This window comes from Haliotis asinina, chromosome 14 (genome assembly GCF_037392515.1).
Source record: "Haliotis asinina isolate JCU_RB_2024 chromosome 14, JCU_Hal_asi_v2, whole genome shotgun sequence".
NCBI lineage: Eukaryota > Metazoa > Mollusca > Gastropoda > Lepetellida > Haliotidae > Haliotis > Haliotis asinina.
Window position 1 is genome coordinate 15,223,552 of NC_090293.1, and position 119,590 is coordinate 15,343,141.

Below are 119,590 nucleotides of genomic sequence, written 5' to 3' on the forward strand. Positions count from 1 at the left end.
ATACATGTAAACTCAAACATTTTTTCAGGGTTGCACATAGTTTCTAGTACATTTTAGAAGATCATGCTTGACCAAACGCAACCCAAAACGATGTTGAACGGTTTTATCAATCCGGATTGTCATGATGTGCGTGGAAGTCGTGGAACACGAATATAAGGCACAATGATTATTTCTCACGTGCAAATCATGAGTACAGCATGTGACTATAAAAGACCCATTGGCAAATAAATCTCACAATTTCATCCACGATCTTTGCAAGTAGTGTACACGAAAATGGGACGTCTCAACGCTGCAAATCGAAATCAGGCAATTGGACGATTGCAACTGACGAATCAAAGAGTGAGGTGACGATGATATTCAACGTTCATCCCGCCACAGTAAATCGATTGTGGAACCGATTTCGTCCAGCAAACTCAACAAATGACCGTCCAAGAGAGGAGTAGGATTCCACAACTAAACATTCAACGACTATTCGATCTGTACCCAGGAGATGTCGGACAGCGGTAGCAGCTGGAGGTGGTCATACGAGGTACTGACTTCAACACCACCTGGTGGACAGCAGTAATGACTGTGATGACACATGGACAAGATAGCAAGATAGCATTGCTCCACAAACTTTCATTCATGTATCTTTGTTTTCCGCTGATCTACACTTCCTTAAATAACACCTACATTTCACTGATATTTGGGTTTTTGCTTTTCTCTTTTTGAAGAGTTTATTAAACATGAATGTTGTGAGAGAGATTCACGTGCAGTTTCGGGTCGTTTGTACAGTAATCGATCTTTAACGATATTTGATGTATGGCGTGCAATATTCTTTTTCAAACACTTAAAAACGGTTAGACGCACACACCTATTCCTGTGTGATGCAGTCTACAGCGACATTCTTAAAAAAAGCCGACAAAATAAAAAACATGACGTCCCTCCCACGTGTATGAGGCAACTCTGTTGTGGGCATGTTTACGGTGGCGACAAAGAGAAATGGGTGTGTGTTCATAAGATGTCTGCCAATGTTTGTTAACGCTCATACTTCCCTTTCAGCAAAATGTTCAGGGGGTCCCTCATAACTCATTACTGGTAGTACACACACATTATTCCTGTATATATTTCCTTCAGAAATACGAAACGAGATACAGACATGAAAGGAAGTTGTTCGGTGCTGCTTTTCGCCTGCTTGTGTGCATGTCTACCAACAGCGACGTCATATCCGGGTAGGTATATAGTCATTTGCCAGGCGTCTTCCTAATTGTCAAGGAGCGTTAGGGTAGCCTGTGATTACTTCTGCGCAAAGTAGTTTCTGGTATTTCTGTAGGGTTGAATCCCATATCAACATCCTCAGAGTCAGGCACCGACCTGACAAGTTATCCTTATTAGCAGGTATGAGAGCCACCTACTTCCGCTTACTATCATGAGCGATGGGGCTCCTCCGTAACGAGTTGTGCTTAAATTGTTGAAAAACAAATATTGCACGTGACTAATTGTTCAGCATGGGGTTGGAGATGCGAGAGCACAACCCAGTGATGAAATTGGTGTATACATTTCATGATGGCGATATTTTATTTTGACATGAAAAATATTTTTCGAACCGAAGTGAGGAAAGTACGTTGCCAACCTTTGCTCGCTTCGCTCGCATGTAAGAAGAATGGTCATTTCCTCTATGCTGCGCAACCCCTATGCGCTACAGTTTTCCTGTGGTATAGTTTCGCGAAGTTTCAAAGATCGACTCTTCCGCCATTTTTATGTTTTGAAGTGCGTTTTACTAGACGCGATTTGATTGGTTTGCCACGATTCTTGGCAATAATGGCATATGAGAGGAGTATAAGCAAAATCAATTTCATCGTCATGTGCTAGCCTATGTCTGCTTTACATTTCACAAATCAAATGGGTTTGTACCGCCTACTTCTCGTAAACGCGTTCTCTGCGCCGGTCGACTTTTCCTTGTTTAACAGGAATCGCCAGCACTCAAAGCCAGCCTTAGTCACCGTGCTTTCACAAGAATGGAATTCCTAGACTACGGACATATATATATGTGTGTGTGTGTGTGTGTGTGTGTGTGTGTGTGTGTGTGTGTGTGTGTGTGTGTGTGTGTGTGTGTGTGTGTGTGTGTGTGTGTGTGTGTGTAAAATCTATGAAAACACAATGCCATTTTAATTTAGAAAGGGGTCAATATATGTATTTGGGAGTACACTTTCTGCGACCGTCGAGAACCTTCAGGACATGGGTCTATTGGAGATATCGGATCGCGAGAACACGGGTACGGAAGTAAAGCCGTATAGTGCAGATGAAGAAACACTTTACTAAGTACACTTTACAAACACTAGTACACACAGATTCCTGCTTGACAACCGTGTAACGGTATGAGATTCTATAGAGAAATACGATTAATGAAGAATCCATAAAGTTTCTTACCTTAAAGTTACTCGTCAACTTATAATATACCGGGGAAAATGGAGGTGTCTTATATTAATTATATACTAGGATAAAATAAGATTCATCTTTATTGGGCAGGGAGGTGGCTTAATGGTTAAAGCGTTCACTCGTAACGCCGAAGCCCGATGTTCGATCTCCCAAATGGGTACCATATGTGAAATCCATTTTGGGTGTTTACCGTCGTAGTAGTACTGGAATATTGCCAACAGCGGCCTAAACCTCAATTCAATTACTCTAATGTGCAAATCAAACAGAAGAGATTCACCATTTGTTTCCAACCTAACTGAGGGACTAAACCAAGTCTTGCCCGGAAACATTCACCTATCACATCACATAAAATCTCGCAACAAATACACCCATTAATATATTCCATGAAAGTCTAGAACATGTAACAAGTCTCGATTACCACAACTTCTAAAACGAAGAGAGTATCTGGGTTCTATTTATGGTACATACAATTTATAAAGATGATTCAGAAACGTTTTTTTCCGGTATAATATATACTCATAGGAACAAATAAGAGAACACATGAAAGAACAAGCTTCCTTTAATTGTTTCCAGAATTTCACCTACAGTGTAACACATACCTTGTGAAGGAACCTGAGGAAAAAAAGGAACACTTGGACATTTCGTGTGTTTCCCTTATTTGTTTCCATGGGTATATACAATCATTTCGGTGACTAAATGTAAATTAAATATGAATGTAAGACTATAAAACGTTTGTGTCATTTGTTCAGGACGATGGGAACAATTGCTTCTGTCTAAGGGTACCATCATCAACCTGGCTGATGTTGGCTTCAGCCCAATCCATGTCCACTGGCTCATGTTCGGCATCCAGGCATGTGAGAACCTCATCATCACTTTCGCAGAGGCTCTGGACAACTCAAAGGGGTATGTGATGGTCTACCTTGGTTACCAGGAGAACAATTACACCCTTCTCATTCCGTCAACCCACTGTGATGAAACTGGCCAGTGTAGTCCCACAGACTATATAGAAGGTCATTTCCTTGACTGTGACAATCCCAGGTATTTCTGGATGAAGTGGGACAACCATGGCATTTTGGAACTAGGGACTGGATACATTATTGGAGAAGGCATGTTCCTACACACAAACTACAGTGGAGAATTTCATCTCAATTCCGTCACGTTCACAGTGAATCATGACAACGGCGGGGTTGCACTTGTCAACATAGGTGAGAATATCATGGGAACTGCATAAATCGATGATTATAACCACTGATACCCATCCGGAGTTGCCCCTTAAATACTTTTCGATCCGTCTTTAGAAACCTCTGCTCGTCGTAAGAGGCGATTATATGGCGCGTTGGTGTGGTTCACTGACTAGTTGGCACATGTTATCGTATGCCGATGCTCATGCTGTTGATCACTGGGTTGTCTTGTCAAGACTTGGTCCTTTACAGATCGCCGCCATATAGGTGAAATATTGCCGGGGCGACTTTAAATAACAAACAAACCTAATTTGGGGGCATATTATTTTCTTGAGACATGAGGTTTCAGGAAATTGAGTATATGATATATCCATGTGTCTCTTTGTCACCTAAACCTAGATTGATGGCAGCATGCACAGAATAGAGTATCTATGGTAACAGCCTGACTTACATTTCACATTCACCGTTTTCATGCTTTCAAACTACTCAATACACACCCGACACATATTCACATTTGTTTTATTCTATTATTTCATTAACTTAACTGAGTTTGTCCAAACTGCAGAAATAAATGGGCATTCTAGAAGTTGGTGCGTCACAAATGAAACATGCAGCTTATGGATTACAACTTCTTATTTTTTACGTTGAGCGACGTTTCGATATAGCTAAATGCAAATACAACCAAATAGTGAGAAGCTTATATGGTATGTTGTGACAAACAGCGGATTAACATTAACAACAGCATGTGATAGAGTAAACAAGTGGTCCAATTTGAAGAGACCAGTGGGGAACTAAAACAGCAAAGAGCACTAGTGTTGAAGACAATGACCAGTGGGAATGAGTAATAGCAACAAACAGACGCAATGCTTAGATAGTCTATGGTTTGATTAGCTCTTCATAGGCCGGTAGTAACAACAAACAGACACAGTGCTTAGATAGTCTATGGTTTGATTAGCTCTTCATAGACCGGTAGTAACAACAAACAGACACAGTGCTTAGATAGTCTATGGTTTGATTAGCTCTTCATAGGCCGATGGTATATAGTATCCTTGGTATCTATTGATCATAGGTTTGTGGCGGCGGATTTCGATGGCTTCCAACTGTTTCCTTTTTGTGAAGTCCTGGTTTTTGGTTGAAAGGACTTCGAATTCGTCGAACTAGATTCGATGAGTGGGGAATTTTTTTGATGGTTTGAGAGGGCCGTTTTGCTGTCTGCTTTGACTATAGAGGATTTGTGTTCTTTTATGCGGGTGTCAACGGGGCGGGAGGTTTCACCTCTATATGAATCGCCACATTCACTTTTGATCTTGTAAATCCTTTTGGGGGTTGCATGCTGGAGGGTGAGTTTTAGCCATTGGCGTGGAGGATGGTCCTGAGGGATGGAGAGCCAGAGAAGATGGTGTCGATGCTTGCTTGGTGTTTTAGGAGTTTGCTGATTTGATGGGACCTCCCAGTACTTTTGAAACGAAAAACTGATTTGTATCCCTGCTGCTTATACTTACTGAGTAATTTATTTGAAATGTGTGTCACGAACTGCTGGTATAAGGAAGTAAAATTATTTCTCCCTCTGAGTTCGCTGTAACCGTAGTTATACCGTAGTGTATAAAAGTTTGTAAGGTAGCGTAGTGGTTAAAGCGTGGTGAGGTCAAAGACCCGCGTTCAATTCCCCACATGGATACAATGTTTGGAGCCCATTTCTGGTGTTCCCTGTCGTATTAATACAGGAATATTGCATAAAACAGCCTAAAACTAAACTAAACTCACTCACATGTATGAAAGTTCAAGTAAGAGGAGATATCATTTTGTGGACTGTTTCTACCCAGACTCTCGTCCCAAGTTTATCTCTCCATCTGCTGATGGCACCCACAACCTCATAGTGGACGAGACGGCCGACACCGGAGTGGAGATCTTCACAGTAGAAGCGAAGGACCCAGAGAATGACAACGTCACATACAGCGTGGTCGGAGATTACACCGACATGTTCAATATTACTGGCAACATACTGTACAACATCAGACCTCTGGATTATGAGACCCGGTGTTCATTCGATGTTACGATCAGGTCAGTGCAGCAATTGTCAGATGAACTGCATTTGTTCGAAGTCCATGTTTCCCGGAATATTGGTTTTGCGCCAGGTTAATTCCTAGATTTAATTTAATTTCTAATTACAGGTGCGTGTCAACTTCAGTGGTGTTGATCATGCTTAACTAGAATTTGTCAACACACATTCTGGCCGCAAATAATGTCTTTGAGAGGCTTCTTTTCAGAGTAGTTTCCGCACTAAGTGAGGATGAGTTAGTGAGTGAGTATAGTTCTACGCCACTTTTAACAGTATGTCAGCCATATCACAGCGTGGGACACAAGAAATGGGCCTCAAGCATTGTTCCCAAGTGTGGAATCGAACCTGCGTCTTCGACGTGAAGCTTGAACAACGCGACTACCCCACCGCCCAGGGAGGATAAAATATATTTCAACACGTCACAATTTAATTCTGGACTCACAAAAGTCCAGAAACTCTCAGCACTGTGGCCACTCTCTCACAGGGGATTTCGCAAAATTAAACATACAGCTGTTATGTATATGTGCTAAGGATGAAAAAATGAAAAAAAATTTTTTCGAAAACTCAAAATTTAAACTCGCTCGCCCATGGGCACGCCCATGGGCGAACAGTGGCCAATGGGTAGGCCCATGGGCAGGCCCATGGGCGAAAGTGTTTAATTTCATCCAGAATAAATGTTTTGGAGGTTGTAAATGAATGAAAAAATGTTGATAAGTATCATGACACAAATTTCAGCTTGTTGTGACTTGACTCTGCTAACTGACAGCGATTTTAAAAAATTCGCCCATGGGTGAAAAACATATTGGCCCATGGACGAGAATAATTAATTTCATTGAAACTACATGTTTTTTTCCAGGCTTTGCAGCTTTTCAATGAATGAACGTGTATTTATTATTGTCTTCACACGAAATTAAGCTTATTTTGACTTAATTCGGCTAGAGAGAGAATAGAGAGAATATTTACTTTTACTCAAAATTCACCTTTTCCCATGTTCATAAGTATCATGTCACAAAATTCAACTCATTTTGAATTAATTCCGTTAATTTAGAGCTATTTAACAAAATCTCACCCATGGGCGAAAAACATTTTGGCCCATGGGCGAGAATATTTCCTTTTACCCCCGAAACCCATCTTTTCCAATATTTGGAGGATGTAAATGAATGAAAGTACATTTATGAGTATCATGACAGAAATTTCAACTCATTTTGACTTAATTCCTCTAAATGAGAGCAATTTTGAAAACTCTCGCCCATGGGAGAAAGACATTTTGGCGATTTTGAGAGTATTTGCCTTCACTCAAAATACATCTTTTCCTGTGGTTTGGAGGTTATAAATGAATGAGGATATATTTATGAGTATCATGGCACAAAATCCAACTCATTAGGACTTAATTCTGCTAATTGAGACCGATTTTCAAAAACATCTCGCCCATGGGCGAAAAACATTGGGCCCATGAGCGAGAATATTTCCTTTTCACTCCAAATACATCTTTCGTAATGTTTTGGAGGATGTAAATGAATGAAAGTGCCATTGTGAGTATCATGACACAAAATTCATATCATGAACATCGAAGTCGTGCCGATGATTACGAACATCATGAACGTGCGCCATGAAGAAGTTTATGAGCCATAAATTTTCTTGCTACGAAGTGCAATTGACAAATTTAAACACATTTTACAAAAAAATTGATGTTATATCTGGCGCACGTTCGTAATCATCGGCACGACTTCAATGTTCAGATGTAAACAAACTACAGGGGCATGACTTGTGACGCTCTCCTAGAGTGACTATCTTTTCCTAAAATCATAAGCTATTGCCCCGACAACACCTCATACCTAAACGCATTCAACACGGGTGGTCAAAGATGGATAAGTATAAAAATGTAATAGTAGAAACTAAAAACAAATCTCACCGAGACGGGTGCTTCTTCCAACGACGCCATGTTTTGCTGCGTGAGTTTCCGCTCGCGACCGAAAAATCTCCGAAGATGGCCGATCGTGTTTCCAGTATTACCGACATTGCTTCCGATAGGGCCGATGTATTTCTGTTATTACCGCTAAATTACCGATATCGCTGCAATTGTTTCGCGAGTGGGCTGCGTTTGTTTACATTTGAGATGCAATTCCTTCAAATTTGCTGTAATTCCTTCAATTACTTAGGGGGGCCTGAAATGAATGACGATATATTTGTAAGTATCATGGCACAAAATTCAACTCAAAATATTTTCGTTTGCTTGTTTTCTTTATTTTGCAAACATATGGTTTAAAAATAGATGAAATTCGAATGAAAATTCAGTTTAATTTCGTGAGTTTAGTTTTATGTCGCACTCAGCAATATCCCAACAATATGGCGGCGGTTTGTAGATAATCGAGTTTGGATCAGACAATCCAGTGATCAACAGCATGAGCATCGACCTGCACAATTGGGAACTGATGACATGTGTCAGCAAACGTCAGCGAGTCTGACCACCCGATCCCGTTAGTCACCTCTTACGACAAGCATACTCGCCTTTTATGGCAAGCATGAGTTGTTGAAGCCCTCTTCTACTCCAGATCTTCATGGGTCCCGAACACAGAGCTTTACTTCCAGCAACATATAACAGTACACTTAGAATGCTAAGCCTTGAGATTCTTTTGAATTTAGGTATTCTATAAATATAACAAAATTCAACCTATATCTATGAAGTTGAAGTTATTTGTGAAAGCCCTAATCAAGAGTGACCAAACTGCGAAGACTATGCTGGGACACATTAATAAACGGTGTTGTGAGATCTTTAAACTGTATTGAAATATGTCTTGTCAATTCCACTGACATTCACCAAATGTATCTACTTCGTAGTTTGAAGTGTACCTACCCAGTTTAGCATGTTTCGTTTTAATAGTGTGGTCTCCATTTTTAGTAATTCCCGTTTGCCCGTCCCGGCTTTTCTTCGTCCGAGGTTTTATGGGGTATTCTCCTATTTGTCAGACCAGAAATAATCTACAACAGGGGTAGGCCACTCCCTTGTTTTCTTTACCATTTGTACTAATTAGTATGCGCCTCCTCATGCTCCAATGCACACAGTGACCTGATTCGTCTCCATCGCAACTTAGGCTGCGTTTAACAGTACTTCAGCCAGTTTACTGTATCAGTCGAAATCTTACAATGAATGAATGAATGAATGGATGAATGAAGAGCAAGAAGTATATGTGAATGAATGAAAGAAATCATAAAAGAAAGAAGTGCATATGTGAATGAATGAGAAAGATATAATAAAAGAAAGAAGTACATATGTGAATGAATGAAAGAATAAATGATACACCACGGCCATTCCTTCCAAAACATGCTAAAGAACGCAAAACTATCGTTAGATCACATGTGTTAACATCAGCTTGTTATTGTCTAACTGGTCAGACGTAACAATTGTCAGACAGGTTAAAACAACAAACTATCTGGTTGACTGCACAGCTGCCTGTTGACGTAGTCTACCCACATCACCTACTTTTCCTGCGTAACCTTCATCTACATCACCATCCTTAATATATTGAGCAGAGAGCACAGAAGGCCCTATAGCTGTAACCACTGAACCGTGGCGTCTCTCTGTTCCCAAGTTCCCAAGTGGGGGTGTCCTTTTCTACCTATTCCATTAATCTTTAAAACATCTAACAAGCTCAACGCATGCATAAGAGTATTTTTTATGTATTATTCAGTTGATAAATTATTATTGCATGATACATATATGTACAATATTTTGCTTCGATTCTGTAACTACCCACATTATGACATTGAGACCATTCTGATTTATCGAGTAAAATACGATTGTATAGTTTTGAGTTTGAATCTTGGCATATTTTACCAGTTTGCCACTTTTGCACTCTACCTGTTTAAAGGGGGCGTGCATATTTTGGTGGTTTTTAGTATTCCATCTATTCATTTGGATTTATTAATTTATTTGTTTTTGTTTTGTTTTGTTTTGTTTTGTTTTGTTTTGTGTTTTACTGCTAGCGGGCCTGTTAGTCTGCTTTGATAACTGTAAATTTATTCTGACGTTTGACGAGCGGAACATGAAGTGTTGTTATCATGTGTGTTATGTAATTATATTATTGGTATGGAGCGGCATTGATATGTATGTTTATGCTTGCCAATCCAGTCCCGATTACTTGAGGAGATTGGTTTAAACTATAGATTAACGTACCCATACTATTAATGTGTAATCATTATATCGGGCTATGAGGAATACGTAATGTAATCAAGATTGACTTTGCATTTACTTTTCTATTTTTTAAATAAATTTTCACTATTTTTGCTTCACTCGAAAAGATTTACTTTGGATTTCGTGATTGTGGTCTCTAAGTATTTTAGAAATTATGTTGTTGAGACAACTGGAACTGTTGATCTGCAGTCTTTCAAAATTCCTTATATATTCTCCCTTTTTACCAGTTCTCAAAATGAACATATAGCTGTTTACACAAAGGTATCTTCCCGTAAAATAAGTAAGACGAAATGTGAAGCATAGCAGCGCATTTGCCATAACTGAAGTTGTTAAAATGATCCTGAAAACTGTCATTTTCAACATTCACCTTGCAGGCAATTTTATCAAGAAACTAAATAACTCATTACTAATGGAAGGAGTGAACTGAAAGCCCATTTTATTAACTGAAGTCACTGATTGAACTCGCCAACATCGATTCACTTACATTCCTGTACACGTGTCTTATTTCGTTTCCTGAGGACACACATTTTACTTTTTTTTTTATAGAAAATCCGTATAATCCGTAATCTAATCCCATAAAACAACACCGTTGTCACTACACCAAACGATTTTGACCACGTTGGGGTTTAACAACAAACAAAGTTTTAACTTACAGGACTACCTGTAAGATATCCCTTTCTTGATAACGAGTTTAACAGCTACGCCGAAATGCTGCTTACCTTATAAGAAGTTGTACATCCATAGAACTTCCGTGTTTTTTCCAAATGATCATGACCTGAACAGATATTACTTTGTCAGAGACTTCATGAGTGATTTTCAAGTTCTAATCCACACACTGATTTCCACTTTTTCATCATTTTTACTTTTATCTCAGTTTGTTGAGTATCTCAGCATAACTCGCAAAGACAATGGAAACTGAGCGGAACGATGACATTTATGTTTCTTCCGCGTTCACTTACGTAATTTCCGCAAAGCGCCTACGACAATTTGCGCCGAAAAAGTCATGTCTCGTCCGCTGGTCTTGTTTATTGGAGTAAAACAGCTGCCGCTTTCAAGTGTATTTCACTTGTCATATACAACATTCATCCATGGATTACATTAGGTCATTAGGGGACACCAGCTTTGAAATGAACAGGTGTTCGTGAGTGTATATGGATGAAAAAGACTGATTGCGCAAGACGCGCAGCCAAATATCTCACATTCAAAGGAAATCTCGAATTGATTGTTTTATAAGGCGTCGAGCTGACCAGTTGGTTTTGGTGTTGTGTATAAACCCCCTTTGCAAGAACTTTGTCAAGCATACCTGCTTTGTCCTTTTGCAAGACCTGCACATAGTAGTCTTTGAAAGACATTGACATTTATGTGCAGGTGCTCTGGAAAACCTTGTCCGGCACGATATTCCTTCCAATTTAGTTGTTGTGTGCATGCTGCATTTCAATTTTGGAAATGTGCTTAAAACATATTTTGATTCTCAAAGAATGTGGTTCGTTTAGCAAGCAAAATATTGCTTTGATTAACACTTCACCAGTACCATACAATATAACAAAAACGACAAATTATAGCATTGTGATTAGGGGTATATGGAGTTATAGGAGTCCCTTTTTATCCACCGAGACACGTCCTACACGCCCTGGTGGGGTGTGGATTCGGGGAGGGGGTAACGGAGGAGATGACCAAGACACACGTACTCCATACGCTATCATGGTCTTCCTTACTGCTTGAAGATCGACCTTTTCTCACTGTGGTCTATGATGACTTCGGTGAACGGAAAAGAACTTATTCACTGTGAAAACCAGAAAATAGTTGAATCCGTCCACGATTTTATCATAAAACACAAAGCTTGATTTTTAATTTTTTAACAGGAAACTAATTAACTTGTTAAAAACTTTCTCACAAATGTTCAGTGTTTCTACAAAGAGCTAGTCAGACACAACAAACCATAACTCTATTTTTCATGTTTACCTATATGATTGTTGTATTTGATGTAATGATATGTATGCATATGTTATTATATGATAGTTCATATGGATGACGACACATGCTTCATTTATGTTTTGTATTATATGCTGTATGGGTGAGGTACAGTAAAGCTTGTTCACCAGTCCCAATCAGAGTTACAAAACACACAAATATACAACAACATGGAGATGTGAGGAGAAAATAGAGACATATGGAGAACAGCAATGTCATAACTGAACAGAAATCATTCCCTCTATTGGTGAAGGCCGTGTGGGATTAGTTAAACAAAGAAATCTAGTCGACCATGCCTCCTAATCCTCTTACTCCTTAAACAAACGACTTGCCTGAGCTGTCTAAAATTGAATTGAAATTTTTGTAAATTCGATGTTTCGGGTATTACGTAAGGAGGTAATCAAGTGTCAACACTATGGCGTTCGACGCTCCGGACATAAAGGAAAACCAAATACGTTATAAAGTACGGTAATGTGGTCACTATGAGCGAGGCAGACAGTCTGATGAGCACAGCTCATTACGGAAATCTCTTGTCTTTGGAGCTGCTCGTTGAGACGCTGAAGCCTTCTGTCAAGTTCTTCTTTATTCTTTATTGTGGCCACTGTGTCACAATATGCAGTTTACATGCTCACAGACCCTCGATTCACGATGACGCCAACTTTCTCGACTACTGTTCGTGCGACGACTATCATTCAGGAATTGGTTCCACAGCTCATTCTTTCACCGATGTCTTTGTGTATGTGTTTTAGCTCGTTAATTAGCGTAGAGACAGGTCCTGCTATTGTCGGGCACAAGTTCTCCAAGGTCGTCGACGCTCCGAGTGTCATGAGAACAGTGTTGAGCACTGTCACACTCCACTGCTTTTCGACAGTCCTGTTGTGTATTTGATAAAACAATCGACAATCCGGGTGTGAACCAAAAAAGGATACCACCATTCTCATCGGTGGATGAAATGGGATGAAGAAAACCCGCATACTCTTCATCACATTGCTACACCGTATTTACCATAACGGATGTTTAAATATCACTTTATGTAAACAGAGCATCAAAAGAAGCTGAAACCATGTATTATATTAACATGGTACTAACTATAGTCGATTCGAACCACTGCTTTACAGTTCACTGACTGCCGTGGATGCAGGCTTTTCCCACGTGGCGGGGTAACACTTAATGATCTATTCTCCCTCGCAAGGCCACGTGAACCAATCAGAAATGGACATTCTTAAATGGGGTAGGAGAAATGTGCCCTGTAGTTCTTATGAACCTTGATCTTTCAGGTACATTTCATCAGTTGTGTACAAATACTGGTCTCGAATAATGTTTCAAACACTTTAATACGTATTGATGCAGTGGCTCCATATATGCTCTTGTTTACGTCCCGCTCGTCAAACGTCAGAATAAATTTACAGGTATCAAAGCAGACTCACTCGCTGGGCCACTAGCAATAAAAAAACCCAAACAAAGCAAAAACAGATAAGTCAATTAATTTAAACAATGCACGCCTCGTTTAAAAAGATAGAGCGCTAAAGTGGCCAGATTCAAACTGAAAAACTATTCAATCGTATTTTACTCAATAAATCAAAATGGTCTCAATGTCACAATGTGGGTAGTTACAGAATCAAAGCAAAATATTTTACATGTTTATGTACGATTTATTTAGCAAAGCCAGAAAAATCCCCGACAAACACGGCCGCTTCTCCTCAATATGTGGGTTTGTGAGAGTGAGGGTACTCCCTACAAGGCTCACTCCCTTTAGTTAACAAGGCGCCCACTCAATTTATGTATTTTTTACTCGATAGGTACGGAAAATTAATTAGGCGATGTGGGTATGTCATGACTGGTTGATTTCTCAGGATAAGGTGAATTGGGTATGGCAGAGTCGATATACTATGATCATAGGGGATTTAGCAACCACGTTGGAGTGAAGGAATGACAAACCTCTGTGATAGATTAATGAGTGTCTTTTTTAAGCATTATGAAAATGGGAATGGTAAATTAACACAAAATGCCCTAGACCTGTCCAGCGTGTCATACATATATATATAATAATTTATCAACTGAATAATACATACAAATACTCTTATGATTATGTATAACATCACATTTTAATAAAAAGATGCATCCGTTGAGCTTGTTAGATGTTTTAAGATTAATGGAAGAGGTAGAGAAGGACACACCCACTTGGGAACTTGGGAGCAGAGAGACGCCACGGTTCAGTGGTTACAGCTATACAGCTCTCTGCTCAATATATTAAGGGTGGTGATGTAGATGAAGGTTACGCAGGAAAAGTAGGTGATGTGGGTAGACTACGTCAACAGGCAGCTGTGCAGTCAACCAGATAGTTTGTTGTTTTAACCTGTCTGACAATTGTTACGTCTGACCAGTTAGACAATAACAAGCTGATGTTAACACATGTGATCTAACGATAGTTTTGCGTTTTTTAGCATGTTTTGGAAGGAATGGCCGTGGTGTATCATTTATTCTTTCATTCATTCACATATGTACTTCTTTCTTTTATCATTTCTTTCATTCATTCACATATACTTCTTGCTCTTCATTCATTCATTCATTCATTGTAAGATTTCGACTGATACAGTAAACTGGCTGAAGTACTGTTAAACGCAGCCTAAGTTGCGATGGAGACGAATCAGGTCACTGTGTGCATTGGAGCATGAGGAGACGCATACTAATTAGTACAAATGGTAAAGAAAACAAGGGAGTGGCCTACCCCTGTTGTAGATTATTTCTGGTCTGACAAATAGGAGAATACCCCATAAAACCTCGAACGAAGAAAAGCCGGGACGGGCAAACGGGAATTACTAAAAATGGAGACCACACTATTAAAACGAAACATGCTAAACTGGGTAGGTACACTTCAAACTACTAAGTAGGTACATTTGGTGAATGTCAGTGGAATTGACAAGACATATTTCAATACAGTCTAAAGATCTCACAACACCGTTTATTAATGTGTCCCAGCATAGTCTTCGCAGTTTGGTCACTCTTGATTAGGGCTTTCACAAATAACTTCAACTTCATAGATATAGGTTGAATTTTGTTATATTTATAGAATACCTAAATTCAAAAGAATCTCAAGGCTTAGCATTCTAAGTGTACTGTATATGTTGCTGGAAGTAAAGGGCTTCAACAACCCATGCTTGCCATAAAAGGTGACTATGCGTGTCGTAAGAGGTGACTAACGGGATCAGGTGGTCAGGCTCGATTACTTGGTTGACACATGTCATCAGTTCCCAATTGTGCAGATTGATGCTCATGCTGTTGATCACTGGATTGTCTGATCCAAACACGATTATCTACAGACCACCGCCATATTGTTGGGATATTGCTGAGTGCGACATAAAACTAAACTCACGAAATTAAACTGAATTTTCATTCGAATTTCATCTATTTTTAAACCATATGTTTGCAAAATAAAGAAAACAAGCAAACGAAAATATTTTCGTCCACGAGCGAGATTAGTCGAATTAAGACCGGAATGATTTCATTTTTTTGTCGTGATACTTATAAACACACTTCATTCATAAATTTACAACCCCCAAGACAATAAAAAAAGCTATGGAAATTTAAGTGGAAGTCCAGATTCTTGTACTTGTTACAAATTAGCAGAATTATGTCAAAATGAGTTGGATTTTGTGCCATGATACATATAAATATATCGTCATTCATTTACAACCTCCAAAACACAGGAAAAGATGTATTTTGAGGAAAAGTGATTATTCTGGCATATTTTTAAAAATCTTCCTGAATTCGCAAAAGTAAGTCAAAATCAGTTGAATTTTGAGCCATGATACTCACAATGGCACTTTCATTCATTTACATCCTCCAAAACATTATAAAAGATGTATTTGGAGTGAAAAGGAAATATTCTCGCTCATGGGCCCAATGTTTTTCGCCCATGGGCGAGATGTTTTTGAAAATCGGTCTCAATTAGCAGAATTAAGTCCTAATGAGTTGGATTTTGTGCCATGATACTCATAAATATATCCTCATTCATTTACAACCTCCAAACCACAGGAAAAGATGTATTTTGAGTGAAGGCAAATACTCTCAAAATCGCCAAAATGTCTTTCTCCCATGGGCGAGAGTTTTCAAAATTGCTCTCATTTAGAGGAATTAAGTCAAAATGAGTTGAAATTTCTGTCATGATACTCATAAATGTACTTTCATTCATTTACATCCTCCAAATATTGGAAAAGATGGGTTTGGGGGTAAAAGGAAATATTCTCGCCCATGGGCCAAAATGTTTTTCGCCCATGGGTGAGATTTTGTTAAATAGCTCTAAATTAACGGAATTAATTCAAAATGAGTTGAATTTTGTGACATGATACTTATGAACATACTTTCATCCATTCACAACCTCCAAAACATGGGAAAAGGTTAATATTGAGTAAAAGTAAATATTCTCACCCATGGGCCAAATGGTTTTCGCCCATGGGCGAGGCGTTTTGAAAAATGAATCTAAATTAGCCGAATTAAGTCAAAATAAGCTTAATTTCGTGTGAAGACAATAATAAATACACGTTCATTCATTGAAAAGCTGCAAAGCCTGAAAAAAAACATGTAGTTTCAATGAAATTAATTATTCTCGTCCATGGGCCAATATGTTTTTCACCCATGGGCGAGATTTTTTAAAATCGCTGTCAGTTAGCAGAGTCAAGTCACAACAAGCTGAAATTTGTGTCATGATACTTATCAACATTTTTTCATTCATTTACAACCTCCAAAACATTTATTCTGGATGAAATTAAACACTTTCGCCCATGGGCCTACCCATTGGCCACTGTTCGCCCATGGGCGTGCCCATGGGCGAGCGAGTTTAAATTTTGAGTTTTCGAAAAAATTTGTTTTCATTTTTTCATCCTTAGCACACATGCATAACAGCTGTATGTTTAATTTTGCGAAATCCCTTGTGAGAGAGTGGCCACAGTGCTGAGAGTTTCTGGACTTTTGTGAGTCCAGAATTAAATTGTGACGTGTTTTTCATAAAAGACTCACGTTTCGTTCCTGTATGTTCGAAAATCTGACATTCATTTAGAAAAAAAACATAATAAGTATGATAGATGAAAAACCAAATGTATCAGCATATAGCTGTTAGTCCACATGCCTCATCCCGACTGACTGCTGATGTTTCAGCGCTTCTGACCGTATCGGCACCACCAATACAACGTTGACAATTCGAATCGGGGATGTCATCGATGAGAGGCCGGAAGTGATCATTACCCCGGTGGCGATACCCGAGGAACTGGCCATTGGGACGGCTGTAGACGGAGGCTTCCTGGTCCGTGATCAGGACAAGAATGATACGGAACACTTTTACATAACGGGTAACGACAAGAACCGTGTCAGAGTTTACGGCATTTATTGTGTAGTGAATCACAGGCTGCAACACTTCTTGTGCCATGGATGGGGGCATTTAGTTGTTACTGCTTCTTGCAGTAACAATATATCGCAGGCACTGTGTTTTGGTTAGCCCTGTGGTATAAGCTCAGAAGCTTACGAATGTCCCGTAGATGACTGGGTCTTTATTCACAACATGGGTGCAAAGTCTCAAGCCTGTTTAAGGGTGAGGTGAGATTGAGTTTAACGTCGCAGATGAGAATATTTTGGTCTCGTGACGACGTTCATGCAAGAGTATGTGTATGTGCCGTTACGAGATAGCCGTTGTTAATGAGATTATGTTTTATACCTCAGATTCTGGAGACCTTCATATATGGAAACCTTCAATAACTGAATCCAATTTCTTTCTAAGATGCACTTTTTTGGGCGGCTTTCTGATGAAATTTGTTTCATGTCACCAGGGCCTCATTCGGATTATTTCACTGTTTTGGAAGACTGGAAATTTGAGATCATGAAACGTATTGACTATGAGAACGGCTCCAAGTTCATGGACATGTTGATATTGACGGTTATTGATTCCGGCGGCCTCAACACAAGCGCCTACCTCAACATCACTATCATGGACATGAACGACAACCCGCCTGTCTTCTCCTCATCCGTGTACTACGCCAGCATTTCTGAGAACTCGGGACCAGGTGAGAACCCTAAAACCGAATACTGGTTATTCCGGACATATGTCAATACGGGCAGTTTTATAAAGTGAATGTCAATGTAAAAGTGTCTGAATGCGCCTGGTAGGAAATGAAATGCGACATGGAATGAACGACCCTGTAACTTGTAGCAGTTGGCAAAATGATGGGTGGTTACTTTATTCTTGGTTAAAATCTACACTCCGGTGTTTGCAATTGCCGTTGTTATATTTTCTGTTTCTGGTACCCAGGTCAGGTCAGAAACATTGTCTTCTCTTTACAGACACTCCTGTCGTTACTGTGACATGTACGGATGATGACTCTGGATCCAATGGCGACGTGAACATCACTATACAGTCAGGAGACGACATAAACGACCCAGTGTTCAGCATGAAGAATGGGACGCTCCAACTCCTTGCTAACGGGTCTAAAATTGACTATGAGAGCCTAGCAGACAGAAACTACACTTACGTCCTGACGATCATGGCGGAGGACAAGCCCACGGCAGACATACCCAACACAGCATACGCCGTTGTCATTGTCACGGTATGAATGAATACGTTTGGTAGCCCAGTGAGTGAGTGAGTGAGTGAGTGAGTGAGTGAGTGAGTGAGTGAGTGAGGTAACACTTATTATATCACAGGTGGCGACAAACACGATATGTAAGTTAGTGGTAATTCCTTTATAACAGGTAATTAGCATGCCGGACTATTATTCAAACTCTTAGGCATTTCTGACGTTATTTTGAGACTTAAATTGTAAATATATGTAGCCTTCAACAACTTGCTCCAGTGATATTTTGCGCAGCTTTAAGAAATATACCTGCACCATAACGTTGAGGGTCCAAAAATATTTTTTTTCACATTGCATCTATGTAGGGGATCGAACCCGACTCCTCGGCATGACGAGCGAACGCTTTAACCACGATGCTACCATCCATCTCCCACATCCATTTTTCTCAAAAGCTGCGCAAGTATCTTTCAGGGAAACTTCTAAAATCACAACTAAATAATCCAGGGATAAGAATATCAAAATTCAGAATTCGGTGGAATGAGAGAGTATATTTTACGCCTGTCTCAGGAATACCCCGCCATATCACGGCAGATAACACGTTTCATATTGGTTGGAAATGAATGTTTCAGTGATGTACAAACAATTGAAACAGACACACGTTAGGATCCGCTACATGTGGTAACATAGGAAACTTTTTCGGAAAGGAAAAATAATAAGGACTTCCTCTCTCGTTAAAGTAATATGGTTTGTGGCTCTCAACAACCATACTTGTTGTATGCACTGCGGGTGATCCGCATAAATAATTCACTTATATAGCGCTTTGTATCCATGTAACTAGTTGCTCTCTGGACGCTGTAATCAAAATCTGACTATTATTACCCTGGATAACCCAAGCTGCCTGTAAGGGGCTAGGAGGTTAATAGTCACATGACATGTCCCTCCGGGTACCCATTTTCTGTTGGGTGAATGTCGAACAAACTCACTTGTCAAAGGTGAGACTGCATGTATTAGGTGTTCTACGATGTGGGGCAGGACTGAAGTCCTAGATAGTCTCTAGCGTCAAGCTGTGTAACACGGTCAGACATCCAAGGACACTCCGCGCTCAACGTTGATTAATTTTGCACTGATTTGTGACCTGGGCACAAACGATCGCACTAACGGGACAAAATAAAGACAGGTTGATCGGAGGCAGTTTACCATTAGAGTGTGATATCTATGTTATATATCGTTATGGTATCTCAGTAATTTGGCCCCATACAGTTAGTGTCAGTACCATAAGGTACACACTAGTGCACGTCGCTAGTTTCATCTTGATTAGTACGTTATCATTAAACCCCAATTTAAACCCAGCATGAAGAACAACTGAAAAAACTGTTTAGGGCAACGTTTAACTCACTGCATTTCTTATTCACTCCTAGGTAAAAGCTGTGAACGAACATGCCCCAGTCTGGGATGATGACCTTGACCCCATCCCGGTCACAGTTCAGGAGAACCTGCAACCCGGAAGTCCAGTCATCCAGCTTATCGCCACCGATGAAGATGCGTTACAGGATGGAATAGTCAAGTTCAAGATGAAGGAGGTCAAAGATGGTATGAATTCCGTTATTTTTTTTAAATGTGGATAAAAAAGAACAATGAAGACTAACAGATAGCACTTTTTGGTTTTATTCAGGCGTACGGATTTGATACACATTGATTAGATTGTGGAGGCAAAAATGACAATAACATGTCAAATATCAGTTTAGAATGAACAAATAGTCTGATTCAGTATTGCTTCATTGTACGTGAGTGTGAATCGGCACAACGATATATCTGATGAGCGTCAGATAAAGCTTTGACTAAACTGTCTTTCAGTTCGTATTGGAATGTATTAGAAAGTTAAACCTCTGTATTAGTTCATTCGAGTAACACATAATGTTCATATTATGCCCATGGTCACTGATATACATATATACTGGACAAAATAACTTAGGGATATTGGTATTGTTACGATCTTATCAGTGTGTCAATAAATATGTATTTTTGTCCAATCTAAACGTTATTGGTTTGTAGACTCCGGGACTTCGTTAACCGACGTTTTCGCAATCCACCCGGACAATGGTCTGGTGACCATCGTTAAGGCTCTGGACAGGGACACCGTAACTGGAGGCGTCGCCTACTACAACGTCACCATCACAGCATGCGACCAAGGCATACAATCGAAAGAAACAACAAAGAATATCACTATCGAAATCCTCAACGTCAACGACAACCCTCCTGCCTTTATCAATTTTCAAGGTCAAGTAACTGTAGCAGAAAACAATGCCAAAAAGGATGACATCATTGTCAACGTTACCGGAAATGACGTTGACGGCGACCCAGTGACACTGTCCATTGTTGGAGGAGACACTAATTACTTTTATAATAACAAGACGTCTATCATGGCTCTTCAAAAACTGGATTTTGAAAATCAGAATTGTTTCATGCTGATTATACAGTAAGAATGTTTATTTTATATTATAACAGTTATAACGAAACAACAGTTCAAATGTTTATTTATTTATCTATTTATTTTTATTATCATATTTTTTAAATAAAGTACATTAAAATGTCCTAAGTCATCCATGTAGTGATCCCTCTGTACATCGCACAAGATCCGGGAACATCCGGGTTAGAATTGTCTTCGAAAAACCGATACTTGTCATTAGAGGCGACTAACGGGATCTGGCTGGCTGACTTGGTTAACGCCTGTCATCGTATCCCAACTGCGTTGATCGATGTTCATGATGTTCATCAATGCATTGTCTAGTTCAGACTCAATTATTTACAGAGCGCCTCAATGTATCTGGAATAGTGCTGAGTGCGGCGTTAAACAATAGGTAAAGATAGCACAAGACAAACATCAGACGACCTTAAGCACCATTGGTCGCAGAGAGTCGTCAGTTCCTGGCAGCTCATATTCTGATGGTATTTAAAGCTTTGTCACTACCCATCATTAGGGGGCACACCTGTAGCATGTAGTATCACATTGGGCGAGTGACTTGGCTGATAATGTGCCGCCAGCGCGTGGATATATTTACCCTGTGGGGTAAAATCATAATGTCATTGTTAAGCGTCAAGCGCCTCACAGACAGGTAGGGTTGCATACTCCTCAAGGAGTTGGGGATGAAAATCGAATGTACACTGATCCACTGGCTTGGGTAACAAATGCCATGACCACGTGCTTGTTGAATGGGTGTTGGTGCATTTGATATTTATGGGGAAATGAGCATATTATTAATCTCATTTTTATGTCCCTAGCTGTGGCACTAACAGAGGCGTTTTAACTGCATTAATCATTTCTTACTCGATGTAATGAAATGTATTTTCAGACTTAGCGACGGAACATTTGATGTCAATGAGACATTAGCAATAACAATAACTGACGTGATAGACGAGCCTCCGACGCTGATCCCCTTGTCCCCAGGAATTGTCCTTGAAGACCTGCCTCTTGGGACCGTCATCGGAGGCGTGTTTCTGGTAACGGATTCAGACAAAGAAGACGTGTTAACGTACACGCTAACAGGCAAGATCCTTAGTGCTTATTACCCAGATGCACTTGCTGATACAGAGCATGAAGTAAAAAGAATTAAGAATTATTTTAAAACAAATGGCGATGATGATGATAATTTTCATTATCGGGTAGGTGTGGTAGCCAAGTTATTAAAGTCTTCGCTCGTCGCTCAAAGACGCAGGTTCGATTCCCCACACGAAGTCCATTTGTGATATTGCTGAAACTGGAGTAATACTAAGATCACCCACACTCTCATCATAAGACAACGTTATCAATCATGAGTACCACCAACCACTATCACGATCACCGTCATCAGGGGACGGTGGGGTAGCCTTGTAGATAAGTGTTCGCATGTCACGCCGAAGAATCAGGCTCGATTCTCCACATGGGCACAATCTCTGAAACCCATTTCTGGAATCCCCTGGTTTGATTTTGTTGGAATATTGCTAAAAGTGGCGTAAAACCATACTCACTCAGGCACCATAATCAATATCACTCGTCTTATTCAATATCATCAATGGCAATGTTATATTTTGATCCTTGTGCTCATCGACAATGTGTCAGTTTCTACAGACGATTTCAGTGATTTTCTGTTTCGGTCAATGTCTTTGAGGGAGCTAAGAAAACCAAGAAAACTAGAAAATGTTGTCCCTCGTCACAAAATTCCATCTGCATCAGTGCTGATCTAAGTAACACCATTCACAGCAGCATATTTCTTTCTTCTCCAAGGAGCTGATGCCAAGTACTTCAACATGGACAACACAACCGGAACTCTCACCATGTTGAGTCGCTTGGACGTAGACACAATGTCCGTGTCCTACCTGGACAATCTGACCATAGAAGTACAGGACGTGGCAGGGCTGAAGGATGTGAAGGCGCTGAACCTCACCATCGTGGATGTAGACGACAACAGCCCAACGTTTTCTGAAAATTCCTACACAATCACCGTGACGGAAAACTCAACCACGGGTAGGATAGAAAATATGAATTTCTTAGCGCTAGTCGACAGCTTTGTTTCCACTACCTAAACTTCGGGCAAAACATGTAAACATTTGACACCTGACGTCTCAGCCACCTCAAAACAAGGATGTTTGGTTTAATTGTATGGCGGCTTGGGTACAAAATCACTGTAGAGTGTAGTGGGATTCAAATCCAGGTTAATCCTCGGGTCCACAGCAACGTAAGTCGAATTGGTTAGATTACAATGCTAGGACTGCTGACGCTATCATGGTAATGGCATCGGAATGACGTCACGGAAATTACATGTATATGTGATGTCATAGAAGAGCATGACGTTCTGGTATGTATGGTAGGTTAGAGTGCTTCCGTGGCTAAGTGGTTAGAGCGTCCGCCAGGAGAGCGGAAAGTCTCCTGTTCAATCCTCGGGTACGTCATACCAAAAGTGAGTGAGTGAGTGAGTTTAGTTTTACGCCGCACCCAGCAATATTACAGCTATATCATACCAAAAGACGTTAAATCTAGCACTTGTTGGTCCCTGCCAGGCACTCGGCGTTAATGGATAATGTATAATGTGTCTGACTGGGGTATTCATGCTTAACTGCGGCAGGGTATGTCAGTGAGTTAGCACTATAAAACCAGCTTTAGTCTGGGCTCGAACAAGCAGCCGCACACATACACGCATGCACGCCGTTATTTAAACGAAATATTATCAAGTAGGACGTTAATCGTTACCCCGTTTCACTTCACCTTACCTATTATGTAGAGTTATCCTACTGGGGAGAGATTAGCCACATCCATGTTTACCTCCACAAAAACTGCACATGTTGTTTGAGGTTTGTGTCTATCAGTCGCTTTCCTTTGTTTTGTGGGAAATTGTGTTACCGATCGTTGCGCAAATTACTCAGTAAACTAGGACATTGCTATTATTGATTTCGGAAATGTCAGTCGTGAATTATGATGACATTGTCAACAGTCATGCCTGTGAATTCCTCTTTGCGCAGGGACAATACTACTTCTGAACTGCACGGATCCAGACAAGGGACTCTATGGTCAGTTCAACGTCTCGATCGTGTCAGGAGACGCTGGCAACGTGTTCAGTGTAGGAGGGCTGGAGCTGACCGTGTCGGGCAACGTGGACTACGAGAGTCTTCAGGACCAGGACTTCAAGTACATCCTCACACTGAAGGCTACAGCTGCTTCTGGTGGTGTCAACCCCAAGACTGCAGCCACTCTGGTCATCGTAGAGGTCAGTGTCGATAGGTCAACAGTTACGGACTTTAGCTGCAGCAGTATTACAAGAATGGGCTCGACACCTTTTCAAGTTGTACCTTTGTGAATGTTCGAACACTGACTTCGGTGTAACGGGCTCACCACAACGTCTTCCCCACAACATGTGTATATCCTAGTTTCCTTGTCAAACTGATATGTGTAGTTGCGTCGATCATGGAGACTGGCACCATACTGCATTGCATAAAAGGTGACAATGTCAGTCACTATACTGTCTTTCATTTACAGGTACTTCCTGCTAACGAGTTTTCGCCGGAATGGAATCAGTCAACGGGAATTGTTGGCAGTCGTTTTGCTGACATTACTGTGTACGAGAACGCCACGATGGGCACGCTGGTCGGAACGTTTGCTGCCACTGATGCCGACCTTGGAAATGATGGCATGCTCGAATATTCCGTTCTTACATTGACATCTAGTAAGTGAATACCTTCGCGTTAGTCACTAAATGTAGAGATAGTTTGAGGACTATTTTCAGGTATACCTGTATGGGCCTTAGATATGAATAGCGACAAACCAAGTATGACAGTGCATATTCTGTCTTTAAGGAACGATGCTACATTCTACATTTCAAGTACAGTATGGTATAAATATTACTGGGATTTGGTGGAACGTTTTGTTACCTTAACGCCCACATTACCCGTTAAGCCATGTCACATGTCATCCTCGATATCTCTACGGCATACCTTCCGATCCACGGGATGACCCGATAATTTTATTATTTCCCTTTGCTGGCTCTGCTTTCTCACAGTAGCCAATCAGCAGAGCCACCGTTACAATCGAGCTTGCCAGGGTCACAGCTGCGAAGGTTTGTTCACAGCACGACTCTGACTTGGGGGAAATTATACCGACAAACTGACAGATCCGAAACTTAAACAAAATCATGTATGCAAGAACTCCCTCTACATCCTTCTGAGTAGAACCTCCGCATGATTTGTGATGCCACGTTTAATCGTTTAGATAATTTAAGAAAGTTATTTGTCTTTCGTACTCTCAACTTCCCAGCGGTATCCAGGGTATAGTGGAAACTCATCAAAACTTATACCCTGCAGATATCGAGTGAATCGTCTGAACTCATTTAGAACGTTTGAACGCTTTTTTCATCGCGTTTTTTTTTAACTTCATTGGTTGGATTGGCATTTCTGATGATTTGTTTCGGTAAGTGCATACGAAAGGTATGGATCAGAATCGGCAAATTTGTGTTATACGTTGCATGTGACCATCAATGTACGATCCTCTACATAAGATGAAATGCGAATGGGTTTATCTTATTCTTGAAGATAACTATCCTAACAAAATCTCCTCAGGTTCGGGCAAGGTTTCGGGGAACCCCTTTCAGATAGATGCGGCTAACGGAGAACTTCGCACGTCCGCTGACCTTGACCGCGACGTAGGAACAGGAGGTGTGGAGTTTTACAACATTACAATCCACGTGTCCGACGGTGGGAATCCACAGAACTCAATCCAAGCTAACTTCAGTATATTGCTCTTGAATGTCAATGACAACGCCCCGACGTTAGACGTGACTGCATCTGACGTCGTTGTTCGCGAGGACGTCAATATTGGCGACGTCATCTACAGCTTTTCCGATGTGTCCGACAAGGATGGAGACACCGTCATCATCAGCGTGAATGGAAATGCGTCCGATACGTTCGAGGTCCAGACAGGCAATCTGAGATTACGAAATAGTCTTGACTATGAGGAGGAAACATGTTTTACTGTATCACTTACGTAAGTATCAGCTACGTAAACTTGTGTTTTACGCTGCTTTGAACACTTCGGCGATTTTGTTGAAAAGGTGCTTGATCTGGTTAGTCCAATCCCAATGTCTATTGAAAGTACTGAAATGCAAAAACAAACAGCCTTGTAATATATACCTGCCAAAAATACACGTCAGCACATGAAACACTGTAAAAACCGTTGGCGATTTGTTGGTTGTAGGTAAAGATTTGCCACACAAAAGTTTTAATAAAGGCATTGCCAACAGACACATTTCCTTCTCATCGCAAAGTAACATACATCACAGTAGAAATATAAGTAAAACAGAATTGGGAAAATAGCTCTCAGTGGGCACGAACTAGTTTCTGTGAAGGGCGTGTTCTTGGTTCCATATTCTTCGGAGGCTAATATTTGACCTCAGAATATAATGTCAGTCGCCATGAACATATGTCACAGTTAAATACGTATTCCTGTTTGTACTTCTTATTGTCCATATGTGTCAAGTGATTGAAATGGTCTTCTCTCAGTGAGCTGTATATTGTTGTCATATGAATATAATTAGTTGTGTCGTCGCATTGTGTTAGATGTTTATCCACACCGCTTTATCCCCTTTATCCTTGTTATCATGTTCAGGTGGATTTTTGTTGTATAAAACGTGCTGAACAAGTATACTTAGCGAGACCCAAAATACAGCAAAAACGGAGACATTTAAATCGAAATGTAAACGTAAAATATACTGAAACTCAAAATCTATATTTGACAAATAAATTGAATACCTAATCATAAATTTATGAGAGTGAACACCACAAACATATAAAGTTCAAAACACAGCTGTGATACCCATATCTAATGCCTCACACTCGAATGACCTTAGTGTTTGTTTCACTGAAAGACTTAAAGTAACATGGACGCATATGGTCGATGACCAGTAAATTCCTCACACTCGAATGACCTTAGTGTTTGTTTCACTGAAAGACTTAAAGTAACATGGACGCATATGGTCGATGACCAGTAATTTACAATGCGAATGTCAATGTGATTGTTTGTTTGCTTGTTGGTTACAGAGCCACGGATGGCCAGTTTGAGACTCAAATGTCTCTGACGATAAAGGTCCTGGACGTCGTTGACGAGGCCCCCATTATAACCGTCCTGAACCCTCTGTCTCTCCCAGAGGGGCTGTCCGAGGGGGTCAGGTTAGGGAAGCTGTTCGACGTGGTGGACAAAGATGCCAACGATAATCTAACATACAGTCTACAAAGTACGTGTTAGGGCTAAATCAAAATTTCTAATTATATGAGAGATGTTACACCATTTGGTGTTATTAGTCTACAACCTCTGAGATACATGTGAGCAGTCATATGATTCATATTCACAAAATGAGAGCATCCAAGGCCTCAGTGGAAATTTTACAAAGCGTTATGATAGAGATATGGAGGGTGTTTCCGAATTTGAAGCATTAGTGACAAACATGACGTTCGATGCAACTCCCTATTTTGACGTTCACGATTTTGTTTGAAACGAACATTTACTGGACGCTGCATGTGTTTATGACATGCCACGAGTGGGACAGGATACACTCACCGTTTCGCGAACACTTGGTATCAAAACCATGTTGATGGTGTATGCCCAAGAAACAGTCGTACTTATTTAAAGGAAATCGGCAGAGAATTCTTATGGACATGCAAACGGTTTTATCGCTTGACCTAAGAGGTCTCATCGACAAGTGGACCGCTCATTGAACCTAAAACGATTACTAAATGTACATTTTATATAAAAGTTGGTAACATCAAATATGCACGTTTGTATTGTTTGTGTTGTTCCATGCATAATTTATCTGTACAGCGGGTGTTGAGGTTGGTTGACTGGGCTGACATGTCATGTGACTGTATCTCAGATATGTAGATCGGTGCTCATCGTTTTGATCACTTGATTGAGGTCCAGACTTGATATTAACTGACACCAGCCATATAGCTGGAAACGTGATGAATATGGCGTTACATGACAAACGAAAACAAACCAACAGATCGTCCATATCACACTAAGTCTTGCACCCGTGGCTTTTCTCAAATATTAAACTACCATACCTTGCCACACTTATAATACTGTTAAAAGAGACGTTTAGGCCCACCTGGAAATAACGGGATATAAGGTATGATGTTTATAATGGGCAGGTAATAGCGGCATTGACTACTTCACCATCGACCCCATCCTCGGGGTCCTCACGATCCTCAAGGCCATAGACCGTGATGGTCCGAATGGGATACTGTCAGTTACAATGAACATCACTGTCACCGACTCCGCCAACAACTCCGACACCAAGCCTCTCGTCATCGATATTACAGACGTCAACGACAATGTTCCTGATTGTTCTATGGATGTGCATGGCATAACGCTCATGGAGAATGTTCCAGAAAGTAAGACTTGGTCCATTTTATATGTTTGACTTTACGGCAGGGAGTATCGAGTGAACGTATGTGGCCATGCACATACATGCAGGTTGTGCTTTACACTGAATAGATGTGAGAGGCGACTAACGGGATCGGATGGTCAGGTTCGCTGAATTGGCTGACACATGTCTTTGTATCCAGTTCATGCTGCTGGTCACTGGATTGTCTGATCCAGACTCGACTATGTACAGGCCGCCGCCAAATAACTGGAATATTTGCGCGTAGTTTGTTTCCAGCTAGAGTAGGATATCCTAACTCCTTTCAAATTTGCCTGGCGGCAACACTGATCTTCCGTACTGGATACATCTTCATCCCGATTAGACTTCATGTAACTGATGGTCAGACTCAGGTGGTCAGGCTCGCTTTCTTTGTTGATGTATGTCCATGCAAGGTGGTTATATCATTCAGTAAATCATTGTTGACATGGCATCCGAACCATACTACACACGCAGGTTGATGCTCATGCTGTTGATCACTGGGTTGTCTGGTCCACAATATTTACAGACCTTCGCCATATAGCTGGAATATTCCTGGGTGCGGCGTAAAATTAAACACACTCACTCAGTATAATTCTTCCTTGCAAATAGCTAGGAATATGATCCTGAAGTATCCTTCAGCGCATTTTTTTACATAGGAAGTATTTTCTATGTGCCACTGAAATGAGACGCCAAAATGTTTTAAGCAGGAACACGTAATATTTCTTGGTACATTGTATATGTGCCTTTGAAAATTGCTTGGAATGTGAAATATCCTTCTTCGTAGAACCAGCAGCTTTACATAAGGAGAATTTTAATGTATTTTCTAAAACATGCTGCTAAAGTAAGATGTCTTTCCACAGTTGAATCATTAATCATTGGTACAAGTGTAAAACTATTCAGCATCGTCTATAATCACTCAGCGGCATATAAGTAGACGGAGTAAAATGGAGTAAAATAAATGGAGACTATTGTTTCAGATGTTACCCTTGTTCGGTTCACGTGTACCGACAAAGATAATGACGGAAATGACACAGCAACACTTGTGCTCACGAATGAAGACGTGCTTCCCTTCAAAGTAGACGGAATGTCGTTGGTAACCACCAACATGACTGTGGACCTGGAGAGTCTTGGCAGTAATAGCTTTGATGTACAACTCACCTTCACAGATACACCTAATGCAGGACGTTCGAACTCTTTCACATTCCACGCGGGAGTAAATGTAAGGTGGATAACATGTCGTGTCTTGTCTGTGGGTGTTTTGAACACGTTGTTGTTAACGTCGCCTGGAACAATACCTCATTGTTTTGTTTTGGCAAATTGGTTACAAAATGTTTGTGACTTGTAAGTCTCAGGCACAATACCTCTCAAATTATTTAATTTCTGTCGGTGAAAATAATCTCGATACACCAAGGATATACTTTTTTTAGTGCGTCAGCTTTTACCGTCATGTCAGTTTAAGGCAGTTGGCAAACGTAAATGGCGCCGGTTACGTTAACTGGTGACGCATACGTGTAGGGTGGCAGCAAAGCGATGGTATCAGCGTCAACTTGGAACTCAACTCATGTCTGAAGTGACGTCGCACGGCTAAGAATCGCGACCCAGTTGATGAAGCAGGCGAAAGCCATCTTAATCCTTACCTGTGTTCGGATACGTTGGTGGTTGGCTTCACCGTCAGATTCGGCCTGCTGACAACACTGATTTTGTCAGGCTTCTTTACATGGTACAAGTTAAAGATAATCAGGAATCAATAAGGACCGTACTGTTTGGGAAGCTGGTAAATATCCACTAATTAACACATAGTGCACATAAGACAACAGTCACATTAGAAAAGGGTTGAGCAGTTCTGGTGTTTGGTTAGCGAGCGAGTGTTTCAATCACTGTACTACTCCGCCGCCACATATTTAAATACTAAATAGTTTCAATGTGTGAAATTGTGTGCCAACTTGTTGATTCGTTTCGAATGATTTCCCACTGATTGTGATAAACGACTTTAATGTGGGATCGCCTTATGGTGCCATGTAACATCAAACTGCATATGACATGATCAAGTGAATACTAAAGCATTGCGTGACCGTGTCACAACTGGTTGGGTCTATTATTGTGAAGGGGTGCAACTTTGTCAAATGACGTCGGCGTTTGACATCTCAGTGTCGGAAAATCGTCAGCAATGTGCTGAGTTTCTTTAAACAATCAGATGCGAATGGTTTAATGTTTCCTATTCGGGCTTTTAGGCAGCGAGCTCCTCTATTTAATGAAGTTCGACCAGTCGCTTGAGACGTTTGACCTCCCGAGTCATGCATATGTAGAGTAGCTCAGGTCAAGCTGAATAAGCTGTAATGGTAACTACATGTAATGCCGTGTTTAATTGCTGCCAACGCGTTGTCATTGGATCAAAGACCATTGCCATACACTGCTTGTTTGAAGCAAACTTACAAAAAACATCATTAAATTTGTAAGAGAGATGCATATGCCTGTGGCCTGACCCAGATCATCCTAGATATCTGCAGGCAATACGTTCCGGTAAGTCTCCACATTACCCTGGATGCATGTAAGGCTCAGCCCGATGGATTTATTACCTCCCTTGGCTGACTTTTTAGCCAATCAGGTGTCTACGCTGGGCAGTTGAGCGCAGCAATCACAACTCACTTTCGCTTTTTAAATTATCTAGCCGATTACACTTGGTAACACAAGCCATAGAGAAGTTCTCTGAACGAGGCAGAAGGGGCTCTTGCATAAATGTTTTTAAAGTTTCGGTCTTGTCAATTTGTCTGTATGATTTCCCCCAAATCTGAGCCGCACTGCGACCACACCTTCGCTGCTGCCGCCACTGTCTTTGTTAACACTGGCAAGCTCGGTTGTAACGGTGGCTGAGCTGACTGGCTACTGTGACAATGCGGAGCCAGCAAAGGAATGCATCAAGGTTATAGTGAGGACTGATCGGAAGGTATGCCGTAGAGATATCGAGGTTGGATCTAGATAGTTTGCCACTGAAATGAGCCATTTTACGGACGTTTCTAGTAATGCTGAGAAAAGAGTTGATTTAATGATCTGCTTCAATACTTAGCTATATATGTGTATCTACCAAGAGATCAAACGAAAGGTTTAGGACAAAATCTTTAAAACGAATCCTTCTTAATATATGTTCCTTTCTTGTATGACAAATCCACCCTGACCGCAACATCACATACTGCATTCCTATGTGTTATCGGCATTATGGCCATGGGGACTGAATTTCACAGCTTAGAAATCATTGATGATTTGTTCAGCCAAATGATGAATCGGATACGTGAAGCGAATCGAACCTGGTTCTTTCGTGTGGAGCTATGCCCTTTATGTACTCCTCTAAATCACTGTCTAGTTAGTTCTTAAGTAAAGTCAATTTCTATACATGAAAAACACGACACATCTGTTCATTTTGACGTCAAAACAGTGATGTCATTGATGACATGTATTTAAGCGGAAGTTGTGTTTCAGGTTGTTGGCATCAACGAGTACGCTCCTGTGTGGAATATCTCATCTCCATCGATTACTGTCAGCGAGGATGAGGAAGTTGGGACTATCTTGGCCTTTTTAACAGCCACCGACATGGACGCAGGACCTGATGGCGACCTTATTTACAACATCACCAACATAACAGACGGTATGTTTCTTAGAAGAGCCGTGGTCAATAGAAGCGATCCCTGTTGGTTCCCAACAACAGGGAAAGTGAGGCCGAATTATGACCGTTCGGCTTGATATTGCTGGAATATTGCTGAAAGTGGCGTAAAATCACATCCACTCCCTCTCACTAATGAAGGGATCCGTTCCTCAATCTCCCCTTTCGTCAGTAAATCTGACACAACTGCTGGATGCAAATACAACGAATACTGTCGTTCAGTGGGGTGTCCACCCTCGGTTTGAATCCGTACATCATCGTGATTCCATATTATGCGTGGTTCACATTTGGGCTGAGATGGGCCTACCGGAGCCATTTCAGCATGCGGTCGCCGTGCGTCGCCCATATGACTCCTGCATGATTCTACTGGCGCCACTATCTCGCCAAACGGCGAAGTTTGACAAATTTGAAAAATAAGTCGTAGTCCTGTAGCTCGTAGGTGTCATTGCACGGGCACCTCGCGGAGGCACATAGCGCACATATTCAGGCAACCAGTGCTTGCGCAAGGCACTGACATATTTGTTGTTTGAGTGTTCATGCCGTGTTCATGGGTGAAGTGGAATGATAATCAGTGAAACCTTCACAACACAGCAAAATATCACAGAGATATTTATACTATCTTCCTTTCATAAAATCCCCAAGATCGTAGTTCATAATCCAGTTATTTTGAACGATATTCTGTCAGATATGAGTGAGTGAGTTTGGTTTTATGTCGCTGCTTGTTGCTCTTTTCCAACAATATAACGGCGGAGACACCTCCGTATGAGCTTCACACATTGTGTCCATGTCGGGAATAGAACCCAGGTCTTCGATGTGGCGAAAGGACGCTTTAACCACTTCCCCACTGTCCCATGTCAAATATAAGGAATTACTACCCATAGATGGAGTAGACAGTGGGTGCGATTGTTCTATTTTCCTTTAATTTAGTAACCTATTGTCTACAGGGTGTCTGATAAGACGTACACATCATGTCACATCAGCGCGTTGTCGAAAATACTCAGGGAGAATTTTTGTGACGTCGCTTCTCGATAAAATTGATTGAATGAAACCTTTCTGCTCGTCCGCATGCAATCGGGAACACACAATTCATGGGAAAACTATAGTGAATAATCAAAAAGGGACTGACGGACATCCTCGCCTAATGATATACTGCGATGCAGTAAACTATGGCTATGCCGAACTCCGCCAAATTTAGTTTGTTAGAAACCTGAGTCGTTATTTCAGGTAATTTCAAGTAAAATATGGAACACATGGAGTGGCCAAATAAAGTTATATCCGTTAGTACACTATAAACATAGATTTAATAGCGTCGTTTAGTGTATATGAAATAATAATGTGTAGTTCCTCGATATCGACGGCTATTTATTAAATCATATCATTGGTTGTAGTAGATATTTTTATATAGTAGATATAGTAGATATTTGTCCCAGATATGTTAAAGAACTCCATGATGTGCTTATTTGTTTTCAATTTCAAGACGAGGAACCAGATGGTTCAAGTCTTAAATATCTATATACTGTTCTGCTCTGTTTACTTATACCTGTATATTTCCAATGCCAAGACACGGGAATGCCTGTTGAAGATGTGTTCATTATTCATCCAACAACCGGGGCGATACAACCCGCCAAGCTTCTTGATGGCGATGCGGCAACTGGAGGGTCGCAGTTTTACAGTGTGGAACTCATGGCTACTGACCAGGGACTGAAGGCAATGAACGGTACCACCAACTTCACAATATTTATCACAAACATAAACGACAACCCCCCGATGTTTCTTGATTTCGCACGACGGATAACCGTTCCCGAGAACACAGGGATCGATGACGTCATCACAAATATCACCGGATTTGACGCAGATATGGATGACCTCACTATCACACTGATCGAAGGGGATGTTGACTATTTCTACGTTAATGGAACTGCGCTGAGGCTGAAGAAGGCCGTGGACCACGAAAGTCAGGAGTGTTACATGCTCTCTGTCAGGTGAGTGAGTAGGTTTAGTCCTACGCCGCTGTGAGCAATATTCCGGCTACATAGCAGCGGTCTGTAAATAATAGAGTCTGGACCACACAATCCAGTAATCAACAACATGAGCATCGATCTGCGCAATTGGGATCCGATGACATGTGTCAACCAAGTCAGCGAGCCTGACCACCTGATCTCGTTAGTCGCCTAACAAACATAGTCGCCTTTAATGCGAAGCATGGTTTGCTGAATGTTTTCCGTAAGGTAAGAAACTAGCCAGATTTACATTAAGGAAACGATAATGTATATCTGCTTTGGGCCGATAAGCCCGCGATGCCAGGAAATCGAAAGTGTACAATTTTGCGTCTTAAAGTGAAAGTTTGGAAATCATTCCGACAATAACGATTAAGAATCAGCTCCCTTTGCTCATGTGAGTGAGTGAGTGAGTGAGTGAATTTGAGTTTACTTTTAATAATATCAGGAGGAGGGGGAGGGGTCACCTGCGATGAATTTAAGATACTGTACCCATGTGGGGAATCGAACCCGGGTCTTCGGCGTGACGAGCGAACGCTTTAGCCACAAGGCTAACCCGCCGCCTCCTTGTTCACGTATATGTCAGCAGTAGTATCATGATCTTCTTCAGTCTGGGTCTAGACACCTTCCAGACCTTTGCCTAAATATACCATGTCTAATGATAGCACAGGCTCTGTGAAACGGGCCTTAATTGTGCAGTGTTTCTTCGACCAGTTCAATCCTGGTACCATTGTGATAATATCTGTAATTTTTTGGTCAAATTTTCAAGTGTATACTATACTTTGCCTGGAATTGTATAGGGAAAGTCCATTACGAGTAGCCGTTTTTGTTATAGGGTGCATCATTCAAACAAAGATTGATCTCTATTTGTCGTGCATTTTGTCTGGGCAGATTAACGGGAAAAAGACGAGGGAAGGTTCCCGTATTAAAAACAAGAGTCATGAATTCTATTTATCATTTTCACATTGCTGTTCTCAATTTAAGAAACAAATGCATCAAAACGTACATGAGAAACCTTTTCAGATCTCATGTATCAACTGTGCGAATTGATACTTGTTTTCCATTACAGTGTCAGCGGAAATAGACAAACTGTTAAATCTTTTCTGACACATTCATATGGCAAAAGCACATCTATGATTTTACTAATGTAGAATAACTGAAAAGGTAATAAGGGACACAATAGTGCTTCGATGTCATTTCCATGTCCGGTTTAATTTCACTGATATTTTCTAAAGAAAATAGCTTTTACGCGTGCCGGTCAAAAAGTCCTCTTCCCAGCTATCTTAAGTGGATTATGCATTAGGATATGGCGGACAAGTAAGATGTGCGTTCCCTATACATGTTTTAGTTAAATTAATACGGCACGAAGTATAATCGGAGTATATAGAACCTTGACGTGTTTGAAATTATTGCCATGCTCAATTTCGCACAATTGTCCTGAAAACTTTTCTCTTCAGCATGAGTGATGGTGATTTTAGCGTCAATGAGAGTCTTCTTCTTAACGTGAGCGACGTCATAGATGAACCGCCCAATATCGAGACACTAGCCCCTGTACTGATCGTTGAAGAACTTCCGGTCGGCACTGTGATCGGCGGAGTAGTCCGAGTCACCGATCTAGACAAAGGGGATGTGCTGAAGTATTCCTTGTCAGGTAAACGGTCATAATTATCATCACACAAGATCCGTCATCAAAACAGAAGCGGGTGGTTAGACTCACTGACTTGGTTGACACATGTCATTGTATCCCAGTTGAGTAGATCGATGCTCATAATGTCAACCAATAGATTGTCTGGTCCTGTCTACTTAATGCACTGACCGACGTCAGAACTGAGTAAGTGAGTTTTACGCCACGCTCAGCGATATTCCAGCTATATGGCGGTCGATCCCGTTAGTCGCCTCTTATGAAAAGCATAGTCGCCATTTACTGTAAACATGGGTTACTGAAGGCCTATTCTAAGCCAAACCTTTACGGGTCCTTTTCAGCATGACATGTGTCAACCAAGTCAGCGAACCTAACCTATCGATCCCACAGACCTCAGAAAACGGAACACTTCTGAATAAATCCTGTATGAGGATTAATGATGTTTTTGCTGTGGATTAACGCACCCCGTAGTATTCTAACTATAATTACTCGAGTCCGAGCCATGCAATCTAGTGATCAACAGCATGAGCATCGGTCTACGCAGCAGGGATGCGATGACATGCGTCAGCCAAATCAGCGAGCCAGGCTACCTGATATCGATATTCTCCTCTTGCGACACACATGGTGTGCTGAAAGCCGATTTTAATGCGGGTAACAGGATTAACGCACACACCCAGGTGTACACAGGTAACTTGCACGTCGCCCAAAATAATCATGACCCTGAAATTAAACTCCACAACAGATCACATATTGAACTACAAATACCTCATTACATATTTGATGGTTCTAAAATCCTCACTTTATATATACACAGATATATTTTTCTTTATTATTACCACTGATCAGGTAATCATAGCAGCTACCTGAGTGTGGACAACACTACAGGGGAGTTCCAGGTGCGTGGACGACTTGACCTCGAGTCCTTCCCCTACCCTTACCTTGACCAGCTGACCCTTACTGTCGTGGACCAATCCGGACTCAACGCGTCACAGCAACTCAACTTGACCATCGTCGACGTGGACGACAACTTCCCCACATTTTCCTCCACGTTGTATACGACCAGCGTCAAAGAGAACACACCTAATGGTAACGTTAGGTCCAGAAATGTATTTGCCGAAGTGACTAGTGTGTACGTTTGTACAGCAACGTGCAGTAAACTTGGACAAAGCACTGTGACTGTGTGTCCCAGTCCTCCCAGCTGTAAATGGGTACCTCGTTAGGAGGCAAATAGCTCGATGCACTTTGATGTAGCAAGAGTTGTATACTCACCAGGGAGTTCAAACTGATAATATGATATGCCGTTGATACTGACATCCAATCATTGAGGGAAATAAATTTATATATCAGTGCCTATAGCAAGCACTAGTTGCCTGGATGTGTGCGCAATATACATATCCTATGATATGAAATATATTACCATGCACAACAACAGTTTGATTGTGTGCTTGTGCGTTACATCAAACGGACATCTAATTGACATGTAGTGCCGTTGCAATATGTTAATATGTATATATATTTTGTAGTTTGGATCGAGACAAACTTAGATAGGTATAGGTTATGTTCGCCTGACATCATCTCCTGCCATTTGATCTTCAGCGTCTCAGGATCTCTTTGCCATTAATGTAAATCGTATATGGCACTGCCTTGTAGGTGACACTGCCCAGTCAGTTAGGCTTTACAAAGTGGCATGGGTCTCCCACTTTCGTCATTTGCGGCCTTCCTGTAGATAACATGCAGTTTGAAGTATTTACGTTTCAATTAACCCTGACAGCCTGATCATGCAAACACGTACATACCAATGCTAAGACTGTTTCGGAGCACGTGTGCCCCCAAACATTTCAAATTCTTATTTAACTGTATAAATTATCAGTATAGTTTCTTGCAATGAGGCTACACAGTTGGATTACAGCTAGTGGAGCGACTGTCGTTCCTCGTCTTCGTCCTGACCACCATCGTTATTGTCAAAGTGTTGCTATTGTCAGTTGGCGACGTTTTGACGCTGATTATTTTAACTGCCAGTTGACAGTCGGCAGTTGAAAAAAAACCCTGTTTCACTGGCGGTCATGTTGAACTACAACGATGAACTAACGTTTCTTCCTCTTACAGAAAATTGGGGTAGAACATCTGTGGTGTTACAGCTCGCTCACACACCGACACATATAATTTAGAACAATTCCTTGATACAGGTATCATTATACATAATATGGCACTTTCTTCAAATTCAGTTGCGGCATATCATTCGTATATTTCAAACCGTAACGAGCATTTTAGTCTAAGTGTTGGTTGTTCCAGTGTCACTGCTACAATTGAACTGCACTGACTCGGACACCGGGGAAAACGGTCAGTTTAACGTCTCGATCGTGTCCGGAGACGCTGGCAACGTGTTCAGTGTCCGAGGGCTGGAGCTGACCGTGTCGGGCAACGTGGACTACGAGAGTCTCCAGGACCAGGACTTCAAGTACATCCTCACACTGAAGGCTACAGCTGCTTCTGGTGGTGTCAACCCCAAGACTGCAGCCACTCTGGTCATCGTAGAGGTCAGTGTCGATAATCCAATTGTAGAACCGTTCTCATATCTGTTGTAAAGTGTGATTATAGCGAGGTAGTTAACAATTGAATGTTGTCACCGTTTTTATGTAATCATTTGGAATAATATCACTCGATGTTTGAATATTTTGGATACTTGATATTATGACGTATCGCTATCATTCGTATCCACATTATGAAGTGTCTGTACTGAGGAGAATATATTACTGCACATGAAAATGCAAGAGGTTATAATTCCGCGTTTCTACCCTAGGTTATATCAGTTAATGAATACCCTCCTAAATGGGAAGCCACCGACAGTGCAACGACCACCTCTGGAACAACAATGACTATAGCGGGGACCTCAGTACAAGAGAATCTCACGACAACAATGACCACGACTCTGTCTGGATCCGCTGCAGTCACAACACAACTAGCGACATCACCGGGAGCTGGGAACGTCAGTAACGTACTTGAGACATCAATGGCTAAAACTGAGACATCAACGAATGGACTTCAAACGGGCACAGATCCCCAGAATAAATTTTTATCACGTATCTATGTGTTTGAAAATGCTACACGAGGTACGCTTGTGATGTCGGTAGGTGCAACTGATGAGGATGCAGGCAAAGACGGCCTTGTAACGTACACCATTCGATATACAGCCTCAGGTACGTACTTTATGATGCGATTTGCTTGCAATTGGCCCTTACCAGCCACATATGACGTTAGGTAGATGCGTCAGGTCACAAGAAGCGGGTGCAAAAATACGGGAGAAAATCGGTACATAAACAACGTATATTGCTGAATATACCTGAAAGGGAAAATAATGTCAAATTTGCGAGCTGCTGTACTACAAAAAGAATCCTGCATTTGTTTTTCGAATCGTATATTTCTTGAATATCTATTAAATGCACTAATGTCTTGTTTACATTTTACGAGGAACAAACACCACTAAAACAGCAATGTTTGTTGAACACAGTCTCTTGTTTTGGTTCAGTTGCTTGGGGCAGTCACTCATGTAAATATGTATATGTGTAGAGATTAAAGATGAGGTTAGGTGCACTTGTAATTCAAGTATACGCTTGTCACAATTCCATCCATGGATAAAATGTATGAAGGCAGTGTCCCAGACTAATATGGGCCAATAAATCGTAAATCTCAACTCTTCCACAATATCTTGTTGTTCATGGAATGCCAGAACATTATTTAGTGAGACTGAACTATTTCCGTTGCAGATAAAAGGATGAGTGATAATTCCCCATTTTCTATTGACGCCTTATCCGGTGACGTACGCGTGTCAGATAACCTTGACCGTGACAAAGCAACAGGTGGCGTTGAATACTACATCTTGACTATCCAAGCTATAGATGGTGGTAATCCTGCTCGTTCTGTTGAGAAGAATGTGACCATCTTACTCCTGAACGTTAATGATAATCCACCGACACTTGATACACCCAGTGGTATTGTCACTGTACCTGAGGATATGCCAGTTGGTGACGTCATCTTAAACTTTACATCCGAGACAGATATTGACGGTGATGATGTGACGTTTTTTATTGTTGGTGGAGATGCTGCTTTCTTCCAAGTGGCTAACGGAAGCCTACGTGTGCTCCAAAAATTCAATTACGAAGAAAGAACGATGTATAATGTTATATTAAAGTGAGTACAACGTCGGTACTTTGAACGTCACCTTCTGAAAGAGTTTAGCAGATAGCTGTACGAAGACACAACGTCATTCAGAGCCTAAATGTCAGTTTACTGTTCAACGTAATGTAGATCATAGTGTAACGCTGCCCAGAGTCATACCTCACGTGGAATCTTTATGTTATCAGTGACGGGGTTAACCTCTTTGGTCATGTGGACAAGGAGTCCGTTTTTGATCAGAAGTCTGTGGTTCAAATCCCAAAATGGGACTCGGGCATTTTATGGCTGTTACAATAGCAGATAGAGTGGGGTGTAGGTAGTATTAAGTATCTAAGTATCTGAGTTGAGTTGCCTCCGTTTGGGATCACATCATTTGATTAAAATTGTGAGCGCCATAGGTGAGATCATAAATTTACCAAAAGAGGTAAACAACAATAACCCAAACGTCCGTCTTGGGTTTTCATCCAATACCTAGCTTGCAAGCCGTATCATAAGTGGGAAAAAAGTAAACTAAACCAAACGCCCTCACTGACCGACTCACACACGTACTCACTCGACATTTAGTCCCTTCTCAACACATCCTTGTACTTCAGTTGCCCCGAAAATGTTGTATTGTAAAGGTACTTAAGGAACTGACTTATTGCAAAGAGTATGAACTCAATATTCCAGCGCCGATGATGGAGTGTTCGCCACGAACGTGACGATGACGGTTTATATTACTGACGTCATTGATGAAGCTCCAGTTCTGACTATTCTTGAGCCGGTCACCATCCAGGAAGAACTGGCAATTAACACGACGCTAGGGGGTATCTTCACTGTCTTTGATAGTGACCAGAACGACAACTTCACCTACAGCCTGGAAGGTTTGTCAAAATGGCATTCACAAGATCATGGGGAATCATCAGTTATAAAACAGCGATGGCGAAGATACTTGGAAAATGTACATCCTTTAATACAAACCGGCGATTGTAATACTGTTGCAACAAAGCTACTTATGGCAGAATCCAGTGCTTGATGACGTCACTGTATTGTCAAGTGACGTCATTGTTCTCTTCAGTGCAAGTTTATGGGTGATGAGCAGGGATAGGGGATTTCTTGCATATGGAATTCCTTGCTTATGACTCGACTTTTACCTTTACAGTTGATCGTTATTTTTGAGTAAATTTCTTGGAAAAATGTTTTTTCGAGAAAGTAAGCACAAAAACTTTTCTCCTTTCTTCAAGCCATCGAAATATTTAAGTAGGTGATCGGGTATATCGTACCTGTGATATCGGTGTTAGACTTTCGAATTTTGAATCACTCCAGCAAATCAGTCAGCACTTTTAGTCAATCCCTTTGTCATTAATAAATGTATAGTGTGAATAATGACCTTCTCAATCGTTGATAGGGATAATCAGTTATGTGAAATATACGTGAAATACGAAAGAGAATCGCTTTTGTGTGGCATGAAAAAAAAAAGAAAATCATGCTAATGTCACAAGTGGCGTTAAATTGTATGTCTCAATATTTCAGTTGTTAAGAGTCGTATCTTTCAAGGAAGAATATGATAGTGGTTCGGATTTGGGGAGATTATACAACATAATCATAAAAGTCACTACCGATATTAAAACTCGGGCCAGGGTCGTATACACGATTACCAAACAAACGGCTCTGGACTGAAAGGTATATTTGATCACCCACTAACTGCAGACATCTTTCTTCACAGGCAACGACTGTGACTATTTCAGCTTTGATCCATCTACGAATCAGCTGCAGATTGCCATGCGGATTGACCGTGATGGCACCGCGGGGGTCACCCAGCTGACAAACTTGTCCATGACAGTCACCGACTCCTCGGGAGCCACAGCTACTCAGTACTTCAATGTGACAATACTTGACATTGACGACAATCCTCCGGTGTTCTCGCAGATATATTACTATTCCACTATTGATGAAAATTCTTCCTTTGGTGAGGTCATTGTGTTGGATGTATCGAATTGAGGTCAAATAGATATGTATGAATACTCTACCAGTACAAATTTTCAGTTGGTGTAAACACTAGTGTTGGCAACTAATTAACATCTAATAATTAACATTGGTCGATTACAACCGATCAATCGAAAATATTTGGTCAGCAAATTATCAAATGTTCCTGTTGTCTTGTCAAGACACACACAAACATGAAGTAAAACATGTTGTAATTTCGGGGTTTTTTTTGTTTGTTTGTTTGGTTTTTTGCAAATTGCACAAAATCAATTTGCACATATCGGATATTTAGAGTGTTTGACCTCTCTTTCAATAATGACCTCATTTATATTTCATTTTAGTTATACTTTGAAGACTCTGTTCTTCTGTTCTGCTCAGCTGATGATAGGATTAATTGGCTATTAGACATGATGTCATATCTATTTCATATCGTATGAAAATCTGTTGTGTGTGTGTGTGTGTGTGTGTCTATATATATATGATGAGGAATATAATTATATATATATTGCTGTCATAAGTTAAAGTATTGTCCATATTTGCACATGGTAGGCTTGTAAAACTAACCCTTAAATAAGACATCACATATGCTGATTTATTTATTGAAATGTAGGCACGGCCATCCATAATTAATAACAAACATATTGGAGGAAGAGTCTTGTATTTGTATTAAGATTGTAACGTATTATCATCCAATTACAGTGAATATTCTAAACCTCACTGTCTCGGACTCTGACGTCGCCTCTGAGAAGACTCTACAACTCAACATCGTCGACGGTGACCCTGGATCCTTGTTCAACCTGACCGACAGTCAACTCTCAGTGGACGGGAGCAACCTCGACTACGAGAACCTCGCCGACATTGACTATACCTACACGCTGACGATAACGACGCAGGGAGGGACGATGACTGGGACGGCAGTTGTGGTAGTTGCGGTAAGCAAAATATGACTGATTATTAGTCTTTTCTCATAAGTGCATAAAACACATTATTATTACAACTTGTGACTGAACAGGTACACACGAAGCTTATTTGTTTTTGATAATACTGTTAACCAGTAATTTCGAAAATACAAGCGTTATTAAGGCTCCACCATGACTCATAAGAAAATAACAAAATAAAATCTTCCCTAAACAAGATTATTTACTCAGTATTTAGTACTATTTCCTCATGTATTCGCACAATTGTTCACTGCTAATGCAACTGATGCACACATTGTTTTGTCATTGATCCTTGCCATACAGAATATATTTCAAGAACTTCTATTGTATCTTGCGTTTAGGTGCAACCAGTAAATGAATTCCCACCCCAGTGGTCAACGCCAGTGGATGAGATGGGCTACTTCCCCAACATCACCTTGTACGAGAACGTCACTGTTGGCACCGAGGTTATCAGACTGACCGCTGCTGACGCAGACAAGGGCAAAGACGGGCAACTGGCTTACCACGTTGTTGACAACGGTAAGGTTCTTTATTAGTCTGGGAATCATTGGACATTTTCTTGATCTTAACATGTTTCAGTCGGCCTTTCTGCTATCTGGGTAACGATTCCGTTATGGAACATCTGCAAGTATACCATATAAGTGTATGTTGAAGCATGTACATTGTCTGGACAGAAAGTAAAGCATGAGTACTCTAGAGGTTGCTTAATGTGCATATCAACCACTCTGAAGTTGATATCATGTACTTATAGCTAAAATGGATAGAATTATCAATAAAATGACCGCACGTTATCAGAAATGAGCGGGCCTCTGTAACTTGATAATGCCCGCAAAATGCTTGACGACGGGCCATTATCAAGCCTCCTTCGTCGGGCAGTTAATGAAAGACCTCGGGCTTCTGCAAATGATAATGCTCTCGACAATAGCGTTACCCTTATAATATCAACGTTAATGGAGGCTACAGAATGTGCATATTAATTTTGATGAAGTATAGGTCATGTGCATACCATCCGTCATGGCGGTTATACAATATAGACATTAACGTTTGTGTCGGTAATGAAATAGGAATACGTGCATTAAAGAAGTCAGTTTCTAGTGCACCTAGTCCTTCGTGATGGCAATGGAATGTTCATCACGATCGTGTGGAGGTTATAGACATCAGCCTTCAATGAGGTTACAACATGCGGATACTATTCAGGCATCAATGTGTAAAGACCATGTTAAACATCCTTCGCGGCGACACTGCTAGAATGTTGTTAAGCGCGGCGTAAGTTAAAATGTTATGAACAACAACAGACCAACTACAGTAGTATATTGACAAAGATATAACTTGGAACAAATGCCTTTCCCTCACAACATATATTGATATTTTAAATGGTAAAAGATCATAATTTCATTACAGGGTCATCGATAGTGAACACATTTACCTTGGACGACGATACCGGAGCGCTGAGAGTCTCTGGCTACCTTGACAGTGACGCTGCCACTGGCGGACAGAACGTCTACGAGCTATCCGTCAGCGTCACCGACATGGGTAACGTACCACGTGTCATAAAGGGCAAGGTCAAGATATTAGTTCTCAACTCCAATGACAACCTACCACAAGTGACGTCACCAGTTCGTGCTGTTCGTGTACTGGAGAACGCAACAGTTGGTGACGACCTGCTCTTGATACCCACCTCTGACATCGATGGCGATGACGTCACACTCACCATCATTGAAGGCGGCGATGTTGTTGAATTCAGAAATTCGACGCTGGTTTTGAAGACGGCAGTGAAGGACATACCTGGATCATGTCCAACAGTGGTCATACGGTTAGTTGCTGATGGTTGGATGTAATGGTTATCAATGGTGTATCTTTGTGACTGTCAGAATTTGGATATTCAAAAATAGTCGGGCCAGGGTTAGGTCTGGTTGTTCAGGGAACGATGTCTAGACACAAGCTGATTCAGTGTGACAGAAGACCATTAATGTTTCTCAAGAGATAAATGTTATATGCATGTTTTCGGCAACTAATGCATACGCCATTTCAGGGCTCCAAACTTCGAAACCTAAATCTTTAATCATCTTCACATAGGTAATGTTTGTCAGTTCTGTAAACTTCAACTCAAACATGAGAGACATGAATCGCACTGGAATAATGTAAAATTTTACAATGTCTATAAATAATTTGATTTTCAAACCTCGTCACGACAGATAAGCATGGCGTTTAATAGTTGATCTCGGTTTCAACACCACTTCACTACCGTGATCACTTCCCCCAAAGGTTACCTCTGATAACCACCCAGCTATAATATAATCTTACCAGAATAGACCATGCTCCTACTGGTTCATATATAAGCTTGTATCACAAGGAAAGTAATCTTCGATAAGAATGGATTCCCTTTGAAACCATGTACTAATTTTAGCTAGTTCCAAAACGTGTAACTCCAGTCAGCATGTTCGCCCTCTCGTTTGTTTGTTTGTTTGTTTGCACTATAGCTTGTTTGCTTGATTCCTTCCTTCCTTGCTTATTTACTTACTTATATAGTTATTCCCACTTCCTGGTGTATAAACGGATCTACTTTGTCAGAGCCAGCGATGGAAAATACAGTGTCGACTACAGCTATCTGGTGCAAGTCACCACTGTCAACGTCGATGAGGCGTCCGTATCCTTTGTCAAAACGTTTACAATAGCCGAGGAGACACCGATTGGGACGGTGCTTGGAGGGATGTTAACAGTGAAGAGTGACGGCGGTTCCACACTGCAGTACACGCTAAGTGGTGAATATCGAGTGGTAGATCTCATGACAAACAAAGAGAGCGGACGAATTGTTTCGGTTGCCGTATTGGCCATTGCTCGCTGTAGATGAGTTTTATATTGATTTGGAATTGTACTTTCGTCAACTTTAAAACATATCTCTGAACTGTACAGATTTGCCCAAAGGTTGTCCTCCAAGAAGAACTATTCCCGTGAGTGAGTGATTTTGATTTTACGCTGCTTTTAGCAATATCATGACTGTGGACAACAGAAATGGGCATCACACATCGCACTCATTGTACACATCGTGGGGAATCGCACCCGACCCTACCGCGTGACGAGCCCACGCTTTAATTACTGGGCTAACCTACCACGTTATGTACATTGGTGAGACGTCTAGTGTCACAGGGTACTTTAATATACATTATTTTACGTACACAGGTAACGGAACTGGCGTGCTGGAGATGGATTACAGGACGGGAGAAGTGACCGTCAAACAACGGATTAATCGGGATGGTGGTAACGGACTCGCCGTTATCAGGGACGTCACAATAGCCGTCACTGACAACTTAAACCGCGTCATCAGCAACACTATCAACATCACCATTACCGACATCAACGACAATGTGCCAACTTTCAGTCAAAGCATATACAAAGTTTCGGTCAAAGAAAATTCAACAGATGGTAAATCTAAACTAAGCTTTAATAAAGATGATCAATGTTATAATTCAACTGTCGAGTATTTTTGTTGCTTTAATTGTGTATGTAAAATATGAATCCCTTAGAGCGTAATTCTATAAAATTCTATAAAATTCTATAAGTAATTCTATAAAATTCTATAAAATTCTATAAAATTCTATAAGTAATTCTATAAAATTCTATAAGTAATTCTATAAAATTCTATAAGTAATTCTATAAGTCTATAAAGGCCACAGTTATGGCAACATCTGTATGGGGATCGGTTGTCACAAAGCCATCAGGGTGCGACGTCAACATTGCTGAATATTAGTGCCCAAGGCGTTTTGCTCACATCTTCAACCGCAATGGACCAGGTTCGATCTTACAATAGCAGTTTTACCCATACCAGACAACACACCTTGTTTTACTTTGTCTTTGAAGGTTCTGTCTTGACGATTACCTGCCATGACGATGACGCAGGCCGTAACGGAATGTGTGTTATATCTCTGGCGAATGACGATAACCGATGGTTTAGTCTTAGCAACAACTCGCTGTTTGTCAAAGGCTCGGACATTGATTACGACAGTTTGTCTGATGTGGACAGTTACATCACGCTGACCTTAAATGCCGTTGACCAGTCAGATGAATTTCCCAGATTTACCAGTCAAGCGACGGTATTTGTACAGGTGATAAGTTTCAGGAACATGCCATACTTCACATGAAAAGTATTATGTTTTTTTCTTGTTTAACGACACATCCAGTAATAGGCCAGCTATATGGCGGCGGTCTGTAAATAATCCAATTCTGGACCAGACAATTCAGATCAACAACATGGCCATCGATCTACGCAAGTGGTATAGGATGACATGTGTCAACCCAGTCAGCGAGTCTGACCACCCGATCCCGTCAGTCGCCTCATTCGACAAGCATGGGTTACAGTACGTTAATTTTAGCTCGGGTGTATTCAGTAATATAACGACAGCCACCAGGTTTTAGACCACACCAAACGTGTACATTATTAGAGTCAAGCACCTTTTGGACATATTTCAAGTTCTTGTAAATACCACATGCTGTATGAACGGTAATCAAATTCTGCGTCAGGATACTAACATGTCACTCTAAACATTGAAGACATCACCACAGAAGACGGAAAACAAAGAGCCACTTGGTAACATCAGTTAAACTACATACATTGCTGTGTTGATTGTTCATACACAGACAGCACAGACAAGGCATGCGCGTACCTGAATATGCTAATACATACATCACATGACGGTGTGGTACAACCTTAAAATGTGCCCGTTTAATGAGTTCATGGTTCAGTCCCTACCAGTCAATGAGATCAATAAAACAACGTCTTAGTTTTGTTTCAGACGGTACCTGCAACTTCTTTGTCCCATTAAGTTTCTGGGTGTTGACATCAAGTGGTAAACAAACGCTCTTAATGTTTTTATTTGATTTTAGATCGAGCCTGTAAATGAGTTTCAACCCGTCATCCACAATGAAACTTTAAACCTGGAGGTGAAGGAGGATATCAGCATTGGTTCCCTTGTCCTGGATGTCACCGCCACCGACGGCGACATTGGGGTGGACGGAGTGATCACGTACAGCCTCATTAGTGTTGTTGACGGTTTGTAATTCAGATCCACACGAGCATGCGAGTTTAACGTCGCACTCAGCAATATTCAAGCTATATGGCGGCAGAGCAGATAATCCAGTGATCGACGGCATGAGCATCGATCTGCGCAATTGGGAACCGATGACATGTGTCAACCAGGCTTGACCACCCGATACCGGTAGTCGCCTCTTACGACAAGCAAGAAGGCGACAAGAACGTCTATTCTACCCTGGCCCTTAACGGATCAGCTACACATGAGAACAATAATTCAATTTAGCGCCACTAGCAGCACTCAAGGAGGTTCTATTTGACTGGACATAGCGCCGTCCTATATTTGTATTGTTGACTGAGGGGCAGTGCTGCATGGAGTAAGAAACACAAACTGTGTACCCGGCATTGTATGAACTTAAAACCTGATTTCGTCAAAAAAACACAATGTCATGTATGTCCCAGTATGATTTCAGTGGTGTAGTGATAAGAACGTCCGCCCGGAGAGCGGAAGCTCGTGAGTTCAATACCTGGTTGTTTCATAACAGAAGACGTCAAATTATGGTACTTGCAGTTCCCTGCAGCCCCCACGGCATTAATGGGTAAAACAAGGACTGGTCTGCTCGGAGTCAGTACAATGTGTCTGACTGGTTTTTCATGCTAAGCTGCAGCATGGTAGCTCAGTGAAACTCATTTTCCGTCATGATAAAATGCTGCTACAGTAATTGATAGTCTGGCTTCGCCGCACTGTCGTTATATAAATGGAGTATTACTAAGGAAACGTGAAATATTCCTTTATACTTGAGATAATGATGGTTTCGATGGTGTTTGATTAAGCTAAGAACAATAATTGAGACTTTCCAAGGGCCTCGGAAGTTTTCAGCAATATCATCATTAAATAGCAAAACTGTTTTGGGTCACGCGAAATATTGTCTCACTTCTTTGGGGGATTTTTGTAGATTCTTCAAAAGACGCTACGAGCAGATTTGAAATGTCCTCAACGACAGGAGAGCTACGGACCACTGCCGTCCTTGACAGTGACATATCTACTGGTGGCGTTAGCTATTACGTCATTAAGTACAAGGTTAAAGATGGCGGATCACCAAGCAAGGAGGTACAAAGCCAAATGAATCTCACTCTGATCCCTGTAAATGAGTACCCGCCTGTTATTCAAAACTTCCCGCCGAGGGTGGATGTCAATGAGAATGCAGCAATGTCGTCGTTGGTGTCTGCGTTCAATGCCGATGATAAAGATGGCGATGCAGTGACGTTTTCTGTCACGGGAAATCTTTTCAGGTTTTCTGGATCAATTCTGACTCTGTCGAAGAAACTGGACTTTGGAACAGACAACAAGAAAATGTTCACAGTGAGGTAACGGGAGCTTATAGCTGTAATATTGAGTGGTGAGTGAATGAGTTTAGTTTTACGCCGCCCTCAACAATATTCCACAAGTATGGAGGCGGTCCGTGAATAGTCCCCCAACACCCCCCACTCTCTCTCTCTCTCACACACACACACGCACACACACACTCACACACACACACACACACACACACACTCACACACACACACACTCAAACACACTTACACACGCGCGCACGACTCTCTGAGACACAGCCACGACTATACATATTCATAAAAATGGTAAGTACGCAAAATTCCAGGCTATACGACGGCAGTTGTTAATAATCGGGTCTATAACAACAAACCAGTGATCAACAACATGAGTATGTCAGCGTGCCTGGCTGGCCGATCCCGTAAGTTGTCTCTCATGACAAGCATGGGTTACTGAAGATCAATTCCAACTCTAATCTTAACGGGGTAACAGACGGACAAAACAAGTTCCCGCCACAACCCCCCAAACCCTACCCCCCAAACCCCACCTACCCCCGCTTGTAGCAATCATCCAGCAATAGCACGGACAGAAACACCGAAAATGGGCTTCACACATTGTACCTGTGTGGGGCACCGTGCCCGGGTCTTGGACTCATTTCACCATTAGGCTACCCCATCAGTCTTACACTTAGCCGAACGTATACAACTAACCCCAGTTATGAAATGCTAGTCTTAGTAGTCCATTTTTGTGGGATTTAACCTCATTTCCAGTGTGTCAAGATTATGGAATATGCTAGTATTTCATAATTAAATTTAGTCCTTGGTTACAGCGCTACAGACGGCAAGTTTACAACATCATCGTCGTTTACTATAAATGTCATAAAGAACAACGTGGAAGGGGTTGCAGCTCCCAAAATACGAGCACTGTCGTCACCGACGTTGATGGAGGAACGACCTATTGGAACAGTGGTCCCCTTGTTTCAGTCCGTGGAAGGCGGGAGTCCACCGCTTTTATTCAGACTCAGTGGTAACATAAAATATACTGTCAGAAGCCTTTTGTAATTATTTATTTCTGTCTGTTGTTTAACGTCGCCCACAGCAGTAGTCCAATTATATGGCGGCGGTTTATAAACTACGGAGTCTGGATCAGATAATCCAGTGATCAAAAGCACTAGCATCCATCTGAGCAATTGCGAACCGATGCCATGTGTCAACCAAGTCAGCGAGTCTGAGAACCCGATCCAGATAGTCGCCTCTTATGACAAGCATGGTTCCTCAAGGCAGACTTTAACGCGATTCCTTATTGTTAATTATGGTAAAAGAAATGCTATATTGTTTAAGGTACCAATTGTCGATTTCATTGGCTAAGGAAATTCATTTTGTTTCATCACTTAAAATTCCTTGAATGATTGGTCAAGATATCAACGTTACATGTCCAGGCTTCCTGAATTTCATCATCTCAAGATTAATGATTTTTTTTTCAAAAAGATTGTTTTAATAATTTTTCCTCACCTCTTTTCCCTCTTCTTTAATCTCGATATGAACAATTGATTGGATCATTGAACTGTATCACCATTCAAAACGGTTACATATGAGAATGCCAGCTCTACTTCACTGATCGTGAAGACCAGCCAACTTCAATACAGAACATAACACCTACTTCCATGGTATCAGTGGTTTTTTTCTAACGGTAGATATTCTTCATGGTGCTGCAGGTGATGATGCCGAGTACTTCTCTATAGACACAGCAACAGGGGAGATGAAGTTGCAGAAATTTGTCGATTATGACAACGGAACTCATGTCCTTGACCGCGTGACCTTGACCGTCAATGACTCTGCTGGACAAGAGGACTGGGTCACCTTTAATATCGCGATCATTGACCTGAACGACAATAGTCCCATGTGCTCCCAGTCTGACTATATTGTAGATGTCCCAGAAAACACATCCCCAGGTAGGATCGTATTCATTACTATCTAATCACAGTACTCGCTACATATTTGATTCAAAAGTTGCAGGACAATAATGTGGCTCCCACGCATATCATGCAATGTCTGGACACAAAAAAGTACAGAGTGTGAACAATAATTCACGTCTTCCTGATGCTCAATATAGTGAAGTGGGCAATCTGTTGTCTTCGACAGTAAATCGGCCTACCATGTTTCCATGCTCTCTTCGCGCGTCTTTACACGTTCCGTCATCTAAAGCTGACCAAATAAAACCTGCATCCCAAAGTAGTGAGTCAGAACCTGTCACAAAACGAAGCTGTGTTGCTCGCTGTCCTCTCAGTGACTCTTCTAACGACGAATAACTTCCCCATTAACAACGTTTCCAGTTGTACAATCCTTACAGTTACCCAAGATGATTGAATATCAAGTCAAAATCCGCTTTGGGTCGTGCAAGAAAAGCTGTTCAAGCATTACATGTTTATGTGTGTTTTTTTCGAAGAAGAACAGTGACAATGTGATATGTCGTCTGCAGGGAAGCTACTACTGACTCTCCAGTGTTCGGACCTAGATGACAATCAGCTTGGCAATTTCACCAGCAAACTCGTCAGTAACGGCATTTTCAGTGACTACGTCGTCTCATCAGATCTGAGTTTGTACACGGGGAACAATGTGACAGATTTCGAATCGGTCGCCCCAGATAGTTCCAGGGTCCTCAAGGTCCTCCTGACTGACAACCCAGGAGGTTACGTTCAGCTCACCTCAACAGTGCTGATAACAGTTAAGGTAAGCTTCTGTAGTGTGTTGCATCTTAGCATATTGTTTCAGTAAGATTCCAACAAAATGAGGGGTGTCTGTAAATGTTCCTGTCTGGACCAGACAATCCCGTCACTGACACAATAAGCCTAATTTATGCAGCTACTTGGAGTTTTCTGTGGTTATGCTGGATTGCAAAATCACTACTTTAACCCCCACTCACCTGCAAAGCTGAACGCGCGATGGTAGGTATTGGTAACAATGTTTGCTTATCACACCAATGACTTGGATTCGATTCCTAGGGAAAGATGTTTGAATCCATTTTTAGTGTACAGCTCCGAAATATTTCTGGCATCTTTCTAAAGGTGATCGTTGACCTATTGCTAAAAGCGGTTTAAAATGAAACTCACTAAACTGCGTGACATTAAGAAATAGTCTGTCTATTGACACTTGTTTTTAAGATTTGAAAAATAATGTTTCATTATATTCAAAATGAGTCCATATCCACATCACATTAATAGTTGTGTGTTTTCACGTTGTGTACGCAGATTTCCCCAGTTAATGAGTTCGAGCCTAAATGGGTGTCACCAACCATAATGTACAACTCCACCTTTGTCAACGTCACAGTGTATGACGACGTGGCTCTCGGTTCTGTTGTCACTGTGTATAACGCGGAGGATGCGGACGCTGGACAAGATGGCGTCATCAACTACGTCTTGAAATCTGTCACCACAGGTGAACCTTTGCTCTTTTTAATACCTTTTTACATAGGACATTAATATGTTCATCTCACACAGTTCTTAGTACCGTCCCAATTCCCGTTTGTTAGAGCCCCCTGTTCGACAGAGTATTCTCCACGACGTGTTTGCCAGGATTAGAAGGAGAGTAGAGTTATACAAATGCAACTGATTCATATTATATATCCAGTTGAAATTACCAGAAAGAGTTGGTCTAAAGATTCTGGACTGGTTATTGTACTATGATGAGCAATGCGACGAAACTCAACCGGGAGGAAACGAGATTCCTGTGTAATAAATGTTTTGACTTCAATTTTTTTTCGGGGTTCTTGTGTTCTTATATTGAACGTATTTCTTGTACTGGGATCTTCAAACCTGGCGGTGGGGTAGCCGTGTGGTTACCCCAGTTCGATTCCGCACATGGATACACAGTGCCAAGTCTCTTTTCTGGTGTCCCCGGCCACTCACTCACTCATTCACACGGCCAATCTTCAACGCGTTTCAAAATATAATATGTGTGTTAACATTGATAATATTCCAGTTTGGTGACTGTGGTCTGTAAATATTGCTGTATCATAAGCATCGATCCCAGGGGATACGGCTGCATACAATCAACCACGTCGACATCGATCTGATGTCTTGAGTGCCCTTATACCACGAGCCTAGTTTTCTGGGGACGTCCATTCTTATAATCCTGTAATCCTGTATTTAGTTATGACCTGAGAACATTCTCGTTACCTCAGTCGATCACTGGAATGTCTGGTCCAGAGTCGATTTCTATAGGTCGCCGCCATATAGTTGGAATATTGCGGAATGCTGCGTTAAATAACAAATAAATAGTAGAACATCCGTTGGTTATCAGCTTTTAAAGAATCATAAGTGCAATCGTAATTTAAATACGTATATCACTTACCTTGGGAACTCCTCCAAATGTTTGTTTTACAGATACTTACGTCAATTCGTCCGATATTTTCGTCCTTGATGCAACTTCTGGAATACTTAGAACGGCGGCCATTTTGAAGTCTAAAGGTGGAACTGTGTATAATGTCGTCGTTGTTGCCAGGGACAACGGATCCCCATCTAAATCAGTTGAAGGAGCACAGAGAATAGTAATAGCAAGCAGTTATGATAATTCCCCAACTGTAACTCAGAGAACTGATGCCGTCAATGTTTTCGAGAACGCCACTATCGGGGACGTAATTCACACGTTACAAGGATCTGACGTCAAGGCTGAACCTTTCAAGGTCAGTAACAGTCTGTTTTGGATGAATGGGACCACGCTAATCCTAAACGGGACACTGGATTATGAGAAGGAGCGACTTTACACCTTGCTCATAACGTAAGTACACGTCTGTACACAATATTAGTTTTTTATGACTGAAAACGAAAGCAAAATGTAACCAATACGTGATCAGGTCTTCTCAACCTTGCCTCTCATAAACTTCGAGAGGTGCCTCAGTGGGTAATGCCTAACGTCGCATGTCATTTGCGTAGTTCGATCCTCATCATATGAGTCAGTGGATTGTGTAGTCCAGATAAACTTTAGAATCCCTGGGACTTTACAGTATGGCTATTTAAACTATGGATATTAACCGTACCAATAGATTGTGCATGTTTTGCAAGGAATATAATACACACTGTGCAGTAAGGATTGTTAGAGGCTGATTCTCCCCAATCAAAGTGCCCACTAACAGGGCGAAAACCAGTTTCTTCAAGACTATGGTGAATGGTTTGCGATCGCCACATCTTTTCCCCATACGTGAACCACATGCAAACTGCAGAGTTGCGCAACAGAGACAAAAATTACCAGTCCTCATTTATTCTTTGTTGCGCAATCCTATTTACGGTACAGTTTGCCTGTGCATGACCCGAAGTGCTGTTCACATTTTAATTATTACTATCGTAACGACTCTTCGCCCTAGGTCTGGAGACGGTAAAGATACAACACTTACTCTGAATGTTGTAAACATCAATGACGAAATACCATTCATCCAGACAACCGGCACCATCGCTATTCTCGAGGAACAGCCAATCGGAACAGTCGTTGGTGGAGTTTACTCTGTGACGGACCGCGACGAGGGCGATAATCTAACATATGCTATTGTGGGTGAGGCATACACTGTATTATATGTTAAATCCTATATAAATGTTCACCTTTTGTACTTCTGGGTCAGTTTGATTCCAAATACAATGTAGAAATAAACTGATTGTTGAGTTCCATACACAAGAGCGACGTGCTCCCATTCGTGTTTAAAGGTTCCTTCCATGATTGCAAACGTTATTGTCTTCATTTTGCAAAGCTGGTTGACACATGTCATAGTATTCCAGTTCCGCAGATGCTCTTGATCACTGGATTGTCTGGTTCATACGCCAGTATTAACAGACCGCCGCCATATAGCTGGAATATTGCTGAGTGAGGCGTAAACTAAATTCTCCCATTAACTCACTCACCCGCTCACAGAAATCAGCCAGCAAGTCATTGATTTAGCTTGGTTTTCAATTTCAAAGTCTCTCATATGAATGAATACAGATACTCTGAATATATCTTTACACACGCACACACACACCTCTCTCTCTCTCTCCCTCCCTCCTCCCTCTCTCTCTCCTGGAAAAAACAGTGGAACAGTACCAGGGTATACATTGCCGTTCAATTCTGTGGGGCAGACGCTGAGTTTGCATTTAACATGGTTGTATATGATTATGACTGGACTATTGCGCCTGTCCCATAAAATATGTGTTACGGTTAAGAATTTACCGTGACAAACTATTTAACAAATCCCCTTGTAAACCAGCAAAACAGAACAAGACAAGTTGTTTACGTTCAAATAATATATTGTTAAACCAAGAGAGCGAGATATACAGAGTCACAAGTCAATATATCAATGCTGATTACAAATACATTTCAAGAGAGACAAAATCTAAGTCAGTGGGTCACAAAAATACAATATATCAAACTCACCAAAGTCTTGATGTGAGAGGGAACAGCTACGGCAAAATGTAAACAAAGCGATCGGTGCAACAGTAGATAATGTTGACAGGATTTCAAGTGGCAGAGAAGTAAATCCAGCAGATATAAATGAATGTCAGTGTGGGTGTCGCCCTCCACACGGCAACCAGCATATTTATATAAACTAAGCCACTTCCCGAAAGTTCGGGCACAAACTAACATCGTCAACAGTGTAGAATGGTCTCGAAGCAGTATTCGGGAAGTGAAACATTGAAAACTAGGAGCAGGTAAATTCCGGAATGCCAGAATGCTAAAAGTGTTGACCAGATATTAAAACGAAATGTGACCCATAATATTTACTATTCAAAACACTAAACATTGTGACCCAATAATAATTAATACTGAATTAATAACAAAATACACAGGAAATACATACTCGTAACATATGAAAGATTGGTTTGAAACGGTAAATGTGCAAACTTCTCAGTACAAAACAAAGACCATCTGCTAAGTATAACAACTTCATTAGTGTTTCGTTTACACCACTTCATTAGTGTTTCGTTTACACCACTTCATTAGTGTTTCGTTTACACCACTTCTGAGCAGTGTAGGAAATAATTGTTCAGGATCACTAGCAGACCGGGCTAGGAAGTTTTAAAAGTGACTACCCCCAAATGAAATGTGCTAGTCAAAATAAATAAGGATACAAAAATACTTAAATAATTAGGAAATTTTTAATGAAAAAAGGCTATGAAGAGAAGTTTTCACAGATTGAAAATTCACGCAAGCAAACCTGGCTACCGTCACTCCATCTTTACTAGCCTGGGAAGTTTTACCTAGCATCGCGCTACCGGGCTAGTGGTTATTTCGAAAAGTGCTTCTGAGAGGTTTCTAAACGCTCATGGAAAACGGGGCTTACTTCTGCTACGCCTAACTTCTTTTAGTGGCGCTTTCAGAAGTAGGAGAGTCAGGTAAGGACAAACTCTGCGGCTTGACAACTTCGTTATTTAGATGATCCGAAGTTTAGATACAGATTCTTCTAGCGTTGTCAGACACGTGTTCAGTGTCACATAGTCTCAAATTATTGTTCAAAGAAAACTTCGAATTTTACACTTATGCCAAAATAGCTTTTTGTGTATAAATGGTGACTGGTTTCAAGGCTTGATTGATCTGGGGCATCAAAATAGCAGAATAACTTGCTCCATGTAAGTAAAACATTTCCTAAATGGCACAACCCATGTTCAAGATGTACAGTGCATGGTTATGCGAAATGTTATTCTTCCGACAAACTTTTTTTCTGAAGGGAATAACAGTTTCTTCAGTATCAACACAACAACTGGCTCACTGACAATGATTCAAGTTCTTGATTATGAGAGGATTGGCAATACCAGCCTGCAGCTCACCTTCAACGTCACCGACGCCGTAGGTCACACAGCTTCTACAACCTTGACCTTCATGCTAACAGACATAAACGACAACCCGCCTACATGTCCCCGCCAGCTGTATAATGTCAACATCACTGAAGACTCTGCCAATTGTAAGTACTCCTACAGAATGTGTATGTGGGTTATATGAGTGGATCACGTGTTCTTATGCAATATATGTGCATACTGACTGTTTATAAACATTGTCTCTGGTGTATTTGAAAATGTCCAAAGGACTAGTATTTACTCCTTGCATACGTATCATAGAATCTTGACCGCGCCATCTTTTCTTCGTACACTTTGTAGTAATCTTCCAACATCTGGTCGCTGAACCAGTTCTTACAGTCACCAACGGTGCCTGAAAAATACCTTTTCTGTACAGAAAGTTTTCACTATCCAGTTTCATTGAGATGTTTTCCTTGTCGCTTTTCATTGTGGAAAAGTTGCACTTCTCTGCAATGGCACGGCACAGATCGTCATCTCTGCGTAGTCCAAGAAAGTCAGACAGAGATTGTACAGAACCTACGGGATCCTTTGTGAAAAAAGAAATGAAATCATACATAGGTTTACAATGTGCGAAATCACGTGATGTCCAATTGGAGAGTAATGATCTCTGAGTGACGGTGATGGTAAAATCAGAGCTAATCAATGTTTTGTTTTGTTTTTTGGAGGGCTTTTTTGAAAATCAAAAGGAAAATTATACAAAGGTTCATCAGTGTGGAAAAGCATACCCTAATCAGACTCTGTAATTTACATAATCACTCAGTGCCATGTAGAAAGTGGCCAGATTACACTTTCTCAGTATAGTACAGATTCTAGTACTTTTGGGGTAGAGTCTTATTCGGAAGTGGCGTTAATTGGCTGAGTGAGTTACCAGCTGACTTTGTGTGCTGGCCAATAGGTTCTAAGGGAGTGGGTTTGAATCTTGGATGGTGTCCAACCCAAGCCTTTTTAAATATTTTTTTTATTTCAATTTAAAGAGAACATGGAGAACATAAACTACATTAATGACAAAGTGCACCATTTTATCCCTGGTCTCAGTCCACATATATGATTGTAGTAGGATGGTTGCAGTCAGGAGATCTTTTCGTACCTTGATGGCGTCTTCATAAATTTGGAAGTGAAATGGAGTTTCGGGATGTTGACTGACATATTTCTCAGCATCTTTCAAGTGATCAATTGTGCCATTACTGTCGACTGGAAAAAGCCCAAATCATTTCTCAGTAAGCGAAAATAACAAGATCGATTAGCCTGGGTTAAACTACAATCAAAGCGCGAACATCTTTGACATCATATGGGAATTTTTTCGAGGGGAAATGGAACCTGGGCCCTGTTACACAAATCTATCGTAGCGTTACGACTGCACAAAGTGTGCTACATGACACACTTGCACAAAGTGTGCTACATGACTCCCTTGCACAAAGTGTGCTACATGACTCCCTTGCACAAAGTGTACTACATGAATCCCTTACACAAAGTGTGCTAATCCCTTGCACAAAGTGTGCTACATGAATCCCTTGCACAAAGTGTGCTACATGAATCCCTTGCACAAAGTGTGTTACATGACTCACTTGCACTACGATGGTTGTAACTCCCAAACTTAGGCTTAAGACAGTTAAACGCTAGGACCACTTTGTGCAAGTAGATGCAGCATTAGTGGTACAACAAACCCTAGCGCTACGATAGTTTTGGGAAACGGGGCCCTGGAACTTGCCGCTACAAACGAATGTTTTAATTACTCCAAATCAAAGTATGTACTGTTTCTTAGCAAAGCTTACTCAAAGATGTCCTAGTGAAGAACTGATAATTGAGAAAAATGAAAAAAAACCCAACTAACTAAATGCATTATTAAAACTTCAGAAATATTGTTGTAGACATATTTTCCGTTCAGTACTGACTGGTATAAACAAGAAGCATTAGTACTTAGATGTTTTGTTTTTTTCCCATTTTGTTGCATCACAATAACATGTACATTGCACTTTGGGATTACATGACAAACGAGTGTGTTTCCTTGCGCGGAATAAATCTTTCATCAAGCTTCATTTCGAAGTGTGAAGAATGTTCTGACCAGTTTCATCCAGGAAAAGTTGAAGAAAATCCTCAAAGGAGCCAGTATATGTTCCGGCAGTCAGAGGCCTGTAATAATAGGACTTGTACAGAGAGCTGACAACATCTTTCGGGTCTCTCAGAGTATGGATGACCTTGCACTTCAGGGCTGTGATATCATCTGGAGAGTGGGACATCTCATGTGAGAGTGGATGATGCGCGGGGATTGCAGCTTGGCCAATTCGTCAGGGGTACATAACTCAAAGTGATTGCTTTGAACGGTTTCAGCTTTATCATTAAGAAGCATACTCGTCATTTCGAATGTCCAGTGTGTGCCTTTAAGAAGTAAGACATGCCACTGAAGATGTACATGACATATCTATCAGCAACAGTTGACATCTATCACTTCTGTGAAGGTCAAGAACTGACTGCTCCATCGGCAGCGTGAAATTGAGTAAAATAACATTTGTTGTCGAATTGCTTATTAAGCGTTACAGTTGAAGAATGTTACAAGTTATTTCTGGTTAAAGATTCGATGACATTGTTAACTTTACTTTTAGATACTAAATCAAAGAAATGTGAAGCCCATTTCTGTAGTCATGCAAAATGTTACTACAAGCTAAACTCACACACTTAATGGACTAAAAAGCCATGGTTAGTCATTTGATTGACAGTTTGACATTCTATCATTGCTCATGAAAGTGATCACAGGATTGTTCGGATTTAATTGTTCATAACACGTATAATGCCGGTGTAGGTGTGAGGTAACATATCCTGACGAGGCCAGTGTGTTAGCGTAGTGGTTAAAGCGTTCGCCCGTCACACCGAGGACCCTGGTTCATCTGATGCTATCTCAGCGTCTGCTTACCCTTTCGCAAACACCGCATGTCATGGCTGCTTTTCAATGATCCGGACAAATCATCGTCATCCAGATTGACAAATGTCTGTCGTTGATCGATGGTCTGAAGGTAACGTACCTGTGCGAGGATATCCACAAAGGTATATGTCATCGGGTCTCATTTTGAAACCTTTGACTTGCTGAAGTAGAGAGACCTTGAACAAAGGTGCGTAATGTACCCCTTGGAATAGGTGATATCTTAAAGAGTTTCCGCTTCGATCTGTTACTGTAACGAGGCGCTGTTCGCTGAAATCCACTTCAACCTTCTTTCCGGAGATCTAGGAAACAGTTGCAGGTTGGTTAGTATAGTTTTGGCATGCCTGCAAAGTCCGCTCTGACTGATAAACATTTAAAGAGAGAGGTAACGTTTTGACCACATCATTTGATCATTCAAATGATCATTCAAACTTATAGTAATATAACCTACATCTATGTAACCTAATGGTGATATGACCTACATATATGTACCCTTACTGTAGTATGACCTACATCTATACATCTACATCAGTTAAATTGAATTTATTGAATTATGACACATGCACAACACAGATATTCCTATCACTGTAGTTGTCTTAAAAACATTTCACATCTTATGTGAAACAAACTGTCAATGAGTGAGTAAGTGAATTTCGTTTTACGCCGCACTCATCAATATCTCAGCAACGTGGCCACGCAACTGGGGTTCCGTGACATGTGTCATCCAAGTCAATGAGCCTGACCACCCGATCCTGTTGATCTCCTCTTACGACAAGCATCCGTTACTGAAGATTAGAGTTCTAACCTGACCGTCACTGGTAAGAACAGTATTAAAACAAAATGTTCTACGTTACTATCTGTAGAACATTTGGGTACATTGTGCGGAGCCCATTGTTGAGGTCACCGGTGATATTGCTGGAATATTGCTAACAGCGGCGTAAAACTAAACTCACTAAAATGTTAATGGACATAATAATATCACAATAACAGAATTTAGTTTGGAAAGTCTCTTGATCATAGATGTCTTAGAGTTTCAGCTTATGATCAAGGAATTAAATTATCGATATATTTATTTCACATTGACAGATCGAATAGTCCTTGTCATCGCCATATTGATACACGTGAGTGTGTGGTTTTACGCCGCTTTTAGCAAACGTCCACCAATATATGGACTTCAAACATTGCACCAAAGTTCGGAATCGAAACCGGGTCTTTGGCATGACGAGCGAACGCTTTAACCACAAGGCTATCCCACCGTCTACAACATTGCTACTTAATACGGTAGCACGGTCGCAGCAAAGACTGCGTGTGGTAGTAGGCCGTTCACCCTTCACTAGCAAACACGTATTCGGCCAAGGCCGTAATTGTCGATCAACAAGGAGAGTTTTATGTTATATAATAAGAGTTTGATGTTATATAATAAGAGTTTGATGTTATATAATAAGAGTTTGATGTTATATAATAAGAGTTTGATGTTATATAATAAGAGTTTGATGTTTAGTATGATACGATTGACGTTTCGGTGTAGATTCTAACATCGTTATCAAGCAAGTGATCTTCTAACATCGTTATCAAGCAAGTGATCTTCTAACATCGTTATCAAGCAAGTGATCTTCTAACACCATTATCAAGCAAATGATCACTTGCTTGATAAGGGTGTTGGAACCTACATCGAAACGTCGCTCGTATTATATTAACTCATTTATGCATAGGGTCTCGGATTTTCGGATGGACATAATAATATCACAATAACAGAATTTAGTTTGGAAAGTCTCTTGATCATAGATGTCTTAGAGTTTCAGCTTATGATCAAGGAATTAAATTATCGATATATTTATTTCACATTGACAGATCGAATAGTCCTTGTCATCGCCATATTGATACACGTGAGTGTGTGGTTTTACGCCGCTTTTAGCAAACGTCCACCAATATATGGACTTCAAACATTGCACCAAAGTTCGGAATCGAAACCAGGTCTTTGGCATGACGAGCGAACGCTTTAACCACAAGGCTATCCCACCGTCTACAACATTGCTACTTAATACGGTAGCACGGTCGCAGCAAAGACTGCGTGTGGTAGTAGGCCGTTCACCCTTCACTAGCAAACACGTATTCGGCCAAGGCCGTAATTGTCGATCAACAAGGAGAGTTTTATGTTATATAATAAGAGTTTGATGTTATATAATAAGAGTTTGATGTTATATAATAAGAGTTTGATGTTATATAATAAGAGTTTGATGTTTAGTATGATACGAGCGACGTTTCGGTGTAGATTCTAACATCGTTATCAAGCAAGTGATCTTCTAACATCGTTATCAAGCAAGTGATCTTCTAACATCGTTATCAAGCAAGTGATCTTCTAACACCATTATCAAGCAAATGATCACTTGCTTGATAAGGGTGTTGGAACCTACATCGAAACGTCGCTCGTATTATATTAACTCATTTATGCATAGGGTCTCGGATTTTCATCAACATTTGTGAGCTGGTTTCTACTGGAAAGCAATGGAAGGAAAGAGGTACCATTTTACCAGTAAATCAATTTGCCCATACTTTTTTACACTGCAAAAATGTGTTTCATAAATGGGACAATACGCAAATTAGAGAACTTAAATCGTGTAATTTACTAGGCTTAGGTGGGGAAATCAACTTCTTAAACTGTAATTTTGACTCTTATCATTTGAAAGCTTTCAGTCATGGAATGAAACGAAACTGGCTTTCATATGGAACAATGTATACTAACAAATTGAAATCGGAACATGTCATGAATGTATCCCTAAGCACAAAGATGATCCTCACATATGAAAACCATGGACACAGGGGTATTTGACAGTGTTAGGTAGGTGCATTCATACACACATCTGGGAGAAATGAAGGGCCTAGGGTAAGTATTCCTGGGTATGTCATACGAAATCTGGTAAATCGTTTTTTCTGTTTCTTAGATAAACCATATTATATGGCAGTAAGTAGATAATTGGTTTCCAAACCAATCAGTTATTGGTCATACGAGCCATGATTTTGCAGACACAGCTGGTTGGTAAAATTGTTTGATAATTTGAAGGATCGATATGGTGACGTCCAGGTTAAGGAATTGGAACAATGACAGCATCTCGCCATGAAGAAGGAAATTCCACTGACGTCCAAATGCTATCAAAATATTCACAAGGGTTTTTTCTGTAAGTGATTTAGGAGTTGATGTTAAATGTTATCAGGTCCTGCAGCAGTATCTGTAGCATGTTCAAGACCTTCATGTAGGTCATGAATAGAAACCATTTCATTATAATCTTCCCCAGCGGGAGACTTAAGGATACATTCATTAAGTATGATGTTTAGTTCATCAGAAAAGTTTTAAGAGATCAAGAATGACCATGAAATGTTGAGGTTTGATATTACACATCGTGTCACAAATAAAGGCACCATCCCACCCACATAAACACATTCTGAAGGACATAGATAGTTAAAATATGAAACGTCACCGTACCTTACACTTGGTTGAATTGGCAGGGGATCCGGCTCTACCTTGCCATGTTTAAACAATGTAAACCCTACAGGTAATGTGAATAGTTCAATCACTAAACAATTCATCCAGCTCTGTTCACGTCTATATTGAAAGTTATATCTTCATCGGTACAAGAGAAATGCTTTTTGGAAGTACCCGTCTCTAGAAAGGGACGATAGGCATAAATGGGCTAAAGAAGTTGCACATCGCTAGGACTCTCCCTGTTGGTCATCGCACCGACTTATAAATGCCAAGTTATCTGACGTAACTGTAACTGTAGACTTGTACATTAAATTATTCATCAACATAATAGAGAGACGGTGATTTTCGTCTTTACTTTCTGTGAATTTCCCCTCTTTACTCTTCGCTCCATCCATTTTATGTTCGTATTGCGACACAGTAAGTATTGTACTCTACAGTCGATTAAACTATCACATAATATCTCTGAAGGTCGACGGTCGCAGAAGTAGGTCTGAAGTACCGTATACTTTCTGATATACCTCGATATTTTAGAATTTACAAATTATAGCTAAAGGTCAACTGAGGTAATAGTAGGTCTGAAGTTGGAGTGTTTATTTTCTGATATATCTACACTTAAGGGAGAAGCGTCTGATGTCCAGATTGTTTTGTTGCTATATATTGAGCACTTGTATTGAAAAATCTCCCTTGTATTAGGTGACTTGGTCCTGTCGAATGAGTGAGTGAGTTTACATTTACCCCACCTTTAGCAACGTCACGGCCGCGGATACGAAATATAGGCACGGCACATTAAACCCTTTTGAGGAATCGAACCGGAATTTGGATGTGACGAGCGATCCCTTGAACCAGTCGGCTAGCCTACCGTCCCTGGTTGGGTTAGATCAGGAATTTTAACCATTTTTTATACAATGGAAATAAAACCAAACACGACATGAACGAATGATCAACTTTACGTATTATACGCTTTCAACATTTTGTCAGTAATGATTGTGTACATCGCAATCAGTCGGCTTTAAGCAACTCCCTGGATGTCGGGGGGATAGCAATGTACCTTCCACTCACCTAAATAATGTCTATGTAAAATTCAAGATACAGCACGCAATCAAATCCCCCATCTCGATATAATATTGTGTCATTTTTGCAAATATAATTGCTGAAAATGATCTCTAAATATTTGATTCTTAAATCTCGTCAGTTTCCAATCAGGACATTAATTTGTGTACCTTTTGAAATGGAAATATTTACTTGCAGAATTCGAATTCAAGACATTTTGTGATGACTGTAATCTCACTGCCAGGAAGTCACTAATGATTATTCTGAAACCGATGCCCATAATCGACTGAAATGTTTGAGAGAAACATGCAGATACGAACGCTGAAGTAAGAATTGGATAGTGTTTACAAACAAGTCGCCTTGAAAGCTTCCTCACACCAAAGTTATATGTCAGTCTCTATATCAATCCGAAAAAGGGTTCTTGACTTGTCCCAAACAATGGTAACGAAGTACCTAAATTTTCTGTTTTCTGTGACCAATACCACGGATGGAGAACGCTGCCAACGCCTTCTGAAGAACATCTGGTATAATTAGCATATCCCTGTGATGTCGTACTCGTACATTAGGTGATGGTTTGGTTTGGATTCCGTATGTGAATGAACAGAATTTTGCATACTTTAATAGCTTAACTTTTGCGAATACTTTTACGTACTGAGTGGATTTTGTGTTGGTTAGTGTCAGCAAAACGTTTAAATGACCGCCAACTTACCTTCTTGTCTTCAATGTCCTGACCTTATGCGGATGTCAAGAAGGAGCAAGCATTCCCTCCGAAACATCGTGTTATTCATAATATTGGAGATTTTCTTATGAATCGGTGTTTCATACCCCGACAATAATATCTGCGCGTCAACACTAGCGATATGTCACCACTTACTTTATCCACCATTTCCGCCAACCAATAAGGATGGTCTATTCGTAATTCCTGTGTCGACATTTATCAGATACTTGTTGATTTTTTTCCAGTCTCATCTATCTTCATACACGAGTGCTCGGATGTTGATACCGGAAGTAATGGGGAGATAACTCTTTCCATTAAGGATGGTGACACAGATAATCTGTTCAATGTCAGTGACAACCAAGTAACTATGGGTTCCGTCGACTACGAGACGCTAACTCGTGACGTCCCCACCTACTCCCTCACACTCGCCGTGTCAGACAACTCTCTGAATGAGGCTAGGAGAACTGCATACGTCATACTGGTGGTAATGGTGAGTAGACTAGCGACTTGCTGTGTGGGAATTAAGTTGAAGTCGATGTTAAATACAATTGTAAAAGGGTTTGTGTGATTGATTGTCTTGTTATATATCAATACTCTTCGATTACATGGGGCGGCAGGGTAACCGTGTGGTTAAAGCATTCGATCGTCACTCTAAAGGTCCTGGTTCTATTCCATACATGGGTACAATATAAGCAGATTCTTTTCTGGAGCCCCCCGGACTGACATTGCTGTAATATTGCTGGTATTGCTGTACATCGACGGTAGTAGGGTAGTCGAGTGGTTTAAGCGTTCGCTGCTCATGACCCGGATTTGATTCCCCAGGCCACGTCGATATGTTTAGACCCATTTCTGGTTTACAGTGATGTATTGGAATATTGCAAAAACAAATAAAAATAGTAACAAAAATAAAATAAATAAATAAAAAAACCGGCATAATACTGAACTCCTCACTCCGGTATATTCGTTCATTCAGCCCGTAGCAAGGAAGTCCAGTTTAGTATTTTAAGATTTAGACTGTTGATATGACCACTCTAGATCAGAACATGATGCCGTTTCTTTGTTGTGTGTTTATTCCATGAAGGGAACTGAACCCGGATTTTCGGCGTGACGATCGAACGCTCTAACAACTAGGCTACCCCAACGCCCCCAGCGGGCATAACCAGCAGTATCAGTTCAGTCATGTTAAGCATGTTCAATAGTAGCAATTGTTACGGATAAGAAATTGCCGTGACAAACGATGTAAGAAACCCCCTGTGAACCAGGAAAAGAGAACAAAGACAAATTTTGTATTATTTAGCAAAGAGAGCAAGTTGTACAAAGTCACAAGTCAGTTTCACAAAACCGATTTCAAATACAATACAAATGATGTAAAATCTAAGGCAATGGGCCACAAAACATAATACAGCAAAATCACCAAAGTCATAGTGCGAGGGAGAAAGTTGCGCAGAATGTAACATAGCGAGCGGTCAGGCAACTATGAAGATAAAGCGTTGGCAGCGATTGATGATGTATACTCCAGTAATGTGAATGCGTCCCATCATAATTATTATTCAAAACACTAAACGTTGTGACCCAATAATAATTATTACTTAATTAAAAGCAAAACATACAGAAAATACACACTCGTAACAATTTCAGAAATTAGGTTTCATTTGAGTTGACTGATTTCCGTTAAACTGCATTAAACTGCATCAAGAAAAAGATTGTCTTGCATTACAACAGTCAGTGCAATGCATATATCAACAGTTAATACATTAATGGTATTGTTTAGGCATGACCCTGTGTGGTTTTGACGTTTCTTAGTTGTATCAACCAGCGGAGTTTCCCAGTTTATGCTTGTCGTGACAGGTTTAACAGGCAGTTTCCATTGCATGCCATTTTTCGTCTTTGGCAGATTGCTCCACGGAACGAGTTTGCACCGATCTGGACTTCTCCCTCCCTTGACGACAACACTGGTCAGTTCCCAGTCCTGTCCTTGTCCGAGGACGTCAGGCCTGGCACAACTGTGGCAACATTCGCTGCCTCTGACCAGGACAGGGGGCCAGATGGTCTGGTCCGATATTGGATATATGCTGCTGTGTCTGGTGAGTATGTGCAATTCTGTTGGGTCTCTTAGGGTCTGATATTGGATATATACTACTGTATCTGGTGGGTATGTGCAATTTCGTTGGATGGTACTAGTGTGTTAGGGTCTGATATAGGATATATACTGCTGCATCTGCAAGTATGTGCAATTCTGTTAGATGGTGCCAGAGTGTTGGGGCCCGCTGTGGGATATATACTGCAGTATCTGGTAAGTATGTGCAATTTTGTTGGATGGTACCAGAGTGTTAGGACCCGCTGTGGGATATATACTGCAGTATCTGGTGAGTATGTGCAATTTTGTTGGATGGTACCAGAGTGTTAGGACCCGCTGTAGGATATATACTGCTGTATCTGGTGAGTATGTGCAATTTTGTTGGAGTGTACCAGGGTGTTAGGACCCGCTGTGGGATATATACTGCAGTATCTGGTGAGTATGTGCAATTTTGTTGGATGGTACCAGAGTGTTAGGACCCGCTGTAGGATATATACTGCTGTATCTGGTGAGTATGTGCAATTTTGTTGGATGGTAACAGGGTGCTAGGGTCTGATGTAGGATATATACTGCAGTATCTGGTGAGTATGTGCAATTTTGTTGGATGATACCAGGGTGTTAGGGTTAAACTCTTTTATCCATCAAGGAAAGATTGTCTTGGATTCAAAGAGCCAAAACAATGCATATACCAAGAGTCAATACATTAATTACCCCCGAGAGAACATATAACTTACCTACTGAAACACAATTAAAAGGCAATCTCAGTCAAGATTTTTTTTCTTTGCGTGTAAGTATAGTGCCTAGTTAGTACGAAGCTGATATGAACAGAGATAGGTTGTACATGGATACTGTTGTATGTTAAACATACTGGACTTTGGTTTGGGTGGCAGAAGTGTGGAGAAAGGAATGGCTCATCACGATGTCGAGTGTATTTTGACGTGGTGGGTATGATGTTGTGTACTCCCCAAAATACTCACGGTTTCAACCTGCAATTTTTAATTGAAATCTAAATATTAAAAGCGTGTCTACGAGATGTTAACGGGGTTTCTCTACATACAGAATGCACCCGATCTCGACATACCTTGCAAATAATCAGGTCGGGTCTTCAGTACATGTGTTACATTATTCATGATGAACGTATTTATGAGGATTGTGATATGGAATATACTGACAAACCCAGAAAAAGCAAAGTTTCCATATCAGTAACTCTTCTGAATTCATTTTCACCCGGGAATTAACATTACCTTTTACTGCTTATGAGAAACGCTTCACTCTGAACAAGCTGTAAAACTAGCTGGTTTCTACATGTTTAGAACTGGCTCTCGTGATCCGTACCACCCATTATCTTTATGTAGTTGGATTTATTTATTTTAGAATATGTTTTGTAAGTCATCGGCCGTGATGTGAAAGTAGTCTTTTCATATTCATCTTTTTGCTCAAAGTGAAACATAGCGAACTAATGAAATGATGTAAATATATCTATCTAATATGATAGCATACGTAGTGTGGGAAACTGATGAAAAAATGGTACTTTTACATGAAACAGGACGGAAACATGTGCAATGACATTTCGCATGATATACAAGTCAAGGTAGTTACGGTACGTTCCTGACACCTGAGGATCCGGGTTAGCATTGATCTTCAGTAACCCATGATCTTCAATAACCCGTGATCTTCAGTAACCCATGAGGACGGTGGGGTAGCTGAGTGGTTAAAGCGTCACGAAGAAGACCCGGTCCCGATTCCCCACATGGGTACAGTGTGTGAAGCCCATTTCTGGTGATCCACGCCATGACATTGCTTGAGCATTTCTGAAGCGCCGTAAAATCATACTCACTCATTCAGTCAGTAACCCACGCTTGTTGAGAGAGGTGACTAACGGGATCGGGTGATCAAACTGACTGACTGGATGGACCCATATCATCGGTTTCCAGTTGCGTAGGTCAATACTCATGCTGTTGATCACTGGCTTGTACGGTCCAGATTCGATTATTAACAGGCAGCCGCCTTATAGCTGGAAAATTGTTCACTGCGGCGTAAACTTAAACTCACTCACGCATTCCGTATGTAAATGGCGCTGTTTGTTTGTAAGGTAGTCACTCCCTCACTCACCCTTCAGTTACTTCTGTCCTAGATGCCGGAACAGATTCCATGGACAAGTTCACGATCGATGGCGTCACTGGAGTTCTATCGACAGCGAGAAACGTCGACGCCGATATCGCCACAAACGGCAGTCTCTATTACGACATCACAATCCGTGCCGAAGACTCCTCCTTACTCCGTAACTACACATTGGGAGTCCAGCGGATCTATCTGACCAACTTCAACGACAATCCACCCATCTTCACCAAATCTCTGTACACTATCCAGGTAACATGCTACAGCTTCAACGGGGACCTTGTGTCCTCCGTCGTCGCTACCGACATCGATAATACGAACCTCTATTACAGTATCAACGGCAGTAGCCCTTACGTGTACGTCAACCTCACCAGCGGTGGGATCATATTGATATACACTCCTGCGGAACTCGGCATGAAGTACGTCACTTCCGATATATTGGTGGTGAAGGTCACGGACAGGGGGTCTCCAGAGCTTACAGACTACGCCGTTGTCTACCTCCTCTTCACCGACTGTGACAGACCAACGGTATCAACAACTACATCATCGACCAGTGAGAAAAATCATGTTTTGTTTTTTAATTTATGTGAATCCTGATATTGCACGTACAAATTAACCCCCGTCTCTGGGCGGTTGGTTCATACACGTTGACAATCACCTGAGAAAGGTGCACCCCTTCACAATAATAACTACACCAGTTGTGATACAGTCAAGCAATGCACTAGTATTCACTTAACCAGATCGAGCTGAAAAAGCTGTAATGTGTGGTAGGAAGCAAAAATGAAACAATATTTCAGTTTGTCACGACATGTCACCTTGTTAATGAAGCTATGACAGAGCAAGCAAGGTTACATATTCATTAGCAAGATCAGATGTTCGACTAAATTTATGAGAGCATTAACGGTCAGTAAATATATATGTCAAACAAGTATGTGGTACACGAGCATTCATGTGGGTATCCTCTGATAACTGGTCAAAATCTTTCCCAAAGCCAAGAGGGAGTGAGGTACAATTTAGAGTGACATCGGCAAAACGTAAGACATATTAAGATTGGAACTGGAATCTTTTATGTTACCATTCCTTGGAATCTGAGAGCGTTAGACGAAATGGGAATCAACATACCACTAATTGTTTTGAGATTAGTAATACAGAAATGAAGCTCGGTAAAATGATATAAAAGTGAGTGCATATCACAAGTAAGAATGGTAAAATGGGTACCAGGGGAAGTAACTGTACCACTTCTGACGTCATAGTTCCCCAAGCTTTGAATGCAAATTGCAAGAATGATGATTAGCTCTGGCAATCCTGTGTGAATGGCTGAAATACTCTTTGTTCCCAGCAACAACCACAACTATCCTGACAACTACACTGGAAGAGGCCACAGAGTCGTCGACCAATGGGACAACTTGTAGCCCACCACGTGGTCAGGTTTTGGAGTTGTGGGCCACCAGGACCATCTGTGGCATGCTGGGAGTGGGGCTCGTGGGAGTGATTGTGGCAAACATGAGATGCCAAAGGTGATGTAGCCTAGTGGTTCGATTCCAAACACGGGTACTATGTTTGAAGCCCATTCTGGTGTCCTCATGGTATTGCTGGAATATTGCTGGAATATATTATCTGGTGATTTAGGGCACAAATATGCAGTACTTGTTTTTAAAGTAAAATCAACTATTAGAGCCAACTGGTTAAATGGTATTAGGCCGATATGAGAATGTACTCAATGGCGATACTCGTATGCCAACATATTCGGTGAAAATAACACGCACTTGACGAAAGATTTCCTCTGCGAATAATGTAGCTTGCAAGGGTGAGACGGAGTATATAACGAAAGAAGAAGCACACAGAAACAAACACACACACACACACACACACACACACACATATATATAGATATATATATATAGATATATATATATACATACATACATACATACATACATACATACATACATACATACATACATACATACATACATACATATATATATATACACATACATACATACATACATACATACATACATACATACATACATACATACATACATACATACATACATATATACATACATATATACATACATATATACATATATATATATATATATATATATATATATATATATATATATATATATACTTAGTGTTTATATATATATATGTATATATATATACACACACACACACACTAAAACACACTAAAACACACACACACACACACACACACACACACACACACACACACACACACACACACACACACACACACACACACACAGACATTACTGACGTCTCCCTGGTTGGCAGTCGTAAAGGATAACGTGAAATCAATGTAAATTTCAGGGCACCGGCTGCTACGGTAGCTGATAAGATGTCGAAACAAAAGAAAGGTATGATAACATAGTACCTCATACAATCACTTGGAACATATGTTTAGTAATACGGCACAATACAACATTCAGTTTATTATGGTTTTAGTATACATGCGTATAAATGTGTTTTACAGATTTTCCATTGTCACGCATATCGACATATACAATTGCAAGTGTAGTCTCACTGATTTGATTGATACATGTCATGGTATCCCATTTGCGTTGACTGATGCTTCTGCTGGTTATTTTAGACAGTGTAACAGCCAATCAACGCGTAGCAATATGGGGCTTCTCCACACCGCGGATTTCTTTACAGAGAATGTTGTTTTCATTTTAGCATTTTGTTAGAAAACTGGTAATGGTCATAAATGCAATAACAACTCTGGACAAGAAATGAGAGACTACCTTTCCCTCGTTATATGTATAATGTAACTGATATAACTCTGTCATTCCTCGACAGTCGTTAGTTGTGTAAGTAATGTCCTTTGGTATCACTATTCTCAACTGTCCTATATAATGTGTTAAAACATTTGTCAAAGGTAACGCCGTTCATGTAGTTCACGAAATGTCCACGGAACGTGATAAATGTTTATTAACCTTTTTATGCGCCTACTATTCTTATTATTCTGGGTCTAATTCTGCCATGTAATGTTTCTGTTCATCCTGATATATATTAAGCGCCTGGCATTGTGTTTCAGTCGCACCCAGGAGTATCCTGGACAGAGGGAACACAATGGAAAAGAAATTTCCGGTAGATAATCTCGTGAGTACTCTACCACGACATCCCATAACACTGGCTCTTTATCTTTGTCGCGGGTGAGTGAATGATTATAGATTTACGCCGCTTCTAGCAAAATTCCAGCACTATCATGGCGAGGGACACCAGAAATGGGCTTCACAGTTTGTCTCCATGTGGCGAATCAAACCCGGGTTTTAGCGTGACGATCAAACAGTTAAACCACTAAACTATCCCTCGCCCCCCTTATCTTTGTCATGGCCGACTGCCTCAGACACATTTCAAATAAATATGAGAAATATAGTGACAATAAAGTTGCCTGGTGTTTTAGACACAGAGTCGAGTAGGCTGATATTAAGCGCAGCATGTCGAGACTTCGGGGTTCCAGGACCGTCGACCAACAATCGACCCCCAGGCCTGATTAGATAAGATGCTGACAAACACTTCCCTGGACTTCCTGTTGGATAAGCTATACTCAGTGACTGCAAAGAGATGATATGTTCATAAATCTCAAATTCATGTCATGTTCATTTTGAATTGAAACATTTGTCATATTTTAACAGATAGAGGAGGGGACTAACAATGGACCGCCAGGTTTCGGGGAAGACATGCTTACCTCCAGCGCTCCAGTGGGTCATCCCACTTTAAAATATAATCCCTAATCCACACATCTTCCTGTGATCCCTGTGAAATATGAACGTGGTTGTACCTCGATGACTGTTCAAACATTACTATTAATTATAATACTAATCCTCAAATATACTGTGGTCATATGACATATATTCGGGTTCTACCCCGATGGCTGTTTAAACGTTTGTATGTTATTCTGAAGGAGGACGTCTGATTTTTTAACCATTACGAAACACGTACACTGGAACTTTTTTATTTATCGTTACTGTATTAATCTGTCTTAACCCTTATAAACGTTATATACGCTTCGAAGGAAGTATGGGAAGTTCATTTTGAATTTATGATTGAAAACGTGGGTTGACTATCGGAGTCAACAAATATTAATATGATATCCAGTTGTATTGTGACAACAGCTGTTTGTGTAGTAAACGCGCTTTACTTTAGGACGTGAAATTTCCATGCGTATGATTTTCATTTTCAACCCCCAAGGAATCAAGAGACGCTAACTAACAACTGTTTGATTGTAAAAATAAATGGTCTCGGTGATTTGTCGACCTTCTTGAAAACCGTTAAAAGCACGAATGGCACCCACACTTCGTTGTTCGCGTGCGTTCCATGCGTTGTGTTTAGGGATGGTGATAAAGAGAAATGGTGGTTCGTTTCAAAAGATGTCAGTCTTTGAAAAGTTTGTTAACACTAACACTTCCTATCCAAAGTGCAAGTTCAAGTTCCCCTACTTTTTGTGAAGAGTATATCAAAGGAGGAAACTGTGTTTACTTCGAGTGGGCGTTAAACGCGTAATACCATCGTGTTACTTTCATGTTCATGTCAAACAGGTAAGATTTGTGTATTGCCCATGTGTTGATACTTGCAAAGATACCGCTCTGTATGTATGTAATTATTTTACCCCAGACAAATGCGTTTAATACCCTATATGCATGCAACATTATAATCTGACTATCAACCTATAAATATATACGTATATTTCGCATGTCAGTGTTTTTATGCAACATATGCAGTTGCATTGGAGTGTGAACTGATTTTTCGTGATTTGTGCGCCCTGTTCCTTCCTATTGTTATCTTGGCGACATTTAGCTTTCTTTAAAGTATCAATCGATATTCGAGACGATGAAATGTATCGAGAAAGAAAATAAAACCTCTCAGCTTTTCAACCTCTCAACTTTTTGATGAATACCTTGAGGCTTGGACTTCTCCGAAGTTGCATGAACACATACTTAACGTTTGTTTGGGGATGTTTTAAGAAATATCTTCATGTTTGCTTTGTATGTTCTTTTGAGCTGTGGACTGTATTGTATATGTGTGAGTTATAATATCCTTTAAACAGCAAACTGAGTGTATGAGTGAGTATGGTATTACGCCACCTTTAGTAACACAACACATCGGGTACGCCAGAAAAAAAGCTTCACACATTGTATCCTTAGGGAGAATCGAACCTGAGTGTTCGGCGTGAAGAGTGTACGCTTTTAACCACCATGCTACACCACCTTCAACGAAACGCGAAGCGCGCAGGAAAGGGAACCTTTACGAATCGTCTTGCATCGATTCACATAGCATCGAACTGAGTGACTAATTGCGGAAATAATTCCGCAGTGCGTCGGCAGAGGAGGAGGATTATGGTTTTTGTAAAGAGATTTCCGTGGCACATAGTATGTGGACCCAGACACCAATAATGGTCTTCACGTGTGGAAACGAACTCTGCTTCCAGCATGACGATAGGACACTTCAACCACTGGGCTACCCACCTCCCTACCAGAGACCGTTGTATCCAGGGTAAAACATCATTTTCACAAACATGCAGATGACAGGGAATGCTTTCAATTGCTATTTTAGCCATGGAAATGACGCTTTTGTTACCCCTTCTTCTGACGTCCGCTGAATAAAATCTTTTCAAAAAAGGAATGGTATTATTAGTTCGTCTAAATATTTTTTTCTTTGTATTGTTCTGTTACATGCAAAATATAACATGAGCATCAGAACTGAAACACACCTTCATGGCTTCCTCGTATATCTGAAAGTGCACATGGATGTCATTGCTTCAGCATCGCGTTGGTTTGTAAACATCAGATTGCTGTCATGTGAAAGTAAAATAAACACTTGTTATATACAATGTAACATTACATAATGCTAAATAATGCTAGCTAAACGTATGTGTTCCACACAGATGTGTCTACACTAAGGTACTTAGATTTTCAAACATCCCATTGGTATCATTGAAAAAATACTACTACGGCGGTGGCACTGTCAACGGACGGTACCCGCATAGAACGACACGATACGTTTGGCGGTACAAGGCCTTGTGTTCGGTACATGGAATATGATCATAATGCAGTAAATTGACAAGAATCATAGCTAAACCTAAATCTAATTTGGCAAACTGGCTCGACGTCTTGACATTTTTAATACGTTCAACGAAATGGTTAACAAAACGACATTTCGAAAATCGAAAATACGGCATTTTCTATTGCATTACGGTATACCGAAGGCAAAATACCTCGTTAGGCCGTCCTATCTGTCTATCTATCTATCTATCTATCTATCTATCTATCTATCTATCTATCTATCTGTCTGTCTGTCTGTCTGTGTCTCTGTCTATCTGTCTGTCTCTCTGTCTGTCTGTCTAATGTATGTACGTGTGTGTGTGTCTGTGTGTGTGTGCTTTTCCGTTCTTTTCGTTCACGTTATAGTCCGTTTCACAACTGCACGTTACATTATTCACAGAGAAAATCTTCCGTCACAATCAGTTCTTACCTTTCGCCAACGTGTATCTGAATGACCGCAATAACATATTAAATATCATGAATTAGTTTTGAAAAAAACTTCATCATATATATGGTCCATATGTATTCTTGAAATCTGAATGTACATGTATTCTAGTTGTACGTTTAGTTGTTCACCATTGTCAACGATATTCGGGCAACGTCATACATCGGAGAACATCAGAAACTGGCTTCATAAGTTGTTCACCATTGTCAACGATATTCGGGCAACGTCATACATCGGAGAACATCAGAAACTGGCTTCATATTAATGTCCCCAATGTGGGAAATAGAACCTGAGCCTTAGGCGTGACGGGCGAACGCTGTAACCACTAGGCTACCCCACCACCACCAATGATTAAATCTCATACTCATAGTGATGGAGATGTTGTTCTGATACAATGGGAGGGTGGGGGTAACCTAGAACTATCTGGTAGCATATCACACACTGTGTCCATGCGGGAAATCGAGCGAACACTTTTGCCACTGAGGTACTCAGCCGGCCCTATTGATCAACCAGTGGTCAACCACATGAACATCGATCTACGCAGCTGGGATACCATGGCATGTGTCAACGAGATTGACCACCCATCCTGTTAGTCGCCTCTAACGACAAGCAGGATTTTCTGAAGACCAATTCTAACTCGTATTTTCACTGATTACAGGCATAGTTACAGGTACAGATTCCGACACAGCGGAACTGGGAGGTCAACAGAACACGTTGATATTCGAATCTCATTGACAATCTAGTAATTCGCTACATCGGAAAAGGGCTTCAGACACTGTTCACATGAGGTCAGGGGAATAGAACACGGGGACTGGATATGAAGAACGAAAGTTTCAACGACTAGACTGTCTTAATGCATGAAGCGGACAGAACGTCAAGCAAGAAAGGGGACCCTGAACTGTAATGGGTCATGAATTCTTAAACCGTTGAACTACTGTCCGCCTCAACGTGTGTTAATTATTAGTACATTATGACCTTGTGTGCTGGCGATTAGGTGCCTGACTCTGAGGGTGCGGTTCGAATCCCGGATGGGGCTCGACCAAAAGAAAAGTACTGGGGTTTGTACTTTCCTAAGAAAGTGTAATCCCAAATATGGCACATGTTACATTTGCCAACTTTCTAAATGGCACTGTGTAATCATAGCTTTCGGCCGTGGGAGCGTGCAAACTTACACTTATCAGAGGGGCATACAAAGTACGACTTCAATTGTTTTCCATTTATTCACATTGTACATGGAACTCAATAAAAGCCATCATCACCCCACCCCACTACCCCAAGCTATAAATTATGAACGGCCCCTAAACTTCTGCGCTGTCCTCCTCATCCGCCAGATCATGACCTTGCAACAGACCTTGAAAGAATCTGGCGTGACATCCCACAAGCCTTCCTTGCACGTTTGATAGGCTCTATGCGTCGTCTCAATGCCGATGGTGGACATACCCGTTTTTGAGCTTGTGGTATGGTCGTTTGACCCCTGTCCCGCTTGTAAACTCGTGATGTCATTGTGATTGACTTTTCAATTGAAATTCTCCCGACTTGTTATGGTCTCATGATTCCCCCATTAAAGTTTATATGTACTCTTGACATTGTCGGTCTTATCAACTGGGATAATATTTTGACAATTCACAGGTTTTTTTATGTGGCTAGTATATAATACAGTGAATGCCTCAACCTTGAGAATAGTGAAGTGGTGAATTTAAAGGCCAAGGCAGTAAGTCAACGTTGTGGTGTTGTAAGAAATCCATACCAACCCTTGCCGTAGGAGGGCGAGCATTGTCCTGCTGGAATGTTAACGAGGGGCCATGACGTTGCAGAAAAGGAATTGTCACAGGTCGAAGAATCTGATCGTAACCCACACCAGTTAAGTTGCCCTGAACAATCATCAAAGGAGTTCTTTGGTGACACCGAATGACACTACATTCGGCAAGCTTGACAAAGACGTTGTGGTAGGATACGCCGAAGGGCGAGTCATGGCCTTATGACGTTGTGCAGACGCTAGATTTGGTGTGGGCAGGGCAGGGGTTGAGCTTTCCAAAATGACAGTATTGTGTGGCATTCATTTGCTCTGCTTCTCTTTCCCGGAATGCACGTGCAACAACGTATTGCACGTCTCAAGGACGAAACCACTGACGTCACGGAATACATGTCACTATTCTCTACACAAATGTGACACGTTTAGATTTTACATTTTTGTATTCACGCTTTCCTTATGTGCCCAGTACATTTTGAATGTATAAATTATCACCTTTTGTACTTCTGCGTCGGGTTGATTCGAAATACACTGTAGAAATACCTAAACACATACAATGATGTGTTTAAATGTTCCTTTCGTGATTGCAAACTTAACTGCCGTCATTTCCAAAGCCGTCTGACACGTCATCGTACTCCAGCTCTGCAGATCGTTGCTCATGCTGTTGATCGCTGGATTGTCTGGCGAACGACTTGATATTTACAGACCGTCAACATTGATTGGTTTGAAAAGAAACAAGTGCAAACTTTTCCTTACAAAAGAAATAAGATCTGCAAAAATATGACCACTTCATTAGTGTTTCGTTTCCAGAACTTCCGAGAGGTACGTACACGTTCATAGAGGAAGGGGCATAACTCTGCTATCCTCCACTTCTTTTAGTGGCGTTTTCAGAAGTAGGAGAGTCAGATAAACTTGTGCCAACATAGCTTTTTGTGTATAAATGCTGTCTGAGTTTCAAGGCTTGATTGATCTGGGGCATCAAAATAGCAGAATGACTTGTCCCATGTAACAAAAACATTTCCTAAATGACACAGCCCATGTTCAAGATGTACAGTGCATGGTTATACGAAATGTTATTCTTCCGACAATCGTCCTTTTTCTGGAGGGAATAACAGTTTCTTCAGAACACAACAATTGACTCACTGACCATAATTTAAGTTCTTGATTACGAGCTATTTGCCAATACCAGCCTGCAGCTGACCTTCAACAGACATAAACGACAGAAGAGAACACATGCCCGTGTCTGTTGTCTACTGTCAACATCACTGAAGGCTCTGGCAGATGTCAGTACTCCTACAGAATGTGTATGACATCTTTCATCTGAGCAGCATGATGGATCACGTGTTTAGAGACAATGTCGTTGGTGTGTTTGAAAACGTAACAAAATACGTCGTCAAAACGAAACGTCCTTACTAGTATTTACTCCGTGCATAAGTATCATAGAACCTTGACCCCGCCATCTTTTCTTCGTACACTCTGTAGTAATCCTCCAGCATCTGCTCGTTGAACCAGTTCTTCCAGTCACCAACGGTTCCTGTAATACAAAACCTCTGTTAAGTAATCTGTTATGGTTACAGGAATTCTGTTAAGCAGTGTTGTGATGTTAGGCAACTGTGCTAGAACATAGACGAACACAACAGTGCCTGAAAATACCTTTTCTGTACAGAAAGTTTTCACCATCCAGTTTTATTGAGACGTCTTCTTTGTCGTTTTTCATTGTGGAAAAGTTGCACTTCTCTGCAATGGCTCGGCACAGATGGTCATCTCTGCGAAGTCCAAGAAAGTCAGACAGAGATTGTACAGCACGTACGGGATCCTAAGTATAAAATGTATATATATAATCATACATAGGTTGACAAATGTCCCAACTGTAGCCTGTGATTCACATATGGAGAGTAATGACTTAAGAGAGACGGTGGTGGTAGTACAATGGTTCTTCTTGAGAATATGCTGATCAATGGGTTTCTTTTCTAAAAATACAACATGGGGCAGACTGAAGAGATAATCATGTATAATTTTAGTTTCACAAATGAGCAAAAGCCTGACATAATTGTAGTCATTAATTTACATGATTACATATTGCCATTTAGAAAGTGACCAAATGTAACATATTGGGATTACACTTTCTCAGTATAGTACAGATTCTAGTACATTTTTGGTTGAGTTTCTTCTGGCAGTTGTGGTGAGTGTGCATGTTAGGAGGCTGACTTCGGGTGCTCGGGATTAGGTGTCTGACTCTGTGGGTTTGAACCCCCGACTCAACGCAAAAGTACTGAGCTGTACTAAGAAAGTGTAATCACAAATATACTAACATATGGTGCGTTGTAATTTTCGTGCTAAAAGTAATGATTTTTGGTGACTATGATGGTAAACATGTGCTGATCAGTCGGGTTTTTTTAAACACAGTATGGAACAGGATTAATGAAAATGTGCATCATTTTATCCTTGGTCTCTTTCCACAAAACAACTATAAACAAATATATAGAAGTAGTACATTCGCAGGCAAAAGTTCTTTTTGTGAACCAGGACTTCCTACCTTGATGGTGTCTTCATAAATTTGGAAGTGAACCGGAATTTCGGGATGTTGACTGAAATATTTCTCGGCATCTCTCAAGTGTTCAAACATCCCATTACTGTCGACTGAAAAAAAAACCGAAATCATTTCTGAGTAAGCGGAAATAGCAACGATATTTGACGCAAACCGAGACAAATCGGTCAACATAACAGAACATATTTACCTAGGATGAACTACAATCCAAGGGAGAACAACAGAAATTGTTTTCATATTTCAGTTGGGAATTGTTTCCAAAAGTTATCGTTGTGCTACAAGTCTGTGTTACAACATAGGAGTTACGACAGTCGTAGCGATAGATTTGGGAATCGGGGCCCTGGACCCTTTGCCGCTAATGCTCTAAATGCTCCCCATCATGGTGTTCTAGTGTTTCTTGGTTCCATGTCATAGTGAAGAACTGAAAATGTAAAGAACAAAATTGGCGCTAACCGAATGAATTGTTTGATTTATTACAAATCTAGAAAGGTTGTTGTGGACATACTGACTGGTATAAACCGGAAGCATTTACACTTTGATTTTCTTTTTCTTTTCCTTTGTTTTGGTGTCAAACTGACATGTTCATGGCGCTTTAGGAAGATTTAACCAAAAAATACTTGTTTCCTACAGTGAAATCAAACTTTTTTCTAGCTTCAGTTCGAAGGGTGTAGAATGTTTCTGACCAGTTTCATCCAGGAAAAGGTGAAGAAAATCCTCAAATGAGCCAGTATATGTTCCGGCAGTCAGAGGTCTGTTATAATAGACCTTGTAGAGAGAGCTGACAACATCTTTCGGGTCTCTCAGGGTGTGGATGACCTTGCATTTCAGGGCTGTGACATCATCTGGAGAGCGGGACATCTTCACGTGAGAGTTGATGATGCGCGGGGATGCCAGTTTGGCTAGATCGTCAGGGGGAGATAACTCCAAATGGTCCTTGTACCTTTGCATGGTGTCAGCTTTACCATTAAGAAGCATACTCGTCATTTCGAATGTCCAGTGTGTGCCTTTGAGAAGGATGAATGACAAGTTTCATTGAAGATATACATGACATATCTATCGGCAATGAAGTTCTCATGAAACCGATCACAATATTGTTGGGCTTTAATTATTTATAGCAAGTATAATGCTGATCTCGGCTTAGGGCAGCCATGACTTATATTTACTGGAGAAGGAAGTGGAATAGCGTAGTGGTTAAAGCGTTCGATCGTCCCCCCGAAGACCCGGGTTCGATCCTGATACTTCATCACTGCATGCTTAACTTTTCGCAAACACCGCCTGATTTTCAGCAACCCAGTGATAAATGCCTCATCCAGTATGACAAATATATGTCGTTGATGATTTGTATTTACCTGTGCGAGGATATCCACAAAGGTATATGTCATCGGGTCTCATTTTGAAACCTTTGATTTGTTGAAGCAGAGAGATCTTGAACATGGGTGCGTAATGCACCCCTTGGAATAGGTGATATTTTAAAGAGTTTCCGCTTCGATCTTTTACTTTCACGAGGTGTTGTTCACTGAAATCCATGTCAAACTTCTTTCCAGAAATCTAGGAAACAGTTGAAGGTTGGTTAGTATAGTTTTGGCATGATTATGCCTGCAAAAGGCTTGCACTGTTATAAGTCCCCGATGACAGCCGAACATTTAAAGAGAGAGGCAAAATTTTGACCATGGCCATGAATACATTCTGACCCTTTTTCAAATGAGCTTCGAGTTTTAATCATCACTCGATTTATGGCACACGCACAACACAGATATTCTTATGACTATCTTATCCGAGACAACTTTAAGTGAGTTAGTGAATTTCGTTTTATGCCTCACTCAGCAATATCACAGCAATATGGTAGCGCAAATGGAGTACGTTTACTTGTGTCAGCCAAGACCGGGAGCCTGTTATTCACCTCTTACGACAAGCACTGGTTACAGAAGACGAATTCTAGCACTGGTGGAGACAATGTTAGAAGAATTTTACATTGTTTTCTCCGGTATAATGATACATATTTTCGATTTTGGAGAACACCAGTTCTGTCTTATGCAAGAAAATAATTTATTAGATAATGTGTCCCATATACTTTTTGAAGTTTATTCTGTTACCGCATAAAGCTATTTATAGTAATTGCCTCCATATGTTTGTTCTTTAACTCCGCTCTAAGAATATTGCAGACATATGGCGAATGTTTGTACCGGAGCAAGCTTCATATGCACGGTTTAGAATCATAAGGACAGTGAGTTAGCCTCGCGGCAATAGCGACCGCTCGTCACGCTGAATGCCAGGGTTCGACCCCCCATTTAGCTACAATATGGTGAAGCCTATTGCTGGGGCCCCATTTGGTGATATTGGTGGAAAATTGCTAATATCGGTGTAAAACTGAACGCATTGAATTCATAACGGACATAATTTCACCATAATAGAATTTAGTTAGTAGTTAGGAAAACTTCTTGATCATAGATGCCTGAGTGTTTCAGCTCATGTACTAGGAATCAAAGTAACAACCTTTCAGGTGTTGATGAATCCAATAGCTTTGTTCATCTCCACATTGATACTAGTCAGCGAGTGACTTTACGCCACGCATTGCACACATGTTCGGAATCGAACTCGGGTCTTTTGCATGACAAGCGAATGCTGTAACCGCTAGGCTATCTCACTGACTACGACATTCCAGCCTGGTTCCCTGGGTCTGATGCGCTTGTGCTAACGCTCCGACACTGCCGGAGCGTTAGCGCAGGCCCATCAGACCCAGGGAACCAGGCTGACGACATTCCTGCTGAATACGATAGCATGGTCGTAGCATAGATAGCCGCGACTGTACAAGTAGGTCGCGCAGCCTTCACTGTCAAACTAGAATTCGGTCAAGGACGTAACAGTCACTGCAGAGCTGAACATTTACTTGTAAATCAACATAATAGAAAGACGGTATTTTTCGTCTTTACTCACTGTGAATTCACCCACTTTACTCTTCGCTCCATCCATTTTTATGTTTGTATTGCGACACACTAAGTACTGTACACAGTCGGGACAGTTTTGACTACACGATCACGAAATCTGGCTAAAGGTCGACGGTCACAGAAATAGGGCTAAAGTTACCGTATACTTTCTGATGTACGTCGATATTTTACTATGTACGAATTATGGCTAAAGGTCGACTGTGATAGGAGTAGGTCTGTAGGTCTGAAGAGTGTTTATTTTCTGATATATCTGCACTCACGGTTGAACCGTGTACTTTTCGTAAAATCCAGCGTGAGAAATCAAATGTCCAGATTGTTGTGTTGCTATATGTTGAGTTTCGTATAGCACTTGTATAAAAAGAAAACTTAGTTGTATTAGCTGATTTTGTCCTGTCGGATGAGTGAGTTTCGTTTTACGCCACTTCACACAGTTTACCCATGTGGAAAATCGAACTCGGGTCTGCTGCGTAACGAATTAACGAACGCTTTACCCACCTGATTACCGAATCGTCCCTACAGTCAATTTGAAGTAAGTTTGTGCTGACGTCAATGCTCTTGTCAAGGTATAGAAGCGTGGTGCTGCTTTGTACAAATGGTCTGTTGGTATCAACCAACAGAGTATTTTATTTTCCCCAGCATATGTTGACCGTGGCAAATTCAATAGGCAGTTTCCATTGCATGCCTTACTTCATTTTTTTGCAGGTTGCTCCCCGGAACGAGGTTGCAGCGACTTCTTCCTCCCTTGATAACAACACTGGTCATTTTCCACCCCTGCCATTCTCCGAGAACGTCAGGCCTGGCACAAGTGTGGCAACATTCTCTGCCTCAGACCAGGACAGGGGGCCAGATGGTCGGGTCCGATAAAGGATATATGCTGCTGTGTGTGGTGAGTATGTGCAATTTTGTAGGATTGTACCAGAGTGTTAGGGCCCGATAGAGGATATATACTGCTGTATCTGGTCAGTATGTGCAATTCTGTTGGAGAGTACCAGGGTATTAGGGTCTGATAAAGGATATATACTGCAGTATCTGGTGAGTATGTGCAGTTCTGTGGGATGGTACCAGTGTGTTAGGACCGGATATAGGATATATACTGCACTATCTGGTGAGTATGTGCAATTCTGTTGGATGGTACCAGGGTTTTAGGGACCGATATAGGATATATACTGCAATATCTGGCGAGTATGTGCAATTCTGTTGGAGTGTACCAGAGTGTTAGGGTTTGATATAGGACATATACAGCTGTATGCACATGCAGTTCTTTTGGATGGTACTATGGTACTCAGGTCAGATATACTAACGCATTCATAACACCTATTTTGCCTTATGGCGTTAACATTTAGGGGTTACACATTTAGGGCAGATACTGAAAAGCTTCAAGGCTCGATTTTCAAGAAGCATTTAGGTTCAGGAAAATTTGTCTTCAAAAGCTGCGTTAGAGGAGTTAGAGGAGAGAGGACAGATATCAAATGGCAGTAGATTACTTTAGTCGTATCAGGTACTGGTGTAGACTTGTGAGAATGAATACTGTTAGATATCCCCGAGCATTTTATGCAACGCTTAAAGTCTCGGACGAAAATGAAAATGAGCACTGGGTCTCTCATGTTCGTTCACTATTGATTAAATTTGGATTTTCCTTTGCGTGGCTTACACAAGAGTTTGGCGACGTAGATGTATTAATGGCAACGTTTAAGCAACGCTGTAATGGCGTAAAACCATACTCACTCACTCACTCTGTAATCCATGCTTGTCGTAAGAGGTGAGGCTTGTCCTCTGACTTGCTGAATTGGTTGACACATGTTGTCTGTTCCCATTTGTGTAGACTGATGCTCATTCTCTGAGTCACTAAATAGTCTGGTCCAGACTCGACTATTTACACACCAACAGGCGCAATATTGGAATATGAAGCTGACTATTGTTGGGCACAGGTTTAAACTAGACTCACACACTCATGCTGTACGTTACTCGCTCGTTTACTCTTAACGTGCCTCACTCTCTCACGTACCCTTAACTTACCTTTGTCTTAGATATCGGAACAGATTCAACAAACATGTTCACGATCGATGATGTCAATGGAGTTCTGTCGACGGCGAGAAACGTGGATGCTGATGTCGCTACAAACGGTAGTCTATATTACATCACAATCCGAGCTGAAGAGCGTCCGTAACTACACATCGGGCGTCCAGCGGATCTATCTGACCAACTTCAACGATAATCCACCCATCTTCAGCAAATCTCTGTACACTATCCAGGTTACATGCTATAGCTTCAACGGCGACCTTTTGTCTTCCGTCGTTGCTACCGACATCGATAATACGAACCTCTATTACAGTATCAACGGCAGTAGCCCTTACGTGTACGTCAACCTCACTAGCGGTGGGACCATATTGATATACACTCCTGCGGAACTCGGCATGAAGTGCGTCACTTCCGATATATTGGTGGTGAAGGACACGGACAGGGGGTCTCCAGAGCTTACAGACTACGCCGTTGTCTACCTCCTCTTCACCGACTGTGATAGGCCAACGGTATCAACAACTACATCATCGACCAGTCAGAAAAAAATCATGTTCTGAACCTTCTTTCAATTTTGCATGCATAATTAACACCTGACATGTTGCTCAACAATGTTGTCTATGTAATTAACCTTTGTATAATGTACTATGTTGCATGTACAATTAACACCTGATGTGTTGCACAGCAATGTTGTCTATGCAATTAACCTTTGTATATTGTACAATGTTGCATGTACAATTAAACTTTCACTACTTGAATAACAATGGTACATGTACATTTAACCATTAACTACTTGTGTAGCAATGTTGAACGTACAATTAACCTTTAACCGTACCTGTACGGCAATACGTCTGTCATGCAATAATCGTACTTTGAAAAATATCCATGTTAATCTGTGGAGTGTGGGCTTGGAGTGAGTTACAGTTTAGGGCAATCTCGGCAGTACGTAAGCCACATTATGACTGGAACAAGCTCTTTTGTTACCATATCTTAAAATGAGAGAGAGGTATGCCAATCAGTATATCACAAATAGTAGTGAAAAATAAAACATGTGACTGTTAGAAGTACTTATCACAAGGGGACCGCGGGGAGTAACTGTACCTCTACCGATGTCATGGTTTCAAAATCTACTTCTGTATATTGTGTCGTGAAGATCTTGGGTAGATTTGGCCTTCAGCAATCCATGCTTTTCGTAGGAGGCTACTAACAGGATCGAATGCTCGGGCTCGCTGACTTGGCTGACACACGTCATGGTATCCTAATTGCGTACATCGATGTTCATGCTGTTGATCCTCAGAGTGTATTGTTCAGACTCGAGGATATACGGATCGGCGTTGTTCAATTGGAATACTGCTGAGTGCGGCGTTAAACAGCAAATTATTGCATCGTGTGCTTTGCATATGTATCATAAAACGGGGAACCCGCCATGTTCTCCTCATACACACGGTAGCACTCCTCCGTCCATGAACCAGTTCCTCCAGTCTCCAGGAGTACTTGTGGACATATGCCCAGAGTTACTTCAATCATTGTTAATTATGCAGATAGGGGGTAAAGATGAAACAGGAACTCCAGCTCGTATCTTCAAGGCTGGTATCCATCTTTAAGGAATATTAACATTTTATCTGTGTCATTTGCTAACCATACGTTCATATTGTACAAATACCGCCTTCCATAAAACAATGTGAGTCTCAGTGAGTACAATTTTACGCCATCTTTAGCAACATTACAGCAATAACACATCGGGATACGCCAGAAATGGCGCTTCATAAATTGCCATAGATTGACGAATCGAATCTGCGTCTTCGCCGTGAAGAGCGAACACTTTAACCACCGGGCTACCCCACTCACCCCTTCAATTAACCACAAAGCAGACAGAAAAGGGACCTTGGGCGAATCGCCATGTGTCGTAAGTGAATTCGGCTTCCAGAGTGACTGCTTTTGTGACATGGCTACCCAGCACACTAAAAGTGGCAAATGTGTCAACAGTGACAAATCGTTCCATAAAAACACAAGGAGGAGGAGAACGGATACTTATTATTGCATCTGAACTGAAACACACATTAATGGTTTCTTCGAATATCTGAAAGTGAACAGGGATGTCGGGGCTCTCTATACAAACCTGAACACCTGTATATTAGGTCATCACTTGTTGTCCCAGAATAACCACATTTGTAATTTTTGCTTTGTAGGGACAGGTTTTACTTTTCGCTAGGAAGACCTCTTCCCAGGCTTTACTTCCTGCAAGTCTCTGATTTGTAGGTAGACGCTCTACCACACGGCCACCCCGAAGACGAATGTTGCATGCAGGCTCCAAATAGTCCAAAAATGACGTCATCAAACACCTGCGTGACCGCATTTCGTCAATGACCTTGGAAAACACTAACCTTATTTTTCACCACGACCTTGTGCGGTCCTCACAGTGGGTGTATTTTTAGGTCAGACACCGAGCAACCATACAGACAGATCAACCGGTTTCATCCGGTTTGACAGTGGGAATATATAAAACCCTTTTCATTTCGGATTAGGCATCAGTTCCATTCCTGAATACTCAGACGACATCCAGGTCCCTCTCTCTCCCTCTTGAAAATAGAAGCTACTCACCGGGATACCCCGAGGAAGAATTATTCTGGCCTCGCTAAAGCGATACAGAGAGTAGAAGAGTTGGTGGACAAACCGGTGGAGTTTGAAGTCCTGACCATCTTCATGAAAGCTGAGATTATTGAGAAACCACAGACGTCTTTTGATCGGGTCAGAGCTTTATTAGGTGTGCTTCCTAGACGAGGCCCCCAAGCATACATCCTCTTCTGCAAAGCACTGGAGCAATGTGCAGAGATACAGGCCATGGCATTACTGGGACTAGAGACTGAGAAGACCGAATGTGATGATGGTCGTTACCTATGTACGGACAGTATCCCTCTCAAACCTCCCTCTCAAGACAGTTCCAAGAACGATTGAATTCCTTTCAGTCTTGGCCTGTGCAGGTGAAACAAAGTCCTAGTCAAGTGGCACGGGTAGGATTTGTGTACTTGCTCAGAGGAGACGCTTGCAAGTGTGTTCAGTGTGGTGTCATTCTCAAGAACTGGGACGTCGAGGATAATCCATGGAGTGAACATGAAAAATGGTCTCCAAACTGTCCGTACTTGGCCTTGGTAGGAGTACCTCAGAAAGAGATGACCCGCTGGGGAAGTCATGTGGATGTAATGTAAAATACTGTCTATTGTTTGGAAAATAAATGAATATGAGGGTATATTTGTTGTCTGTATATAAATAGAGGTTTACTCATCTCATTGAGATCAGAAAGAAATTGTTTTCTAGAATTATGGCTAGGTACCTGTTGAAACATTACGATTTTTAAGGGCCATATTAATGTTTCAAGACGTTGAGGAAATTCGACAAGACATCTTAGACATGAACAGAGAACAGATTCTTATCGGCAATCGTATTATCAATAGGCTATAAAAAGGAACATTACCCGTGACTCGATAAGACTTTTTCTCCAGTTACATGCATATCGTGGCATTTGTTTTGAAACCACAGTTTGTCATTTCACTTAGAGATGAGGCCATTCAAAATGCTTGGTTGTTCAATAGAGCCTTGGCTTAGAGCTATGACTTCATGTGACTTACAGTGATACTATACCAAGCCATGGATGGCCAGTTAAGATATAAATGACCACGAGTACAATCTTGCTTCATTTAGTCGTGGACCAGTTACAGTGACACATCACCTCAAGCAGCTCCCATTTTGGTATTCACTATGAACAATCCACGATACAAACTCTTCCTACCCGATGCTGAAAAATGGACTCGGTTTTACACGCTACAGGCTGAAGGAAAAGGAGATCCTTGTCATTCCATCATGCGTGGAGGAGAAATATCTGCCATGATGTCTGTGGATCGCTTTTTGGAACTGTACGACCCAGAGTGGAAGAAAGATTAACAAACAGAAACCTCAGAACAACAACCTAAAATTAATTTCGTAACCACAACTCAACAAGCAGTCGGGTGAAAGCAAAGTTGAAGAGAGAAAGGCAAAGGTTCATTCAGCCAGGGGGAACTACAACGGAAGCAGCGTCAAAAGAAAATGAAAATAGATTTTAGATAAAAGTAGCTGCTAGAGAGGCTACCACTCATTTAGACTTGGACCACCATGCAGTCAACAACGTGTCCTGTCTGCAGTCTCACGTTTTCAAGAAGGGATGCCATGATTAGACATGTCAGGAATCAACACAACACCACCACCACCCACCACCACCCACCACCACCCACCACCACCACACACCACTACACACCTCACACCGGCACACACCACTACCACACACCACCACACACCACTACCACACACCACCACACACCCACTACCACCACACACCACCACACACCACCACCACACACCACCACACATCACCATCCACAACCACCCACCATCACAAGCAGCAGCACCACCTCCACTTATGATACCACCAGTGCAACCACATTCATCGGAAAGTTATACCCAGTTTGAATTTAGACTCTTACATCCATTTACCATGATCGTTTCTGGGCCGACCTCCTGTGGAAAAAACCTACTTGGTGAAGCAGCTTCTAGAAAGATTGAACATTAAACCTTATCCCGAACATATTTTATGGCTCTACAAACGATGGCAGCCTTTGTATGATGTCATTCAAAGTCGTGTTTATCCGTACGTTGAAATTCATCAAGGCATTCCTACTGACCTGGAAACGGATGCGTTTCTGAACCCCCATGTGGTGAACGTCGTTGTGCTTGACAACTTAATGTCCACAGCGAGCAAAGATCCACGCATTACCGATCTGTTTCCGGAAGGAAGTCATCATCGTAACCTTTCGGTGATTGCCTTGAACCAAAACTTGTATTGCAGTAAGGATCCCACGCAACGAAGGAACTGTCATTATCTGCTTCTGTTCAACAACCATATTGATACACAACCCATGATGACTTTGGCGAGGCAAATGTATCCGGGAAACACAGACCATTTCATGGACCAGTTTCAAAAGGCTACCCAGAAGCCTATGGACATTTGCTGGTTGATCTAAAATCTCACACACCTCCCCATTTGCGACTTTGTCCTAATGCGTTCAGAAACCTCCAAGCTAGGACGATTCAGTCAGAGTTCGACGTTCATCGTGAGCAGACGTGTGAAGAACAGCTCTCAGCCATGCCATCTTGTGATGACTGTGGACTCATGTTTCAAGATCCTTCTGATTTGCTAAAACACAGGCGAAACTAGTGTCCCGAAAAGTCCAATGGGGACCCTCCTGGAATACCCCAAGTTAAAAGGAAATGGGAGGAAGACAACTCTGATGTGAAGAGACCACCTCCTCTGTCAGAATATGACTATTGTGGTCAAGTGTTCAGTAGTACCCATAACTTACAACGACATTTACACGACAAGCAATGTCCTGAAATGCAACAAGATGATTATATTGATGATGAATCATTAAGCAATGTCAACAACAGGAAAAGTAAGGTGGCTGATCTCGAAGAGCAATGTATTCACGTACACGTGAGCTGAATAGAGATGTACTGGATGAGAAACAGAAGCTGTACACGAAGAGAGGTTTTAGCGAGGACGTAATCCAAACCAGACTGAAAAATAATTAACCTGGATAGCGTTTAAGGAGACGTATGCTCGCTTTATTACTTATCTGTATCATATGCAATGGGACCCAAAGACACAAGGAATATTAACAGAAGTAAAAGATAGCAATAATGTGTATGATGATGTTTTACAAATTGTACAAATACAAGGCTTGGGTGGAAGGGTTAACTGATGATGATGATGATGATGATGATGATGATGATGATGATGATGATGATGATACAGACACCCTATCTGAGACAGAGAGCGAAGGTAGACTATTGGGCGTGCTCTTATCCCATAGTTTTACTCATTTGAAAAAGGAGCTAATAAACAATGAAATCTATATATCTTTTGTTTTTCTTAATGTGTGGTACCCACCATTAGTCACAAAGTGTGTGTCAAGTGGATGCTCCCCAGGGAGGTGTCCATTGAACATGAGAACATGCAACTATGTACATCAATGCGTTGTCTGACACTCTAAAACTTTCCTGATGGAAGTCTAAGGAAGCGCACGTACACTGCAGGTACAGGACAGAGCAAAGTTAGAACAAACGCTATACATCACTATATGAGTATATTCAAGTCATTCATTTATGTTTGTCTTAAAATATCTTATCATGAGGCATTCATTCAATCCTAATTAGTCAGAGTAAATTCATAATTCCATCCTAGTAACAATGCGAGCGGCCTCGAACGCATACACTCAGAACAGTCGACAGAAACATGATTAAAACAGTAGCGGACAGAAAAAGCAAGAAAGAGGACCTTCGACGAATCGTCATTTGTCATTTAACACTAAAACCACTGGAGTACTCCACTCCCCGCCACAGCAAGAGTAATTCGTTATATGCACTACCACTAAAAGTTATTACCACTGTTTCTGTGGATCTGCTCAGTTCACTTGAATGTCAAGGTCACTTATGGCCGACAAGTGAGTAGGATTGTTGCTTACTGTCGAGAAAATGACATGTAGATGTTGCAATTTTTTTTCCGACCCACGGAATGCCGAAGCTGATCGAATCCAGCCCAACGCTGGTGCTGTCAACGTGGCTGGAATTAATAAACGAATTTAAAAGGTGAGATTTCGTCGTATTTGGTGATGCATGGTTTTGGCGGGAAATTGCGGAGGCAGCTGTTTTCGACGATTCGTGGAGTATAACATTTGAAATAATGATCCGATTGTGACCATTTATAGCTCATTTTGTAGGGAAATAATCTGGCTTTCGATCCGTTGGCGTCGACGGGGCCTTAAAAATAGTTTACGCGGTGACATGTAACTTTGGAGGGGGTGGCGTCTTCGCTACATTACTTTCCTTTTATATAGTACTTAGGTAGGGTCTATACACCTATACGTCTTCCGAACGCCGTTTCCAAGCGATACAAGTCCCTGTGGTCTGAACCAGGAAACTACCCTGTGTCACCGTTCGTTATGCAGTTACTGTCTGAATAAGACAATGACTGGGCTAAATATAAAAGGCGGCCTACACCTGATTCAAATGATAAAGAAAATTTAGTGGCATAGCGTAATTCTAGGGTATATCATGTTCCAAGCCCTTTACAGTTTTGTATAAAACACCACCTAGACTCTGAAATCCAATCCTGTTGACATACGTGCCAGTTACGCACTCAATAGCATTTCAACACACCAGACCTTTATCGTCACTATTCGTATCGTTTAATGCTTGTGTAGCTACCATTGTTTAGGGATTTCCGTGATGGTTCTACTAAAACTGATAGCGGAATATTAAAAAGAAACAGGTGCATAGATCTTCCATGAATGTGAACGGCGCTCTGAATACAAAGCAAATAATCTACCAAACGAAATTACATCTTAACGCAATACTGGGACTAGAACTGTAAGAAAGGTAAGATACTGTTAACGGATGGATATGCATGGTTGGTGCGTTGGTTACGTCATGATTAAGATGAACATTACGTTGACGAAGACAAATGAATACGTTGATGCAGACGAAGGCCTAATTTGGTTCGAACTTCTTTAGCTGGTTTCACAAGACATGAAAAAACAAGTATACATGAATGAGGTGAGTAGACTTCCAGCTGAACCCCAGGGCCTTTCCTGCGAGAGGTATATGATCCCGTGAGCAGTCGTCCCTACACAGACAGTCGGAATACCGGATTCCACACACATTCAGTATACATGTGAGTTGACATATATACACAGTTTTTAACAACAATGAACAGGCAAAGATTCAACAATGGACAGATAGAAAAACAATAGCACTTCCTTGTACAGTTCATGTGATGTCAGACACAGCCAAAGGGGATGACCAACAAAGGCCATAGATTTAATATACGGTAATTAATGGAAGTGACAAACAGGAACAAGGTAGCTGAAAAGACACTGTACGCTGTGGTCGTGATAAAAACTGATAACGCAGTCTTAATAATAATAAGTAAGTCTCCCATGGCTTGGTTACATACTTTGGGGATTTTAGAGACATTTGGACATGGCTGTATAGACACTATAACAGCTTCCCCCTGTTCCGTAAAAGCTTGTACTTACGTCTTAAATAAATTGAGTCCAAACTGATAGGAGTGAAGCTATGTAAATACCAATAGTGCGAATCAGTCCATAAACACTGACAAACAATTCTTGATGTCGTTCTCATCCCGTGCAGCAAATATATCTATGTAATGACGGTACGACAGTGATCATCGTGTCAATCTGACATCAGACAAATAATCAAATGATGGTTGTAATGTACATTTCACAATCAGGTATTGGCTACTTCGGACAAATTCAATAAATATTTCAGAGAAAGATATTCAAACCTAAAGTCTGGCTTTGTGGTGAGGCTCCGTACCAAATAATGATGATAATTATCGTAATATAAAGTATAGATTAGCATCTCAGCAAATATTTCACATTAAGAAATTTTACACCAGTACTTGTCATTCAGACTGTACTTGTGGGTACTGTTGCCCTTTCAAGGGCAACACCAGAAATTGGTGTCACACATGATACATGAATCGAAACCGGTCCTTAGGCGTGACAGGCGAACGCTTTAACCACTAGGCTACCCCATCGCCCATTAAGTAAAGAACATTTAAGCATGCATCAAAGGGAGCAACTGTTTTACATCAACTACAAAACTGGATATTAGTTAATAATGAAACAAGCCTGGGACGGACAGGCGAACCTATAGATGGTGATCGACCAGCTCTATGTAGGCGGTAGGTAAGATACCAGTGAATGCCAGACACGCCCATGAACACAGGACACTTATCGTCTTGCGAAAGTAATTTAGCGTCATTCAGTGACACTAATACTACAGTAGTCCCCTGTGGACTTCATAATTTCAAATAATTTCATTGAATGTACGTGTTTCACGTAGTAAGTTCCAATATCAGAGCTTTATAGATTTAATAGATACAGGTAAGTGTTGTTGGACTTAAAAGCTGAGTGGTAGTATTGGTATCCGCATTGATGCTTCAAGTTTGGGTAACACAAGAGCACGCGATGTCTCTACAGGTAGCCGTGACAGACTAGTACCGTAACATAGGTCACTGACATAGGGGTGTAGAAACGAGTTCCGACCTTCCGTGCGTCCGTCACACCTTTTCCCGAAATGTATCTCCCAAACTATTCGTACATGATCACCCACAATCCCTAGATGTACCTTTTGGAGTTTTGATCCAGGCATGAGTTATATTTTTGCTGTTTCCATGGAAACATAACTTAGGATGTGAGTATGAGGATGTTATCTTGTCCGGAGCAAATCTTCCATACTATACATGACAACTTCAAACCTGACACACATGTCACGCATGATCAATAGGTGTACTTTGTGGGGTTTAGGTCAAATTATGAATTTCATTTTTGGCTTTTTTTTGGAAACATGACTTTACCCGTGATTATCAGGATGTCCTATTGTCCGGAGCAAATGCTCCAATCTATATGTATGCCAAAATTATCAGTCTTGGTACACATATCAAAAATGATCCATAAATGTTTCATTTGATGGTCAGACCCAGATACGAATTGTATTTTCTGTGGTTTACGTGGTTGGGTACTTTAAAACCGGCCACCCTATCTTCACCAAACTTGACACATGGATATATAGAGAGGTTCTGGTGCCTTTCAGTACTTTTGGAATTCTGAATATGTTTTGTGTTTCCATGGCAAAAAGTTTGGCTTCGACTGATTTGGTGGCACTGGTAAGTTTGTCTTCTTTTTAAAAGGATTTGATCATATGGTGGTGCCAATATTATTATATAGTTGTGAGCTATAGGGCTATAATGAGTTTCAGGAGTTACTTTGAAATATGTAGTTTGTAGAATCTTTACTTAAAAGGTTGTTCATTTACGTAAGAGCCCACCCAGCTAATGTGTGAACGCCTGCCTTTCAGTATTACTACTACAAAAGAGTATTATCCTATTGGTATAAATTTTTCAACAATGTAAGACAAAAAAAAGTTATATGTAAAGAATATACAATAGTATTAGTAGTTGTAATTCTACAAAATATTAACCAATTTGGCTACATTATGTTGAAACTATTTTAGATGAATGGGGTTTCTCATTATATGTTAAAATCACGGTTGTTTTAATAAGAATTTGCTCTTCTCTAAAGGTGAACAAATAACAACAGATGAGTTTACAACACGATAGCAATATGTGTCGTTCAAAGGTAAAACGTTTGATGGTATAAAACCATTGTTTGGTGCTGAAGACTAGGTTCCCTGTTGAAGTAGGACGCTAGCGTCATGTCCTTATTAATGACATTAACGAGGGGATGTCAATACGTTTTGATTCTTGAGCATTTTTCATACCCAGGTGTCACAGCCTATGGTACGACATTGAACCTTGGGGTGTAGCTGATGTGATATATACGTTTTGGTATCCTACTCTCAGAAGTTATTGAACAGCTCACATTGACAGAAAGAGACCACCCCCACACCCCACACCCACCCCCACCCCCCGAGTAGAGAGCAGTAATTAAGTTTTTAGTTCTTGAAGGAAACTCGGCGAAGAACATTGAACTTTCAGCAGTTTATGGGAATGGGAAGTCTTCCCCTTCATCTGCTACCATCAAACGATGGGTCACCGAATTTAAGCATGGTAGAGAGAGTCTTGAAGATGACCCCCGTCCAGGTCGCCCAACAACAAGCACTAGTCAGGATAACATTGACAGAGTGCATAGCTGGAAAATCGTCGAATCACACTCCACGAGTTAGAGGACACCACAGGCATTTCACACGGATCCGTCGAGACAATTCTTCATGAACATCTCGTCATGTCTAAGGTGTGCGCAAGATGGGTGCCAAGAATGCTTACAGATGAAGTGAAGCAAACAAAGGTCACCATAAGCAACTCCATGCTAACCAGATACAACAAGAATCCAGAAGATTTTCACTTTAGGCTAGTAACCTGTGATGAAACCTGGATCCACCACTATGATCCTGAGAGCAAACAAGAATCCATGGAATGGAAACATGTCACTTCTCCCAGGACCAAAAAGTACAAAGCCTCCAGATCAGTGCAGAAGGTAATGGCGACAATCGTCTGGGATAGCAAAGGCGTCATCCACTTGTTGAGCCAAGTGCGACAGTCAGTCAAGGAGAAGCGCCGGGGCAAGATCTGACGTGGTATTCTTCTTCATCAAGACAATGCTTCAGTACATACCTCTCGCGTTGCAGCCGCTGCTGTCCAGGAATGCGAGTACGAAATCTTGCCGCATCCCCCCTACGCTCCAGACCTGGCACCAAGAGATTACCATCTGTTCCCAAATCTCACTAAACACTTGCGTGGTCGTAGATTTCAGGATGATAATGAGCTTATTGCTGCTACTGAGGTTTGGTTTGAGGACCAAAATGGCGCCTTCTACAGAGATGGCATCGGCGACTGGCACAAAAGATGGAACAAGTGTCTTGACTCACATGGGGTGAGTAAGTGACTTTAGTTTTACGCCGCTTTTAGCAATATTCCAGCAATGTCACGGCGGGGGACACCAGAAAATGGGCTTCACACATTGGGGACTATGTTGAAAAATAAATGTGGTTCATACCAGTATTTTGTGTTTTTCTATGCAAGGCTCAAAACTTATTGACATCTCCTCGTACAGACAGCTTAAGAACCTATACCGAAACGTCGGACCATAATTCAATGAAGAATTTGTCATTCGTAAGGTATCTTACTTGTCTCATTATTCATCAAATTCCACAATGCCATACCCGTAACGATCAGGGTTGAATAGAAACCCTACAGTAACCCATGCTTGCCTCAAAGGCCACTCTGCTTGTCGAAAGAGGCGACTAACGGGATCGAGTGGTAAGGCTTGCTGACGTGGTTGACACATGTCATCGGTTCGCACTTGCGCAGGCTAATGCTCATGTTGTTGATTACTGGATGGTCTGGTCCAGACTTGATTATTTACACACCGCCGCCCTATAAGTGGAATATTGCTGAGTGTGGCGTAAAACCTGACTCACTAACTCTACAATGCCAGTCGAACAGAATATTCGAACTGATCCTAATCAATTCAGGACGGTCATTAAAGGGGACTAACCGTATCAGTCCTGTTGCGCCGCTTGATTCATGTCATCGACCCGTGAAGGTCCCGGGGTAGAATAGGCCTTCAGCAACCCATGCTTGCCATAAAAGGTGACTATGCTTGTCGTAAGAGCCGACTAACGGGATCGGGTGGTCAGACTTGCTGACTTGGTTGACACATGTCATCGGTTCCCAATTGCGCAGATCGATGCTCATGTTGTTGATCACTGGATTGTCTGGTCCAGACTCGATTATTTACAGACCGTCGCCATATAGCTGGAATATTGCTAAGTGCGACGTAAAACTAAACTCACTCACTCACTGATTCATGTCATCAGTGTTCCGTACATGCAGATGGCAGTCTCTTGATTATCTGCTTCATATGCGAACATTTACACACTAAGTCGCTAAGAATCCTGCTGGAATGCAACATCAAACAGCAAACAAACATTATGAATCCAAGCGACTGTTGAAATGATACAATGGCACAAAACTCTATATTGTGTTTATATTGTATTTATATTCTCTTAGAGATACACCAGAACACTTTCTACGTTGTAAATTAAAAAATATAATAGGTTGAGTCTCATCTAGCACTGAAATCCTTGCACAGGAAAGGCATAGAATTCTATGGCGATGATCCAGTGCATTCCCTATGAGATAAAGCTGCTGACGAAATACGCTTACCACTTCTTGTTGAGCATACCCTGTACACCCGTAGGATATTAGAAATTGTACCATGTACGGGTATACAGCATCCAAATAAAATAGCGTAGTCTGTAAGCTGAGCAACGAGAGTGAAGAGCTGTTTCTTCCAAAATTGTAATACCGAATTATAAGTGAGTAAGTAAATGTGTCATCAGTACTGTTGCAGCTGGTACTAGAAATAGTTTCGTCTTGAAACGAATATAAAATGAAAACATCAGTCAGTCATCACAAGAAACAATTAAAACTCTCTGTTTAAACCTATGGACAATATGTTATGACTGAGCGCCGGTTTGTGGTTATGATATGGTAACATCTGCTTAGATTATACGCTTTTATATATTTTATTTACACTTCAAAACTGCAAGATCCGCATTCACAAACACATATACATAAGATCTCGGATAAAAAACGGACCAAGCTCAAACGAAATCTATCAAACCGGTGTTCAGGATGTTAATCAAACGGCTGTCTGTATTTGAGTGGAATTCTCTCAGACATCCGGTGACCTTCAACGTCATCTGGATTCGGCAACCTTGACCTTCATTACAATAGATACAAATACCACCACGGTACCATGCCGTCAGCTGTATACCAACAGCACTCCTGAAGATTCTGGCAGATGTAAAAAGTTCAAATAGACTGTTCGTGCAATATGCGTTGATAGTGATAGGGAAAGGTGGAATGCGAGTTCCTGATATGGAAGGACCTATTTCGTTGGCGTCACGTTTACTTCATTGACCCCCAATAGAGAATATACTCAGTGACTCATCCAGGTATATAGGTATAGTCCACTGGAAATTTAAAGATCTTGACATTTATAGTAAAGTAGCCCATATATAAAATCATTTTACCTGTGTTTTTTCTGCGGGGGCAGACAGACAGTTTTGTTTTTTCGATTTGTATCTCTGTGATCAAATATGTTGTGACAATCATTCCTTCAAAGCATCTCCTGGTGATCACATGATTCAGATGTAAAATGAGTTAATAATTATTTTCAAACTTCAATAATCAAAATTGTACCAGACACTTTTCGAGATAAGGAAATGTGCTGGAAACGTTATATATTATGTCTGCGACAAGTAGCAATCCTAGTAAGTGTGATCATGGTGAGCAATGTGTCTTCGTCTTGCAAGTGACTTGATCATTCCAACAGAACTACTTGGCCATGGAATCCCAATATTACAGTGTAATGTGTACTTGATAGAGGCATGATGGTAATGGTCAGACATGGTGACATGGTAATGGTCCGACATGGTGACATGGTAATGATCAGACATGGTCATATGGTAATAATCACTCACACAGAGTTAGTATTTCCTCCTGGTATACAGATTATAGAATCTTGACCCCGCCATCCTTTCTTCATAAACTCTGTAGTAATCCTCCAACATCTGCTTGGTGTAATAGTTTTTCCAATCGCCAACGATTCCTGGGTAAAAAACAATGTCGTATGAACGCGTATTCGTACCAACTTCTATTGTATCGAACATTCCTTTTCAGAGTATGTTCTTACTCCTTCATCACTTGCTCGACATCACCTACAGATATAAGCCTACACTCCAAAATGTCACGTTCCCTCAGATGTATGTCAATAAGAAAACTGATGCAGATGGAGATGGGGAGTAACAAAACAAAATCTTCACGAAATTACCTTTTCTGTAAAGAATATTTTCACCATCCAGTTTTATTGCGAAAGGCTCCTTGTCGATTTTCATTCTAGAAAAGACACATTTTTCTGCAATAGCCCGGCAAAGATCATCATCTCTTTGGAGCCCTAGGAAATCGGACAGAGCTTGCACAGCACGTACAGGATCCTTAGAAAAGAAAGAATACATGGTTTATAGAATCACAATCGTACAAACTATGTTAACTTTCAAGCTTACACACTCATGCAGGCACACGCACACGCACACACACACGGATACGCATTGAATTGACATTGTATATTTGCACATATGTTGCTGGTAAGCAATAACAGAATAAACCGAATAAATGAGAATGCTTTGATAATTCTACAGCAGAAGCAACCGTAAGCCTTAACTAAATGTAAGTAGAACTGCTTTAGAGCTATGATCATTTCATCTACGAATCTTCCTACCTTCATGGCGTCTTCATAACACTGGAAGTGAACTGGAATATCAGGATGGTTGCTAAAAAAGTCCTCAGCGTCTCTCCAGTGCTCAAATATACCATTATTTTCCACTGAAGCAAATTTGAAAAACCTGCACCCTTTACCAAGGAACACCAACTAAGTAAATTATAGAAAAGACTCTACAAAGGCCACCTTGGAATTTTGAGGACTTACGGTACATGATACCACAAGAGGAATTGAAGGAAATGAATCTAGTCTGTTAGTGTTATGTTCTTATTTCCATACTTTAAAACCGAAATGTTGTTAACATAGTAGGCCGGGCGGGACAACTTAGTAATGGCCAGCGAGTCCTAACTTGACACACAGAAGAAAACAAGCTACAAAGACATATTTTATATCACTGGAAAGGTCTCGAGGAGATGAACACGAAAAGTTCATTTGCCAGTGTGTTCACGTGTGTTCACAAATTGGCTCTGCAGAAATTTCTGGCAGATTTTTTTCTCTGCAGAAAGTTTTGGCAGAAATGTTTTTTCCGGCTGAAATTTCTGGCAGAATTTTTTTTCCTGCAGAAATTTCTGGCAGAATTTTTTTATTTCACTACCAGAATTATCTTAATTTAACAAAATTAGAGAGTATAAGTAATGATACTGCTGCGTGAGTGGTAGTTTCATGTTTATTCCAAGTAATAAGCACTTAGCGTGATCAACTGATCTGATATTTTTGTTTCGCTACCAGAATTTTCTCAGTTGAATAAGACTAAACACAATCGTTATATAATGTAATATAGACTTTCTTTAAATGATCTCGTTTTCCCTGTTTAAAGCCTATTAGTACCAGACAACCGAGTATTTTACAGTGTGAATTTAACCGTATTTCATTATAACTTTTACAATTTAAAAGGCTTATGCATTATTCCCATCCGTTTCATTATAACACAGTTGTAACTTCGTAGTGGATTCACGTCGTGCAAGATTAATTTAACAGTATTGGGGTGCATTTTCTAATCCCAATAAGCCTACATTGTTTTTGTATGCGATATGGGTTGAAGGCGAAAAGAGACGAAACCGGACATATACTACATACATACATACAATAATAACAATGTAAGACGTAATTTGAATTCATCAGCATGCTCGAAAAGACCAGCGTACCAGATGAGATGATAAACAATACCTATGTGACAATGTATCAGTGTTCAAAGTGTCAATACCCGCGAAGATGTAATTGCCTCGTTGAAACAATGATTTATGCCGAAGTGGCCACACCTGTTAAATGGTGGTTTATCAGGTTGTCTTTATACGCTGTCATCGTTCCGGTTCGGTTGTCCTTGAGTGGATACCGCGGTTAATAATTGTATGATAGACACAGGGGATACTTTGAACAAAATAGAACTACATTCGACTGTCAATTATTTCATGAGGTACAATGTGAAATGTGAAGGAAATTTCAGACCTTTTCCATCCAAGTAAAGGTGAAGGTAATCCCCAAAGGATCCCTGATATCTACCATAGGGCATGGGTCTGTCGTGAATGAGCTTGTACAGAGATAGGGCAGCATCCTTTGGGTCTCTCAGGGTAAAGATGACTTTGCACTTGAGAGTTGCCACATCATCTGGAGAGTGGGACATTTTTGTATGTGCGTTGATAACACGTGGTGATGGCCGTTGGGCCAGTTCTACCGGAGGGGTTAACTCCATGAGATCTTTGGCTCTTTGAATGGTTTCAGCTTTACCATTAAGAAGCATGCTTGTCATTTCGAACGTCCAGTTTGTTCCTTTAAAAAAAGGAAAATGATATGTTGAATTTTGATACAATCAACTTACAAGTTCGTCTAGCTTTCACCATCAAAGTCAAGACCAGGTCCTTCTACAGTTGATATCGTAGAGTGTATTACTTTATCAACATAAAACGTCATGCAAGCCATGCTATTGTAACAAGGCAGCGTGGTTGAGAATGTTAACCATTGTTAAGTTCTAGTCACTGCGTTCAGACAAAATTCACACAGTGTTTACAAAATAATTGGTTCTACAAGTAAAGAAAAACACACAGATCTTCACCTCAAACACCTGGTGCCATCACTGGTTTGGAGCCACTGAGAATATTTTCAATTCTATCATGTCTTCAGTCCCTTGACAGATACTATTTAACTTCATCTGCGTTTAAAATTTACCTGTCCGGGGAAATCCAGTGATGTATATGTCATCTGACCTCATGCAAAAACCTTGGATTTGTTGAAGTATTTCAACTTTGTACATAGGTATAAGGTGTACACCACGAAAAAGTTGATATTTCATACTATGGCCACTTCGATCTGTTACTGTAACGATGTGTTGTCCAGTGAAATCCATGTCAAACTTCTGCTCATCGATCTGCCAAAATGTTAAAGGCGCATAAGTTAATAGTGCTCAGTGAGGACGGTGACTGGTTCTAAATAATGAGTCAGTTATTAAATGTAAAGTCGATGGTAGAAGCCACGTCAACAGAGACATGTTTCGTGATGCGGTCATAATTCACGAATTAGTTGCCTGCTTGCATCCCTGGAATGCGTAACAATGTCCTGTTGGCCGAAATCCAGATTACCATTAAAACATGCTCACCATCCTCACATGCTTACATGACATTATAAGTCCGCGGAAATCTGCCCGCTATATTCCATGTGATCATAGTCTACAAAGTACTGAAATAACTCATTTTGGACACATACCAGCCTCTACATGCTTGTACGGGAGACAAGTGGAGAAGCAATACTTGCTCCTACATTTGCCACTTGTTATATAACATCAACAGTTACTGCGTCTTTACAGCATACAACGCTGGGCACACTAACGACAAAAGAGATTTCGATAGCTAAACACTTTTTCGGCAACATTAAAGTGAGACAAACGCTTTTCTTCCTACTACTTACAGTGTACATTCCCTCTTCACGCTTTGCCTCCGCCATTTTGATGTTTACCCTGTAATGCACCGAGTGTGCTCACACTCACTATTCTGCCTGCGATGGGGTGAAAGGTTGCAGTCTTATCATTACCGTTTTCCTTCTGATGTAGGAGGTTTCTGAAATTTTACAGTTAGGCACAGCTGCCTTCAAGTTGTTTCTCACTGGACACATTGAGAACGCCTGCAACAATAATACACAATGCTGGCACGGCAAGTGTGTGCATGTGTGCGAGAGAATGAGACAGATGGAATGAAAGAGGGACAGAGAGGTGACAGCAGGTACGATATGTAATGGTTGGAATTCAGTTCCATTAAGTGTGTTTGTGTTTCATTAAGACTTGAAGGTTTGGAATATGAGTGTTGCTGTTGCATGCATACATAGCTAATCCATCTCTTGTCAGAACGTGTGGAACGTGAACCTAAAGCAGAAGTAACCAAAACAAGCCTAACTAACAAAAGACAACACTTCACAACTACATTAAACTGGCACATAACGTAGATTCCTGGTTGGATCCATTATTGTCTGCAGTGACTTTTGCATTCAGTACTCCTAGTGGACTTGTGCCTAAACGTGTGAAAGGGACTCAGTCACACTTACCTGCACATAAGTCATGCTTACCCACTTCACACTATTGCCTTCAGAGTCATTAGATGATAAATATTTTCACAATTCCCAGAAGAGTAAAGGCCAATAACAAAGCTACCTAAAAACACTACCTTAAACTGTATTAGTTTAGTTTGTTATTGTATACGTTTTTATGTTTTCAAAAGTCTAAGTTTTCATTATCATTTGCCGAGAGGATATTAACACACAAGACCTTTTGTAATCGTTAATACGATACTTGATCTAAATCGTGTTCTCAGCATTCCTCCCAAAAGGGTTGCTTGATTTGGTTATATTCATTATGTGGTTCGGTAAGTGAGGACAACTATGATATATAATTATATATTGAATATCCAACTATCAAACTGTTTTGGAATGAATTCATCAAGTCCATCTTCGTAATAACATTGCCAGTTGTAATTATTCGACTGACAGTTATTAAACTTAAAACTCGTCCACAAAATTATCCTACTTTAACTGCATGTTGTTTCAAGCTGCACTGAAAATTCTGCAAAAACTGCCGGCAAAACTGCAGATTCTGCTCTGATCTGAAACAACAGAAGAAAACTTCGCATCCCAAAGTGTTCACGTCACGGCTTATTCTACAGATTTCAACAGAGTTTATGAATTCAGCATGCATCTTGAAACCCTCTTGTTCATTCGATGATAGACGGTCTCACAAGACGTGGAGTATTGTCGTATAAAGCATTCACGAATCTATGTAGCCATGGGTACAACCTCTGTGTTCTCGGTCTGAAAAATATAAAGCTCCTTTTCCACAGAATGCCGACAAGTACTTGTGGACTGGGGCCTAAGGAAACGCCAAAACTACATCTTCAGTGTGCAGCACTGCTGCCGGTTGTCAAGGATCTCCAGACGGTATAAAACAACAATCACTGACAATGTTGTAAAACACCAAGGTGGCGAACATCCAACATTCAAAGACAGCGTATCTAGTCCATGTTCTGGAGGTCTGCCCCTCTGAATTGGAGATTTCAATGTAACTGACCACCATGGGGACTTATAGAATTACCCGAGAGCGATAGTGTACCAGGGTCCTCCTTTTAGAGGTATATTGCTAACTAATGAGTAGCCAACAAAGTACTATAGTGTTAAAGTACTATAAAATTATTGTCCTCCTGAGAGGGTACGTAAGTCCCACTAGTGTACAATGAACACTAAAACTTTCCCCTGTCCTTTGGCTAGATGTGTCTAAATTCCTAACAGCTGAAGAGATGGTGTAAATCCATGCTAGAAGCAAATGTGCTGTAAGACCCCATGGTCACTAGTATGGTGATCAACCTTCCGTTGTCAGCGATCAAGACCATTTTTATACTGTCTTGTCAGGATTTGAAATCACATTTTAGAAATAGATGCTAGATTTACTTCTAAATTACCCTGATATTATAACATGACAGTTCTGTTATTACTTATATGTATTTATAGTGAATTTACAAATTGCTTTGATGTGGCTGAAATAGTGCCGATGTGACTTTAACTTTTAATATACTCATTCACTCCTTGCCTAGACTTCTATGTCAATTACCCAGTGCCTTTCCTGTATTAGTGAAGAATGAAGCTTGCTCCGTCTTGCCTTCTTGTCGGACAAGCCCTATGCACCCGAATGATACAGCAAACGTGTACCATGCACGAGTAAACAGTTGTCAATAATTAAATTCAATGAAATTCCAGTTGATTTTGAAAACTCAGTCAATCATCACAATAGATTATAGCATCTAACTTGATCACTGACATGCTGTTAATTTACAACATTTCAGAAACATCCGCATTTACACATACCGTAAGGTTGGGTGAGGCAAGGAAAAACACAAACAAAAATCGAACGAAATCGGTCTGTCTATCTGTCTGTCTGCATGCATGCATGGTTACCACTTGACCGTGTGGATTTGACTGGAATATTTACGGACTGACTTCGTGTAACCGTACTTTGAACTGACACATAGATGTGCTTTCCGACCAACAGCTATGTTGCTGCTATACCTTGAACGAGTGAGTGAATGAGTGAGTGAGTGAGGAGTTTAGTTTAACGCTGCACTTAGCAATATTCCGACTATATGGCTGCGGTCTGTAAACAATCGAGTCTGGACCAGACAATCCAATGATCAGCAGCATGAGCATCAATCTGCGCAATTTGGAACCGATGACAACCGAGTCAGCGAGCCTGACCCTCCGATCCCGTTAGTCGCCTCTTACGATAAGCATAGTCGCCTTTTGTGGCAAATATGGGTTGCTGAAGGCCTATTCTACCCGAACCTTCACGGGTCATACCTATAACAAAGACACGGATGGACCAATAAAGGTAGTCAAAAATGGTATATTCGTCTCACAGTACAAACATTATTGTCTGACAGTTTATCTGCGGATTTTAGGACGCATGAGGCATTTTCGAGCAAAAAGCAAGGAAATCACATTTTCTGGAGCAGATTTCCCTTGGAGGATTTTGTTTGTTGATGCACTACTTGTATATTATTTATTCAAAAGGTGCCTACCGGTGAAGGTTTGTTTCTAGTCACAGGCCAAGATTTGTCATTTGAGCGTTCATAATCAATATACTGTAAATTATTGTGTATAGGACATATGGCAACCGCTTTATAATACGGATCTTAACAGTTATAGTAAAGTAGCCCAAATATAAAATCATTTGCCTGTGTTTTTCTGCGGGGGCAGATAGACCGAAGTTTTGGTTTTCGATTTGTAACTCTCTGATCGAATATGCTGTGACAATCAATCCTTCAAAGCATCTCCTGGTGATCACATGATTCAGATGTAAAATGAGTAAATTCAAACTTCAATAATCAAAATTGTACCAGACACTTTTCGAGATAAGGAAATGTGTTGGAAACGTTATATATTATGCCTCCTGTGACAGGAGCAATGCTAATTAGTGTGATCATGACAAGCAATCAGCTTTCAGTTAGTAAGTGACTTGATCATTCCAACAGAACCATTTTGCCATGGAATCCCATTATGACGGTGTAATGTAAACTTGATAGAGATATGATGCTAATTGACAGACATGGTCACATGGTAATAATCACTCTCACAGAGTTAGTATTTCCTCCTGGCGTACACAGCATAGAATCTTGACCCCGCCATCCTTTCTTCATAAACTCTGTAGTAATCCTCCAACATCGGCTTGGTGTAATAGTTTTTCCAATCGCCAACGATTCCTGGGGAAAATATTGCCGTACAAAGGGTTAACATCGAGGATACATCAACCCATGGGCCCCGAAGGACCAGTGAACAATGTATTTATCTTACCGAACACCTCACTTTTAAATCTGTACATTGAATCCCGTACATTATGCATGCTTCAATGTTATTCGAGATAATGAATTACTACCTCGAAGTAGCAAATGAATTCGGCATCCCCAACGGTCTACATAGAAGTGTTACTCCCTTGTAATGGGGTACACCTAATACAATAAAAGAACACTCAGCCAGTCAAGGTAAGACGTTTGGGAATGTGTAGTATTTCTTCATCACTTGATCAACAATCACATGATGAAGAAGCAAGAGAAGACTCTATAACATAGTGTTGTCACAGATCAATACGTTTGCTGTTGAATTTCAAGAGCCATAAAAGTCAAGAAATTACCTTTTCTGTAAAGGACGTTTTCACCATCAAGTTTTATTGCGAAGGGCTCCTTATCGTTTTTCATTCTAGTGAAGGTGCATTTTTCTGCAATGGCCAGGCAAAGATCATCATTTCTTTGAAGCCCGAGGAAGTCAGACAGAGCTTGTACAGCACGTACAGGATCCTCAGAAAGGAAACAAACATCGTCTATAGAATCACAAACGTGTAAACTATGTGCACGCACACCCTCATGTATACGCATTGAACTGACATTGTATATATGTACATATGTTGTTCTAAGTGATAACTGAATACAAACTACACTCGAATAAATAAGAATATCTATTTTTTTCCACGGTCTCATCTGACCTGTTATGTTACACAAATAACCATGTTTAGCCTCTGCTAAAGTCATTTGTTCCACGAGGTTTCCTACCTTCGCGGCATCTTCGTAACGATGGAAGTGAACTGGAACATTGGGATGGTGACTAAAATAATCCTCGGTGTCTCTCAAGTGCTCAAATATGCCATTATTTTCCACTGAAGCAAAATTGAAAATCTGTTTCCTGTGCAAGGTCAGCGAATTGCAACAACATGTAAGTAAATCAGAGAAATGACTGGATATGAACATCATACAAATCAACCTATTAGTAGGGTGAACTTCCATGGGAGTTGGGCTTTACTGCAAACATAATGTGCACTTGTCATAACAAAACGTACAATCAATAAAAGGTTTCATACCTTCTGAGACTATTGTTCCCGTTAAGACCAATACTATGGTTTACCTGCGTGAGAATGGTTTTATTCCGAATGGAGTAGAATTTCAGCAATTTCAGCAACATTAAACGCGACGACACCAATTTCGGTGAGTGTTTGTATGTTTCAGGTGTGTAAATAATCCAAACTGGACCAGACAATTCAGTTGTGAACATCATGAGTTATCGACACACTGAGTTATACAACTGGCATACGTTGCCGCAACCAAAACAACAAGCCAGACCACCGAATCCCTTTAATCGCATTCTCAACAAACCGTTGCTTTCATATCTCTGGGTTTTTGTACTTTTAACAACGTCCTTGATTAATCTAATGACTGGATTAAATGCAGTAGTACTTGGCTGTACTATTACAGGCATCCATTCAATTTTTTCATGTAAACATCAAAAGCGCAGGGGAAGTATATTACTGATTTTGCATTGTACGTTACTGTCTCCAGGCCAGACTGACAACAATCATTGGTTCTGTTTTAATGAATTCTGCAATAAATATTATATATAAAGTAGTATTATGATAAACAAGATATGTGACTATATATTTCTATTAAGCTACCATGATGTGACCGTTTTTGCGGATATTGCAGAGCATGTTATAACTGTGTCTCTAGTTTTCATGCAGCACGCGACTACTTTCATAAATACATTGATGCAAACAATATTTACGGAGTAAAACAATTATTTGGTTTTATTTTAACTGATAATATCGTACTTTACAAGAAAACAATGTTTGGTTCATACATAAGAATAATTTAGTGTTTCTATACTCATCTTATGTGCCATCATTCAATGGTTATGGTTAAGGATGTAACGTACGTGGCCACCAACTGGTACTCATTTAGAGATTAGATAAATGCATGTCACTATTAGAATAATGCATGGAGTTGTTTGCAATATATTATAAAAAGTGCCAAGTTCGACAAAAAAATGGGATCAATAAGGACAAACTTGTACTTAACAGAAAGGTACGTTACCGTAATGTGCGTTACCATTAGATTCGAAACCGCCAACATGAATGTGAAACAGCTTAGCTTAGTATAAAACACGTGGAATGACGTAGCCATTTTGCTAACATCATTACAACATAGGACAGCCGACCATATCTGACATCTAAGACGATTATCAACACATTTCGGTAAGTACGTTGGGTGTGTTTTGTTAGGATAATATGAGGGTGATTAAATATGTGAAACGTTACTTTATCTACACACTGTTTCCTCATCCGTGCCCTGTACTTTCTGAAAAATTGTCATATTGATGAATTTATCCGAAATTTGTTGTATAGGTATTACTGAATTAGTGTAATGTGCGTAACGTAACGTACAAAATTGGTAATGAAATGTCTAATGAAATGTTAGTGCTGCTTGTATGATATCTTACGAAGTAAATGTTATCTTTTGAATGGTACGTTGACATAACTCTACTGATTCATATTTTATTAAAAATTTTTATCTGTACTGTTCTTGTTTGAATTAAGATTTCATTAATAACCTGTATTTCTGTGAATTTATTACTCCGATACACGTGCACACTGTCTGGTACATTACCAGGTACTTTCACTGATGGTATTTACTTTACAGTGTATCATAAGACAGCAATAAAGTGTGTAAATAATTCATAGGCATGGGAAAGACCAGAGCAGAGATACAGACAGCCTGTAGAGAAAGAAAGAAAGAAAAGGAAGGGAGGAGTACCTTGCAAAGGAGAGAAGATGAAGAATGGTTATTATGTTCCAAGCAGTCAACTGAATCACAAAGAAAGGACAAAGAGAAACGTTGTTAGCAGGGAAAGAGTGAAGAAGCATCGGAAAATGAAAAGAGATATCACAGCGGCTCTGAACCGTGAAGAAAACATGCAATTCCCTGAAAACACTAGTGGGTATGATAGTGTAAATGCCTCCGATATTCAAGCCATAGTTGCAAGGCTGAATTTCAATAACCAAAGAAAAGCAGGCACAAGACGCCGAATTAGTACAGCTCTCGTTTTAGCCCACAAAAGTATATCACAGCTTAAACAGTAAAAATAGAGAGAAAAGAGCAAACAAAGAGACGTATATCAGTGGACTCGCCGAAAACGCCAAAGAATATGACTCCGAGAGATTTAGTGCGAGCAGGTCTATCAGTAGCAGAGGGTGACAAAGTCCGACACCAGGTTCTTTTAGGGTTTGCTTTGTTGTATGAAATTAAAGATGCTCGAAGTAAAGTTGTTCACAGAAAAAACAAGGAGAAGGCACTTCGCAGTATCGTGTGTGGAAAAATTATCAAGTAATATCGTTGGCTGTCTGTACATACTGCGCGCTGGGATCAAAAGGAAACAAGCTAGGAAAAACAGAGACGAAGTGGTCGTCAGTTCCTGCTCACACACGATATCGGATTCAAGAAAGGTTTAGAAAGGAAGTTGAAAGCTTCATGGAAAGGGCTGATAATAGCCAATCCCAGCTAGGTAAAGCCGACTCAAAAGCAACTGAAAATGGTCAAACGATACAGACTCGGGTTCTGACTCGATTCTGGAAAACCTGGAAAACTTACATAGTAAGTTTATTTCAGAGAATCCAAACATACCGTTTTATCTTGCCACCTTCTGTAGAATGCGCCCAAGACGACACGTACTTACCACATTTTTCATAAGCAGAAGCTGTTGTTTGTGCACAAAGGCAATGAAGGCAATGAGGAGAGAAGACTTATCCGTCTGTGCCAATCCTGATGCATTTATAAAATAACAGAAGCTGAAAAAGTACCCGGCAAGCGTGTCTTTGGACAATGGAAGAGAGTGGACGTCACTGAAAAGGGGCGAGAAGAAAAGGTGCTTGATATTAATGATTCAGATGGCGCTGAGGTTTCCTTCCTGGAGAAATAGAAACATCTGTTCCAGTGGCCAAAATGCGAGGATGTAATCTGGGTGTCGAGATCAGATATTTTGCGTAAGGTAGATGATCTAGTTCCTACTGACAAATCTCGGAGACTGTTGAAGTTAGATGAAAATGAAATGAAGTTAGTCTTGCAGGCAATTCACTCCTGGATAACATTACAGTAATGTAAGGTACTTGAAGCGGAAGTGTTGGTCACATATTGTGGAACAGTTATTGTTGAGCTTACATTTGCATTGTTGCAGTTCTTTGTTAAGAGTAATAACGTCAAGCAAATTCAAAACATTTTGATATGCTTGATTGCATCGACTTATGTTGTTTCTACTAAAATGTACATTACCTGTTTACAGTTTTACAATGTCAGACTAATGTTTTGGATGTCATGTCCATTGCCATTGACGAACTATGGAAACGCATCCAGTGTTCTTTTTAGGTGTTAGGGGTATATTTTGGATGTGCCAGTCACATTTGACATTATATGCAATTCATTGTAAGGTACGCTACAGTTTACATCATTCGGAGTTGGGTGGATATGCTGTGAACACAAAAGCCTAAACGCATCTTCTACCCATTCATTTTCTTAGGTATGTGATGGGTTGCATTTCCATGGACATTGACTCTCTTTCTAATGACGATTTTGCAACCTTTCTAATGACTATTTTGCAACCAAGCAGTGTTAATACTAGATGCCTTGAACCATAAAAACTACAGCATGATGTGCTGGTATGTCCAGTACACCCCAGATGTTACGAAAGCCTAATGCTGCCACTTTTGTAACACAAAATATTTTTTTTCAAAGACAGTTCTCGTTACTTCAGTTATTTACTCGTTGCTTCGAGTGTTTTTTCGTTATTTCAATAATTTTCTCGTAACTTCGAGTTATTTCAAATATTTTTTCGTTGCTTCGATTAATTTTTCGTTACTTCGAGAATTTACAGTCAAAAACTTGACATTTCGAATATTTTCTTGTTACTTCAAGTTTCTTTCAAAAACTTGAAATTTCGAATATTTACTCGTTGCTTCAAGTTTCTTTCAAAAACTTGAAATTTCGAGTATTTTCTCGTTGCTTCAAGTTTCTTTCAAAAACTTGAAATTTCGAGTATTTTCTCGTTGCTTCAAGTTTCTTTCAAAAACTTGAAATTTCGAATATTTACTCGTTGCTTCAATTTTATTTTTCTTAATTTCTAAGTTTGATGAAGCTAGCATGTATACTTTAGGAGATCTGCCCCGATCAAGATGGCATCCTCATAGTCACACACACCCTACAAGCTACACCCTACACCACCCGAGTTTCAGTGGTCATAAAACAAACTTTCAGTTCAATAGGGAGGATGCGCACCCTTGCAACCGCGTTATCTTTGCATATGTTTGCATAAGGCTTAATTAAGCTGATAGTAATAACATGTGCCCAGATATGGAAACTATACTTTGTTTTAATTCATGTAATGAATTATGATTTTTATATTAAGACTTTTTATATTAAAAGTGCTTGAGAACATTCTCAGCTTCTCAAGCAACTCAGTTCTCGACTACTTTTCACTCTAATTACCAGGTAATTAAGAAAGATGGAAATGTGTTGTTACTATACTCTGTAGTGACTGGTAGAAGAACAAACAGAATTTTCATTCTTTTCTCAAAAACACAAAAGGTGAAACATAGAACATACCTGTATATGTGAATATAATTAATATATTTACACGATATCATTTGAAAAGGCACAGTGTGTCATATATTTGGCTAATTTGAGAGTGAGTGGTTGATAATCACATTTCATGAGAAAAATACATGTACAGGTAGAGGGATTCACACAGAAATATTTTGTTGAAAATGATATTCGTTGTTGTCCGACAAGTGGTGGGCATATTAGTAAAACATGGAATTCGTCACATATGGCTTGTTTACAAAGATTACAAAGTCGGCTTTCTTTCAAACCATTCAGACAGCGCCCTGTTTCCATTGGTAACCTATGATTTGTTGTCCTAAATTTTCTCAGTGAAATTCTACTTTGCAAGGTTAATTTAAGATAAGGTTCTGGAATAAGTTCAATTTCATACATTGTGAAATGAAATCCTTTTGATGATTGGGTATTGCTTAAATTCCAAGATTGAACAGACTGTATACTATGTACTGACTCCAAGTGAACTCATTAATGGAATAGGGGTGGAGAGCATGGCTGAGCTAACTAGTGTACTCACTGAATTTATCTTACAGGAGGTCTGTCATTTTGGAGTGAACCGCAAATAAGACTTAACTGTGAAATGATACCATATATTCGATAACTTTGAGGATTTGACTGAAGTCAATTTGCTCCAAAAGCATACCATTTTGGTATGAATATCAGTACGAATTGCTTTGCTTCCAGTCTCCACATACAACATGTGGCGAAGCAGTTTTCTTGAAAATATTAAATGAACAATTTCAATAACACTTAAAGTTTCAGATGGCTAGAGGTCGTATAACCATTTCTAAACCTAATGTTGTCTTTTTTATCAGGACACATACCACAATTTCCAACGACACAGCATAATTAAGCCTTGTGCAACCAACCATAAAATCAAGCATGATAGATAGGTTTGCCATTTGGGGTTTAAACCCAGATATGAACCTTAAGCTTTTGCGGTTTCCTCCCAAATGTGACTTAGGCTGTGGATATGAGGGTGTCATGTTGTTCGGAGAAGATTTCCTTAAACTATACATGCTAGCTTCATGAAATTTGGCACACGTACCAAGCATGATCCATAGATGTGCCATTTGATGGTAATACTCAGGTATGAATTTTATGTTTTTTGCTGTATCTATAGACATGTGACTTAGGCTGTGACTATGAGGATGTCATCTTGCTCGGGGCAGATCTCCTAAAATATACATGCTACCTCCATTAGACTTAGAAATTAAGAAAAAGGAATCTAAGCAACGAGTAAATATTCGAAATTTCAAGTTTTTGAAAGAAACTTGAAGCAACGAGAAAATACTCGAAATTTCAAGTTTTTGAAAGAAACTTGGAGCAACGAGTAAATATTCGAAATTTCAAGTTTTTGAAAGAAACTTGAAGCAACGAGTAAATATTCGAAATGTCAAGTTTTTGGAAGAAACTTGAAGCAACGAGAAAATATTCGAAATTTCAAGTTTTTGAAAGAAACTTGAAGCAACGAGAAAATACTCGAAATTTCAAGTTTTTGACTGAAACTTGAAGTAACGAGAAAATTCTCGAAGTAACGAGAAATTAATCGAAGCAACGAAACAAATATTTGAAATAACGAGAAAATACTCGAAATTTCAAGTTTTTGAAAGAATTGTCTTTGAAAAAATATATCTTATGCTACAAAAGTGGCAGCATTAGGCTTTCGTAAGATGTAAGTGACAGGAGACATGTACAGCTTTATGTGAATCAGTCTAACTGTCATGTTTCGTACATGCATATGTGTACGGATATTAATGAATTAAACATAGCTTTTCTCCGAAGTTTCATGGGTAGCTGGTTACGTACATTACATTCCAAATTTTCTGGTTAGTACTGGTAAAGTACGATTGGAATTTTTGAACAAAAGAATTCAGTTTAAAAGCTAATTTTTGCTCTTCTGTATGCTTGAGAACCTGTATAACAAAGACAACGATTTCAATTCCAACTGTGTGACATTTAGATTTTATCAATTTGCGTATGACAATGCAATGGTTTATTGAGAATGGATGCTTGTGAGGGGCATGGGCTGTTAGAAAGCTAAGCGTTGCTGACATATTTATATCAGCTGACATGAACTGGGATGTTCTATCTACAGTGGCGATAATTTGAACTAAATGGAAATATGTTCCTTTGTCAATTTTAAAGTAACAAAGTACAAAGGAAATGTCATACCTTTTCCATCCAAGTAGAGGTGAAGAAAATCCTCAAAGGATCCCTGATATCTACCATAGGGCATGGGTCTGTCGTGAATGAGCTTGTACAGAGATAGGGCAGCATCCTTCGGGTCTCTCAGGCTAAAGATGACTTTGCACTTGAGAGTTGCTACATCATCTGGAGAGTGGGACATTTTTGTATGAGCGTTGATAACACGTGGTGATGGCCGTTGGGCCAGTTCTTCAGGAGGAGTTAACTCCATGAGATCTTTGGCTCTTTGAATGGTTTCAGCTTTACCATTAAGAAGCATGCTTGTCATTTCGAATGTCCAGTTTGTTCCTTTGAAAAGAGAAAACAATATGTTTAATTTTGATTCAGTCAACTTGCAGGTAAGTCTCTTGATTCAGGTTTCACCATCAAAGTAAAGGTAAAGGACAGCCCCCCCCCCCCCCCCCCCCAGCTGATATTGAAGAGGAATTTAGTAACTGTATTACTTTATCGACATAAGGCGTCATGCAAGCCATGTTATTATAACAAGGCAGCGTGGTTGAGAATGTTAAGCAGTCTAAGCACTGCATTCGGACAAAATTCACACAGTGTGTACAAAGTAATTGGTTCTACAAGTAAAGAAGAACGCACACATCTTCTCCTCGAGCACCTGGTGTCATCACTGGTTTGGAGCCACTGAGAATATTTTCAGTTCTATCATGTCTTTACTCCCTTGCAAATATTGTTTTGATAGATACTATTTAACTTCATCTGCGTCTAAAATTTACCTGTCCGGGGAAATCCGGTGATGTATATGTCATCGGGTCTCATGCGAAAGCTTTGGATTTGTTGAAGTATTTCAATTTTGTACATAGGTATAAGGTGTACTCCACGAAAGAGTTGATATTTCATACTGTGGCCACTTCGATCTGTTACTGTAACGATGTGTTGTCCAGTGAAATCCATGTCAAACTTCTGCTCATCGATCTGCCAAAATGTTAATGGTACATAAGTATAATAGTGCTTAGTAAGTACGGTCACTGGTTCTAAAACAGTCGATGGTACAAACCACGTCAACAGAGACATATTTTGTCATGCGCTCGTAATTCACGAATTAGTTGACTGCTGACATCCCAGGAATAGGTATATAACGGTAACGATGTCCTGTTGCTGAAATCCAGATTACCATTGAAACATCTATAAAAGCATATATAACATTATAAGTCCGTTGTAATTTGTCTGCTGAATTCCAGGTGACCATCAAAGCTCTTGCCAATGTCCACATGTGAACTCAGTTTGGACACATACTAGTTCCTACATGCTTGTGCAGGAGACAATTGGCGAAACAACCCTAGCTCCTAAACTTGCCACTTAATATACAACAGCTACGGTAACTGCACCTTCACAACATACAGTTCTGGGCACTAAGACCACAAAAGGGAATTAATGACAGTGTCTGTGCCACTCGACAGCTAAACAATAATATTCTACAGCAACATTAGATTGAGACAAATGCTTTTCTTCGCATCACTTACAGTGACTGTTCCCTCTTCACACTTCGCTTCCGCCATTTTGATGGTAAGACTATGATAGATAGAGTGTGCGCTCGGTCACTGCCCCAGCTATATTAGGGTGAAAGGTTGCAGTCTTGTCATTACCGTGTTCATTCTGATTCAGGAGGCTTCTCATATTTTACACTGAGACACAACTGTTTCACTTTGCACTCATTGAGAACGAATGTAACAGGAATACACGATGTTGGGAACACAATATTGGTGGTGTGCATGCGTGTGTTTGCATGTGTGTGTGAGAGAGAGAGAGAGAGAGAGAGAGAGAGAGTAATATAACAAGGGTAAAAGCAGGAACGATACTTAATAATTAAAATTCCAGATAAGTGTGTATCTGTCTGATTGATAATTATTTATGTTCATTATGTGGTCCTGTAAGTGAGAACATCTATCTACCATCTGTCATGTATATTCAACTATCAGACTGTTATCGGAAGAGTTTATCAACTCTACCTTCCTGTCAAGATTACCAGTTGTAATTATTCGACTGACAGTTATAAAACATAAAACTCGTCCACAAACTCAATGATAAATGCAAGCTCATTTAGGCTACACTAAACGTTCTGCAAAAACTGCTATTAAAACTGTAGATTCTGCTCTGATCTGAAACAATAGAAGAAAAACTCGTATCGCGAAGAGTTTAATTCACGGCTTGCTCTTTTAATTCCAAGAGAGTTTATGAACTCGGCATACATTTTGAAACCCTCCTGTTCTCTCAGTGATACAAAAATCTCGTACTACGTAGAGTAGAGAGCATTCACGAATCTATGTAGCCATGGGTATCTCCACTTTGCTACTTAATACGGTAAATCGGCTGTAGCAAAGATAACCTTGTATAACATCATGTACACCTTTGGCCTGAAGAATGAAGCTGCGTTTACGCTAAATCACGGTAGTGGGAAGAGTCAACAAAACTGTATTCTACAAGATTAAGGAAACATGACATTCTCTGTTATGGATAGCATGTGCGTCCAGGTATATATGGATTCCCAACTGCCTGGAACTGTAACATAACACAGGTTGCAATGGGCAGTCATATTATCTTGTATATATGATCAAGTGCTCATCACCTCAGGACTAATTATATTATGTCTAAGAAATTCCATTTCTGTGGACGCCTTGAAGGAAAACATAAACCACAGTTGACACATGATTACAGCCTAAGATAACTGGAGTTATCAGCATTGCCGATTATCATGTGACCACAGCAGAAACTGTGTAAGCTCCTCGGTTTGAAATGTAAAACACTACGCCCCAAAAGCCCTATGAATAGTGCTTGTGGATTGTAAGTCTCTGGATTCGGCAAAACTACAGCGTGTAGAAGCCCGACTACATCGGTGTACCCTCAGGGTTGTTATTTAGCTCGGAAGCACATTAGACATTTGGTGTACGCTCCTCGGCCTGAAAAGTAAAATGCTCCCTCTCCACAGTATGTTGACTAGTACTTGTGGACTGGGGTCTAAAGGAATCGGCAAAACTACATCTTCAGCATGCAGCACGGCTGCCAATTGTCACGGATCTCCAGGCGGAAAAGAAACAGCAATCACTGGCAGTTTGTATACATACGGGCGAATATCCATCTTAAAGACAGCGTGTCTAGTGCAAATTCTGAAGGTCAATCCCTTTTATGGAGAGATTTATATGTAAGTGACACCGATGGGGACATAGTATTACGGTATTACTCGCAAGTGTACAAGTGTGCAAGTTCCTTTTAGAGGTATATTGCTAGCTATTGCGTTGCCAATAATAAAATTTTGAAGTCGTTTGAATAGACAAATGTTTTGGGACGAATATCTTTAAGATTACTCTCCCTTTGAACACTTAAAGGAAAAGAAAAGATAAGCCAAAATGTCAGACGTATTTACTTCAGACATAAGTATAATAGAATCTTGACCCCGCCATTTTTTCTCGTAGTCTCTGCAATAATCTTCAAACATTTTGCTGTTGAACCAATTCTTCCAGTCACCAACGACTCCAAGGAAATCAAGGAACATCAATCTACTGTGTGGTGGAGTGTGGTTCTGTGCGGAGATAATATTTACAGACCGTAATGCCAGACCTGGAATCCTGCTGTCAGAAATACCCCGGAACATAGTCGACATTGTAAATGGAACTTAAGATAGTTTGAGTCTGAACTGATGTGTAAATCCTCTATGTAAACTTTCTATGTCAGTCACCCAGGACACTTCCTGTGAGATGGTATTGGTGAAGGAATACGCTTGCTACGTCTTGTCAGCCATTCCTTGTGCACTCGAGTGTACCATGCACAGGTAAACAGTTGCCAAAAATTCCACGATATTACTCAGTCTTTCAGTTCAGAAACAGGAGTGAAATCCTGTTTCTTCCAAATTGAGAGGCTAGGTTATAAGGGAGTGAGTACATGTTGCCTTCAGCCGCATCATCAATGTTGTAGGTAGTCGCGGCTGCAGATAGACGTAGTTTCTGCTTGAAGTGAATATACAGTGAAGCTGATAACAAGAACCTCAGTCAATCATCACAATATACCTGTTCCAAAAATATTGTAGCATCTAACTTGGTCACTGACATGCTGTTAATATACAGTTCAAAGCAACAACGTCCGCATTTACACACGCAGTAAGATACAGTCAGACAAGGACACACAAGGATCAAAACCGAACGAACTTTATGGGGTGTTTTTATTATCAAATCATATGCATGGTTGTGTGTGTCTGTCTCTCTGTTTGTCCGTATGCATTCATGTTCACCTTTGACCTTGTGGATTTGACTTGACCGGCCTCGTGTAGCCGTACGTTGAAGTGACACATGTATGTAACAGCTATGTTTCTTCTATACCTAGAACGAAGACACGGAAATTCCATACGGTAGCCAAATAATGGTTCATTCGTCTCATAATTCAGACATTAGTGTCGGCCATTTTATCTGTTTACGGAAATCATTAATAACCCAAAAATGTCTAAGTTTTACAAATAGTATTCATTTGACAATTAATTGTAATGCCTACAGTGAATTAGTATATTTTGCAGTTCACCTTTTCGTCGTCACATACAGTAGGACTGCAGAACATGGTTGTGTTGCGAATGTTAAATGTGAATTCAGTTTCATCAGTATTGACACTTGGTTTGGCATGCTACAAACACACCAACCCTCATTTTAACACTTTCCAGCCACCCTTCAGCGTCATCAACATCGACTTCCAGTCTAGTAAAATGTCATATAAATGTGCATTTTAGGATACATGAGCCTTTTTTCAAGAAAACACAATTCTGAAGTAGACTGACCTGCTGAATACGATTCTGTTGTTTGCTTAGCTCAAATTGGAGTCAAAAGGTTGACAGTTTTAACATGTGTTTCATTAATCATTATCTATGCATAATTTTCAGTATGTTGGTTAAAAACGCTCACATGACAAATGTTGGCCTGTGACTAGAAACATACCTACACCACTTTTACATATATGATGCCAATGATGACCTCTCCTGGTAGGTATCCTGCTCCTTTTCTCTAAAAAAAACCCCAACAAGCAGTGCATCAACAAACAAAATC

At 40.6% G+C, this 119,590-nt stretch overlaps 3 protein-coding genes and 1 pseudogene across 5 annotated transcripts; 1 reads left to right on the top strand and 3 right to left on the bottom strand.

The window, feature by feature from the left end:
- The first annotated feature begins 1,642 nt into the window (after positions 1-1,642).
- On the top strand, positions 1,643-72,971 carry LOC137260656 (protocadherin Fat 4-like). Its single transcript, XM_067798255.1, has 47 exons — positions 1,643-1,694; positions 3,168-3,623; positions 5,423-5,660; positions 16,976-17,166; positions 17,641-17,874; positions 18,152-18,414; positions 19,800-19,971; positions 20,434-20,857; positions 21,732-21,925; positions 22,643-22,882; positions 23,875-24,119; positions 24,389-24,575; positions 25,465-25,888; positions 26,941-27,134; positions 28,048-28,290; positions 29,279-29,520; positions 31,776-31,941; positions 33,518-33,938; positions 35,411-35,604; positions 36,442-36,681; positions 37,888-38,132; positions 38,396-38,792; positions 39,360-39,783; positions 40,438-40,631; positions 41,474-41,716; positions 42,433-42,665; positions 43,043-43,190; positions 44,073-44,484; positions 45,243-45,433; positions 45,852-46,094; positions 46,530-46,762; positions 47,553-47,718; positions 48,654-49,065; positions 49,860-50,056; positions 50,745-50,981; positions 51,509-51,759; positions 52,278-52,464; positions 53,412-53,805; positions 54,389-54,573; positions 56,717-56,950; positions 65,252-65,496; positions 66,901-67,090; positions 69,218-69,754; positions 70,541-70,718; positions 71,545-71,591; positions 72,272-72,336; positions 72,873-72,971. Exons 1-47 carry the CDS (start codon positions 1,643-1,645, stop codon positions 72,969-72,971), a joined length of 11,607 nt encoding a protein of 3,868 aa, XP_067654356.1.
- Positions 57,074-65,174, bottom strand: LOC137261935 (sulfotransferase 2A1-like; annotated as a pseudogene).
- A 3,956-nt stretch (positions 72,972-76,927) lies between the features above and the next one.
- On the bottom strand, positions 76,928-83,042 carry LOC137262183 (sulfotransferase 1E1-like). The gene is made up of 6 exons (XM_067799970.1): positions 82,956-83,042; positions 81,371-81,569; positions 80,705-81,025; positions 80,010-80,113; positions 79,127-79,289; positions 76,928-79,007 (listed from the first exon to the last, which is right to left on the bottom strand). The coding sequence occupies exons 1-6, from the start codon at positions 82,989-82,991 to the stop codon at positions 78,886-78,888; spliced, it is 945 nt and encodes a 314-aa protein (XP_067656071.1). The 5' UTR covers positions 82,992-83,042; the 3' UTR covers positions 76,928-78,885.
- A 14,559-nt stretch (positions 83,043-97,601) lies between these two features.
- Positions 97,602-116,100, bottom strand: LOC137262182 (sulfotransferase 1B1-like). Of its 3 annotated transcripts, none has more exons than XM_067799968.1 (6): positions 116,033-116,100; positions 115,286-115,484; positions 101,350-101,670; positions 99,904-100,007; positions 99,457-99,619; positions 97,602-99,234 (listed from the first exon to the last, which is right to left on the bottom strand). In XM_067799968.1, the coding sequence occupies exons 1-6, from the start codon at positions 116,066-116,068 to the stop codon at positions 99,113-99,115; spliced, it is 945 nt and encodes a 314-aa protein (XP_067656069.1). In that variant the 5' UTR covers positions 116,069-116,100; the 3' UTR covers positions 97,602-99,112. The 3 variants fall into 3 exon arrangements, with proteins under 3 accessions (XP_067656069.1, XP_067656068.1, XP_067656070.1); XM_067799967.1 differs by lacking the exons at positions 115,286-115,484; positions 116,033-116,100 and adding exons at positions 102,067-102,265; positions 102,802-102,992; XM_067799969.1 differs by lacking the exons at positions 97,602-99,234; positions 115,286-115,484; positions 116,033-116,100 and adding exons at positions 102,067-102,265; positions 102,802-102,995 and having other exon boundaries at positions 99,535-100,007.
- Positions 116,101-119,590: the final 3,490 nt, after the last annotated feature.

Bases quoted from the DNA above. Each gene is read 5' to 3' on its own strand.
- LOC137260656 (XM_067798255.1), top strand. From the start codon at position 1,643: ATGGTCATTTCCTCTATGCTGCGCAACCCCTATGCGCTACAGTTTTCC. The intron at 46,763-47,552 runs GTATTTGTACAG...ATTTGATTTTAG, and splicing joins GATTTACCAGTCAAGCGACG to ATCGAGCCTGTAAATGAGTT. The intron at 47,719-48,653 runs GTTTGTAATTCA...GGATTTTTGTAG, and splicing joins CCTCATTAGTGTTGTTGACG to ATTCTTCAAAAGACGCTACG.
- LOC137262183 (XM_067799970.1), bottom strand. From the start codon at position 82,991: ATGGATGGAGCGAAGAGTAAAGTGGGTGAATTCACA. The intron at 81,026-81,370 runs GTAAATACAAAT...TCCTTCTCAAAG, and splicing joins TTGTGGATATCCTCGCACAG to GCACACACTGGACATTCGAA. The intron at 80,114-80,704 runs GTCAGAAACATT...TTTTTTTTTCAG, and splicing joins CCTTTTCCTGGATGAAACTG to TCGACAGTAATGGGATGTTT.
- LOC137262182 (XM_067799968.1), bottom strand. From the start codon at position 116,068: ATGGCGGAAGCGAAGTGTGAAGAGGGAACAGTCACT. The intron at 99,620-99,903 runs GTAGGAAGATTC...TTCTTTTCTAAG, and splicing joins GTTATGAAGACGCCATGAAG to GATCCTGTACGTGCTGTGCA. The intron at 99,235-99,456 runs GTAATTTCGTGA...TTTTTTACCCAG, and splicing joins AAATATTCTTTACAGAAAAG to GAATCGTTGGCGATTGGAAA.